This window comes from Macaca thibetana, chromosome 7 (assembly GCF_024542745.1).
Source record: "Macaca thibetana thibetana isolate TM-01 chromosome 7, ASM2454274v1, whole genome shotgun sequence".
Taxonomy (NCBI): Eukaryota; Metazoa; Chordata; class Mammalia; order Primates; family Cercopithecidae; genus Macaca; species Macaca thibetana.
The window spans coordinates 54,758,271-54,899,589 of record NC_065584.1 but is presented as its reverse complement, the minus strand read 5'-3'; the positions used below and the strand labels follow the sequence as shown (position 1 = coordinate 54,899,589).

Sequence of the window (141,319 nt, the reverse complement as noted above, 5' to 3'; positions counted from 1 at the left end):
GGTTATGAAATGATGATAGAATAGAATGGGCCTGTAAGTCTGGAAGGAGATATTTTCCTTGCTCCAATAATCGTTTTCCTTCTGTGGGAAGAGACTGATAGGTGGAAGTTTCAGTGGGAGAGTAGGTGGGAGTGACCGATGAGAAGGAGAAAAACTGGCCGTGAGGGACAGAAGTTGGAATGCTAGCTGCTGCTTTGGCTACTTTATCAGCATAAGCGTTGCCCTGAGCGATGGGATCTGATGCCTTTTGGTGGCCCTTGTAGTGTATGACTCCAGCTTCCTTTGGAAGTAAAGTGGCCTTGAGAAGAGTTTTTATTAAAGAGGCATTAATGATGGAGGACCCTTGCGTAGTGAGGAAACCTCTTTCAGCCCATATAACAGCATGGTGGTGCAGGATATGGAAGGCATATTTAGAGTCAGTGTAAATATTGATGCTTAATTTCTTCGCAAGAGTGAGGGCTCGAGTTAAGGCAATGAGTTCAGCTTGCTGAGAGGTAGTGGAGGGGAGCAGAGTGGTAGCCTCAATGATAGACATGGAAGATACTATAGCATAGCCTGCCTTTGCTGGTATGTGGCTATTAGACCTGGTGGAACTGCCATCAATAAACCAGGTGTAATCAGGGTGAGGAACAGGAAAGAAGGAAATATGGGGAAATGGAGTGAATGCCAGGTGTATCAGAGAGATACAGTCATGGGGGTCAGGTGTGGTATCAGGAATAATGTGGGAGGCTGGATTGAAGTCCGGGCCAGGAAAAATGGTAACTGTGGGAGACTCAATGAAGAGTGAGTACAGCTGAAGAAGCCAGGGAACAGAAAGTATATGTGTCAGGTGTGAGGAAGAAAATAGATTTTGGAAGTTATGAGAACTGTAGAGAGTGAGTTGAGCATAGTTTGCAATTTTGAGGGCCTCTAAAAGTATTAGGGTGGCGGTGGCTACTGCACAGAGACGTCATGGCCAGCCTAAAACAGTAAGGTCAAGTTGTTCGGACAAAAAGGCTACAGGGCGCAGTCCCAGTCCTTGTGTAAGAATTCCAACTGCACAGCCCTGCACTTTGGCTGTGTGTAATGAGAAGGGCTGGGATGAGTCAGGGAGAGCTAGCGTGGGCGCAGTCTCCAAAGCTGTCTTCAAGGAATGGAAAGAGGAGTGGGGAAAGGATTTAGGATCTATGGGGTCAGCTAGGTTTCCTTTTGTGAGTTTATATAATGGTTTTGTTAGGATGGCAAAACCAGGTATCCAAAGGCGAAAGTATCCAACCATGCCCAGGAAGGAAAGGAGTTGTTGTTTTGTAGAAGAGGCTGGGGTTTGAGAGATCAGTTGGACATGATTGGCAGGGAGATCACGTGTGTTTTTATGAAGAATTATGCCGAGGTAGGTAACAGATGGAGAAGAAATTTGAGCTTTGGAGGGGGATACCCAATATCCCTTGGAGAATAAACGAAGGAGCAGGAGGGTGTCTTGTTGAGAAGATTCAAAGGAGGGGCTACAAAGTAGAAGGTCATCAATATATTGAATAAGGCGAGAAGTGGAGCGGGGGAAGAAAGTAAATCATGAGAAAGAGCTTGGCTGAAGTAATGAGGGCTGACCTGAAGCCTTGTCGTAGTACAGCCCAGGTAAACTGCTGGGACTGATGGGTGTCAGGGTCAGTCCAGGTAAAAGCAAATAGAGGCTGGGACGAGGGGTGTAGGGGAATAGTGAAAAAAGCATCTTTAAGATCAAGAACGGAATAGTGAGTTGTGGAGGAAGGTATTGAGGACAAAAGAGTCTATGGGTTGGGCACCACAGGGTGGATAGGCAAAACAATTTGGTTGATAAGGTGCAGATCCTGAACTAACCTGTAATACTTGTCTGGTTTTTGGACAGGTAAAATGGGGGAATTGTAAGGAGAGTTTATAGGTTTTTAGAAACCCATGCTGTAGCAGGCGAGTGATAAAAGCCTGTTGTGGGATGGGATACTGGCGTTGAGTGGGGTAAGGGTGATTAGGTTTTAATGGGATAGTAATGGGCAGGTGATAGGTTGTCAAGGAGGGAGTGGAGGTGTCCCATACTTGTGGATTAAGGTAGGGGAATACGAGAGAAAGGTGCAAAGGAGGCTTTGGGTTGGGAAGAAGGGTGGCAATGAGATGTGGCTGTAGTCCAGGAATAATCAGGGAAGCAGATAATTTGGTTAACATATCTCGGCCTAATAAGGGAACTGGGCAGGTGAGGATAACTAAAAAAGGGTGCATAAAAGAATGTTGTCCAAGTTGGCACCAGAGTGGGCGAGTTTTAAGGGGTTTTGAAGCTTGGCCATCAATACCCACAACAGTTATGGGGCAGGGAAACAGGCCCTTGAAAAGAAGGTAATGTGGAGTGGGCAGCCCCCGTATTGATTAAACAGGAGACAGACTTACCCTTCACTGTAAGAGTTACCTGAAGCTCGGTGTCCGTGATGGTCCGGGGGCTTCCGAGGCGATTGGGCCGTGTCAGTCTTCAGCTGCTAAGCCGAGGAGATCTGGGAAGGAGTTGGCCAAGGAACGTTGGGTTTGGGCTCCAGGGGTTTTAGGAGCAGTGGCGATGTGAGTCAGACAGTCCGACCTCCAGTGGGGGCCTGCACAGACAGGGCATGGCTTAGGAGGAATCCCAGGCTGCAGGCATTCTGAGGTCCAGTGGCCAGGCTTTTGGCATTTGAAGCAAGGTCCATGAGGATGTTTTGAAGGAGCCCCTGGGAGCTGTGGCTTGGATGTTCTGAAGTTTTGTATGCTGGAGACGTGGTTGTGGGTTGTCTTACAGTGGAGGCAAGTAGCTGTAACTCAGAAATGTGTTGCTGTCTGGCTACCTCCTCTCTATTTTTGTACACCTTGAAGGCAAGGTTGATTAATTCCTGTTATGGGGTTTGAGGGCTGAATTCCAATTTTTGAAGCTTTTTTCTAATGTCAGGAGCTGACTGGGTGATAAAATGCATATTAAGAATAAGGCGGCCTTCTGGCCCCTCTGGGTCTAGGGCGGTAAAGCGTCTAAGGGTTGCTGCTACACAGGCCATGAACTGGGTTTTCATCTTTACCTTGGGTAGTTTCTTTAAGTTTGTCATAATTAACAGCTTTGTAAGCTGCCTTTTTAAACCCTTCAACCAGGCAGGAAACCATGTAATCTTGCCTAGCTATGACTGGGGAATCTGCCTGATGGTTCCATTGGGGATCTTCTCGGGGAACTGCTCTAATGCCTTCCTGGAGGTCTGCCTCACGAAGCCGGCGGTTATCAGTGTGAGATTGGGCTAGAGAAAAACTCCTTCCCGGTCATCTGGGGAGAGGGTAGAAGTTAGGATGACATTTAAGTCACTCCAGGTTAAACTGTAGGACAGAGTTAGATATCAGAATTCCTGTATATATTTAAGTGGGGTCTGATGAGAAAGAGCCTAAACATTGGCTGATTTGGGAAAGGTCTGAGAGAGAAAAAGGCACATGTACCCTGACTGTGCCTTCAGCTCCGGCCACCTCTCTAAGAGGAAATTATTGGGCAGGTAGGGGAAAGCTAGTTGCAGAATGAAACTGTAAAACAGACCGGGTGTAGGGAGGGGAGGTAATAGAAGGGTTATAGGGTGGGGGAGCAGAGGTTGAAGAAGAGTTGGAACCTTATTCAGCCTGGTGGGGAGTGACCTGAGGAGGAGCAGTCTGGGGAGGAGGTGAGAGGTCAGATGGGTTAGTAGACTCAAGCGAAGCTTGGGGTTGGGACTGAAGGGACAGGCAGGGGGGAAAGAAGGAGGATTTGGGACGAGTTGCACTGGGAACAGAGACTAGGGAGGGAACGAAGTGTGAAAAATGCCTGGACGTAAGGCACCTCAGACCATTTGCCCATTTTTCGACAAAAATTATCTAGGTCTCGTAGGATGGAGAAATCAAAAGTGTCGGTTTCTGGCCATTGAGAACCATTGTCAAGTTTGTACTGGGGCCAAGCAGTGTTGCTGAAGAAAATAAGACGCTTAGATTTTAGGTCAGGCGAGAGTTGAAGAGGTTTTAAGTTCTTGAGAACACAGGCTAAGGGAGAAGGAGGAATGAAGGGTGGAAGGTTGCCCGTAGTGAAGGAGGCAAGTTTAAAGAGAAGGGTAGAGACACAGAGAAGGGGGGTGGGGAGCAGCCCTGGGCTGCAATGTGGGTGAGCAGCCAAAGCAGACGTCCCCGCAACTGACTTGCCACCAAGGGAATGTGGGTGAATGACCAAGGCAGGCGTCCCTGCGGTGATCAGACACCAATAAATGGAATGTGGGTGAATAATCAGGCAGGTGTCCATGCAGTGATTAAACACCAGGTGAAGACTGTCTTCCTGAGTCCGTGACTGGTGCCAGAGTTTTGGGTCCACGGATAAAATGTGTCTCCTTTGTCTCTACTAGAGAGGAAAAAGAACTGGAATTGGAAGGACAGGGAGATTGAAGGGTAGCGAGAGAGGGAGATTGAAGGGTAGCGAGAGAGGCTGGAGAAGAGACTGAAAAGACTGCTTACCCGATTTAAAATTGGTGAGATGTTCCTTGGGCTGGTGGGTCTGAGGACCCGAGGGCTGGAGGATCTCTTCACGGAGTGAGGGTGAGGACAGGGGACTGGTTTCCTGAAGGAGTCCCTCTGACCCGGGTCTTTGGCCCCAAATGTCACTCGCGTCCATGTGAAGAGACTACCAAACAGCTTTGTGTGAGCAACAAGGCTGTTTATTTCACCTGGCAGGCGGGCTGAGTCCGAAAAGAGAGTCAGCAAAGAGTGGTGGGATTATCATTAGTTCTTACAGGTTTGGGGATAGATGGTGGAGTTAGGAGCAATGTTTTGCAGGCAGGGGGCGGATCTCTTAAGGTACATTCTCAAGGGTGGGGAGAATTACAAAGAACCTTCTTAAGGGTAGAGGAGATTACAAGTACATTGACCAGTTAGGGTGGGGCAGAAACAAATTACAATGGTGGAATGTCATCAGTTAAAGCTATTTTCACTTCTTTTGTGGATCTTCAGTTGCTTCAGGCCATCTGGGTGTATATGTGTAGGTCACAGGGAATATGATGGCTTAGCTTGGGCTCAGAGGCCTGACAACTATGACATTCATTCTAAAAGTTTTATCCGATGTGATAGACCTATTACAATTCTCATACATTTACCCAGGCACTTTCTGCAGGTATAAAATATATTGACTTAATATTGTGCTTTTAAGGCTAAAAAATCATTTTTTAATACACGAAAAATGCACAAAAGTATTCCTTTCCACCTCTAGATGGTGCTGTGTATTGTGTTTTGTAAGCACAAGTTGCCTAGTTTTTAAATTGGACGGACTCAAAGATTAACCATCTTATTTTACAGATAAACTAAGATTCATTGAAATTTTGTTTCAAGATAAAAATTCTGGTTTGAGGCAGAGCCAGGACTAAAGCCTGTTTTAGTTGAAGTGTTTAATGTACGAATCATTTTACAGAAAGTATTGTTATTCCAAAGTTATTGCAACAGTATTATACAATTGTGACAAGTTTAAATTTTTATTTTATTGATTTATGAAATTTTCTGCCAGGCGCGGTGGCTCACGCCTGTAATCCCAGCACTTTGGGAGGCCGAGGCAGGCAGATCACAAGGTCAGGAGATCGAGACCACGGTGAAACCCTGTCTTTACTAAAAATACAAAAAATTAGCCGGGCGTGGTGGCGGGTGCCTGTAGTCCCAGCTTCTAGGGAGGCTGAGGCAGGAGAATGGCGTGAATGCGGGAGGCGGAGCTTGCAGTGAGCCGAGATCACACCACTGCACTCCAGCCTGGGTGACAGAGCGAGACTCCACCTCAAAAAAAAAAAAAAATTTTTTTTTCTTATAAAGTTCTAAAAGAGGCCAGGCACGGTGGCTCACCCCTGTAATCCCAGCACTTTGGAAGGCTGAGGTGGGCGGATCAGGAGGTAAGGAGATCAAGACCATCCCGGCTAACACGGTGAAACCCCGTCTCTACTAAAAATACAAAAAAAATTAGCTGGGTGTGGGGTGGGCGCCTGTAGTCCCAGCTACTCGGGAGGCTGAGGCAGGAGAATGGCGTAAACACAGAAGGCGGAGCTTGCAGTCAGCCGAGATCGCGCCACTGCACTCCAGCCTGGGCAACAGAGCAAGACACTGTCTCAAAAAAAAAAAAAGAAAGTTCTAAAAGAAAATGATTCTCCAAATTAAGATGAAAATAGATAGTAATGACAGATAATAGACTATCATTATGTGTACATCTAAATTACTATATCAAAGAACTCCCAATGGTTAAAGAACACAGATAACTTGCTGAAAAGAAAATATAAATTGGTAATAATTACATGAAAATATATTTAAACTCACTAAGAATTAAAAACTAAAATAGCAACATGGTATCCCCTTGTCCCTTTCAGATGAGCAAAAAAGTCCATAAAGTGATCATATTTCAGAGACGCTGAGTGAGTGGTGAGACAGGCATGTCACCCTCAGGCAGTAGGAGCATAAATTAGTACAGTATTCTGAAAGTTAATCTGACAGATGTTATCAAGAACCTTAAATTGTTCAGACGCTGACCTAGTGGTCCAACTTCTAGTCTGCTTTCTGTAGGAAATAAACAGAAATATGGACAACTTATGTGCAAAGATATTGACTACATCATTACATATGGTACTTGTAAATAAGAAAATCATTACATAGGCCGGGCGCGGTGGCTCAAGCCTGTAATCCCAGCACTTTGGGAGGCCGAGATGGGCGGATCACGAGGTCAGGAGATTGAGACCATCCTGGCTAACACGGTGAAACCCCGTCTCTACTAAGAAATACAAAAAATAGCCGGGCGAGGTGGCAGCGCCTGTAGTCCCAGCTACTCGGGAGGCTGAGGCCGGAGAATGGCGTGAACCCGGGAGGCGGAGCTTGCAGTGAGCTGAGATCCGGCCACTGCACTCCAGCCTGGGCGACAGAGCGAGACTCCGTCTCAAAAAAAAAAAAAAAGAAAAAGAAAATCATTACATAAATTAGGATATGGTTATGCTATCTCACAGCCATTTACAAACTTTTTGCAAACAATTCTAAATGACATAAAGAAAATATTAATAATACTATCCTAAATTAGAGAGGAGACTAAAATCTATTAACATGGTATTAGCTTTATAAAAATATTATAGTATTTGGAGAAAAAGAATGAAAAACATTCAAATATTAACAAAGGTTATCTAAATATGAAGAGTATGAATTATTCTTTCAACTTTCCTCTATTTTTCAAGTTTTCTATGAAGTATAAATAGTACTTCTATAGACAGAAAAAATGTTATTTTCAAAATGAAATAAGTAGCCTTTGAAGTGATTTTGAAACCTGTCATTCTGAAACTTGACATTGATATCTGAGGCTGAGAGAGTTTCAGCTTTCCCATTCTCCTCCCTTAGACTGGCAGTGAGAATGAGGAGGATATGCTACATGTAGCTTCATTTCCTAGAGTCAGAATCATTGTGTCTCACTGGCTTTCCCTTTTCACTGTTTGATTATGATTGAGAAAACTTTGAAACTCTAAAATCTAAAGTTTATTTTAGACAGCAGTGAATAATCATGTCTAAACAAATCTCCCTGAACATATATATATATTATCCACTTTTCTTCTTCAGGGTTTTCCCTCTCCCTCATTCATTTTATTCTATGGATTTTTTTTTTTTTTTTTTTTTTTTTTTTTTTCTGAGACAGGGTCTTACTCTGTTGCCCAGGCTGGAGTGCAGTGGTGCGATCTCAGCTCACTGCAGCCTCAGTCTCCCCGGTTCAAGCGATCTTCTCACTTCAGCCTCCCCAGTAGCTGGGAATACAGGTGAGTGCTGCCGTGCCCAGCTAATTTTTGTAGAGACGGGGTTTTGCCATGTTGCCCATGCTGGTCTCAAACTCCTGGGCTCAAGCAACCCACCTGCCTTGGCCTCCCTAAGTGCATGAGTCACTGTGCCTGGCCTTGTTTTATGATTTTTTATTGACTCCATTATTACAACTTAATTGTATGCATTATAACTCATCAAGCGTTCTAATGTCAAGCTCACACATTCAGATGTCTTGTGAGCTTCTCCTTAGTTTATCCTAAAACCAGTGACTAAAAAGGCTCTCAACTTAAAATAGACTGTTGCTAGCTCTCAATACTGAAAACATTCATTCATTTTTGGAGGAGAAAATATTGGTTCATCTGAAACTTCCTTTTAAAATTCAGATTGTCTTCTTAATGATGAAAATCATAAAAGGCATATTCAGTGTAAGTAGTGAAAAAGTCTAGAATTACACAGCAAGAGACCTTCACATGTGTCCTGGAGATTGGTTAGAAGGACAGTTAGGAAGTAACAGTTTAGCATTTCCATCTGCCACTAACCACTTGTGTGATATTTGACCTTTTTTTTTTTTTAATTTTTGTTTTAATTTATTTTTCGTTCACCATCCGCATTTCCACAGTGGCAAATTATTTATGCTCAGTTTATTTGCCTATAAAATTAAGATGGGACTGGGCGCAGTGGCTCATGCCTATAATCTCAGCACTTTCGGAGGCTGAGGCGGATGGATCACTTGAGGTCAGAAGTTCAAGACCTGGCCAACATGGTGAAACCCTGTCTCCACTAAAAATACAAAAATTGGCCGGGCACAGTGGCTCACGTCTGTAATCCCAGCACTTTGGGAGGCCAAGGCAGGTGGATCATGAGGTCAGGAGTTCAAGACCAGCCTGGCCAAGGGAGTGAAACTCCATCTCTACTAAAAACAAAACAAAACAAAACAAAACCCAAAAAATTAGCCAGGTATGGTGACAGGCACCTGTAATCCCAGCTACTCGGGAGGCTGAGGCAGGAGAATTGCTTGAACCCGAGCGACAGAGGTGGCAGTGAGCTGAGATCACGCCACTGCACTCCAGCCTGGGTGACAGACGGAGACTCCGTCTCAAAAACAAACATACAAAGAAAAAACAAAAATTAGCTGGGCATGGTGGTGTACGCCTGTAGCCCCAGCTACTCGGGAGGCTGAGGCAGGAGAATCACTTGAACCTGGGAGGCAGAGGTTGCAGTGAGCTGAGATCGTGCCATTGCACTCTGCACTCTAGCCTGGGTGACAGAGTGAGACTCCATCTCAAAAAATAATAGGAAAATTAAATTAAGATGGTAGCCCAGGTGACCTGTGACTCATGGTCTGATGGAAGGGAGGAATATTTGGAATTGTGCTTGCAGTGGAAAATCTGGGTCACATGACTTCCATATGTTTAAGATCCCTTCTGGCCAGGCATGGTGGCTCACGCCTGTAATCCCAGCACTTTAGGAGGCCAAAGTGGAAGGATTGCTTAAGGCCAGGAGTTTGAAACCAACCTAGGCAACAGAGTGAAACCCCATCACTACAAAACATTTAAAAATTAGCCGGGTGTGGTAGCATTGCCTCCATAGCCACAGCTACTCAGGAGACTGAGGTGGGAGGATTGCTTGAGCCCTGGAGATTGAGGCTGCAGTGAGCCATCATCATGCCACTGCACTCTAGCCTGGGTGAGAGAGTGAGACCCGGTCAAAAAAAAAAAAAAAAAAAAAAAAAAAAAAAATCTCTTCCGATTCTGAAATGCTTTTCTGCTGTGTCCCTTCATGACGATGTCTACAACAGGAACCGCCTGGGCCCTTGTCTTACAAGCTTGCACCCAGATCCCATCAGTTTAGAAGCCACTGTTTGCTTCTGTTTTTTTAGTGATAGGATCTGAATGTTTGTGCCCCACCCCACCTATATTCACATGTTGAAAACTTAATCCCCAAGGTTTAGGAGGTGGGACATTTGGGAGGTGATTAGGTCATGAAAGTGCTGCCCTTTTAATGGGATTAGTGCCCTCATAAAAGAGACACAGAGAACTCATTTACTCCTTCCACCATGAGGCCACAACTAGAAAATGCCATCTATGAACCAGAAAGCAGGCCCTCAGCAGACACTGAATCTGCCAGCACCTTGATCTCAGACTTCCCAGCCTTCAGAACTGTGAGAAATCAATGCTTGTTGTTTATTAGCCACCCAGTTGATGGTGTTTTGTGTTAGCAGCCAAAGACTAACACAGTTACTCAGAGAAAACACTGCTTAAGTGTTAGATCTAGGGGCAGAGAAACTGCTGCTGAACCCCTAAAATAATGTCTTGTATCAGTCATAAACACCTCTGGATGGGTGCAGCAGTCATGTATAGGGAATTGTTAGTGAAACTCTAGTGTCTAAATTCCTGCATTGTCTCCCTATTCCTCCCTATCCGGGGCCTACCTTTTGAGATAGAGTACACAGATGGCTACCTACGTGATGTGATTTGAGGGGACACAAGACAGGGTTCTTCATCTAGATAGAAATACCTACCACATGGCCTGCTAGTCCAACATTACTATATTTAACTTTGGCTCTTGAAGGCTACTGCAGATTATAAAGACATTCTTCAAAAAGTGGAGAAAATCCAACCCAAGGAGAACAGGAATATTCATAGTGTAGAGAGGATGAAGTTCAAACAAAAACGCTGGTGAGGCTACCATGAGATTTTATAAAAACAGATTTAAGGCCAGGAGCGTTAGCTGACGCCTGTAATTCCAGCACTTTGGGAGGCTGAGGTGGGCAGATCACGAGGTCAGGGGATCGAGACCATCCTGGCTAACATGGTGAAACCTGTCTCTACTAAAAATACAAAGAATTAACCAGGTATGGTGGTGTGCGCCTGTAGTCCCAGCTACTCAGGAGGCTGAGGCAGGAGAATTGCTTGAACCCGGGAGGCAGAGGTTGCAGTGAGCCAAGATTGTGCCACTGCACTCCAGGCTGGGCGACAGAGCGAGACACTGTCTCAAAAACAAAAAACAAAACAAAAATCAGATTTAAGAAATAGTAGACTGTGACAGTGCCTCAGACAGCAGCCAAGGGCATTTACTTTTAACACCATGAGCATCTATCTTTACGTCTCTGTTCATTCCAGTATTATCAATATACCATGCTTTGATGGTAAATCACAAAGTCGTCATATAGTTTGCCTATTATGTTTGAGTAGCTGTTGAAGAATAGATTTCAAGTTAAGACTTCCTTCTTGGCTGTTTTTAAAATGATTTCTTTGGTCTGAGTTGTATTCCATTTTTGGCCATCAGTGTGTTTATAGGCAAACTTCTTATGTTTATCTCTGGGTGCTTTGTTTTGTAACTATATTTAAAGGCATTAATAGTGAATGCCTTTCACTATTCACCTTTAAACAAGATATTGTAAAAGTGTGTTAAATAAAGGGGAAATTTTCTATGCCTTAGCCTTGTAAATTGTAAACAATGAATAGGTTTTATTTTCTCTCAAAGTTCTTAGAGCTACTCACAGTTTATAAACATAGTGAAATGATAAACTTACCAGTTTATCATTTTAAATGTAGCTTAATTAGAGATGAAGACAAAAGCAGATTATGAGAAAACAGAATTCTGGGCACCTCAGGTAAATATAGTGTAACTTCTTTGGCCTAGGGAAATCTACAATTTACTTGACGTTTTGGTTGATTTTTCTGTGATTCCTCTTCTCCTATATTTTAAAAATATTCTTAGATGTTGTAGATATGTATCCATTTGTTCAACAGATTATCTGTTTGAACACAGACACCCACTGTGTTCTGAGAATTATGTTTGTGCTTGAAGCTACTAAGTGGAATAAGACAAAGTCCCTCTCAGTGTCAATAGGAGACAGAGATAACTACAGAGTCTTGTTACACACACAGAAATATGCTCGAGGTTCCAAGAGATCACCTGGGAAGGAGCCCCTGGTTCTGTCTGGAAATGCCAGGGGAGACCTGCCCAAGGAGGGAACACTTACGGGAGGGAGTGCCACCTGTCCTCGTGATCTAGATGGGGAGAAAAGCAGCTCTGTGACAAGTGCTTGGCTTGAGGGAGCCCTGGTGCTCTCCACAGCCTAAGAGGTTCTGGGGAGGAGCTTAGAGGTTCTGGGGAGGTGCTCAAAGAAGGACCACTAAGAGTTAGAGGAAAAATATCGAGTAAGAGGCATGCAGAGCCGAGGGCCAGGGCACAAACGTGTTCACATAGCTTACTCAGAGAAAGACAAGCAGTTCAGAAAGCCTGGGAGGCAGAATCTGTCAGGGGAGCTGATGCAGGAGGGTGTGGTGGGATATACATTTGAGATTTGAACTCAGGTATTCAAACTCCATAGTCTGTGCATCTAAATGCTATACTATCCTGCCTTGAAAAGGCCTCAGGGGCCTTCTCTGGAGAGCCAGTGCTTATGTCACATGGACACACTTACAACACACATTATCTTTTATGTATATACATATAAATACTTAATTTGCCAGTGATAGGGAACCACTGAAAGCAATTGAATTTTAGTATTATTATTATTTTTGAGACAAGGTCTCACTCTGTCACCCAGGCTGCAGTGCACTGGCACGATCATGGCTGACTGCAAGTGTTGACCTCCTGGGCTCAAGTGAGCCTTCTGCTTCAGGCTTCCAAGTAACTGAGACCACAGTTGGACACCACCATAACCTGCTAATTTTTTTTCTTTTTTTTGAGATGGAGTTTTGCTCTTATCTCCCAGGCTGGAGTGCAATGGCATGATCTCTACTCACTGCAACCTCTGCCTCCCGAGTTCAAGCTATTCTCTTGCCTCAGCCTCTGGAGTAGCTGGGATTACAGGCGCCTGTCACCACGCCCAGCTAATTTTTGAAATTAGACGGTGTTTCACCATGTTAGCCAGGCTGGTCTTGGACTCCTGACCTCAGGTGATCCGCTCACCTCAGCCTCCCAAAGTGCTAGGATTACAGGTGTGAGCCACCGTGCCCGGCCAATTATTATTATTATTTTTTTTTTAGTAGAGATGGGGTGTGGGGCTGGCAGGGGGAAGTTCTCAGTGTGTTGGCCAGGCTGGTCTCGAACTCCTGAGCTCAAGTGATGCTCCTGCCTTGGCTTCCCAAAGTGCTGAGATTACAGGCGTGAGTCATTGCGCCCCGCCCTAGAGTCCTGATTTTAAGGGGCTGTAACAGAAATGAGGAAGAACAGCGTCAGGTGATGAAAGTAATCCAGACAGGCATATAATAAATGATTGTTGAATGAGTAAATACTTAATATGGGCAAGACATGGGGTAGTGCAAGGTTTTCTCTATTTGTAGATGAAAAAGTAATTTAAGAAGATTTCTCAATACTCCCATTGACTTGTGTGAAGTTGCTCCAGATTTTAAAGGGTGTTTGTCTTCTGTAGAGGCACATATTTTTTTTAATTTTTCTTATGGAAGAACTATTGTTGATCAAAAAAAAGAAAAAGAAAAGAAAAGAAAAAAAGCAGTGAAAGGCCTAGGATTCCAAAATTTTCCTGATATTTTTAAACTGAATTGACAAATGCAATTGGAAAGTTAACACAGATTAAGTTGAGATTTTAAAGAGGGCTTCTGTAATGGCAGAAGCATCTTTCAACTCCAGCTGTTCTAACAGCAGCTTCCTGTCCATCTGTGAGTCATTATTTTAAAAAGTTGTATTTAAGTTAAATAATGTCACTACTTAGCATTTTTTGTAATTAGATATAGTGATTAGACTTTTAAAATTATGCTTGAGTTTTCAATTAAGAAAACCACGACAAAGTAATAAAATAACAAGTTTCAAAGATCTGAAAACGTCTATTGAGTAAAAAATACTGAATTAGAAAATTGAATTATATGGCATTCCTATTAAAGACAAACAAAAGGCTTCTAAAATTTTACATATTTAAGTAATTAAGACAATCGGAAAATTATGAATCAGGCTCTCAATTCTGTAGTCCCTTATAGTATGAAACTCCATGATAAATCTGCTGGATTTATGAACTGAGGATGCTGATTTAGGAGGGCGTAAAACCCTGTAACATAATGCTACTTACTGAGGGTTATGTTTCTTTGCTTGTTTAATTCTTTGAGAAAGTAAAAAGAATAGAGTAAGGGGTTGATTGAACTCATCTGGAAGAACCCATGGCCCCATGCCCAACACGAAGCCTTCTCTTAAATCTTGCCTACTCGTTTGTCTGTGAGCCCTCTCCCTTTCCCAACCCTTCTCACCTGTTGTGAATCCCTGTGCTCCGCACCTTGGCATTGAGGGTTTCGTTCTGTCATTTTAAATTGTCATAGTTGTTTCGTGTGTACATGGTAGAGGCTTGTCCCTAGAGTTTCCTTTTCTTGAAGGCAGGGAGCATGCTAGGTTTTATTGCCATTTTCCTACAAGGGCTTAACTCACTCTGATCTCTGAATACCCTGTTTCCAGTAGTCTGATCGTTAATTTTCTGTGTCAGCTTAGCTAAGTTATAGTGCCCAGTTGTTTGGTCAAACACCAGTCAAGATGTTGCTGTGAGGGTATGTTTTAGATTATTAACATTTAAATCAATAGGCAGGGCGTACAGCAGATGACCCTCTGCATTATGGGTGGGCCTCATTCAATTAGTTGAAAACCTTGAGAGCAAAGACTGAGGCTCCTTAAAGTATAAGGAATTCTCAAGACTGCCCCACAGAAACCCTGCCCAAGCTTCCAGCCTGCTGCCCTATGGAATTCAGCCTCTGGACTGCAACAGCCTCTCTTATCTGCATTTCTAGCCTGCTGGTCTGCTCTTCAGTTTTCAGACTTGCCAGCCCCCACAGTCACGTGAGTCAATTCCTTAAAGTCAATCTGTGTGTGTGTGTGTGTGTGTTTGTGTGTGTGTGTGTGTGTGTTTGTGTGTGTGTGTGTCTCCCCTATTGGTTCTGTTTCTCTACAGAACCCTGGCTAAGAAGTATGAGAAATCTACAATAGCAGGGCACGGTCGCTCACACCTGTAATCCCAGCACTTTGGGAGGCTGAGACAGGCTTATCATGAGATTAGGAGATCGAGACCATCCTGGCTAACACGGTGAAACCCCGTCTCTACTAAAAAATACAAAAAAATTAGCCAGGTATGGTGGTGGGTGCCTTGTAGTCCCAGCTACTCAGGGGGCTGAGGCAGGAGAATGGCATGAACCCAGGAGGCAGAGCTTGCAGTGAACTGAGATCACGCCACTGCACTTCAACCTGGGAAACAGAGCAAGACTCCGTCAAAAAAAAAAAAAAGAGAGAAATCTACAATAAAGGATAACAAGACTGTAAGACATTTCAATGAGCTATATCATTTTTATAGTAACCTCTGAGAAAACTACTATCTGGTTATCAATTTGAAAAAGTGACAGATCTTAAAGGAGAAATAACTTAGCCAGTCAACCACTGTACTTACCTCCTAATCAGACTATACTCAGCTGTCATTGATTTATTTTTTTACTTTTTATTGGGAAATACTTTTACATAAAAGTTGCAAGAATAATACAAAGAAAACCTGTATACTCTACCCAGCTTCACCTAGTTTACCCATTAACTTGATCATTGTGCACATACTCATGTATGCAACTTACAATATTTCTTTTTCTGAATTATTTGAAAGTCAGTTGCATATACTTCAACTCTTTTCCTCTAAATGCTTCAGTGTGTATTTCTTAAGACTAGGGATAGTCTCTTGCTAATCCAATACAGTTAACAACTAAAGTAATTTTAACATTGACATAATCTGTATTCCAATAGTATCTATTAGTCTAATATTACCCTTTAAAGCATTTTCCCCCCTTTATTTGGTATGAGATCAAGTTACCATGTCTTTCTAATCTGGAACATTTCTACATCCTTCCCTTGCCTTGTATAACATAGGTGTCATCAATTTTTTTTTCTTTCTTTTCTTTTTTTTTTTTTTTTTTTGAGATGGCGTTTTGCTCTTGTTGCCCAGGCTGAAGTGCAGTGGCACAATCTTGGCTCACCGCAACCTCCACCTCCTGGGTTCAAGTGATTCTCCTGCCTCAGCCTCCCGAGTAGCTGGAATTACAGGCATGCACCACCACGGCCGCTAATTTTTGTATTTTTAGTAGAGATGGGGTTTCTCCATGTTGGCCAGGTTGGTCTCGAACTCTTGGCCTCAGGTGATCCACCTGCCTCGGCCTCCCAAAGTGCTGGGATTACAAGTGTGACCCCCCCCAACCCCCCCAACCCCCACCCCTGCCACTCCCTCCCCTGCGCCTGGCTCCATGTGCCATCAATTTTGATGCAAAATTTCTAGGGAAATTGTTCAGTTAAAGGCAGTTTTCACAAAACTCAGAGTCAAGGATAAATCAATGTCAGATGTAATTTCCCCACTAGAACTTCATTAGGATTCCACAGAATCCTCGGTATGAAACATATACCCTACAGAGGCCTGACTAAATGAATCTCATGGCCCCATGGTTCTCTACTATGCTTTCCTCATCTAGGTTTTCCTCTTTGCCTTGGGCACAGTCAGTGGGTACGACAGACTTTCATCTGAAGTTTAGTGACTAAAGAGCTCATTCTGAATTAGAGCTGGACTTGGGAATTAGAACCAGATCTGTTCTTCAGCTCATTAGTTCATAACATAAGACAAAACTAAGGGCTTCAGTTTTTCAAAAATTAATGAGAAGACATTGAAGTCACTGGCAACAGGCTTTTCCAAAATATGTTCTCTTAAGCCTTATCTAATGTATTTTATAAACAACTAAATATAATTAAGCTACATTTAGCCCATAGCAAGCTCTGGCTTTTTTTTTTTTTTTTTTTTTTTTTAAACAGAGGGGAACATTTGATTAAATTACTATTCATCTGAAAACGTTTGATGGGGGAAAAAATCCATTAGATGCGTAAAGACAGATAACATTGAACAGTTAATTGGAAACAAAGAATCACATGATGTAATACAGATAACTAAGGAAAGGGGTTGCGCATCTGAAATACATTTTTATGTGCTGGTTGAAATATATTTTATAGTCCGGTTGAAATTGCTGTCATGGAACTCTTTGGTCCAAAACTGGAAGTCATCTAGTGTATCACATTACATCTTCATTTTGGCTGACTCATTGTGTTGGCATGTTTTTGCTACAGATGAATGTAGAGATGGTTCACATCATACTTTAGAAAATATGTCTTTGGATAACAGAACAGAACATGATTAAGGAGAATTCTGAATTATTAGGCATTCAAAAAAAACACAAAAAACTAAAGGCATTTTCTTTTGGCCTGTGAAAATAACTTAGTGTTGTTTTGTTTTGTTTTGTTTTTTTGAGACGGAGTCTCGCTCTGTCGCCCAGGCTGGAGTGCAGTGGCTGGATCTCCGCTCACTGCAAGCTCCGCCGCCTCCCGGGTTAACGCCATTCTCCTGCCTCAGCCTCCCTAGAAGCTGGGACTACAGGCGCCCGCCACCATGCCTGGCTAATTTTTTTGTATTTTCAGTAGAGACGGGGTTTCACCGTGTTTGCCAGGATGGTCTCGATCTCCTGACCTCATGATCTGCTGGCCTCGGCCTCCCAAAGTGCTGGGATTACAGGCGTGAGCCACGGCGCCCGGCCGTATTTTTTTTTTTTTAAAGAAAAAACAACAGGAAAAATATTAAAATTTGACGAGATGGGTACATATTTAGGTGATTACCAGTTAGCTAATTACCAGGCAGAAATCCCCAGGTAGCAGATGTTATTTTTGTGAAAAAGAAAGCTTTTTTGTGTTACTTAGAAAACTTAATGAATAAAACAATTGCCATTGAAAACCCTAAATATGATTCTCACTTAGAAACAAACTAATTGTGGGGCCTATAACCAGAGTCAGGAAGTTAGTAATAAAGTTAATGAAGACAAATGACCTAGTTACCTAATCCCATCAATGCCTCTTCCCTGGAAACCCAAATGGCCTGGGGCCAAAGAGAGGTCTGCTAATACTACATGCAAGAAGCATCTTTGATGAAATAGGGGTTTCCAAGCACTTTTCTAAAGTACTTTCCATTATTTACCATACGGGAGATTAGGTGTGATGTGAATGCGAAACAGTTGTTTTCATTAATGAGAGCCACCCATGAGTCCCTGGACACCTTGACAGAGGACAAAGGCATGCTTCTTTCTCATGGTTTGAAGGGAATAAATTGTTTCCATCTGAATGAATCTGTACTGGCCAAATGTAGAAAGCAGTTGCATGTCCAGGGATAAATTCTGGCCTTTGCCTTCCTACTTCAAGTGGTTTTCCACCCCTTAATTTACCTAAATGAAATTTAGAGAGGCTGCTCCACACTTCCTCCCGTGGAGACAGCTTCTCCAATGAGTCATGCAGACAGACACCCTCCAGCCACCGGGGTGTGTTCTCTTTTAAGCACAGACAGGGTGGCGTCCCAGCAATGGCCTCCCACGTCACCGACAGTGACGGCAGCCCCCTCCAATTTCTCGGAGTGGGTTGCAGACTCTGCCAGGTGCCACGGCCCTGAGAAACCAAGGAACATGTCTAAGGAGCCTACAGAGTGGGAAGGAAATGCGGGTCACTGAGGACTGTTGTGCGTCACCTAACAAGAGCAGCACGAGTGCCCGTATGTGGGGGCGAGGGCTGAAAGTGTGCTGGGTCAGGGGTGGGGTAGACAGGTGGTGACAGTAAATGGGTGTAGGGTTTAGACTGCCTGCAACAGGATTTCAAGCCTTAGGCATTGTTTTTTAAATCCCTGATTTAATTAATGTATGTATGTATTGAGACAGAATCTCTCTGTGTCGGCCAGACTGGAGTGCAATGGTGCAATTTCGGCTCACTGCAACCTCCACCTCTTGGGTTCAAGTGATTGTCTTGTCTCAGGCTCCCGAGTAGCTGGGATTACAGGCGCCTGCCACCACGCCCAGCTAATTTTTGTATTTTTAGCAGAGACAAGGTTGGCCATGTTGGCCAGGCTGGTCTCGAACTCCTGACCCCAGGTGATCCATCTTCCTCAGCCTCCAAAGTGCTGGGATTACAGGTGTGAGTCATTGTGCCCAGCCTGAATAATTTTTTTTCTATTCTCCCAAGAGGGCTTGGATATAACCACTAAATTTTCTAGCTTTTAGAAGGTCATGAACCTATGGGCTCATAGGACAAATACTGTTGGATTTTATTTACCAGAATGCAATTAGATGATCAGATAAATTATTGGTTACTTTGACAGTAACTATGATTCCCATGGGACTATTGCTTTTGAAATGCCAACACTTTTAAGCCTTCCAAGGTTCCTGCTATGTGTTAAAGAAAAAACTAATCTGATACACTTGTTAAAATAGTAAGGCGGACTCTGTTCAGGACAATTGCAGTAAGAGCTTTGAAACAGAGAGACTGAGCTCAACTCTGAATATAATCAAGACAGCTGAGGTTTGATGGCCAGCAAGCAGAGTGAGGGAGTCAGTGGATAGAAATTATGAGACATCAAGGATAGGGGGCTTCTTGCTAAACTGATAACACAGGATTCTTGCTGAAGACAGGTCAAGGACTTACATGTCAAAGGTCCCGGGGGATGAGGAACTTGATCAGATATTGAGGGGTGGGGATTCTCTCTGTATGGACTCGGCAGGATTCTTGCTAAAACTGGATTTATGGAGACCCAGCAAGGGCAGTGAGGCAGGAGAATAGGGTCTGGGGCAGGGAACCTAAGGATTTCCTAGAGCTAAATCCAACAGAAAAACCCCAGCTTTCTAAGACCAAGTAAATAACTTTGTAACTCTACTTCAGCTATGACAGGAAACATCCTCTTCATTTGTATAGGAGGTACACCAACTAAATAACTTTGTAACCTCACTTCACTTTCTTCATTTGCATAGGGGGTACAACAAGTAAATAACTTTGTAACTTCACTTCCGCCTCTTCAATTACATATGCATACACCGAGTAACCAGTGGGAAACCTCTAGGGGGTATTTAAACCCCACAGAATTCTGTAACCCCCCCCTTGAGCCCCTTGCTCAGGTAGCTCCCATCCTGTGGAGTGTGCTTTTGTTTCATTAAATCTGTGCTTTTGTGGCTTCATTCTTTCCTTGCTTTGTGCGTTTTGTCCAATTCTTTTTTCAAACCAGCAGGAGGCTAGACACCCTCAACTGCTAACAACAGGGGCCAAGGTCCAGGCCTGTTGAGAAGAGGGCTCAGAGGAGGCTGACCAAAGCTTGGCGAAGGAGAAGGCTGTTGTCATATATACTAAATATGATTGTCCACTGCAGAAGGGGGAGTGAAGGCCCTGGTGCAGTTCATCTGAGAGGCGGAAAAGCCTTTCTCAGACTTGCGCTTGGGAGGTAATAAACACAGGGCTTCTATGCGAGGGCCGTGATGTCTCTTCTGAAAGGTAGATACCAGTGCTGCTGGGGCCAGCAGGGTCAACCACTGGGCCAGTTATTCTCAGGTGTCAGCCAGAGCTTCCGGGCCTTCTACCAGCCCAGCCAAACAATTTGCTGTTAAACTGGATCCAGAGAGACTTGGAAGTCTTGATTTATATTCTAGGGTCAAAATGGACTAATCAAATCCCCCTTGTATTAGTTTTAGCTATTAAAAAGTTGAAAATGCATTTTAGATTATAAACCTGACCTTGTGGGGTGAGATAATTATCTTAAAAGCTCATGTAGGGTTTTGTGTGTGTGTTAAAATATACAAAACATAAAATTTACAATTTTCACCCTGAGTGTACAATTCAGTGCCATTAATTACAATCACATTTGCCACTATCTCCAGAACTTTCCCGTCACCCCAAACTGAAACTCTATACCCCTTAAATAGTTACCCCTCATTCTCTCCTCCCCAGTTCCTGGTATTCACCATTCTAGGTTCTGACTCTAAGAATTTGATTACTCTAGGCACCTCATATAAGTGGAATAATATAATTATTTGTCCTTTTGTGACTAGCTTATTTCTTTTAGCCTAATGTCTTCAAGATTCATCCACACTGTAGCATATGTTAGAATTTCCTTTATTTTATTTTACTTCATTTTTGAGATAGCGTCTCACTCTGTCACCCAGGCTGGAGTGTAGCAATGCAATCTTGGCTCACTGCAGTCTCCAACTCCTGGGCTCAAACAATCCTCCTACCTCAGCCTCCTGAGTAGCAGGGACTACAGGTGAGTGCCACCACACCTGGGCTAATTTTTGTATTTTTTATAGAGGCGGGGTTTCACCATATTGCCCAGGCTGGTCTCAAACTCCTGAGCTCAAGTGATCCCCCCATCTCAGCCTCCAAAGTGCTGCGATTACAGGTGTGAGCCACCATATCCAGCCTAGGGGTTCTTTATATATTCTGGATATTAATCCTTTATCACATATGATTTGCAAATATTTTCTTTTTTTACTTTTTTTTTTTTTTTCCCCATAGAGATGAGGTCTCACTATGTTACCCAGGATGGTCTCGAACTCCTGGTCTCACCGATCCTCCCACCTCAGCCTCCCAAACTGCTGGGATTACGGGTGTCAGCCACCATGCCCAGCCAATTTGTAAATATTCTCTTGCATTCTGTGGGTTGCCTTTTCACTCTGTTGATAGTTTCCTTTAGAAGGTTTAAATTTTGATGAAATTCAGTTTAGCTATTTTTCTCTTTTGTTGCCCATGCTATTGGTGCCATATCCAATAAATTTTTGCCAAATCCAATAGCATGAAGTTTTACTCCTATATTTTCTTTCTTTCTTTCTTTCTTTTTTTTTCCAGATAGGATCTTGCTCTATCACTCAGGCTGGGGGTAGTGGTGTGATCAGGGGTCATTGCAGCCTCAATCTCCCGGGCTCCAGCAATTCTCCCGCCTTAAATGGCCCCCTGAGAGAATCATACAATATTAGATGCCTGCTACTTAGGCACAAGACGGCTTTTGGGGATGCCGGACCCCCATTTACATGATCAACCAAATCATACGGTTACAAGCTATCTTAAAAACAATCACTAATAAAACCGGCAGAACCTTGACTATTCTGGCCCCGCAAGAAACTTAGATGAGAAATGCTATCTATCAGAATGGATTAGCTCTAGACTACTTGCTAGCAGCTGAAGGAGAGATCTGTAGGAAATTCAACCTTGCTAATTGCTGCCTACACATGGATGGTACTACAGGTGTGCACCACTGTGCCTGGCTAACTTTTTATCTTTTGTAGCGATGGTATCTTCCTAAGTTACCCAGACTGGTCTTGAATTCCTGGCCTCAAGAAATCCTCCTGCGTCAGCCTCTAAAAGTGCTGCGATTATAGGTGTGAGCCACTGTGCCCGGCCTATTCCTATGTTTTCTTCCAAGAGTTGTATAGTTTTCACTCTTACACTTGAGTCTTTGATCCATTTTGAGTTAATTTCCGTATGAGGTGTAAGATAACGCTCCAGTTGTATTCTTTTGCATGTGAATATCCAGTTTTCCCACCACCATTTGTTGGAAAAGATTGTCCTTTTCTCCGTTGAATGGTCTTGATATCCTTGTTAATCATTCTGTTTTATTTAATATCCTTGTTAATCGTTCTGTTTTATTTGACATTGAGAAAAGAAAACTGTTCGAATTAAATCTAACCTTTTAGATTTATATTTCACTTTTTAATACATTTTCAAAATCCATGCATTTGCCACAGTTTTTCACCAGCCCTTTGCCCAAGAGTCAATGTGGGTCATGAACTTGTCTGCAGTAGGGGTGAGGAGACCTGGTCTAGGGAATGACTCTATTGGCTCCATGGCCTTTGGATGGTTTGAGGAAACTCAGGCCTCCCCAGTTTTCCTTGCTGGGTATCCTACAGATTGAGTTTTCCTTCTAAAGGAAACATTCCTTTAACTTAACAAACTTTTTGTTTGTTTGTTTTTGAGACAGTCTTGCTCTGTTTCCAGGCTGGAATGCAGTGGCATGATCTCGCTCACTGCCACCTCTGCCTCCCAGGTTCAAGCAGTTCTCCTGTCTCAGCCTCCTGAGTAGCTGGGACTACAGGCGCCCACCACCACACCCAGCTAATTTTTGTATTTTTAGTAGAGATGGTGTTTCACCATGTTGGCCAGGATGGTCTCGATCTCTTGACCTCATGATCCACCTGCCTTGGCCCCCTAAAGTGCTGGGATTACAAGTGTGAGCCACCGTGCCTGGCCCTGTCTTAAGAAACTTTTAAAATGCCAGTACACATGGGAGGAATACAAAATATTAGTGACTCACATACTGGTGTGAATTCATTTACATTGCTTTCCTCCCAGGCAGTTAGCTGAGAGGAGGAGAATTTTAACTTTAACTTTAGTGGAGGGTTGGGGAGAAGGAGAGGGAGAGGAAGAAACTTTGCTTTGGGGACAAGGTCACCTTCCAAGGAGGAATGTGGGTGCCTGGGTGTGGTGCTACCCTGGACAGCACGAGGCATTGAGTAGCTCGGATGGAACCAGGAGAGAGGACCAAGACCCAGAAGGGGAAGTAGGAGAGTCTAAAGATACATTTTGCCCACTTCACAGCTGCGCCAGGGAGAGGCCCTGGGAGTGAGCATGAGTAATCCAGAGATGTGCATGCATGGGGCCCGGCCCTCTTTTGTTTATTCTAATGCTGTCCTGGCAGCAGCAGACACTTCCCCAGGCCTGGCAATGTTTCTTTCAGATATTGTCTGGCCAGTCCATCTTTGGAGGAAAAATGAAAAGATGGTAGTGCTGAAAAACCTCTAACTAGAGAATTTTCTTCCTGTGACCCTCACCTCCATCTCCAACACATTCACACACACAATTATCTCCTTGTGGGATTTGTCATGATTTTATAATGATTCTAATTTGAATTGCTTGCACTTGTTTAAATACCAGATATTTAAGATGTAGAGTGTGTTATTGATGCTGGGATACCTCTGGTGAGTACTGGATGGCTTGTGGTTTGTTTTGAGACAGGTCTCGCTCTGTCACCCAGAGTGCACTGGGTGACACTGGAGTGCAGTGGCAGTCACAGCTCGCTGCAGCCTTGACCTCCCAGGCTCAACAGATCCTCCTACCTCAGCCTTCCAAATAGCTGGAACCTCAGGCACATGCCACCATGCCCAGCTAATTTATTTTTATTGATTGATTGATTGAGACAGCCTCACTCTGTTGCCCAGACTAGAGTGCAGTGGTGTGATCTCGGCTCCCTGCAACCTCTGCCTCCTGAATTCCCAGCACTTTGGGAGGCTCAAGCGATTCTCCTCGCTCAGCCTCCAGGCACAAGCCACCACACCCAGCTAATTTTTGTATTTTTAGTAGAGACAGGGTTTCCCCATGTTGGCCAGGATGGTCTCAAACTCCTGACCTCAAGTGATCCACCTGCCTTGGCCTTTCAAACTTCTGGGATTGCAGGTGTAAGCCATAGCGCTTGGCCAATTTTTTATATTTTATATATTTTTAAATATTTTAATATTTTTATATTTTTTGTTGAGATGAGGTCTTGCCATGATGCCCAGGCTGGTCTGAAAGTCTGGACTCAAACCATTCTCCCTCTTCAGCCTCCCAGAGTGCTGGGATTACACGTGTGAGCCACCACACCTGGCTGGAGTACTGGATATGTTAATAGTTCCATTCATACATTTCAAGAATTCAGATGTTTTTTAAATTACTAAAGGCTGACTTTTTATCCTGTAAACTTCTAGCCCAAATCATCTCTACTACACAGTAGAGAAAAATAGTTTTAGAATTTGGTTTAGTTATCCCTAAAGCACCTTTTATTCACAAAGGGAAAGATGTATCTGGATCACATTCAAAATGTGTCTCATTAATGCCTCCTTAATCTAATTAATTTGGCCATGGGGAAGTTAACCATTGCTGAATGTTAATCTCATAAAAAGTACCAAAAGCACAGTCTTTTTGTTCTCTGATAAGGATTTTCCCTTTTCTATTTCAGAATGAATTCTCTCTCTCCTTAGTCTTTGTACAGTTGCAAGAATTGACGTGAAACTATACAAGATATCACAGGCTGGGCGAGGTGGCTCACACGTGTCATCCCAGCACTTTGGGAGGCCGAGGTGGGTGGATTGCCTGAGGTCAGGAGTTCAGGACCAACCTGGCCAACATGGTGAAACCCTATCTCTACTAAAAAATACAAAAATTAGCTGGGCATGGTGGTGGGCACCTGTAATCCCAGCTACTCGGGAGGCTGGTAGAGGAGAATTGCTTGAACCCGGGAGGCAGCGTCTGCTGTGAGCTGAAATCGTGCCATTGCACTCCAGCCTGGGTGATAGGGGAGACTGTCTCAAAAAAAAAAAAAAAAAATCACAAATCACTCTAGCCAATGATTTTCTCTATGACAAATCACACAACTCTCTTTAAGAAGTTAATGAGAGAGGCCGCCCTGTGTTATCACTAGGAAACTGGAGTTTCTACTTTCCATTATCTTTCATTCAGCATCTACTTTTTTTTTTTTTTGAGACAGAGCCTAACTCTGTTGCCCAGGCTGGAGTGCAGTGGCATGATCTCGGCTCACTGCAACCTCTGCCTCCTGGATTCAAATAATTCTCCTGCCTCAGCCTCCCAAGTAGCTGGAATTACAGACGTGTGCCACCATGCCCAGCTAATTTTTGTATTATTAGTAGAGACGGGGTTTTACCATGTTGGCCAGGCTGATCTCGAACTCCTGACCTCAAATGATCTGCCCGCCTTGGCCTCCCAAAGTACTGGGATTACAGGTGTGAGCCACCACACCTGGCCTAGGAATAAGATATTTCTAATAATAGTTTTTCTCTTAAAGATTCCAATAAATGGAAAGAAATACCATACCTGTGAATTGAAACACTCAATATTAAAATGTCAGTTCTCCCCAAAGTAAAATAGAGATTCAGTACAATCTCAAGCATAATCCCAGCAGTCTTTAATGTATTAATAGGAGCTGAAAAGATGATTTAAAAATCTATGCAGGCCATGCGTGGTTCATTATATACTGTATTTTCTTTGCATATATTTGAATGTTTTCATAATAAAAAGTTTTTAAAAGCATGAAATATAAAAACCAACTGATTGGATAGATCATAGTTGGCTGCCATCTCTATACTTTTCCTGGGCAATGTTCAATTATCCATATAAAGGGGACAGAACACATTGTACTATTACAAGCTTTGGAGCCATTTTGCAGCTATGTGGCTTTGAGAAAATTTCTTGACTTCTCCGTAGTCTGGTTCCCTCTTCAGGCTTGTAACATTCATGTGAGATCACATGCCTCTGGTGTAAAGTGCATTGCCAAGCCCCTGTGATGCACTACTTGTTCAATAAGTGTTCATTACCGCTCATGGAGGGAAAGTGGGGCAGAGATTACCTTTAGGAAAATGTATTCTTGGCCAGGTGCGGTGGCTCATGCTTGTAATCTCAGCACTTTGGAAGGGCGAGGCTGCCAGATCGCCTGAGGTCAGGAGTTCGAGACCAGCCTGGCCAACATGGTGAAACCCCGTCTCTACTAATAATACAAAAATTAGTCGGGCAGGGTGGCGGGCGCCTGTAATTCAAGGTACTCGGGAGACTGAGGCAGGCAAATCGCTTGAACCCAGGAGGCGAGGTTGCAGTGAGCTGAGATCGCACCACTGCACTCCAGCCTGGGTGACAGAGTAACACTCTGTCTCAAAAACAAAACAAAACAAAACAAAACAACAACAACAAAAAAACCCAAAACAAAAAACTATTCTTATTTGGTTTTGGAAAAATCCTTTTCTGTTTATTTTGAATGTGACTGACATTTGGGAACTGGCATGATAGGGACACACTGCAGGAGATTTGGGTAAGAATAAATGAGAGAGGACTCTGCCCTTGCAGTAGACTCTTCACCTTCACACTTAACTTGAGAATTAACTTCTGAACTTTGTCTCCACGACACTATCTCCACATTCCTGACAAATAGCACATAAAGGGATAATGCAGACGACCCTGACTTTTTTTTTTCTTGTTTGCCTTTTGAATTTGAGGGCACCTATCTCTAGATTGTTTTGATTGGGTCAATATTTAAATTGGCTCTATTTCCTGTCTTTACAACAGCTAGTAATAGAGAAGGCTAAGATTTTAGACCCAAAAATAGCAGAAAAAAGGAAAAAAAAATATCTCCAGCTAATCAGCTAAGCATATAATCATATCAACCCCGGGCCTGGAATACCGTTCTGAGTTTCTTTTATTAGCAACTTTCACTTCCGTGTTCTCACATTGTTATGGGCTAATCTTTTCCTTTGGCTGGAGTTCTTTTCTTCTTTCAGGCAAGGAATTCGTTTTAAGCACCTTCTCTATGCCAGGCCCTGTGAGGCACTGGGGATGTGCGGACGAGGGCAGCCTCCCAGTTCTCAGCCTAGGAGACAGACGCTGAGGACGTAGTAAGAACCTTGTGGGGACACTTTAGAGAGGGTTGTCAGGGAAGGTCCCCTCAAGATGTCTTGAGTGCAGAGCTGTGGGATGAGAAGGGCTCTGCTGGTCTCTCTTGCTTTGCATAGTATCGGTTACCGGTGTCATTTTTTTTCTCTAGAGGACCTAGATGGAATTTACCAGAAAGAGCTGTCTTTGACGATTTATTTAGGGTCACGGGCTTTCCAAATCCCTTCACAGAAGTTGCTCTGAGCACCACAACATGTTTTGTTTTAGAAAAGCAGATTTAAGCACATCTGCCCCGGGTCTAAGGTCTCCGTGCACTCCTAGCCGTGTCACAAAAAAGATTCCCACGCTTCAGCTCTCTTGCTGGTTATCTGTGATCTCGTTCCTTCCCTTTTGTCCTCCCCTGAGGATGTGCTCACGTGCTGCTGTCTGTTTCTGGCCCATCTCTCTCTCCTCATCCTAAATGTAAGGAGTGTCTTTAATGGACATTGGGCTTCCCACGGGTCTTCTCCATCACATCCTGTTTGGGAAGCTTCAGTGTGTTATACCCCTTTATCTTAGAGTTCTTTAAAACTTTTTTTGTTGCTTTCTCATTTTTGTTCCTCCAGTGCTTTTTAAAAAATACAAGCATTTAGCTGGACGCGGTGACTCATGCCTGTAATCCCAGCACTTTGGGAGGTGGAGGCGGGTGGATCACCCGAGGTCAGGAGTTTGAGACCAGCCTGACCAACATGGTGAAACCCCATCTCTACTAAAAATATGAAAATTAACTGGGCATGGTGGCGCATGCCTGTAATCCCAGCTACTCGGGAGACTGAGGCAGGAGAATCACTTGAACCCGGGAGGCAAAGGTGCGCTGAGATCATGCCATTGCACTCCAGCCTTGGCAACAGAGTGAGACTCCATCTCAAAACAAACAAACAATACAAGCATTTAAACTAATTTAGGTTACAACTGATGCTTCACATGCATGTATTTTTAAAAAGTTATTATTTATTTTAGAGATAGGGTCTCCCTCTGTCGCCCAGGCTGGAGTGCAGTGGTGCAATCATGGCTCACTGTGGCCTTGAGGTCCTGGACTCAAGTGATCCTCCTGCCTCTGCCTTCCAAGTAGCTGGGACTACAGGTGTGCACCACCATACCTGGCTAATTCTTTGCTTTTTTTTGTTTGTTTGTTTGTTTTTTGTTTTTTGTTTGAGACGGAGTCTCGCTCTGTCGCCCAGGCTGGAATGCAGTGGCACGATCTCTCAGCTCACTGCAACCTCTGCCTCCTGGGTTCAAGCTATTCTTCTGCCTCAGCCTCCCGAGTAACTGGGACTACAGGCAAGCACAACCATGCCTGGCTAATTTTTGTATTTTTAGTAGAGACAGGGTGACAGGGTTTCACCATATTGGCCAGGCTGGTCTTAAACTCGTGACCTCATGATCCGCCCGCCTTGGCCTCCCAAAGTGCTGGGATTACAGGTGTGAGCCACCACACCTGGCATACTCAGCTGATTCCTTCCTTCCTTCCTCCTTCCCTCCCTTCCTTCCTTCCCTCCCTCCCTCCCTCCCTCCCTCCCTCCTTCCTTCCTTCCTTCCTTCCTTCCCTCCTCTTTTCTTTCTTTTTTGTAGAGTTGGTCTAGAACTCCTGGGCTCGAGCAATCCTCTCACCTCAGCCTGCCAAAGTCCTGTGATTGCAGGTACAAGCCACCACACCTGGCCACAGGCACATTATTATTTTTCCTGTGTTTCTTCAGGATGATTTTAAATGATAGAGTCTCCCTCGTGTTCTGGTTTTCCCATCTGCACTTGGGAAATAGTTGGCCAAGTTTAGCTTCATTTGAATAACTCAAACATGTGCTACATTACTCCACATGACTTCTTCGTTTGTGGATTTGATCCAATTTCTTTTTTAAAAAAAATCCCTTTTGGAGGTTTTCACAAATATTTATTGAGCATCTACCATTTTTTCATGTCAGGGTGTGGAGCTCCTCACTGACCTGGAACCTTGCTTCCCCGCCTTGTGCCTGTGCCTTCCTGCCTTCTCCCCTGGGCCAGGTCGCTGTGGCCCACGGCCTCTCTTTGCCTGCTGAACACTTATCCCTGCCATCATGCACCCAGCAGCTTGTCATAATCAGCCGGCCGTGTGATATGTATCAAACTGCTTGTGTGCTGTCTTCCAAGAGTCTTTTCATCCCTGGGCCCTCCCTCACTGAATATAGTGTTCTCTTCCTTCTGGACACTAAAAGTACCCAATTTGTTAAAAGGATAATGGCCCTTTGCGCTCTACCTCTCCCTACTCAACTTAAGTAACCTGCTGTGGTCTTCAGCTCTCCAAGGGAAGTTTCTTCCCTTTCTCAAAAGAATATGTTGACCAAACAGCTTTACTTGCTTCCTTGGGGTCAGTGCAGGCTGAGGAACAGCTCTGAATTTGTAGATCTCTTGGAACAAAATGAACTCACTGGCCTCCGTGATTTGTGACCTCTTATATAGAGACATCACTCAATTATGTAATAAACATTTAGTTATTAAAACCCCCACCCCCTTTTTAAAGAATAGTTGCCTTAACAGATTGCAAAAGACTATGCCCCAGGCTTTTATGGAATACAGACAGCTTCTTAGCTTAATTTCTCAGGATATAAATTAAGAACAAGTTTTTTTTTTTTTTTTTTTCTTTTCTTTCTTTTTTTTTTTTTTTTTTTTTGAGATGGAGTCTTGCTCTGTTGCCCAGACTGGAGTGCAGTGGCATGACCTCTGCTCACTGCAACTTCTGCCTCCCTGGTTCAAGCGATTCTCTTGCCTCAGCCTCCTGAGTAGCTGGGATTATAGGCACACGCTACCACGCCTGGCTAATTTTTGTATTTTTAGAAGAGATGGGGTTTCACCATGTTGGTCAGGCTGGTCTCAACCTCCTGACCTAATGATCCACCCACCTCGGCCGCCCTAAGTGCTGGGATTACAGGCGTGAGCCACCACAACCAGCATTGTTTTTTTTTTTTTTTTTTTTTTTTTTCGAGATGAAGTTTTGCTCTTGTTGCCCAGGCTGGGGTGCAATGGCACAATCTCGGCTCACTGCAACTTCTGCCTCCCGGGTTCAGACGATTCTCCCGCCTCAGCCTCCCGAGTAGCTAGGATTACAGGCATGTACCACCATGCTTGGCTAATTTTGTATTTTTAGTAGAGATGGGGTTTCACCATGTTGGTCAGGCTGATCTTGAATTCCTGACCTCAGGTGACCCACCTTCCTTGTCCTCCCAAAGTGCTGGGATTACAGGCGTGAGCCACCATGCCCGGCCTTTTTTTTTGGACAGAGTTTTGCTCTTTCTCCCAGGCTGGAATGAAGTGGCGAGACCTTGGGTCACTGCAGCCTCTGCCTCCTGGGTTCAAGAGATCCTCCTGCATCAGCCTCCCAAGTAGCTGGGATTACAGGTGCCCACTACCATGCCTGGCTAACTTTTGTATTTTTAGTAGCGATGGGGTTTCACCATGTTGTCCAGGCTGGTCTTGAACTCCTGACCTCAAATGATCCACCCGCCTCGGCCTCCCAAAGTGCTGGGATTACAGGCGTGAGCCACCGCATCCGGCCTCAAGAGCAAGTTTTACAATCAAATCTTACAGGTTTAGAAATCGTTTTTAAGGATCAACATAATTTGCTCTCAAGCAGTTCTTGGAAGTAGAGGAGACATTTTTCATTCATGTTGTTTGCCTCAAGAACAAAAAACAAAAACCCTCTAGAAGTTCTACATTGCATGAATTTGTCTTAACCAGAGAAGATTAAAGAAAACATCTGTCCAGTTTCCTCTTTAAAGATCTTCATAGGAGGAATTCTGGGCATGTGAAAGAGGTCAAGGTCACAGTGTAGGCTCCATCTGTAGCACCGCAAGGTCTGGAATGGGGCCTTGCAAGGAACTTAGTTCCGGCTTCCTGCTAAGAATAAGCAGAAGACATTTACTTTTCATTATGTGGTTGCTTTCCGCAGAATCTATGAGAAAGTAGAAGGAAATGTCTAAAGTACTGCCAGATGGTGAGTACTTGGAGCCCAGAAGCTAGAGACTAAAGCCCAATCAGAAAGAAAAGTGACACATAGGACAAGACAGGCTCTTTTGAGAATACCTGAAACTAGAGTATGATAAACCTTCCATGAAGACATTTAGGCTGATCATACAAAGATATTCCTTGGGTATGAGGTTTAGAAACAAAAGTCATATCTAAGTGACAAAGAGAATCTCAACATTAGCCTCCTATTAGCTACTGATTTGTTCTTGGCAAGTAAGTTTCTTCCTTGTTGAGGCTGTGTTTGAAGAGTTAGGGCTCCCTTTCCCCATCTTTGGTACAGATCAATTAGTATTGCCACTGCTGGTAAAAATTATGGCTTTTCATTCAAAATAAACCCTTGTAGACAAAGCTCAGGTGTGTCTCCTTTAGTCTATGATACTCCTCTGCCTTTTCCATTTTCACTGAAGCTGCCCTGAGCTAGTTTTACCGAAAATATGTGTATATCTTTAAGTCTCCTAATGGTTTTACGTACCTGTAATTACTGCTTCTGCTGGTCCTCTCTATATGAACCACGACCTTTTTTTTTTTTTTTTTTTTTTTTTTTTTGAGGCGGAGTCTTTTTTTGAGACAGAGACTTGCCTTTTACTCTCTACAGCAGCTTCATAGTTCTCACAGTTCCACTGGTGTGCAGTGGCACAATCTTGGTTCACCGCAACCTCTGCCTCCCAGGTTCAAGCGATTCTCCTGCCTTAGCCTCCCAAATAGCTAGGATTACAGGCGCCTGCCACCACGCCCAGCTAATTTTTTTTTTCATTGTATTTTTAGTAGAGAAGAAGTTTCACTATGTTGGCCAGGCGGGTCTTGAATTCTTGACCTCATGATCCACCTGCCTCGCCCCCTCCAGCGTGCTGGGATTACAGGCATGAGCCACCGCACCTGGCCAAACCAGGGGCATTTGAAAAGCAAAACAAAATAGATTCTAGGTGTTTTCAAGATTCTTTGCTATACGGCAGCAGTCTTTAACTTTCCTATACTGTTGTCTTCATGTTTATACATCTATAAAGCACTTTCAAATAGTGAAAGTGTAGGATGATTTCTTGAGAATCAACATCATTTTTAGAATTCCTATTTGATAAAGTTAGCATTTATGGAAGGCCTGGGTCTAGAGTACAAGAATGCCTTTAATATCCAGGCTGCAAGAGAAGGTGTCTGGTAAGCTCCTTGACTCCTCAGCCATGACTTGGGTCATTTAGTAACATTCGTGTTGACCTTTCCTTTTCTTTTCTTTTTTTTTTTTTTTTTTTGAGACGGAGTCTCGCTCTGTCGCCCAGGCTGGAGTGCAGTGGCATGATCTCGACTCACTGCAAGCTCCGCCTCCCGGGTTCACGCCATTCTCCTGCCTCAGCCTCCTGTGTAGCTGGGACTACAGGCGCCCGCCACCATGCCCGGCTAATTTTTTTTTGTATTTTAGTGGAGATGGGGTTTCACCGTGTTAGTCAGGATGGTCTCGATCTCCTGACCTCATGATCCGCCCGTCTCGGCCTCCCAAAGTGCTGGGATTACGGGCGTGAGCCACCGCGCCCGGCCGACCTTTTCATACAATGCATGACAATGCTGTGATCTGTATACTGACCAGATCTTTGAGCTTTTTTTTTTTTTTTTTTTTTTTTTTTTTTTTTTGAGACGGAGTCTCGCTTTGTCACCCAGGCTGGAGTGCAGTGGCCGGATCTCAGCTCACTGCAAGCTCCGCCTCCCGGGTTTACGCCATTCTCCTGCCTCAGCCTCCCGAGTAGCTGGGACTACAGGCGCCCACCACCTCGCCCGGCTAGTTTTTTGTATTTTTTAGTAGAGACGGGGTTTCACCATATTAGCCAGGATGGTCTCGATCTCCTGACCTTGTGATCCGCCCGTCTCGGCCTCCCAAAGTGCTGGGATTACAGGCTTGAGCCACCGCGCCCGGCGATCTTTGAGCTTAGAGTTGATTTTCTAATAGAGCTGATAGGTCTGTTCTTGTCTATTGTCTCTTATGGGATTTACAGGATAGTGGTACAGCCTGTGAGTATGAAACAGAGAACAAAGCCAACTGGACCACAAGGGGACCGAACCCCTGACCCTGGGCTCATTACTCCATTCTTAAACCACGGCAGCTAAATAGTCAATTAGAGGTTCACTTGGCAGCAGAGGCCAGAGCCATGTGCTGATCTTATCCAGGCTCAGGAAAGCACATCAAAAGAGCAGAGTGGCAGCTGTCAAGAGCAAGACTCATGTCCATTAGGCTGCAGTGACTTTTAAAAGACACTAAGAGTCTTTTAAAATTACAGAACCACCAAGAGTCTTTTAAAAATACAGTAGTTTTCTACATAATAGAAAAAAATGTTTTTTTAAGAAAAAATTTAAAAATCTTGGACATTAAAATAGTTTAATCATATTATGTATCTTCTGCATCTAGATGTTTTCGTTCAGCATCAGATTGAGATTCATCCGTGTTGTTTTGTGCATTGGCATTTTATTCATTGCTGTTTTGATTCCATCTTAGGACTGGATTATAATTTAGTCTATTGTTGAGACATTTGATTGTTCCTAGTTTCTTCCTGTTATAAGTTGTGTGCTTTGCATATTCTTGTGCTTGTCTCCTGGTGTGTATGGGCAGGAGTTTCCCCAGGGTGTTTGTAAACCTTGCGGTGGAATTTCATGGGGGTAGGATAAATATAATTTTACCAGATGATGTCAAAGTGTTTCTGAAGTGCTCTGTTCCAATTTATACTCCCACCAACAATATGTATTCCAATGATCCCATACTTGATAGTCAGATTTAAAATATTTTACTAATATGGGTAGATCTGAAACTGTACTTTAATTGTACTTAAAATTTATTTCTCCCATATTTTCCAGAATACTAGTGAAGTTGAACAGGTTTTCATGTATTTATTGGCCATTTCAGGTTTCTTCTCTTGTGAAATAGCGAATGTTTTGTCCATTTCTCGTTTGATTGATCTGTGTGCGGGTTCATTTTCTGGATACCAATTCTTTGTCAATTATGTGTTGCAAATATCCTCTCAATTGGACTTGCCTTTTACTCTCTACAGCAGCTTCATAGTTCTCATTAATGTAATCAGTTTGTACTATTTGTGCCTCAACACAAAATATCTTTCCCCAATGTCATATAAATGATCTGTCATCTTTTAAAAGTTGTGTGGTTTTGCCGTTCACATCCAAGACTTTGACCCATTTGGAATCGATTTGGACTTCTACATACAGGTATGAGGTTGTAGTCCAAATTCTTGCTTTGTAAAGATAAGCACCAGCACCATTCACCCGGAAGCCCTTTTGTTTTGTCCCAATCTGCATGGCCAGCTCTGAGAAACCAAGTGTCTGTATGTGCGCAGATATATTCTGGAGTTTCTGTTTGAATTCTCTAGTTGTTTTATTGATCTCTGTGCCAACGCTACACTTTCAATATACTTTACACTACTTGTTATCTAGTAAGGCGAGTCCCCTCACCTATTGTTTAGGAATGTTTTGGCTATCCTGGCCCCTTGCTCTTCTGTTTTCCCAGTGTTCCTTCTAATTGGATTTATAATATGGCCAGCAAGACATAAACAAGGTTGTTTAAATACACCGACCCGTAAACCTGACAGTAAATGTGTTCACTTGAATCTCACTTGTCATAAAGGTCACAAAATTGAGATCTGAGATGAGAATTTTATGCTCAGACCTCCTCTTTATCATGCAGTATCTGCAAACCGTATTAATACAGATACGATTTTAAACTTGTTTGGTTGGCTGTGCCGTTTTTAATCACAAATTTAATTAACATTGAACTTGGACCACTTCCCTGAGCAGTAAGACAGATAATGCCTGGCCAGTGAAGCCACATGAGACTATAATTAGATTTCATGAAACAATGGTCTCAAATTATTTTAAGTGCTTGTAATTTTTAGTAATACGCAGGCCCATGAACAAACATCAAAAGGGAAACCCAATTGAGTGTGTGTGTGAGTGTATGTGTGTGTGTGTGTGTGTGTGTGTCTGCTGATAACTGTTTCTTTAGGGAATTTTAATGTACACATTCAGCCTGGGAAACTTTGTACTGTTTATTAAATAAAGCAGAGAAAACAAGAGAGGATCAACACAGCAGGAAATAAGGTCACCAGATAAGGCTTTTTGGCTACTGCTTCCTGTTCTGGGTAGCTCTGCAATTCACTCTGAGAATTTTACTCCCTTTACCCAGATTGCAAATTTCCCATTTCCTGTCACTTATCTCTGCCACCTCCCTCATTCTTGAGCTGCCAGACCAAAACAGTTCAAACAGATAAAGGCACAGTTAATTTGTTGAAGAGAACAGAGCTCTCCAGTAAACAACTTTTTCCTGGATCTTACTTTGTAGAGATGACTGGAAATATATCAGCAGAGTAAGAGTTGGATCAGCTTATTGTACTATGTTCATTAGGTCTACACCAATGTAGCAAGTCAACTCATCCTTGCCTTTCTTCCACCATTTATAGGACAAAAAGAGGTGACGATGCAATAGCTCCAAAAACATTTTGTGAGTGATGGATTTTTAACTCAGTGTATGTTTTTAGAATTAAGGAGAGATAAGATGGCAGCTATGCAGGGTTATCCATTCAGTATCAGTGATGTGGTATGTCACAAAGGGATGGATTTCAGAAAGCCCTATGCTCAGACTTTCTGAATTATTGAAGTGATGAGTGAAGACGTTAACATGTTTTAAGTGATGAGTGTAAAACAGCTGTATCATTTATCAAACTTAGTTATAAGGGTGGCTGTGCACAGTGGCTCATGCCTGTAATCCCAGTGCTTTGGGAGGCTGAAGAGGGAGGATCATCTGAGGTCAGGAGTTTGAGACCAGCCTGGCCAACAAGGCGAAACCCTGTCTCTACTAAAAATACAAAAATTAGTCAGGCGTGGTGGTGGGTGCCTGTAATCCCATGTACTCAGGAGGCTGAAGCAGGAGAACTGCTTGAACCCAGGAGGTGGAGGTTGCAGTGAGCTGAGATTGCACCACTGCACTCCACCCTGGGCGAGAGTGACACTGTTTCAAAAACAAGCCCAAAATGAAAAAACTTAGTTTTAAGGAATAGATATTATGATCTCACTGCATCACTAACTGATCATTAAAAGCATCTTAAATAAGATTCAACATTTTTTTAAAAAGTAGAAATACAGTATACAGAATAACAGTGTAGTCTGTGACATACTTGCTTTTTGTCCTCTGTAAGAGTAGAGGGTCAAGAATGGCAAGTGGCTTTTCCTTGATAAAGTTCGTGTCTCTAGCTCCTTGACTTTGAAAGTTCAAGGCATGTAAAATATAATTTGTACTGAGTTGAGATTACTGATTAACTACGTCACCATCAGGGGCTTCCAGCAGGTTTTTTTTTTTTTTTTTTTTTTTTTGAGATGGAGTCTCACTCTGTCGCCCAGGCTGGAGTGCACTGGCGCAATCTCAGTTCACTGCAACCTCCACCTCCTGGGTTCAAGCCATTCTCTTGCCTCAGCCTCCTGAGTAGTTGGGGCTAATTTTTGTATTTTTAGTAGAGACGGGGTTTCACCATGTTGGCCAGGATGGTCTCAATCTCTTGACCTCGGCCTCCCAAAGTGCTGGGATTACAGGCGTGAGCCACCGCGCCCGGCCAGGGGCTTCCAGCAGGTTTCTAACCTGCTGATTTAAGGTAAAAAGTTGGATGGGAGCTAGGTTGGGGTCCTGTCACCAGTGCTTTCATATCCACATGAGCTTGAGTCACATGGAGCAGAAAGCTGAACCTAGGTCTCTGAGTCCCAGCTGGTGTTCTCACAGACCTATGTTCTCTCTAGAGAGGTCACTACTAATGGTGTTCTCAGAATTCATGTAAGGTTTGTTTTTACTACTACTAGATAGGGAGATGATTGGCCTTGGCAGTAATCATAGATGTCTGACTTTAAACAGGTCAGTTGGCCTCCTCTAGCTTCATCTATAAAATGATGAGGCTGGACTGTATGCATCCTTGAGAGAATATGAGTACTTAGCATGCTTCCTATTGCATAGTTGGTGTCCAAAAAAAAAAGAGTTAGTTTGCTCTGTATTAAACTATACTGAGGCTACACAAACTCTTAGTTCTAATAATAATTCCTTTGGTTAGGTTAATAATTTTGTTATTTCCAAAATAACCATCATTATATTCAATAAACCCATGTGTAAGTGATCCTAAGTAGGAACCATAGCACTGAGATCCAGTCCTCAAGGATGTAATGATTTGGATACTCTAGTTCCACAGAAGGACCAAATTCAACCAAATCCTCAAACATGTAATAATTTGTTAGGGGCGACATGATATACTCAACCATAATAAGGATGATCACTCTTTAGTTCCGCAGAAGGACCAAATTCAATGGCAGTTCAGAAGAGGAAGAGTTTTTTGGCTGCAAGGAAACTTGAAAGTGTTTATAGAAGAAATAACACTTCAGTTTTTTTCTTTTTTTTTTTTTTGGGATGGAGTCTCACTTTGTCACCCAGGCTGGAGTGCAGTGGTGAAATCTTGGCTCACTGTAACCTCCACCTCCTGGGTTCAAGCGATACTCCTGCCTTAGCCTCCCAAGTAGCTGGGACTACAGGTGCGCACTACCATGCCCGACTAATTTTTCTATTTTTAGTAGAGACGGGGTTTCATCATGTTGGCCAGGATGGTCTCGATCTCTTGACCTCATGATCCTCCTACCTCAGCCCCCAAAGTGCTGGGATTACAGGCATAAGCCACTGTGCCTGGCTTTTTTTTTTTTTTTTTGAGATGGAGTGTTGCTCTGTTGCCCAGACTGGAGTGCAGTGGCACAATCTCAACTCGCTGCAACCTCCACCTCCCAGGTTCAAGCAATTCTCCTGCCTCAGACTCCCTAGTAGCTGGGATTACAAGTGTGTGCCACCATGCCCAGCTAATTTTTGTATTTCTAGTAGAGACGGGGTTTCACCATCTTGACCAGGATGGTCTTGAACTCCTGACCTCGTGACCTACCTACCTCAGGCTCCCAAAATGCTGGGATTACAGGTGTGACCCACTGCGCCAGGCCCACTTGACCTTTTTCTAAAATGCTAGACAGATGAGGTGTAGACAGGTACAAACTGGACGAAGGTCCAGGACTAGACATTCCAGACTTGGGGAATGATAAGGAGATGGGATGAGTGCAAAGTGGAGAATGTGAGCTGCCCAGCTGGACTGCAATGCAGATTGTTGGGAGATAAGGATGAAAATGTGGGCTGGGAAACCATACAAAACCTCTGAGCACTTTACTTTGGCTTTTATCCTGTAGGCAATAAGAAGTCATTAGAGCTGAAATGCAGTCAGTGCCATGTTGGGGCTGGATTAATCTCAAAATCACTGGGAGGGCAGCAGGGCAAACTAGAGGTGGGGCAATCAGCACAGAGGCTATTCTCACTTGCGTGGAGGCCATGGGACTAGAAAGCACTTGAATAGGTGTGGTTTCAATGAATGTTTTGGGGCTTTCGGTGACATGCAAGTTGCTGAATATTCAAGTTGGTGACTTGCACAGTCACTTACTAAAGATGAGGAAAGGGAGTATATTTTAAAACGTTTAGTGGAAAGGTGCTCTTAAATTTTGGAGCAAGGCCTGTTATGGCTTTAGAGTGCAAAGAAAAGTCATGGAGAATGTGATCTCAGCCTTGTCTTAAGATGGTGCCACACTACAGCAGGCACAGGACAAAGAACTGAATTTGGATGATGGTGGCAGCAATAACAAGAGAAAAGATGCAAGGCTGTGTGAGGGGAAAATCAGGAATTGGTCTACATGCAAAGGGTAAAGGACTAAAAAGTCTTGAGTCTTGAATGATGACAGCAGTAATGACTGGCAGTAAATTTGTAAACGTATTTTTTTTTTGTAAAACAAGAATAATTTTGTTATTTAAAACAAATTCTGCCACAGCCAACTTCTATTTATAAGTACATTTCTAACATTTAGGTATTACACATTCATTTTTAAGTGTTAAGAAAATGAGGGCTTTTCAATTGAGGCGAAAGACTATCTTTGAGATAAAGTGTGTCTATCTGGCGATGATGTGGAATACTAACCCGTTGTTCTCACAAAATAACAACATGTAGGCAAAGCATTTCCAAAAGGCAGAAGTTCATTTCTACTAAATTGATACTATGTAAACATTAAAAACAAGTACAAAAATAACTATTAAATAAAAGTTTTGCTTTTATTTAAAATAAAATGCATTTATACAGTCTTTGAACCATGGATTATTGAACAATACTGGTAATCCACCTCTCCCTCGCACCCTTTTGGGCTATGTGAGCTAGGAATTTTCTGACTAGCACCAATACAGATTGTAACAGCGCAACAGACTAGAACATGGCCAGTCCAGGCATTAGAGTTAAGGACATTGTGGCAAATCATCATAATGAAGTCATTCTTAATTTAGTAGATATTAAAACTGCACATTAATTATATCTCTTAAAGGCATTTAATTAATGCAGAGATGCTACATTTAAGCCATTTGCTAGTTGTGAGTAGTTTTTAAAAAACTGTACAATTTTATAAAATTTGTGTTTGTACATTAGTTACACAAAATGCATACTTCATAGAACTTTACTTCATATTGTAATGCAAAGAGTTGCATATTTTAGGCAGACAGTGATTATGCTGGTGAATACTAAAAGTGTAATACAATATGGTGTAAAAATAAAAACACAAGACAATATACATAACATGCTTATTCAAGGACAAAAACAAATCAAGCACGACAGACTAATAGCATTTTCCTTCAAGGTCAAACACAATGACATTATTAAACATCAGGCCTCCTGCAGGCCTGATTTATTTGGGGGTGGGGGGAAGGAATTAAATGGCTACCAGAAGTAGGATATTTTAAAACATGATATCAAATTAAACATACATTAAAACACATGCATTAGACATGATAAATAGAGTTCATATAGGTTAAGGCCTGGATAGCTTTAAAATAGATGGCTTGTTTCTTACAGTTTGGCTAGCTTAAATCAGTGATGGTCTGTTCCTGATTTGCCCACTATTTCAGTTTTAAATTCATGGCCCTAAGGAATGTGTGCCAAATTCAAGTTTATTATATCCTGATAGATTAATAGTCGTGCTTGTTTAGTGCACATATTAACTGGTCTGGTAAGGCAAAGAAGTTTTCATGATAAAATGATAAATTTCAAGCTTACTTTATTAAGCAGCATATAACAAACAGCTTTTAAAGTTAAATATTGTTATGGCCGTGGAGTTTCATTAAACAGTATTTCTATTCACACCCAACCACTGGTAAGTTTGTAGAACATCTCTTCATCTAAACTCTCATTTTGGTCTTTTGCACGTGTTGAGAGAAATATGTAGCCACCAATGAATTCATGAACCACTTTGCAATCTACTTCAGTACAAATGAAGGACAATCGTACTTCATCTGCAAACTCTACGGTGACCTGGAACAAAGACAAGAATCATCAGTGCTGTCCCGAATGCCAGGTGGCGGGGTCCACACAAAACGACTCACACAACTACTGTGCTACTTAAAGCCGGTCCCATCAGAAAACACTTGTTGATCCTCAAATAATTAGTCTGTTTAAAACCTAAACTAGTAATGCCTTTAAGTCCCAAAGAAGAAGTTAAGTTTATTGCCCTTCCCCTACCCTTTTTTAAGTTTTCATGTTCTGAAAAGGAAGACTAGGAATGCAAGGGTTTTAGGTCATTCAGTTCTCAAATGGTCTCTGACGATTCAATTAACGAGAATGCCTCTCTTCAAGTCCTGGAGGAAAGCCTCCTTCCTGTGTTTTAATATTTGCTTCAGCTATTTAAACTTTAGGTATCACGTTTGAGTATTTCAGAAATATAAGATTCTTTGAAGTAACATGAATTGATACAATAAATCCAATATGATCCTAAACCAAATGACTTATTAGTAAAAGATTGTTCAATTTAAATGATATTTGTGTACTCCAAGACCAGGGGCAACATGATGAACAGTGGTAAATGTGCCAGGTTTTTAAGCCTAAAGCATCTGAGTTTGAAATGACTCTGTAGTTACTTTGTGCGTGGTCATAGACAATGGTGGCCCTCAAGCCTCTATATTGCAGTGTCTTCATTTTTTTTTTTTTTTTTTTTTTTTTTTTTGAGACGGAGTCTTGCTCTGTCGCCCAAGCTGGAGTGCAGTGGCGCGATCCTGGCTCACTGCAAGCTCCGCCTCCTGGGTTCACGCCATTCTCCTGCCCCAGCCTCCCGAGTAGCTGGGACTACAGGCGCCCGCCACTGCGCCCGGCTCATTTTTTGTATTTTTAGTAGAGACGGGGTTTCACCGTGGTCTCGATCTCCTGACCTTGTGATCCGCCCGCCTCGGCCTCCCAAAGTGCTGGGATTACAGGCGTGAGCCACCGCGCCCGGCCAGTGTCTTCATTTGTAACGTACGGTAATCCAACTACCTTAAAAGGCTGTGATGAGGTTTTGAGATGGGGTACTAATGTAAGCCTCCAGTATCATGTCTGGCACAGGGTAGGCATTCAACAAATAGTAGTTGCTATTTCGGAGTAGAAGGGCTTTATCCATTACAGAAAGACAAAAAGGGCAACATTCTAAGCAAATTATATGCTTAGAATTTTAGTAACTGGGCTAATTATGAAATAGGCAAATTTAAGTGAGAAATGAATAGTCAACCATGGTCTGTCTGTACTTTAAGAGGTGGTGGTACAAACAATCATCAGAATTTATAGGCCTTTTTATTCCTAATATGCTAATTTGTATCAGAAGAACTATATTCAAGTAACATTGTGACGAGTTTACCATTTTGATTTCCCAGTTGACATTCCACTGTTTCATGTTGCTGAAACGCCATGTTTTAATTGCATCTCCGGTGCTGGCATCCATCCGAATCAGTCTGTTGTATGCAATTCCAATAAGTTCTTCTTTTTTGCCCCCTTGGAACCTATAATATTTAAGAAAAGAACAGTTACAACATGTCGTGGGGGAACATGTTGGACTGCTTTTCTTCAAGGTAAGTGTTCTCTAACCCTAAAAGAGTGCTATTCCCTTAGTAGTAAAACAAACACAATTATCTTGAATTTTTAATGTAGAAATTAAAAGCTTACAAAATACATTCTAACAGTCTTTGAATTCTACTGTAATATGAGTTAATGGGTCTACATAGGTATGCTTTAAATGTTTAATATCTAATTACATGACATAGATGAAGCAAAAATGCAGATTAAGGTTTACACATAGATGCTTAGAACCACTGACCTTGCAATGAAGTGTGTGATGCCAAATTCAGGTAATGACTGCCAAGCTTGAATAAATCTCATCTTGGCTTCAATTAGACTCATCTGAGCTACATTCTGATGGGCCTCCAAGATTCTCGCTGTTATCTAAACATGATTAAACATCACCTTTACCATTGAACATTATTCTCTCATGGGACAATCGAGACAAAAGATCAAAAGATTGAATTACGTACCCCGTACCCCAAAATCACATTGTAAGAGTTGAAATCAAAATATCTGAAGCTACATTTGGAAATTTTAATAATGTATTATATAATGATTTTTCAAAATAAGTCTTAATTTCAGTTTTCATATATCAACAAAAAGTACTATTAGGAGTACACAGTTGCCACACTTGAGACATATTTCAAATGCATACAGATAACGGTACTACTATTATAGAACAGCACATTCTAATCCACATATAGATGAGTTTTAATTAAATTTAGCACTATGTCTATAATCAGAATGAATACCTGGAATACAAGTTTCTAGCAGGATTATCTGTTAGCAGCTTTAAGGTACTTGAAATCACCGTAATCATTTTTATTTTAAATTTCACTACGGGAGTAAATTCCATGAGGGAAGGTTGTGGCTATGAATTTTTTTTTATTCTTCTTTTTCTTTTTTGGTAAATATGGAGAACTTACCAAATCTCTTACATAGCCTGGCTGTAGATGGCAATGCGAGGAAAGAAAAAGGAAGCAGAAAGAAAAAAAAAGGCAATCAGAAAAAATGGCAATGAAGCAAAGAAAAAGTTGCGGTCACCTGCAAATCAAAATTCCAGCCAAAAGTCATGCAAAAAACTACTTTAGGTAGAAACCAAGCAAAGTAAATGCAAGAATGAAAAATGAAAATGAGGAAGCAGCAATTACTTTCCATTTAGAACACTGAGAAACACTCCACATTATTTTAGAATGTTAAATGTTACTAAAGAACCTAAGGGTAGAAATTTGTAGGGAGAAAATAAAAAGAGCAAATATTTCTTTCCCCCTACATCATGTACCCAGTTCTCACTGGTTAGGATAAAGCCAATTATTTTAGTAGCAAAATAAAAGTATTCAAAAGCCTTTAAAGTTTTCTCAGATTTAGTCAGATAATATGATCCATGCACTGCTTTTCAGAAATAAGAATTTGAAGGCATAAAATAAGTGCAGTGCCCATCTGTTTCTTTTTTTACACAAGAAAAGCAAACCCCTCAGTTACCATGTGTTTTTTGCATCCTTTTTCCTGGAAGGGAAAATAAAGAGATGCCGTATACTACATGAGGAATTTCGGCTTTATGGCATTAGTCATTTCCATTTAGATTAACATAAATCAACATATAGAATAATTCTTCAAAATTTAAAAAGCCAGTTTGAGAGTCATATTTGTTTAAAAATACCCATAGAGTATTTAGTTAATATATGTATAATTGAAGGGAATTAAAGTAGGTTAAATACAACAGGTTATTTTGATAGACCCAAAAGAAAACTACCAGTCGATATGCCCTGGAAGGGAAGAATGTCCTTGTGGCCTGCACATCTTCCTACAGACTCCAGAATGCAACTGGATATAGCTTAATAATTACTGAGCACTACGTCCAGTGTGACTAGTGTGGTGTCTGACACACAGTAGCAACTAAGCTTCTGAGGATCACTACTTACTAGGCGCCAGGGCAGTAATATCTGGAAACAATTTTCTTTTTTTCCTGAGACAGAGTTTCACTCTTATTGCCCAGGCTGGAGTGTGATGGCTCACTGCAACCTCCGCCTCCCAGGTACAGGCGATTCTCCTGCCTCAGCCTCCCCAGTAGCTGGCATTATAGGCATGCACACCACCATGCCTGGCTAATTTTTGTATTTTTAGTAGAGATGGGGTTTCACCATGTTGGCCAGGCTGGTCTCAAACTCTTGACCTCAAGTGATCCGCCTGCCTCGGCCTCTCAAAGTGCTGGGATTACAGGCGTGAGCCACTGTGCCTGGCCAACAATTTGTAAGTCTATTCCAGCAAAGTGTGGTGGCTCACGCCTGTAATCCCAGTGCTTTGGGAGGCCAAGGCAGGCGGATCACTTGAGCTCAAGAGTTTGAGACCAGCCTAAGCAACATAGCGAGAGCTCGTCTCTACAAAAAATACAAAAATTAGCCTGGAGTGGCAGTGTGTGCCTGTGGTTCTAGTTACTAGGGAGGCTGAGGTAGGAGGATTGCTTAAGCCTGGGAGATGGAGGCTGCAGTGAGCTTGAGCTATGATGGTGCCACCGCACTCCAGCCTGGGAGACAGGGCAAGACTCTGCCTCAAAAATAACAAAATACACACCAAAAACCTAACCTATCACTCTGGTGAGAGAAAGTAGGGTTAAAAATGTGCATTTGATTAGATGGCAACATGAAAGGCAAGGCCAGAAGGATCTTTAACCATGGACCACACACAAACTGTCCTCCTGTCAGTTAAAGATGAATCCTCATCTTTGTTCTCAGGAGAATTTTCAGTTGATAGTTTCTAGTCAAGAACTATCATTTAAAAGGCTTCTGAGAAAACAAATAGTTGACAGTGAAAATAATGTGTGGCAGTTCTCGTTTAAGCTCGTCTATCTCCCTGATACCTTACTGTGAAATGATAAAACTGGTCAGGTTTGAAATTACTTATTGCCTTTGAAGGCAAATATATTCACTTTTAGAAACAAGATTCTGTATAATTTTAAAATGAAATAACTACGAATATGAAAAATGAAATTAGCACTTGCTTTACTTTCCCTTTTTAACTTACAATCTACATTCCACACAGTTCCCCAGGGCAGCATTTCCTCCATTCCTTACTACTCCCACATCATATGACCATGGGATAAACAATTTCTAGGCTTACACAACCTCTGAGACTTAAAGACAAATACTCTGTGATTAAAACCTCTGAACATTTAGGTAGAAATAATTTCAGACCCATATAATCAATATTATATTTAAAGTTAAGGAATTAATAAGTGTTCTGGGCATTTCATTGAGCCTTTTCAGTATGTTTTAAAATTACTCCTTAACAAAGATTAAAGCACAATTAGATAAAAACAAAATATTTATTTTAAAGGTCTTCATCCCCCCCACCCCCAAATTGAAGCCTTTTCCTTTTATGGCATGATGTTGGGTGCAGGGAATACCAGGGCCTATCCCAAGTGAAATTCCCCTGTAAAGGACTTTTATGTTGTACCAAAGAACCATTTTCCTAAGTAGCAACCCTTTTATGGTATTCATTTCCAAAGAAAAGCATTCTAAACAGAGTGGACAAAAGCAAATTTCAATGAAAATTTACCAAACTGTGTAACTATGTATAAAATTTTGGTTAGGTTCTGACTGATAATGTTAAGAAAAGACACAGCTAAAAATGTACTCTTGTAAAGTTTCATTCTAAAGTTGGAAAAGCCCGTTTCAACAATAGTTGGTATTATGAATTTTGTTGGGAAATGCTGGCTGCACTTTACGTCACATTTACTTAATTATATAAGGAATAAAATTAAATAAATTAAGGAACGCAAAGCATTGAGACCATATTCAATTCCCTAAAATGTCTGAAAGAACATCATCATGTTAACAGAATGATTTCTGCAAGTTGTTTAGAGTAAGTTCTCAACTATTCTGCCTCCTTATTAAAATGATAAAGATTTGTTTTAAATGACCAATTTAAACTTGACTAAAGGTTACTTTATTTCCTACAGGTTGAGTATCCATTATCCAAAATTCTTGGGACCAGAAGTGTTTTGGGTTTCAGATATTTTTGGATTTTGGAATATTTGTATTACACTTACCGGTTGAGGATCCCAAATCTGAAATCCAAAATGTGCCAATGAGCATTTGAGAGTCATGTTGGCACTCAAAAAGTTTCAGATTTTGTAGGATTTCAGAAGTTCCAATTAGGGATACTCTTATCTGTATTTTATATTCTAACCACCTGACATAATATTAAGACTAAAAAGTTTTGTTTAAGAGGGGAAAAACAAGGTTATGTATAAAATTATAAGAACAAACCAGCAGAAAACAGATGAAGTAAAATGAAGCAAGTACCTGCTTGTTCTTATACTTTTTTAGATAGCGGGGAGACACCAAACATTCAGGATTTATATCAGTCGTGATCTGCTCTGGTATTAACTGAGGATCTGGGTTTAAATGCTGCATCTTCAGAAAGGAAAGAATATTTTGAACTTCTAAGTTGTAAGAACTGTCCGCCATGGTCTTGCCTTTGGAGGCTAATCTGCAGGCTGCCATCCAATGTGCATACTGTTTTTCCTGGAGAAAAGAAATACTGATGTGTGCAGTGTATCACGAGACAGGTCTTTCAAGTATAAAATATAAGGATGACTGGTCAACTCATTTAGAAATCCAAGAAAATTGAAGTGTATTTTTAACTGAAAGACTTACATTGTCACAACGAAGCCAGATTTCATTCATGCCCTCTGCAACTGGAATCAGGAGTTTAATGTTAAATTTTTGGCCTGAAATGTTTACATCTGGGGTAACTTCACATCCTGTAACAAAAAATTTTTAATTATCAAAATGGCTAAATTTACTTTTAAGAAATCTCAAGTCAATATAAGCAGCTCTCATTTTGTGGCATCTTAACATGTTGGATTTTGCCATAGTATTTTATGAAGGCATCTGCTGCAGAAGGTAATATACACATTTGCTTGGGAAGCTGGAATGAAAATAAGCCGGGCATGGTGGCTCATGCCTGTAATCCCAGCCCTTTGGGAGGCCGAGGTGGGTGGATCACCTGAGGTCAGGAGTTTGAGACCAGCTGACCAAATGGTGAAACCATGTCTCCACTGAGTACAAAAAATGACTGAGGTCAGGAGATGGAGACCATCCTGGCTAACACACGATGAAACCCCATCTTTACTAAAACTACAAAAAACTTAGCGGGCACCTGTAGTCCCAGCTACTCGGGAGGCAGAGGCAGAATGGCGTGAACCTGGGAGGGGGAGCCTGCAGTGAGCGGAGATGCGCCACTGCACTCCAGCCTGGGCGACAGAGCGAGACTCCGTCTCAAACAAAACAAAAACAAACAAAAAATTAGCCAGGCATGACGGTGGACACCTGTAATCCCAGCTACTTGGGAGGCTGAAGCAGGAGAATCGCTTGAACCCGGCAGGTGGAGGTTGCAGTGAGCTGAGATCGTGCCGTTGCACTCCAGCCTGGGCAACAAAAGCAAAACTGTGTCTCTTAAACAAACAAACAAACAAAAAAACAAACAAAAACTCTATTCAGAATTTCACTTTGTAGGAGGCTTTACAGAAGGCAGTGCAGATTTACTGAACTAGGTGTTAGATGATGGCATAACAGCTGGCATAAACAAGTAGTAACAGTATAATAAATACAGCAACGTAGAGCTCTGCAGAGACATGGGTTCCAGACTTTTCTTTGTCACTTATTAATAATTATGGGCCATTTACCTTATCTAAGTCTACATTTCCTGACCTTGAACTCTACCTCACAGGGATGATTTAAGGATAAATAAGATAATACACATGTCGAAGCTTCCTAAAGCTTATTCCAATTGTCTGAGAATGACATGAACAAAGCACAGTGTCATACGATCATGCAATAGGCTCGATGAGGAAAATTTTAAACTGTTAGTAGGGCTTGCCTTTTCAATTCCTCTTGGCACAGAACATAAGAAGATCATACACACTCCATATCCAGAAGAACAAATGTTAAAATTGTCATTTTCCCCCTCTACATAAATATTTTAGTATTAAATAAAAACACTTTAAATAAAGGAGAGGCCCTCTTTATTCTCCTCCCTAGCAACTCGTACCATGAATTTGGTAGATTCCCCCTTGCCCTTTGTTTTCTTTTTAAAATATTTCTACACACAAATGTCTTCTTTTATATCTCCTTTTATACAGGCTTTAGAATGATGAGAACGTGTGTGACAAACTGTTAAACGTGCAAAGTTGAAACAGTTGTTTGAAAGTACACAATCTTTTGCACAAGTATCATTAATAATTCAAGAGGATTTACGTATACAATTCCATAATAATTAGGCCTCTTTTAAAAAAACAAGAAAACTAAACAGGGAAAGACAAAGTGGGTGGTAACTCAGGCACTAGTGTAGGCTCAGAGGCCTACACTGGGCCACATCTCAAACACCCATTCCATGCCACCTCAGCTACCTACTTCCACGGCAACCACTGGACTTCCTCAGTTACCCAATTAGTGTACTTCTGAAAGGTGAAATGCAAACAGCCGATTCTGATCACAATCTCTAATCCTAACTCTCATCAAACTCTTTCAGGAACCCTATCCTGAAACCCCTCCACTTTCTCCCCAACAGCAACAGAAGGAAGCAACAGCTCCCTCCTTCCCAATCCAGCCTGGACCACATTCACTGGACATCAACTCCAACGGCCGAGACTCACTGTCTTCACATTATACATTCTCCTAGTAAAATCTGCCCCCTAGGTAAATAAATCCCTCTATCTTTTCCTTGCCTATACTCAGGCTGCTTAGCACTGCAAGACGGGAAGGAGCAAGTAAAAAAGGTTTCACTAGAGATTCATAGATACCAACCTCAACTGGGCCCTTTATGCTTGCATCCTTCTGTGCTTATACAGACATTTTCAACAATGCCTACTTCAAATCTTCTCAGACATCCTACAATGTCACTTAGTCTCAAGGGACAACTCCACCTCTTATGTCTCCAAGAAAATGAAAGCCACCAGAAGTTAAGTCCATCCATTTCCTGCCACCCTAGAAGATAAACTGAGCTGTCCTTGCTTCCACACAGTGCGAGAGGCATCCCTCATCCTCCAGCTTTCCTATCCAAGTGGGCTGAGTTCATTACCATCCCAGGAACCCTGCTCCACCACCGAGATCCTCTCTCTCAGACACCAGATTTCCTTCTTCCTACTGCCACATTTCCATCAGCATTTAATTTCCTCGAATCTCTCCCATCTTATACCACAACATACCTCCCTTTTCTGTTACCTCTTTCCCCCTTCCTTGTCATAGATAAGGTTCATTAAAAAGCTTTGTCTCCTCTCTTTTTTTTTTAATAGAGACAGCGGTTTCACCATGTTGCCCAGGCTGTTCTCAAACTCCTGGTCTCAAGCAATCCACCACCGGCCTTGGCCTCCCAAAATGTTGAGATTACTAGCATGAGCCACCGTGCCCATCTCTTATCTACTTCTCAATGATTGTACTTTGGCTCTATACTCAATAAACCACTGAAGTCTACTCAGTTTGTTCTTGTCAAGGTCACGAACCACATGGCTAGATACTATGCTGGCCTAACTACCTTACTTTACTACAATATCGGACACTGTTAACTACTCTGTCCTTTTGAAATGACTTTTATGTTAGCTTTCATCATACCTCATTGCCACAGTCTTCCTATGCGTTTTTTTTTTTTGTTTCCTTTGCAAGGTCCCGTTCTTCTAACCTGCCCTGTCTCTTAAACATGGGTGATCTGCAGGGTTCTGTTCTTCATCTTGTCTTCTCACATTTACAGACCACCATTCCAGTGGCTGCACTTACCGTTACTGCTAACTGCTATCCTATCAGCATCTGGAGCATGTGTATCTTTCCCCAACCCAATGTCTACAGGCTAGCTCCAAACAGATATCCCATAGGCACCTCAAATTCAAAATATCCCCACATTAAACTCATGTTTTCCCCCAAACCCAGCTCGCTCCTCTACATTCTTATCTCAGTATCACACTATCCACTCAATGCACAAGTCAGAAAAATGACCCCACTTCGACCTCCTCCCAAATAAATCACCCAGACTATTGACCAAACTTCCTCAGTATCTATTCAGTCTGCCCCTTTTCTCATCTCATGTTGATTATCTTAATTTGGATTACTATCATCTCTCTAAAATGACTCCTCTGCACCGTAACTGGTATAAATATGGATCTTGTCATTTTTGTGTTAATATTTTCAGTGACATGTCACTGCTGCCAGTTCAAAAAACAATCTCCTTACCATTTTTATCATCTAATGTCTGCCAGTTTCTTCTGCGACTATCTCTCATGTTAGCAGGAATTACATTCAATAGCTATTAAGGAAGTATTCATCCTTTCCCTTAAATTCTATATTCCAGCAGCACAAAACTCTCTGCAGTTGCTGGTGCTTTTCTTTAGGCTTTTTTTTTTTTTTTTGAGATGGGGTCTGGCTATGTTGCCCAGGTTGGTCTTTAACTCTTGGGCTCCAGTGATGCTCCCACCTCAGCCTCCTGAGTAGCTGGAATTACAGGCATGTGCCACTGTGCCTGGCTCTCTATCCCCAATGAAGTCTCTCCATCCTCACTGAAGGTTAAGTTACAGAGCACCCTTACCCCTTGCTCCTTTCCTTACTTTCCAAAGTACTATTTATTACGCCAATTGCAATTTTATCTCCCCAACATGCTCTAAACCACCTTGAGGATTGGGACTGTAAGTGGGTCTCCCTTGTATCTCTAGTACCCAGTAGTTTGTGGCACAGAAGTTCACTTAGTATTAGCTGAAATGAATTTTTAGAACTTTGCATTTTAGATCTCTATGAAGCCTTGGCATCCAGTCTAACACTCTCATTTCTCAGAAGAAGATATTATAGGCCCAGATATGCTATCTTTCCAAAATCACAGATCTAAACCAGGTGTAGTGGTGGACACCTCCAGTGTCAGCTACTCGGGAGGCTGAGGTGGAAGGATCACTTGAGCCCAAGAGTTGGAGATAAGCATGTACAACACAGTTTCAAAAAATGAAACAACAAAAATCACAGGGCTTGTTTAGTGGAAGAGCAGCATCTAGGCCATTTGATTCTTGGTCAAGGTGTTATCAGTGTGGTGGTGCCCATGATGAGTGTGATGATCAGTGTGATGAGTCCTTTCAGAGGACTTGGGAACAGCGGGATGAAAACTGAGAACAACTTATACACTTATTATCTCCATGCCAGGACTTGACCTCTCAGTTATACAGAAAGAAGGTTAAGATGTAACAGGGACAGTGAGAACAGGGGCCAGAAGACAGATCTAGTCTCAAAGTCAACAGTGATCATTTATGCTGGTCCTGGGCCGCTGAAGAGGGAAGCAGGAGAAGGCTGCGGTGGATCCTGAGGGCAGCAAAGAATGACTGACACCCAAAAGTGAAATGCCCGTGACTGAGGGAGGAAGGCAGTGAGCCTAATTAAGAGTTTCAGGTAAATTACAGAATTCCAACATGTGGGAAGAGCAATTCTCTACCCAGGACTGAGTTTTTCTATTTTTTTTTTTTTTTAATTTGTGTAACTTTAAAAGCAACAGTTTAAGTGACTACTAGGCAGAGCTCACGTACTAGGGTACAGATTTCAACATTGTGTTGAAATACAGTAAATCTATCCTAATGTACGATATACAGTCATACACTGCATAAAAGCATTTCAGTAAACAACAAACTGCATATATGACAGTGACAGTGCCTTCATAAGGCTATAATGGAACTGAAAAATTCCTACTGCCTAGTGACACTGTAGCTGTCATAATATCATAGCTCACATCTGTGTAAAAACTATTCTGCTGCCAGTCACAGAAAAATGCAGCATGTACAATTACAAATAGTACATAATACCTGATAATGATAAATGACTGTGTTACTGGTTTATGTATTTACTATGCTATTCTTTTTATCATTATTTTACAATGTACTTCTACTTAAATAAAAAAGTTAACTGTAAAACAGCCTCGGACAGGTCTTCAGGGGGATTCCAGAAGAAGGCATTGTTACCAGAGGAAATGACAGCTCCATGCTTGTTACTCCCCCTGAAGACCTTCCAGTGAGACAGGATGCAGAGGTGAAAGACAGTGATAATGATGAACCGGATCTCGTGGAGGTCTAGGCTAATGTGTGTGCCTGTGATTTAAGCTAACAAAAGGTTAAAAAAAATTAAAAATCTAAATATAAAAAAAGCACATAGAATAAGAATATAAAGAAAATATTTTTGTGTAGCTGTACAATGTTTAAGCTAAGTGTCATGAGAAAAGGGTCACGATGTTAAAAGTTGTTTCTAAAGTTATAGTAAGCAAAGGTTTGAAGAAAGAAAATTACTGAAGTTTTAAAATAAATTTCATGCAGCCTAAGTATACAGTATTTATAAAGTCTACAGTAGTGTATAGTAATGTCCTAGGCCTTCACATTCACTCACCACCCACTCACACCCAGAGCAACTTCCAGTCCTCCATTCATGGAAACTGCTTTATACAAGTGTACCTTTTTTTTTTTTTTTTTTTGAGACAGAATTTCACTCTTGTTGCCTAGGCTGGAGTGCAATGGCGTGATCTCGGCTCACTGCAACCTCTGCCTCCCAGGTTCAAGCGATTCTCCTGCCTCAGCCTCCCAAGTAGCTGGGATTACTGGCATGTGCCACCATGCCCGGCTAATTCTGTAATTTTAGTAGAGACGGGTTGGTCAGGTTGGTCTCCAACTTCCGACCTCAGGTGATCGCCAGCCTCGGCCTCCCAAAGTGCTGGGATTACAGGCATGAGCCACCATGCTCATCCAAGTTGTACCTTTTCTAGATTTAAATATGTTTAGATAACAAATACTACTGTGTTACAGTTGTCTACAGTATTCAGTACAGTAAAATGCTATACAGGTTGTAGCCTAGGAGCAATCAGCTAAACCATACGCCTAGGGTGCAGTCGGCTATACCCTACAGCCTAGGTGTGCAGTCAGCCATACCATCTTGGTTTGTGTAAGTACACATACTCCATAATACTCACACAATGACAAGATTGCCTGGTGACACATTTCTCAGAATGTATCGCTACTGTTAAATGATACACGACGGTACCAAGTACAATTTAGAAATATGAATCAGGAAAAGCACCTTTGTGTTTTAAGTGTTAAATGAAATTGTTTTGGGAGTCATTTTTGTGAAATCAGTCTGAAGCCCTTTTCCTTGGTGCTGTTGTCCACATCTGAGTACTTCGAGTTAGGCATATACGGCCTTACCTACAAAAATAGGTGTATGTACAATGTACCCAAAGAAGAGATGGGCTGGGCCACTAGAAATAACTCTGAACTGGCTTGCCAAGGGTGGTGCAACCTTTGCTATTATCAAGCTGGTGAGAAACCAGGAGGCTATGGCTGCAGGTGTTAGCTCCAGCGCCTAGAAATACCTCCTTCCTTTCATTTTCTGTGTCTTAACTCTATTCCGAATTCAAGTCTCCCATGAATGCATCTGACTAGGATCTAAGTCTCACTGGAAATGAGTCTAGAAAGTGTATTTTAGTTTTTTAGTCTTTGCTCTAAGGGAAGATACAGTAAGAGGACTATGGAACAGACGGTGAGGAGCCAGCCGATTGACTGCATCATCCAAAAGGCATGCCAGGTGCCAAGGGTGTGTGCTCACGGGAGAGTGGTCCTCAGGGGATACAGCTTTCTGGAGGAAGTGGTATCTAAACTGAAAGCGAACCAGGTGATTTTATTGAAAAGTATTACCCCAAGTGAGAGGCTCATTAACGCTCTGCAAAGAAATCACAGCAGCAGAATGCCATCTATCTGCAGAAGAACCAGACTAATCTGGAGAGGAAATTCGCCTACCATCTGAGCCAGGCCATCATCAGATGAAAAAAGTGAAGGAGAAGTACAAAGAACCAACAGAAGAAATCAATGAAATAGGAAATTAAGCTGTAGCTCATAGACCTTACTGAAGAAAAGGAAAAACAAAATCCAAAACAAAGCCAATAGCTTAGCCTTCATCCAGGCTTAGCCCAGGCTGTAGGAAGCAGGCCTGCCACAAATGCCCTGAGGGAAAGGAAATGAGCAACCCAAATACCAGCCCCTAGTTCTGAGATAGCTTTGGATTTGAAAAGACAGGACAAGAGGAAACCAAGGAGACTCAAGGTGTCAGCTAGAAGCCTCCGAGGAATATCCTGGAGTGGCCTCAGAAGCCAGGCTGAGAGCAAAGAAAAAACTGTGTGAGGAAGAGGTGTTGGGGAAGGGGAAGAGGAAGGGAAGGACTTGCCCAAACCCTGAAAGTGTCAGCGACCCTACTGGCGAGCCAGGAAAATTCAGAGGCTGAGGACCCTGAGTGGGACCAGCCTGTCATCAGGGAGGGTGAGGAAGAGCAGGATGTTGAAGATGAAAGCCCAGGGATGACTACAACGTGGCTGAAAATAAGGCAGAATCCAAAACAGACAAGGAGGCAGTCCCTGCAGAATAAGGAAACTCTAAATGTCCTTAATGCTGAAGCTGGAAAGACAACATACGCTTACTTGACAAGCTAGAAATGCAGAATCAGCTGGGTGTGGTGGCTCACACATGTAATCGCAGCACTCTGGGAGGCTAAGGTGGGCAGATCAATTGAAGCCAGGTGTTCGAGACCAGTCTGGCCAACATGATGAAACCTTGTAGCTGGGTGTGGTGGTGTACACCTGTAATCCCAGCTACTGGGGAGGCTGAGGCACGAAAATCGCTTGAACCCAGGAGGCAGAAGTAACAGTGAGCCAAGATCATGCCACTGCACTCCAGCCTGGGCAACAGAGCAAGACTCCCTCTCAAAAAACAAAAAGAAAAGTTGAGTCATACATTTCAGGTCAGGTCTGCACAAACAGATTACAACGAAATATTTATTGGAATTGAATACTTCAAAACTGTGAAAAGTACTATGTAAAAAAGACATATCTAAACATTTTTAAAGTACCCAAAGGAGTAAAGAAATTGATTTTTAAAAAACCTGTTTATCCCAGCAAGTGGCTCATTGACTATTAGGCCAATGGGGATGCCACCATCAACAGCCGTGACAGGCTCTCCTTACCCCTGAGGTTCATCTGATGAGCTGGCGTGCCACTGGATTCTTCTTTGCTCTTATAACAAGAAATGGATGTGTCTTTGAAGGTGCACCAATATTGCTTGTAACCTTTCAAAGTCAGCTTTTTTGGCCTATGTATCAAACAGAATTAACAACAAAATCACTTTGAAGTAACTTTATTGACGCTATATTAGCAAAGTTTCACAATATTAAGTCTGGGGTCAAGTTTTACACGTGCTGACATCGATCCCCCTTCGTCAGTGTCTTAGAGTCAGTGCTGCTGTTACTGGATGTGAGCCTCCCTTCTCAATCTACTCTAGAAGATCACACAAACAGCGTGCCTGTGTTCCAGTATTCTGCAGCCGTAGTCATCACATCTATCACTGACCAGGAGGTCACATGGGAAGGGCAGGAAAAGAAAGGTGAAGTAAATGTCAGTAATTGGAAGATTCCTAAATCCTGTCATTACCTGCAGGTTTATGGGTGTCTGCAGAGTTGCCTTGGGGCCTCTATAAAGATGCAAGTTTACCTGGCAGGACTGAAAGTGGGGGAAGTGCTGCTTTCTCCAGGGTAAATTCCAATGGTGACATTAACTTGCCACTCCAATGTCAAACACAGAAGGAAGATGACAGAGCAGTCATGAGGGTGTGTAAGGACCTTAAGGTGCAGGTAGATGAGAAATGTGTCAAGGGGGAAGGAGAAAGGGTAGGGTAGTGGCATCTGAAATCATGCCCTTATCTCAGAAATGTTCCATATTTTGAACTGTTGTTATGTTCAGCTACGGTAAATGTTTTATTCTAGAGTAGTTTTATCTTATATAGTAGAAAACAGTATTTTCCACGTCATCTCCTTTCCTTTTTTTCCTCTCTGCCTTAATGCCGAGCTCTCTTGATTCTGGGCAATGCAGCTGGATAGAGTGTTTACAAATCTTGATCAGATATACTAGAACTTCATATACAATGTTCCATGAACAAATGAACAGAGTTCAATAGAATCTTGCGCTCTGAACGAGGAAATAATTGCTGGCAGTAACACAGTTCGTTATGTACTGCTTCCAACTGAGGCCCAGAGGGGCTGTGCCACTGTATTACTGTTTCAGCATCTGTATGATGCAATCTAGGTTTCACAATCTTTTTTTAAAAGAAAAATGTTTATCTGATAAAAGAATGAGCATTGTGATTTTAATTTCGTAAAAGTGGTTATTTTCTCTCATGGTAATTTGGTGTTCACCTAACTGGTAAATCCGTTTACAGTAGATGTGTTAGTCAAACTTACAGTTAGTTTCAATGTGACCATGACTATAAAACTGACAGTCATTAATATTTGGAATCCCTCCTCTTTTTGTACTTACTTGAAAACTTTAATATAGTCAGCAAGTTCAGGAATGGAAGTAATGTCACCCTAGGAGAGAGTTAAATCCTTTTTAATTTTTTTTAAATATTTCAAATTCTTTCTAACATTTGGTATCTGATATCAAGAACTAGCTTACTTAATAAACAGAACGACATAAAATACAGATGATAAAGATTTTAACACAATCACATTACATGGTCTTATGGACCATATTCTTGGTACAAAGGCATTTTCAAATAGCATAAAAGGTTAACAAAATTTTCATCAAAATGGCGATTGATACAACTCATAAGAATGTTATCTTTAATACCGCTGAAACTAGCTGCATCTAAATCTGCACACTGTAAAAGGCCCAAAGTGTTTCTTCAGCAGTAACTAATCCCTATACTTAAAAACCAAACCCAGCATTTCACAATTTTCCCGAGATCTATTTTTTTCTTTTTGTAATATTTCAAATGTGCACATCACTAAGTGGATTTTTACCATGACTTGAGATTATTTTCCTCTGCAGAAATGTCTTCTCACCACTTGTAGAAGAATTTGCAGAGTATTAGAGTATTAGATATATTCTAACTGTGTTGAATGCACTAGAGACGAATACATTATTACTTTAGAAACAAACAAACTTCCCAGCGGTGGCAGGAGCACTGCTTAAGGCCAGGACTTTGAGATCAGACTAGACAACACAGTCAGACCCCATCTCTAAAAAAATTAAAAATTTAGCCAGGTGTGGTGGTGCATGCTTGTAGTCTCAGCTACTCAGGAGGCTGAGGCAGGAAATGGCTTGAGCCCTGGAGTTTGAGGATGCAGTGACCACTGCACTCCAGCCTGAGCAACAGAGCAAGACCCTGTCTCAAAACAAAACCACCACTTTCCTCAAAGTTCCTGAAAAATTAACATCTGATTTCTCTCTCTAAAGCATTAAATATTTCTCTCCACCACCCCCCAAATACTTTGAACCTAAATCCACAAAATGGAATGCATCAATTCAAGCTAAATTAATAGGTAAAAAAAAGATTCATCCTACCAAAATTGTTGACGTTTTACCCCCTTCCAAAGTAATCTCCAGGTCTGAAAGGGCAGCATCAACTTCATCAACTTCTTTGTCACTGTTGTTCAAATGATTCTCTGACGTCATGATTGACAGCTTATTGATATGATACTGAAACCAGAATTATTTTATTAAAATAATTGCTATAACTGTAAAACTCTAAGATGAAATTACTATCTGAATCTATATTTAATGTTTTTCAGTACCTAACTGGAAAAGACAGAAGCGTCTGGGAATAGAATGAAAGGAAATAAAGGGCATGGCACCTGAAATCAATATCCTAAACCTTCTAATAAATATTTATCCAAAAGACGTAGGGTCTTTGGACACATACCAATGAATTCATCGTTTGGGGGCCCTTAGACTTAAGAGAGTTAACTGTCCTCAACTCTATTTCACATTAACAGAGATTTGACTTTTTTTTTTTTTTCATTGTAATCTTCCCTGTGTCTATAACAGGGCCTGTTATCAAGAAATATTGAATAGACATATAGAATATGCATAAGGTCTTTTGTAGAAACGGATGAACACTGAATGCTGTACATTGCTCCTATTACCCAGGAGAAAGTCATCATTACTATGTCAAAAGCTAAAGCTCCACCTTTTCCCCATCCTCGATTCAATGCTCTGTATTCTCATATGTAAGAATGTTTGTACATGAGTATGCACATGGATACCCACATATACGTGGGTGGGGAGGGGTGAAGAGAGAGCAGTCAGTAGTGGTGACTACTCACATGTAGGCAGGAAAATTTTGGGATACAGAATAGTTATTGATTTTAAATATACTTCAGTAAGTGACTTAGAACCAATATTCATAATCTAATAGATTTTTATGTTAAACCTTAAGTCTTCTACAAAGGTCAGCAGAACCTTTAAATCTTAATCAGTTACCTTTCAAAGCAACAAATGGTGCTCCAAATGTCTGAAGTATTCATTTAATACATTCATTTCATGGGAGCATTTAGTGAACTAATCTGAGGCCACTTACCAATGTTCTTCTGTGTTTTAAGGTTTAGTGACTGGTAATGAATAGTCTCTGGCTACTTCAACTGTGCTGAAATGAGATCTTACAATGGTAGAAATGTCCATGTTCATAATTACGGAAAATGAGGTAGAGGTTGAGGTCCTCAGGTCCCAAATGTCAGAGTATATTAAGAACCAGGTGAAGAACTGGTCAAAAATACAGATCCTTAGGTTTACTCCAGAGATCCTGATTCAGGAAGTCTGGGGTCCAGCCTGGAATCTGCATTTTTACTCACTGCTCTGGGTAATTCTGATGCAAAATGTCCTTATGAGTCATACTGGAGAAATCCTGGCTGTGAATGGCACTTAAAAAATCCAGCTTTGCTTTCAAAAGTGCAAGGGATATCTTAAATTTCTTAATACATACTCTGACCTAAATGCTTTAAAAACAATGTGACTAATTCATCTACTTTACTTTTTATCCCCACCTTCTTGTTTTTATTATTTTGCTTCTTTTTACTATCGTAAATTTACTTTACACAATGATCCAAATGTCCCAAGGACAGCATACTTCAGAGTACAGGCTCTGTCTGAAAGAAAAAATACTACGCATCTCCTCCTCACCATACTTTCAGTTTCCTTATTCTGATACTAGATGGTTTCATACAACCTTAGGATCAGTCTCTGAGAAAGCCTCTAACAACTCAAGGTATCTGTATGCCAAAATACTCTCATTAAATCTAGATTCTAAAATGGTCTTGGAGGGCTATGGTTTTGAGCCCATTCCACTTCCATGAACTGAAACCTATGGTCTTCTCCTGAGGTGTTCTTTCTGTACTGATACAGAATGTCCATGATACATTTGGTGAGGTGGGCTGCAGAATCATGTCATTCTTGTGAGAACACCACTGTGTGTACTCTCATTTTACAAACACGTTTTGAGCACCGACTATGTGCCACGCATATAACAGGCATCTGTTGGTTTTAAAAACAACCATAAACATGACTATTTAATACAAAAATAAAGCAACAGTATAAAATCTGTGGTCTTTCACACATATTTTACAGGTATTATTATTCTATCATTGGCAAAACCTCCACTAGAAAATCATGAGCCTGTATCAAAGTGAGAAGGATGCAGGAAGAAAGCCATAACCAGGTAAGGGGACTCCCAACAAACTGCTCCAGAATTTAATTCAAGAAATTCGCCAGAGAGTCAGAATTATCTGGAAACACAATACAGGATCCTAATTGGCTCATTAAGCAAGTCCCTAGAAAATAACTGAAAATATCTGTCACCTGGGATTTTCCTTGTCTACGCTTCTTTGCCACTCTTTTCATTACGTAAACTAAGGTGAAAATTAGCTGTTCTTGCTTTATTTATTTATTTATTTTTGGCTAATCTCACTCCCCATTCTTGCTTTCTAATGGCAACTTTTTGAGTCACAACTGAAAACTTTTCTGGATGCATAAAAGAAGGCATCCAGAAGACTGAGAGCATTTTTGTGTTCTAAAGAAAAACAAAATCCTTTCTACAGTGAAAAGTTCTTCAGCTGAATGTCAACTCTGCTTCCTGTACTTCTGTTATTTATAGAACACCAACTTCATCAGGACTTTAGGCTGAACCTAGAATCCCGTCATAACCAGGAATACTTGCCAAAGCATTACTCGGGTATCTGAAATTTAAGAAAGATGAATTAATTTGGTCACCAGACCTCAGTATCTGTAAGAATGTGGACGTGTGGATGCCACCTTAAAGTTATTAATGAAGTGGATAATTTTTAAATAAGCTCCCCTATAATTCTGAAGGAGGTGGCATGTAAGAACCACATATGAAAAAACTGGTTTAATCTAAGGAGGCTTGTCAGTTATCTACTTAAGAATTATCACTGTAGAAAAAGGTTTGGTTCCACTAGTCTCTCTAAATCTTATCACCTAAAAGTATTGCTGTGCTACAGCCCATTTTATCATGTGTTGTATCATCCCCAGCTATTTATGAAATTATGTAGGTAAGCTTCAGATTAGATTTCAGAAATCTGATTTTTAATAAATATTTTCTTTCCAAGGAAAAACTGAGGAGCTTTGAGCAGATATATATTTGGGGGTGAGAGGATAATTTTTTTCCTACAAAATAGAGAAAAGTACTTAAGTATACCACTAAACTCTTGGAAAAGATAAAAAAATCAAACTAAAATGTATTTGTTTTGCTTTCCTAAGTGTCTGCTCACTTTCTTAATGGCAAAAATTCTGTCTTGTGAAATGTTACTGGAATTACTATTCCACTTTACTGTTTAAAAATACCTCCCTACCCTTTACCCGAATAGGTCCCATTTCCTAGACCTTTCAACTACCTGCAGGGCTGCAAACATCATCATTTCTTCTTCTGTGCATTCAATTTCTTCCAGGAGAATGGCCCATTTGGCCTGCTCGTAAAGCTGATTGATTCGGATTGCATCATACTGCAGCAAGAGAAACAGTTATTTTGTAATATATAACCTTTACCATGGAAAAATTTCAAACTCTGAATATTCAATTGATAAGAAAAATTTAATACTTTTTTTTTCCTGGGATTTTAATTTACAACCAAGAATTTTTATTTACAATCAAGTACTATTAGAAGGATACCTATAGGGTCAGTCATGCATATATATGCCCACATCTAATTTTCTGTTAAAAATGACATTAAAGGCCAGGCACAGTGGCTCACGCCTGTAATCCCAGCACTTTGGGAGGCCGAGGCAGGGGGATCACGAGATCAGGAGATCAAGACCATCCTGGCTAACACGGTGAAACCCTGTCTCTACTAAAACTACAAAAAAAAAATTAGCTGGGTGTGGTGGCGGGTGCCTATAGTCCCAGCTACTCGGGAGACTGAGGCAGGAGAATGGCGTGAACCTGGGAGGGGGAGGTGGCAGTGAGCCGAGATCGCACCACTGCACTCTAGCCTGGGTGACAGAGCAAGACTCTGTCTCACAAAAAAAAAAAAAAAAGACATTAAAATATGACAGAGAATAATTGATTTTCCTGTATTAAAAGTAGATCCTGTATGTTATTTTTCAGGGAAATAACCACTAGACATTATAGCCTTTAACATAAGAAATCTAATTTGATGACATTAAAGTAAGGCAGAACTACCAATTATTTTTCAGGGTCGTTACTGCAACTTGCCATACTAAAATGTAATCAGAAAGCAAATTATTTTGGGGAACATTTTGTTCACTGTGGAGAAGCATACCCAGATAAAGTGGCAAGTCCGTGGAAACAGCAGTTATTTTAAGTATGCAAAATACAGGGCAAATATACTTGTGGAAAACGTTTACTTATATGTTATTCAATTATCCATTTAATTATATAAATAAAAGTCAACAGTAATGCCTTAAGAATACTATAGATTTGAGTATTCCTTATCCAGAATGCTTGAGACCTTCTGTTTTGAATTTAGAATTTGTATAGATGTTGGAATATTCCATTATACCAGTTGAGTGTGCCTAACATAGAAATCCAAAATGAGCATATCCTTTCAGCATCATGTCAGCCCTCACAAGTTTTAGCTTGTGGAGCACTCTACATTTTCAAATTAGGAATGCTCAACATGTGTTTTAGAATGTTGACAAAATACATCTCCACTCCCCTCACAAATGTTAACTATTCCCAAAGTAGCTTTGGCTTTACTAAAAGTAGATAAGATGTGGCCTGAAAATGAATTAAAATTATTTTCTATAATTTTATTATAGAGATTTTACTGTTGTATAAAGAATTACTTAAGCATATAATAAAAGATGATAAACATAACATTAAAATCTAGACTACAGTCTAAACATGAAAAGGATGAGAGGGTAGCCAAGATAGGTTTTTCCCCCCAGGCTGAAAGAGAAGTAGAAGATTCAAACCTTTGTGCCAAGTGTTTTCCACGGGGGAAAAAAGCTCCAGATATTTATAGCAAAGTTAAATCTTACCAGAAAAGTGAAGTACTATGGTAGCAGAGATAATACCAATCATAGTAAAGACAAATAACAGTGTTTGCCTGTTACAGAGGAAAAATATGTAGACCTAAGAAAAATTTGGCTGGGCATGGTGGCTCAGGCCGGTAGTCCCAGCACTTTGGGAGGCTGAGGCAGGAGGATGACTTCAGCCCAGGAGTTTTGAGACCGGCTTGGATGAAAAAGTGAGACTCTGTCTCTACAGAAAATAAAGTTAGCCAGGTATGGCTGGGTGAGCCTGCAGTCCCAGCTACTTGGGAGGCTGACGTGGGAGAATGGCTTGAGTCCAGGACTTTGAGGTTGCAGTGAGCCATGATCATGCCACTGCATCCAGCCTGGGGGACAGAATGAGACCCTGTCTCAAGAAAAAACCTTTTTTTTGAAGCAACATCTTTTGGCACGTAATTAGTAATCTAAAAGTAATTGAAAAGGTAATCTTTCTGAAACTTTTCTTTTACTTAAATAGAGTTGAAGAGAGGTCTTAAATTTTAAAAATGAACTTTGCCAATTCTTTTTTTGTTTGTTTGTTTGAGATGGAGTCTTGCCCTGTTGCCTAGGTGGGAGTGCAGTGGCACAATCTCCGCTCACTGCAAGCTCCACCTTCCAGGTTCAAGCGATTCTCCTTCCTCAGCCTCCCGAGTAGCTGGCATTACCAGCGCGCGCCACCATGTCTGGCTAATTTTTGTATTTTTAGTAGAGACGGGTGGGCTCTCAAAGTGCTAAGATTACAGGCGTGAGCCACCGCATCTGGCCTAAACTTTGTCAATTCTATAGTACCAAACGAGTACCTTTAAAATACAAATCATGCCACACTAAGAGCTTAGAGATTAAAAAAAACAAAAACAAAAACAAAAAAAAACCAAAACCAAATCAACCAAAAGTTTCATTATCTTAATAAAAACAATAAAAAAGGTTTAGTTATGCTGCCAACCTACTAAAATAGACGTACTTAAAATACAAATACCTTTGCCTAAAGGTTTGGGTTTTTAATAATTATTCAAGATTTCCTATATACAAATAATTCCTTATCCCACCAACTTCCAAAAACAAACATCCATATGAACAAAACAAATAAATGGGGGAAAAAAGATCCCTTTAAACCCTCGGTACCTTTGGATTCAAATCAAAAAAGCTGTAATACTTGAATCGGAGCAGTAAGGCCTCATTTTCCTTCACATCTTGTTCCATGAGAGATCTTGAGGAATCAAGCCATCTGGACAAATTAAGAATAGTGGAAGAAAACAACATAGAATTAAGACAACATTTCTACCTCTAGTTGGATAAGAAATTCAATTTTATCTATATCTTAAAACTTACCCTTGGTTGATTTTTGCTTTATCAAGAAGAGCTTGAGGTTTGAACATTTTTGCCAAGATTTCTGGTGACGTGATTGGTTGACTGACAGCAAGTATACCAGGATTGCCTTCTGACAAAGCACTGTCACCAAACCAAGCAGAAGTTGGTGACAAAGGGCTTCCATCATGAGCATCGTAAGTGGGGGTCATTGTTTTACTATACAGTCCTGGGCTTGAATATATACTTCCTGAGAAGTAACATGAAAAACAGGTAGTAAGTATGCAGTACAGAATCTTAGTTTTCAATAATAACACATACTATGACAGAAAGCACATTGTGAAACAAAAGTTTTATTCTGAAAGGAAAGCTTAGTATATTATTTTACCTGTTATGAGAACATGTGTAATTAATTCTCCTTTTATAACATTAAAATACGTATTAACAAAGCCTTAAGAATATAATTAAGTTGGCAGAAATTTTGGGGGAAAAAATCAGTTCAAGAGAATTAGAAAATAAGGATATAGCTGAAGCAGACAGACCAACATTTTTTGTCTTTAAATTGTGGCAAGGCTCACCTTTCAGAGGGCCAATGTAAAGAACATCAGTGCCTACAGGAAAGGAAAGAAAGGAATTCAGAAGGTAAAGGAAAGGCAACAACAGAGGACAGAAACAAAAGAATGAAAAGAAAATGAGAAAAAGAAAAAACAGATTTTCCCTAATTGTGAATCATAAACTGAAATACACATTTCAAGTGGATTTCAGAGTACACATTTCAAGTGGATTTAAGAGAACCTTAGAAGCTACAACCTAAGTAAACCAGGTTTTTTTTGGTTCAACTTAAAAGAATGAAGTTGTGCTCTAGTCAAGCACATAGTGACAAACATGTCTACAACTTTTACCACCATTTGAAATCCATATAATTTTAAGGTAACACAATAGAACTGAATTCATTCATATAGATTAAAAATAATTTTATGGTAATGTCTTCTCAGTGAATAAACAGGTTTCAACAGATTTACGAATAAAGTATTTTTTTAAGTTCTAGGATACAACAAATAAAGTATTAATGCAAAAGAGTAGATAAAAGTTTGCCCTAGAAAGAGTCTAACAGAGATATATTTAATAGTCAAATCCCAAAAGGAAGGGATATTGCCTTATTTATCTTCTGATTTCTTAGTATTAGGGCTAGGTATATAGTAGAGGCTACATAAATAACTATTTGTTACATTAGTCAACTGATGGTATGTGCTTATTTAAACTACAAAAATTAAGGAGATGAATTTAAGGCATTTAAAAATGTTCAGAATGACATTAAGTACAAGCAGCTCCCCCAAGTCCTAGCTCTGTTAAATTATAATTTGTCCTGTAGTCATAATTTTTCAAAAGAAAATGTGTAATAGGTATAACACTGTTCAACAATGTACAGAAAATGGCTTTTCCATTCCCTAAATTTAGGGTTAAGCTTAGGAATCCATCTCCTTTACTACTATTTTTTTTTTTTTTTTTTTGAGACGGAGTCTCCCTCTGTTGCCCAGGCTGTAGTGCAGTGGCGCAATCTTGGCTCACTGCAAGCTCCGCCTCCCGGGTTCACACCATTCTCCTGCCTCAGCCTCCTGAGTAGCTGGGACTACAGGTGCCCGCCACCACGCCCAGCTACTTTTTTGTATTTTTAGTACAGATGGGGTTTCACTATGGTCTTGATCTCCTGATCTTGTGATCCGCCTGCCTCGGCTTCACAAAGTGCTGGGATTACAGGGGTAAGCCACCGCGCCTGACCCTTTCTTACTATTTTATAACTCTTCTCCCCATGCAATGATAGAAACACTACCTGTGAAAAAGTGGTGCTAATGCTAGAGATTTTTGTAGCTGTCATGACCTAGTCTAGGAAGCAAAGGCAAAGTTAAAAAAAAAAAAAGTGTTTACTGAAAATATGTAATCTCTTGCTAGACACAGGATATTTGATTTGATGTCCCTGACATGTGTTCTTCCAATGTTAGTACTAAAAACACTTGTAAAATCCAGGCCGGGTGTGGTGGCTCACGCCTGTAATCTCAGCACCTTGGGAGGCCGAGGCGGGTGAATCACTTGAGGTCAGGAGTTCGAGACCAGCCTGGCCAACATGGTGAAAATAGGAAAATTAGCCAGGAGTGGTGGTGCATGCTATTCGGGAGGCGAGGGCTGCAGTGAGCCAAGATTGAGCCAATGCATTCCAGCCTAGGCAACAAAGAAAGACTCTTATCTCAAAAAACAACAACAAAAAACCCTCTAAAATCCGAACACTGTTAATCCTAAAACACAAAGCAAAGCTGTGAATTCTTTATCAGCATTTGAAGAACACCGGGATCGTTAGTCCTGGGGCTTTAAAAGCTAGATTCTTAAACTAGACAGGTATTTTTCAAAATTAAAATTGTGTGACACCTTTTGAAAGGATTAATTGGGCACCCCACACTTATAAATGGGTTCAACACATTACTCCAACTCAGCTGGGCAAAGGGTATTTCTGCTACAGAGTGTGCGCATGTAGATAAAGTGTGAAAAAACATTAACTTCTAGGCAAAGTCTTGTTTATTTCAAAGATCTGTTAAATAAATCTGTTACAAAGAATGTCAGAATACTGAAAATGTGCACCTGGTGTGCTTATAATTCCTATCCAAAACTGAGTCAAGTTAGAATGGACAATTTGCTTTATAAAGTTTCTAATACAGAAAAGATACTCCCCCTAAATCACTGATAATGGTTTGGATCTGTTTCCCTGCCCAAATCGCATGTCTAATTGTAATCCCCAATGTTGGAGGAGAGGCCTGGTGGGAGGTGACTGGCTCACAGGGGTGGAGTTCTCATAATGGTTTTGCACCATCCCCCCTTGGTACTGTATAGTGAGTGACTTCTCATGAGATCTGGTTGTTTAAAAGTACGTGGCACCTCCCCCCTCCCACCCCTACCTCCTGCTCCAGCCACGTGAAGGGCTGGCTCTTCCTCTGCCTTCCACTGTAATTGTAAGTTTCCTGAGGCCTCCCCAGGAACTGATGCCACTATGCTTCCTGGACAGCCTGCAGAACTGTGAGCCAATTAAACCTCTTTTCTTCTAAGTTACCAAGTCTCAGGTATTTCCTTATAGCAATTCAAGAAGGAACAAATACAGTCACACATTTAATAGAATCAGCCACCCACCCAAATCTCCCTTTCAACTTCCTACAGTTTGTATCTTCTTCAATTCATACTTAATCACTTCATTGTTCTTATTTGTTCTGTAGGCACTATGTGATAATAACTCACTTAGTGTTCACAACAACTCTATTATTTTCACTTCAGAGGAGGAAACTGAGGCAAAGCACGGTTAAATAACTTGTTCAAGGTCAAGAGCAAGTAGGGTGCAGCCAAGCTATAAATCAGCCGGTCTGGGCAGGCGCGGTGGCTCAAGCCTGTAATCCCAGCACTTTGGGAGGCTGAGATGGGCGGATTGCCTGATGTCAGGAGTTTGAGACCAGCCTGGCCAACGTGGTGAAGCCCCGCCTCTACTAAAAAAAAAAAAAAAAAAATTAGCCAGGCGCGGTGGCGGCATGCCTGTAATACCAGCTACTTGGGAGGCTGAGGCAGGAGAATCGCTTGAACTCGGGAGGCAGAGGTTGCAATAAGAGATTGCACCATTGCACTCCAGCCTGGGTGACAAGAGTGAAACTCTGTCTCAAAACCAACCAACCAACCAACCAACCAACCAACCAACCCAGCCAGTCTGCCCGTAGGGCTACACACTGCCTCCATGTACTATAACGTATGTAAGCCATTCCCAATTCTGTTACTATTAAGGTGGCTCACGCCTGTAAATCCCAGCACTTTGGGAGGTTGAGGCGGGCGGATCACCTGAGGTCAGGAGTTCAAGACCAGCCTGGCCAACAAGGTGAAACTCTGTCTCTACTAAAAATATAAAAAATAAGCTGGGTGTGGTGGTGCATACCTATAGTCGCAGCTACTTGGGAGGCTGAGGCAGGAGAATCGCTTGAACCCAGGAGACGGAGGTTGCAGTGAGCTGAGATCACGCCACTGCACTCCAGCCTGGGTTACAGGGCGAGACTTTGTCTCAAAAAAAAAAAAAAAAAATTCTGTTACTAGTGTCATTATTGCAAACCAATGCTTCGATAAACATTTGTGTAGTTATTTCCCAATTCTAGCAGCACTGCTGGGTCAGAGGGTATGGGTATTTTAAATTCCTCAGTCGCGGTTCAGAGAGAATCCCAACTAAGTTGTTTTCCTGAATGCCTGGTTTAAAATACATCTGAGGCAGAAAACTAGTAAAGACTCAGATAAAGTAGCAGATTTAGCAACAAAATATGAGCTTACTAAACAACATGGAAAGAGAACTTAAAAACTATGAGGAGGAGAAATAAAGAGTTCAAAAAGCACTACAGTCTGAGTCCACCTACTGTACATATTTGAAACCCGATATAATCAAACTCCTAAATATTGCTATATTTTAACACAGTAAAATTTACCTGATTATAAATTACATATTTTTAAAAAGAGTACTAAAGCAATAAATTTTACAAAATTTTCACCAAAATACCTATCTTATACCATATTTTATTAAAAGGATTTTTATGGTATTATTTTTATATTTTGAGAAAATTTTCCCAAGCAAGAGTAAACCTAGAACTATAAAGTAAATGGCTAACAGATATAAGACCACATAAAAATGTAAAACAATATGGTTTTTTTTTTTTAAAAAAGGCCACAAACAAAATGCCAGTATATAAAGGGAAGTAACACATTAAAATTTTAATATCGGTAAAAACAAAAATATAAATTAAACAAAAAATCTATCATTTGAAAATAGAATAGAAATGGCTAATAAACATATAAATTACTAAACTATCCTAGTATTTATCAGGGAAATGCAAAATAACTGAGATACTACTTATTGTCAAACTGGCAAAATACAGATTTACAACATTTCAATATTGAGCAGAATGTAGGAAACGAGGCATTTTCATATACTGCTGATGGAAGTACAAACCACAGAAACTTTCTGGAGAGAGAGAGAGAGAATGTGTGTGATATAGTATATAGATATATATGTATCTACACATACAGGTATTTTTTTAGAGATAGGGTCTAGATACCACCTAGGTAGAAAAACAGATAAATACAGTTTTTACATAGGTAAAACTGAAGTCATTTATAAGAACTACGGAGACTTCTCTGCTTTGACACAAATCACCAAAACATTGAGCACCAAAAATCAAATTGCAGAGCATTAAATACATATTAGGATCTCATTTATGTTATTAAAATAAGACTAGATATGCAAATCTTACACCCGCATGTGTGTATAAACACACAGGGTATTGTTGAGCTGGACTCCAAACTTACAATCTCGTTATATGTAGTAATCAAGAAATGGCTCCCTCTTGAGAAGGAGTAGCCAGGGAATAAGTTTAAAAGGAACTCACCTTAAGTTTAATAAATTGTTTATATTACTTGAGTTTATGATAAAAGAGACTGTATTAATGTATAAATTTTGTAATTAAAAAATATGAGGTCCAGCCAGGTGTGGTAGCTCACGCCTGTAATCCCAGCACTTTGGGAGGCCGAGGCGGGCGGATCACGAGGTCAGGAGATCAAGACCATCTTGGCTAACAAGGTGAAACCCCATCTCTACTAAAATCACAAAAATTAGCAGGGTGTGGTAGTGGGCGCCTGTAGTCCCAGCCACTCGGGAGGCTGAGGCAGGAGAATGGCATGAACCCAGGAGGTGGAGCTTGCAGTGAGCCGAGATCGCACCACTGCACTCCAGCCTGGGCAACAGAGCAAGACTCCATCTCAAAAAAAAAAAAAAAAAAAAAAAAAAAGAGGTCCATCAGCATGTATCATTGAGTAAGAAAACACAATGTGTGTATAACACAGTCCCACTTTTGTTAGAAAAAAAATACATAATTATGTAATATTTGAATATTTACTATAACCATGTGATACTTTTGTACTTAAAAGAATAGTTTTTAAAAAAATGTTTTGAGGCTAGGTGCAGTGGTCACACCTGTAATCCCAGCATTTTTTTTTTTTTTTTTTGAGATGGAGTCTCGTTCTGTCGCCCAGGCTGGAGTGCAATGGTGCGATCTTGGCTCACTGCAAGCTCCGCCTCCCGGGTTCAACTGACTCTCCTGTCTCATCCTCCTGAATAGCTATCCCAGCACTTTTGAGAAACCAAGGCAGGAGGATTGCTTGAGACCAGCCTGGGAAACATGGCAAAACCCCATCTCTACAAAAAATACAAAAATTAGCTGGCCATGCTGGCATGCGCCTGTAGTCCCAGTTACTTGGGAGGCGGAGGGAGGAGGATCACTTGAGCCCAGAAGTCTGAGACCAGCCTGGGCAACATAGCAAGACCCTGTCCCTTAAAAAGAAAGAAAGAAAAAATTTAGCAAACATTCCTATTATAATTCATAAAATAAACATTATGGCCAGGTATAGTAGCTCACGCCCATAATCTAGCACTTTGGGAGGCTGAGGTGAAAGGATCACTCGAGGCCAGGAGTTGATGACCAGCCTGGGCAACACAGGGTCTCTTAAAAAAAAAAAATGAATTGGAGAGATGGTGTTACTTAATGGTTAGAGGCATGAGCACTGGAGCCTGGATGTGAATTCTAGCTCTATTCCTTATTAGCTTTGTGACCTTGGAAAATTACTTAACCCTTGTAGAATTATTTCCTCATAAGTAAAATGAAGACATCACCAAAACTGCTGGTATTTTGTTTTGTGGCGATCAAGTGAAAGATTATGTATTCAATAATACTTATAACTTATTTACTTTTTTTTTTTTTATTTTGAGATGGAGTTTTGCTCTTGCTGCCCAGACTGGAGTGACATGGCACGATCTTGGCTCACTGCAACCTCCACCTTCTGGGTTCAAGACAGCCTCCCGAGTAGCTGGGATTACAGGCATGCGCCACCACATCCGGCTAAGTTTTTGTGTTTTTAGTAGAGACGGGGTTTCTCCATGTTGGTCAGGCCCGTCTTGAACTAATGACCTCAGGTGATCTGCCCGCCTCGGCCTCCCAAAGTGCTGGGATTATAGGCATGGCTACCGCATCCAGCCCCTATAACTTATTTACTATTTTGAAATTGTTGACCATGGAGGAGGGAAAACCTGACATTATATATGTTTATTTCTATGTGGCTAAATTTTCTCCTAGAATATAAATTCATATATTTATTCTGTTTATATCAACAGTATACACTACTCTCCAACCATTAAAAATCAGAGACAGCCAAGAGGAAAAACAAATCATAAGGCTTATTTGTGATTTTGGTTTGCAACCCACTTTACTACCAAACAAAAGTATTTTTAAAATATGGATTAGTATTCATACTAGCTGTGACTTCTAAAAGAAAAAGTATTAGTGGGTTGTTCAATCTAAATTACTATGTCTTAATCAAGGCAGCCCAGCTTAAGAATTCATTGAAAATACTGATGCTAACTCAATCATGATTATTCATTAGCTTAAGTTATATACTAATCAGCTTTCCTACATTTTGTCATTATCACCAAGCTGAAGAGAACAGAAGCAAAAATGAGTAAGTTCTGGAACTATTACAAAATTATCCAGTGCTTCCAATTCTACCAGTAGCTTCTTGTCGTTTTGTTTTGTAAGATCTAAGCTGATAATTTTATTTTTCACAGTCACAGGGTTTGCTTCTAGCCATTTCTGTATGATGTAAAAATTTTAAGATTTCCTGCTTCCTGGACCAGCATACTCTCAAGAATTTCTATGCATACTGGTGTTCACCCATGGTTTCTGGGCAACAAAACCTCCTTAGCTTTCCAAATTCTAACTCTAAGACTTATAGAAACATTCAGCATTATCACTTCTATTGATATGGGATGATTCAGATTGCCACTACTCATGTAGAGTACAGTATTAAAGATTTGTTAGAGAATTTAAACTTTTTTTTTCTTTAAGGTAAACAAGGCTACAAAAATTAAATAAAAGCTAGATTGTGGCATCCGTGGCCACTGACATATTTGCTAAAATTATGGGTCTGTATGTACTCATGAGGGATAGAAGGGGGAAGGAGACGGGTGTGCAATGGTGTAAGCTCTAGCTTGGAAGCGGGATGAGCCTGGGCTTACAGCTCAGCTCTACCAGTTACCAGGGATCAGCTTCCAGACAAGTGATTTAGCCACTCTGGGTTTCTCTTCTCAGGCTACCGATTTTTCAGAATTACTCAATTAATATATTTAACTGTGTGGATTAAATATATTACATGTAGTGTTTTGGACAAGAAGTTGCTCAATAAATGTGGTTGTCAGTAATAGCAATGTTTTAATAAAAATATATTTTTTTTTTTCTGAAAAGGATCTCTTACAAATAAAGAGGCCACAAATGTCCCTTAGGACATTCAAAGCTGTCCAAAGGTCAAGCATCTGAAAGGAAAGAACTGAGGAATGGTACACAGAGCAGAAATAAAAGCAGCTGCAGTCTGGGTGAAAAGGGAACTGGGTGAAAAAGAACAAGGGAGCCTAAGATTGGGGAGGGTAAGAATTGGTAAGGATGCTCTTCTTGGGCACAAGCTAGCCAAAAATTGGGCAGCACAGGAACAGCCCAATGATGCAATGACAAAGGTTAGTACAGTCATGAGTCTACTAACAACAGGGATAAGTTCTGCGAAATGTGTCGTTAAGGGATTTCACTGTTGTATGAACATCATAGAGTGTACTCATACAGGCCCAGATGGTATAGCCTACTACACACCCAGGCTATATGGAAGGCACAGTCTATTGCTCACAGGCTACAAACCTGTACAGCATGTTACTGTACTGAATGCTGCAGGCAACTGTAACACAATGGTAAGTATCTGTATCTGTGTATCTACACATCTCTAAACATAGAAGAGGTAGAGTGAAAATACAGGGCCAGGTGCGGTGGCTCACGCCTGTAATCCCAACACTTTGGGAGGCCAAGGCGGGTAGATCACTTGAGGCCAGGAGTTCGAGACCAGTCTGGCCAACATGGTGAAACCCCTCTACTAAAAATACAAAAGTTAGCCGAGTGTGGTGGTGTGCACCTATAGTCTCAGCTACTTAGGAGGCAGAGGCAGGAGAATTGCCTGTATTTCAGCTGCAGAGAGCCAAGATAGTTCCACTGCACTCCAGCCTGGGTGACAGAGTAAGACTACGTCTCAAAAAACAAAACAAAACAAAACAAAACAAACACCGGGCGCAGTGGCTCACACCTGTAATCCCAGCACTTTGGGAGGCCGAGGTGGGTGGACTGATCACGAGGTCAGGAGTTCGAGACCATCCTGACCAACATGGTGAAACCTCATCTCTACTAAAAACACAAAAAATTAGCCAGGTGTGGTGGTGCACGCCTGTAATCCCAGCTACTCAGGAGGCTGAGGCAGGAGAATCGCTTGAACCCGGGAGGCGGAAGTTGCAGTGAGCCAAGGTCACCGCCACTGCACTCCGGCCTGGGCGACAGAGAGAGACTCCGTCTAAAAAAAAAAAAAAGACAGTATTATAATCTTATGGGACTACCGTCATACATGTGATCTGCTATTGACCAAAACATCACTATGTAGCACATGACTATATATATTTCTTACTATGTCACAATATCACATGGACATAATCTTTTATTCTCTTTTTTTTTTTTTTTTGAGACAGATTCTTGCTCTGTAGCCCAGGCTGGAGTGCAGTGGCGCAATCTCGGCTCACTGCAACCTCTGCCTCCCGGGTTCAAGCGATTCTCCTGCCTCAGCCTCCAGAGTAGCTGGGATTATAGGTACCCGCCACCATGCCTGGCTAATTTTGTATATTTAGTAGAGATGGGGTTTCACCATGTTGGCCAGGCTGGTCTTGAACTCCTGAACTCACGTGATCCACCCACCTCAGCCTTCCAAAAGTGCTGGGATTACAGGCGTAAGCCACTGCGACCGGCCCCTTTTATTCTCTTTTACCTCTTCCTCAACCCACAGGCTTCCACCAGTATCAGCAACCCTTCCCCACATTCCCTCCTGTACAAATTACTGACTGGAAGTAAATTTGATACTCTTTCTACAATTATGATTTGATAATTTTGTAAAACATTCAGAAACCAATGGTTCTACAATGCCCTAGCCTGAATTCCATCGTCTGCTGTTAAATATGTTCCAATGTTATCCTGAAGGAGCTGGGAGGTCTCTCCCCCATAAACTGGCTCAACTCATTTATTCACATCTTGCGTTTTTGCAAGGATGTTCTTTCTTAGGATCATTCTTTCTGCTTGGACTGCCTTTTCCCATCAAAAACCTGACCACTGGAACTTAAAAGCTGAATTCACAAACTTTGTTTGGAACTGTTTTCTGAATTTCGAAAACATTATCTTCTATAAAAGTCATTTAATATTTACATATTACCTCCTTAAGTATAGTAACCGTTTTTCCACTAACCTATAAACTACTTAAGAGTAAGGATTGTCTTATTTCTTTGTATCTTTCAAAATGCAATCAGTACATAAATACAGAAAAGTTACAAGATTTGTGACCTTAGAAGACTTTTTACTGTGCCATAATTTCTTATCCTTATCCTCAAAATGTGGGTATTAACAGAATCTACTGCAAAGAGCTGTAGTGAAAATTAGATGGGTTTCCATGGGTAAAGTGGGCACTGCACAGTAAGTGCTCTGTAAGTGTTGCTTTCATTACTAGTATCATCATCATCATCTCAGAATTTAAAAAACCAGAATGAACTAAATTAGTAAGATTAATTTAGATATTTGCTAAAGGGACCCATCCTAAGTAATGGATTTATAAATTGTGGCTGATGGAAACATGGGAAACTACAATGTTCAGTCCAGGTATATGCCCACAATTAAAGAACAATATAACCTAATTAATTAGCCACCTAGTTTCCCAACAGATATTACCAGCATGCCTGCTGAATGCCATATGCTGAGTTAGATTCTGGTGACAAAAAGGTGAGACAGCCCCTTCATGCAGTGAGCTCACATTAGCAGGGAAGAACACAGGATAACAATACCAAACCCAGAAAAGTCTGCTGACTTATGACAGAAGGATTCCTAATTCAGATTGGAAAAGTAATGAAAGGCAATCTAAGAAAGCTCCTCAAAGGAGCAAAACCTTTAAGGAAAAAAGGTAGGAAGGCCAGAAAACCAGAATATGCAAAGCAGAGAGAAGGCTGTTGTGTGTGTGTGTGTGTGTGTGTGTGTGTGTTTTTTTTTTTTTTTTGAGACGGAGTTGTCACCCAGGTTGGCTCACTTTAACTTCCGCCTCCTGGGTTCAAGCAATTCTCCTGCCTCAGCCTCCCAAGTAGCTGAGATTACAGGTGTCCACCATCACGCCTGGCTAATTTCTGTATTTTTACTCAAGATGGGGCTTCACCACATTGGCCAGGCTGGTCTCAAATACCTGACCTCAGGTGATCTGCCCGCCCTGGCCTCCCAAAGTGCTGGGATTACAGGTGTGAGCCACAGTGCCCGGCCTGCTTTTTTTTTTTTTTTTTTTGAGATGGAAGTTTTGCTCTTCCTGCTCAGGCTGGAGTGCGGTGGCATGATCTCAAGCTCACTGCAACCCCCACCTCTCAGGTTTAGGTGATTCTCCTGCATCACCCTCCCGAGTAGATGGGACTACAGGTGCGTGCTACCACATCCGGCTAATTTTTTTTGGTATTTTTAGCAGAGACAGGGTTTCACCGTGTTAGCCAGGATGGTCTCGCTCTCTGACCTCGTGCTCCGCCTGCCTCGGCTTCCCAAAGTGCTGGGATTACAGGCGTGAATCACCACGCCCGACCTTCAGTAAGGTTTTAAGGAATAATGCATTAATTAAATAGTGGTGGTTTTCATGATCTAAATACTAAAAAGTTTCCAATTTCTGCCTGAGTCCAATTCTGATACTATTCCTTTTTGACTCTCTGAACAAGAGAAGTGGGCTTGCTCTTTATTGATTCAACTATTAACACTGGACATGACGATTTGTACATGAGAGAAACCGACACTGGATAGCGATTTCAGGACAGAGAAAAATGCTGAAGGAGAGTTTTTGTTTTTTTTTTGAGATGGAGTCTCGCTCTGTCGCCCAGGCTGGAGTGCGGTGGCATGATCTTGGCTCACTGCAACTCTGACTCCCAGGTTCAAGCAATTCTTCTGCCTTAGCCTCCGAAGTAGCTGGGACTACAGGCACGCGCCACCATGCCTGGCTAATTGAAGTTTTTGTTTTTTTAATTTGACCACTCTTCCTGACCTACATGATCCATTTACCTACCACCAGAAAGACAAAGGTACACAGTCCACAGTTCTTACTTTGAGCCCATTGCTTGGTAAAAGTCTTACCTGATCCAGGAGTGATAAGAGGCCCCTCTAATTCAAGTGCCTCATCTTCAGACTGGTCATCTAGCTTCTTCTTTTTTTTCTTTGTTGGATCTCTGGGTTTCTTTAAGAGAGAAAGTTCTTCGGGGTGTCTGATATCTGTTAAAAAAATAGATTGTTTTACTAGAACAAAGGAAAATTTAAACACTTTACACTTAGCAAATCTACTGTTTCAAGATAAGAATTTGTAACTTCCTTCTGTATGTCTGAGTTGTGTCAGACATTGATGTCATGCAAAATACTGATTATGACACGTAAACTACCCAAAGCATTCTTAATTCCTAACTATATAATAAATGTAATGACCTCAAAGTGGAGATAACAATCTACTAGGGTATAGAAAGAAAATATTAGAAGTCCTTATTTATATACTCATTTTTTATCTAAAACTGGAAGAAAAATTGAGATTTATATGTCCTTCACTCATAACGTACACATGATAAATGAAGTAAATGCCATGATACTTTTAAATCATTACCAAACCCCAATATTTTTTTTTGAGATGAGTTTCACTCTCATTGCACAGGCTGGAGTGCAATGGAGTGATCTCGGCTCACGGCAACCTCTGCCTCCCAGGTTCAAGTGATTCTCCTGCCTCAGCCTCCCGAGTAGCTGGAATTACAGGCATGTGCCACCATGCCTGTCTAATTTTGTATTTTTAGTAGAGATGGGGATTCTCCGTGTTGATCAGGCTGGTCTCGAACTCCTGACCTCAGGTGATCCACCTGCCTCGGCCTCTCAAGTGCTGGGATTACAGGTATGAGCCAATGTGCCCGGCCCCAAATCCCAAATTTTAATTGATTCAAATATTCTGCCCTGTATGAAATGGCTGCAAGTTTCTGATCTATTTTCATTTGAGGAGTCTGATAACAAGCAAAATGGTTAAATGAAAATAACAAAAGAAATTTAAAATGACCCAAGTAAACACACACACACGCATATAATATTACATATTGCACACCATGTTCACAAATTGCAAGACTCAATTTTGTTAAGAAGTCAATTCTCCTCAAATTAAGCTAAAGATTTAATGAGATGCCAGTCAAAATTCCAATTTGCTTTTCTGTAGAAATTGACAGATTGTAAAATTTATATGAAAATGAGAACAATCCTAGAATAGTCAAAGACATTCTTAAAAAGAACAAAATTGGACGACTTGCACTAACTGATTTTAAGACATCATAAAGCTGTATCAATCAAGATACTGCACTTACTGGCTTTATGATAAGACGTACAGATGAATGAAACAGAAGTGGGCCCCCAAAACAGGCCTACATATGGGTGATCAGAATTTTTTGACAAAGATACCAAGGCAATTCAAGGCGAAGGAAAAACCTTTTCAACAAAGTGCTGAACAATGATTCATATGTATATTTTTAAAGACCATTAACCCTTATAACAATATGCGAAAATTAATTCTAAATGACCACTGATCTAAACACAACAGCCAAAATAATGAAACTAGAAGCATAAGACGACAAAGATTTCTTAGATAGGACACACACAAAAAAGGAACCACAAAAAAATTGCCCTTTATTTAAAAACCAAAAAAACCAACCTACCTACTCTTTAAAAGACACTGTTGAGAAAACAAAAAGACAAGCATATAATGGGACAACATATTTGCAGTGCATATATCTGACAAGAGACTTGTATTCTGAATATATAGAGAGCCCAAACAACTCAAGATGACAAATGAACTAAGGATCTGGACAATCACTTCATCAAAGAAATATGACCAAGCAGCACATGAAAAGATACTTGACATTATCAGCCATCAGGGAAATACAAATTAAAACCACAGTGAGATAGCGGTATCCACACATCAGAGAGGCCAGCATTAAAAAGACATACTACCCAGTGTCAGTGAGGATGTGAAGAGGAACTTGAACTCTCGTAAGCGGCTGGTGGGACTATTAAATGAGACAATTTTTTGAAAACAGCTCAGCAATTTTGTATAAACATACATGTACCACACGACTCGAGACATTCTACCCCTAATTATTTACCCAAGAAGATGAAAAGCACATTTGTAATAACTTGATTCATAAAAGCCAAAACTGAAAATAACCCAGATGGATAAACAAAAATGTGATATTTGCAAACCAATGGTATACTACTTAGACAATGGAACACAACTCATCAATCAGTAAAAAGAAACAAACTATTGACACATGCAATAAAATGAATGACTCTCAAATTTATTATATTAAGTGGAAGACAAATTAGAAAAGAGTATATGTGATTCCATTCATAAAATTCCAGAAAATGCCAACAAATCCGTAGTGACAGAGAGCAGATCAATTTGCTGGGAGCTGAAGTTTGACAGGTGACAGAAATATTCTGAATGTTGATTGTGGTGGTTTCAAAGGTATAAGTATCTGTCACAACTCAAATTTTACACTTTAAACAGATACAGTTTATTGTATCTATTATACCACAACAAAGTTAATTAAAAAACAGTGTGAAACGATGAAGAACCCAAAAATTAACAGTAAAAAAGAAAAGCCGCAGAAAGGAGAAGCAATAGGTCTACAGTCATGCATCACTTAAGGATGGGGATGTGTTCTGAGAAATGTGTCCTTAGGCAATTTCATTTTATTTTTTGTAGAGATGGGGTCTTGTCATGATGCCAAGGCTCCATGAGTTTGGTCTCCAAACTCCTTGGCCTCCCAAAGTAATGGGATCTATTATAGATGTGAGCCACTGCACCTTTTTTTTTTTTTTTTTTTTTTAAGATGGAGTCTTGCCCTGTGGCCCAGGCTGGAGTGCAGTGGTGCGATCTGGGCTCACTGCAAGTTCCGCCTCCTGGGTTCACACCATTCTCTGGCCTCAGCCTCCCCAGTAGCTGGGACTACAGGCACCCGCCACCACGCCCGGCTAATTTTTTGTATTTTTAGTAGAGGTGGGGTTTCACTGTTATTAGTCAGGATGGTCTCGATCTCCTGACCTCGTGATCCGCCCGCCTCGCCCTCCCAAAGTGCTGGAATTACAGGCATGAGGGACCGCGCCCGGTCGCTGCATTTATTTTTAAAATTTATTTTAAAAATAAAGTAATTGCACTACGATGTTACAAAAGCTACATCATCACAAGGAGACAGAAAATCTTCAACTCCATTATAATCTTAAGGAGCTATCATTGGATATGTGGTTCATCGTTGGCCAAAATGTTGCTATGCAGCCCATGACTGAGTATCACAATGTCTGCAGCACTACACTATATGCCAGAGTATGAAGAAAACAGACAACACAATTCATATCACTACAAAACTTGTAAAGCTGTAGACTGCTAATTACTGGATCAAAATTTTACATGTGGCAGTTTACAGCTTTAGGAGCCCATGACATCCACTAGATTCAACCCAGTATTATAAATTCAGAAAGCTTTTTGTTTGTAGGGGACCTGAAACTAGGATCCTACCATGCTGCCACAGAGTTGATGAGGCACAATTTAAGGTGGAAGCACACAGCCAAACTACCTAGATTCAAATCCTAGTTCCACTATTTATTAGCTGTGTGACTCTGGGCAAGCTACTCAGCCTGTCAGTGTCTGAGTTTCCTCATCTCAAATGAGAATAGTGCCTCAGGAGGTAGTTGTATAAATTAAATGATACATAACAAATGCTTTGTAAGTATTTGTGTCTTAATGTTTTTCCTCTAATTATAAAACGGCTAACAAGAGAGGCCGGGCAAGGTGTCTCACGCCTGTAATCCCAGCACTTTGGGAGGCCAAAGTGGGAGAACTGCTTGAGCTCAGGAGTTCAAGACCAGCCTGGGCAACATAGGAAGACCTTTTCTCTACAAAAAAAAAAAGGTTTTTTTTAAATTAACCAGGCATAGTGGTGCACACCTAGAGTCCCAGCTACTCGGGAGGCTGAGGTGGGAAGACTGCCTGAGCCTGGGTGTCCAGGCTGCAGTGAGCCGTGACTGGGCCACTGCTCTCCAGCCTGGATGACAGAGCAAGACCATCTCCAAAACAAATAACACACACACACACACACACACACCATGGTAGAAACTTGGAAGTTACCCCCCCCCGGCAAAAAAATATAAATAACTGAATCATTTAAAATGTGTTCTTTCAGTACCATAAGACAGGGCAAAAAAAAAATGTGCTTATAAAAGATGAAATATGACTAGTAAATGATCATTTTAACAACTGCGTAATATTCTATGTAAATAAATCATAATTTAATCATTCTTCTAATATTGAGCCCATTATAAATAATATTTAATAATTCTACAAACATCTATGTCCATCTTTGTCCATATTTTATTTCAGAATTCACTGGAGTAGAATTACTGGATTAAAGGTTATAATATAATTTTAAGGCAAAGATGGAAGATGGATATATGTTCTTGTTTTATGTATTTGATTAGTAGTAACGTACATCTTTTCATGTGTTTTTAATAATTTATATATATTTTCTTTTCTCATTTTTCTGTAAGATTTCTTCGAATCAAAGTTAATTTGCACGTAAAAAACTTTCTTCTTTTTTTTGTCCATGTTTAAATAACAAGCCCAAATAAATTATTTTAATAAGTATATGGGTTTTGGTCTGGTTTTCTGTTAGAAACACTCGGTCAGGCACGACAGCTCACGCCTGTAAACCCAGCACTTTGGGAGGCTGAGACGGGTAGAGCACCTAAGGTCAAGAATTTGAAACCAGCCTGGTCAACACAGTGAAACCTCGTATCTACTAAAAATACAAAATTAGCTGGGTATGGTAGCGCATGCCTGTAATCCCAGCTACTCGGGAGGCTGAGGCAGGGGAATCACTTGAACCCAAGAGGCGGAGGTTGCAGTGAGTTGAGATCATGCCATTGCACTCCAGCCTGGGCAACGAGAGTGAAACTCCATCTCAAAAAATAAGAAAGAAAGAAAGAAAGGAACACTCTGGGACATAAATAACTAGGTTTTCATTTTGTTCTGTATTTTACAGGCTATTTTCTGATGGGTTTTCTGAAACCTGAAAATGGAATTAACAGAAGAACTATCCTGAATGAATATGTGACCACAGAGTAGGTGACTATAACTGCTCTTCAATTATTAATAAATTTCGGGTAAGTATATATAGTAAAGAGCAGAAATCATGTTAACAAGTAAATACTTGCTCCTTAAATTCTGCCACTTTCTTGAAAGCATCTAGGCATATCTGATTTTTTTTTTTTTAAAAACATACTACAGCATTTTTCAGCTAAAGTTACACAATTAAAAATCAAATATTTTCTTCGTTCTTGTATATTTAGGTTATAAAGTTAACCCGCTTATCCTCAAATATAATTCTTGGGGTTTCATGGATTAGCAATGATTGCTATAATTAGGTAGGTTCAGAAACTCAGAAGTGATTTCAAGTGTATCTTTTGAACCTAAGATTTATCTAATACAGCTGCATCATGATTTCCTAGAGTTATTTTTAAAGGAATAAGATTTAACACATGAAGAGATCTAATGGTTTATGAATTCTACTTTTAATTCACAATGATTCCTCAGCTTTAAATGCCAATGGGGTCATATGGGGATAAAATAAAGGCATTAGAAAATTCCAAGCCTCTGAATAAGCAGTTGTCTATACTGCTTCAACATTAAGTGGAGGTAGGGTGGTGGTGGGGTAATCTATCTCTCCACCCATTCATTTCTCCAAAGTAAATGAAGTACTAGTATGTGATGAAATATCTAAAAAGTATTGAAGTATAAATAACAAATCCTTATATAACAAATCTCATGCCTTAGATATGATATGCTTCTATCAAAGTCACCACAGGCACTATTTAGTGGGAGACAGTAAAGCAAGCATTACATTTCGAAAAGTTCTCCCAAATGTTTCCGGCATATCCCCGAGGTTTGAGAGTCACCGTACTCCATGATTCAAATGTATTTTTGTTCCTAGGTCATTTTCTGTCTGGCTCACAAACCAGGTAGTATTAAATGTATAATAATATGCATATTTACATTAGTAAAAGATTATTAAGTAGCTTTTTCATCAGTCTTAAGTAGATAAAGCAGTTCTTAACTAGATGGGCCCATGAGAATTGCTTGTAAAATCAATAATAACAATATTAAAAATACATGCTGGGGCCATATCCCCAGATTTTTGCAGTAGCTCAGGGCTCCAGCAGCTTTTTTTATAGAAGTTCTGTAGGCAATTCTGATTCCAGCTCTTTTTCTTTTTTTTTTTTTTTGAGACGGAGTCTTGCTCTGTCGCCCAGGCTGGAGAGTGCAGTGGCGCGATCTCAGCTCACTGCAACCTCCGCCTCCCGGGTTCAAGCAATTCCCCTGCCTCAGCCTTCTGAGTAGCTGGGATTGCGGGTGCCTGCCACCACACCCAGCTAAGTTTTTGTATTTTTAGTAGAGATGGGGTTTCACAGTATTAGCCAGGATGGTCTCGATCTCCTGACCTAATGATCAGCCAGCCTCGGCCTCCCAAAGTGCTGGGATTACAGGTGTAAGCCACTGCACCCAGCCTCAAGCTTCTTGATAATCACTAGCTTAGGGAAGGGAGAGAATGAAAGGTAGGAAGAATGACTTCTTATTTTTCTAATGGTAGGTAGTTCCATATTGGAAGTGGGTAGCCATTGGCTGCATATGAAGTGTGAATAAGTGGTTTTCATTTCATTACAACAATAACGAAGTAAACCTAACTCTCCACATTAAGATACTGATTATTTCATTGACATGAGAATTTAGGACTTACTGATTTACTGTATGCCTTGTCTCAAGAAGTAATGAATAGATTTAGAAATCTGTATAAGATTTCTAGATGCGTAAGAGTGGGGCTGGAGAAGAGAATAAATAATTAAACAGAATTTATATCAAAATAAAACATACCCAGAGGACTGTGAGACATGAAAACTTTAAAATGGCCATACCAAAATACTATACTAATTTATGCTCAATTTTACATTTCAATAAGGATAAGCTAGCATTTATGAGGCACTACACAAAGCAGTGCTCTAGAACCTCTATAACAGAATATACAGAAATGAATTGACAGGGGCTCACTGTCATGCAGGCTGGAATGAAGTAGTGTTAGTGTGATCACAGCTCACTGCAGCCTCGACTTCCTGGGCTCAGGCAATCTTCTGGCCTCAGCCTCCCAAAATACTGGGAATGCAGGCCTGAGCCACTACACCCAGCCACAGCAATGAAATTTAATGTTTATTATAATTAGCATATTACCAAACAGAAGACAAATCTAGTCTAATCTATACAGGCTATATAAATACTATACATATAAAAAAGCATGAGGGTGAGGAATTGAGAAACTGAGATAAAGAAGGGTTCTCAGGGAAGATAAAGCTTTCTGGTTAAAAAAGCATATTGAATATGTGCATTTATTTTCACTCCTTTTTAAAAACACGTAAACAATAAAGAAAACATAAACCTATAAGGGCCCCCAAAATGGAAGAAAATATTGGATAATAAATCTCAGAAAAGTTTTGGGAGGCAGAAGTCAGATGGAAGAGTAACTTTGTAAACTGGATAAATATAAAACCAAGGTGTTTGTAGAAGGAGGTACCAATGGGAAACACCTTGATTCACTGTTCTAATCTTCAAACCGAGGCACAGAAAACAGACAGACTACCTGAAAAAATTTAGTCCGCCCCAACGTCCCTTTCCTGTTCCATTACTGAATTAAACTCAGGTAACCTACTCCACAGACACACACCCTTTAGGATCCTTTACAAGCAGAACCTGAACAGCCCTAGGGAAAAGATCTTTTAGATACTGATGTTTGAAAAAGCTTGCTCAATTTGTCTAAATACCTTACAGAGGGATGATGAGCTAAAATCCATACAATATAGAGCTTCCTATAAGGCAATGATAATGCCCCAGGTGGGCGTGGCTCCTGCCTGTAATCTCAGCACTTTGGGAGGCTGAGGTGGGCAGATCATGAGGTCAGGAGATGGAGACAATCCTGGCTAACATGGTGAAACCCCGTTTCTACTAAAGATACAAAAAAAAAAAAAAAAAAAAAAATTTAGCTGGGTGTGGTGCCAGGCGCCTGTAGTCCCAGCTACTCAGGAGGCTGAGGCAGGAGAACGGCATGAACCTGGGAGGCGGAGCTTGCAGTGAGCCGAGATTGCGCCACTGCACTCCAGCCTGGGCGACAGAGCGAGACTCCGTCTGGAAAAAAAAGTGCCCCAGCATTAAACATATGAACAGACAGCCAATGATTACTAGACACTTGAGAAAGGCTTCTGTGGTGGGCAGAATACTAAAGGTTTAAGATCCCTACCCATGGTTACACAAGCACCAATCTAGGTACTGCTGTGAGGAGTTTTTGCAAATGAATTAAGATTACTTATCAACTCATTTTAGGGAGATTATCCTGGGTTATCTGGGTGAACCCAATGTAATGACATGAGGCCTCAGGAACAGAAGAGGCAGGCAGAAGAGAGATGAGACAGGAGTGGTCAGATAAATTCCCAGAGAAGACCTTGACTTGCTGTTACTGGCTTTGAAGATAGAGGAAGGGGGCCACAAGCAATGTGGAGAGCCTTTAGGAGTTGAGAATGACCCCTGGCAGACAAGCCAGAGGGAACCTTAGTCTTACAATCACACAGAACCAAATTCTACCACGCAAAATTCATTATCAGAGCCTCCAGGAAGGAATGCAGCCTTGCTGACACCTTAACTTCAGCCACTCAAGAGTCTACAGAGGACATGAGTGAGCCACTGTGTATACATACACCTTTAACCTACAGCGACTGTGAGATAAATTCGTGCTGTTTCGGGCTGCTAAACTTATGGTAATTTGTTATGGCAGCAATGCAACACTAACAAACCTTCCAACAGGAAAGACAAGAGACCAAACAAAAAGAAAAATAACTTATGAGAAACAGACACGACGCAGACTACAGAGAACAAAACACAACATGCTTAATGAAGAGGCTGAGAAAAAGACAATGACATCTACAAGAGATAAACAGGATAATATAAAAAACAATGAGAGGTGGTGTTCACACCTGTAATCCCAGCACTTTGGGAGGCCGAGGTGGGTGGATCACCTGAGGTCAGGAGTTCAAGACCAGCCTGGCCAACCTGGTGAAACCCTGTCTCTACTAAAAATACAAAAAATTAGCTGAGCGTGGTGGAGTGCGCCTGTAGTCCCAGTTATTCGGGAGGCTGAGGCAGGAGAATTGCTTGAACCCAGGAGGCGGAGGTTGCAGTGAACCCAGATCGCACCACTGCACTCCAGCCTGGGCAACGACAGCAAAACTCTGTCTCAAAAAAAAAAAAGAGATTAAGAAAGAGACTTTAGATATTAACAATGGAGGGGGAAGGGTCCTTTCCATTTATTTTCACTATTCTGTTGAAGTACAACTTATATAACGTCCACAAATCTTAAATATATTTAAGAATACCTGTGTAACAAACATCCAGATAGAAATACAAAACACTGAAAACTGGCCAGGCGCAGTGGCTCATGCTTGTAATCCCAGCACTTTAGGAGGCTGAGGCAGGTGGATTACCCAAAGTCAGGAGTTCAAGACCAGCCTAGGCAACATGGTGAAACCCTGTCTCTATTAAAAATACAAAAACTAGCCAGGCATGGTTGTAAGTGCCTGTAATCCCAGCTACTTGGCAGGCTGAGGCAGGAGAATCACTTGAACCTGGGAGATGGAGGTTGCAGTGAGCTGAGGTCACACCACTGTACTCTAGCCTGGGTGGCAGAGTAAGACTCTGTCTCAAACAACAACAACAACAACAACAACAACAACAACAACAACAAAAAAACAAAAAAAACAAAAACCCAAAACCCAAAACACTGAAAATTAAAATGTGATAATCACCAAAAAAAAAAAAAAAAGGTCAAGCAAGTGGATCCATCCAAGAACAATGTCTGACTAACAGTAACAGAGAGAACAGAGAAAACAAAGAGGAGGAAATTATCAAGGAAATAATATTATGAAACAACTCCCCATAAATACAAGCAATATCCCCTAGTCAGAAGTCTCCAGCACAATGAATAAAAATAAAACCCTAATCAGGCAGGGCACGTTGTTACAAAATTTCAAAATGGCAGGGGAAAGAACAGATCCCAAAAGTTTCCAGTGAGAAAAGGCAGTCTACAAAAAAGATTAAAAATAAAACTCAAGCTTTTTTTGCTGTGTCTACTGCAAGAATGAAGACCATTCTCAGCAATCAGACTGTCGACATTACAGAAAATGTTGACATTACTCTGAAGGGACGCACAGTTATCGTGAAGGGCCCCAGAGGAACCCTGGGGAGGGACTTCAATCACATCAATGTAGAACTCAAGTCTTCTTGGAAAGAAAAAAAAGAGGCTTCGGGTTGACAAATGGTGGGGTAACAGAAAGGAACTGGCTACCGTTCGGACTATTTGTAGTCATGTACAAAACATGATCAAGGGTGTTACACTGGGCTTCCGTTACAAGATGAGGTCTGTGTATGCTCACTTCCCCATCAACGTCGTTATCCAGGAGAATGGGTCTCTTGTTGAAATCCGAAATTTCTTGGGTGAAAAATACATCCGCAGGGTTTGGATGAGACCAGGTATTGCTTGTTCGGTATCTCAAGCCCAGAAAGATGAATTAATCTTTGAAGGAAATGACATTAAGCTTGTTTCAAATTCAGCGGCTTTGATTCAGCAAGTCACAACAGTTAAAAACAAGGATATCAGGAAATTTTTGGATGGTATCTATGTCTCTGAAAAAGGAACTGTTCAGTAGGCTGATGAATAAGATCTAAGAGTTATCCAGCTACAGAAAGAAGATATCAGATGACTTCCTAAGACCTACTTGTGATATTTAAATGATGCAATAAAAGACCTGTTGATTTGGAAAAAATAAAAAACAAAACAAACAAACAAACTCAAGAACATTATTAGGAGGCCAGCATGGTGGTCATGCCTGTAATCTCAGCACTTTGGGAGATGAAGGTGGGAGGGCTGCTTGAGGTCAGGAGCTCAAGACAAGTCTAGGCAACATAGTGATACCCCGTCTTTACAAAAAATTAAAAGATTAGGCAGGCATGGTGGTACACGCCTGTAGTCCCAGCTACTTGAGAAGCTGAAGCAGGAAGATTGCTTGAGCCCAGGAGTTAGAGATTAGAGTGAGCTGTGATTGTGCCACTGCAGTCCAGCCTGGGCAACAGAGCAAGACCCTGTCTCTTAAGGAAAAAAAAGAAAAAGAAAAAAAGAAAACTATCAGGACTATTAATAGCAACATTGGAAGCCAAAAGATAATTTAACAATGACTTCCAAATTCTGAGGGAAAAATAATTTTTGATCCAACAATTCTATTAAAGGGCAGAATAAAGACAAACACAGTATCTCAAAAATTTACATCCCATTCACCTTTTTCTTACTATCCTGATGGAGAATTCCACCAACATGAGAGAGCAAATTAACACTGAGGAAAACCCAAAAGATAAAATACAAGAGAGAAGAGAAGATAATGCTGAAGGTAAGTCCTAGGGCTGTGACTTTCCACCTTGGCCAAGAAAATATCCACCCCAGAGTGCAAGAGGATGTCTAGGAAGAAAAAAAGAAAAGTGGGGAGATTGACTATAATCTGAAAATGTATTTGATCATGTTGAAAATTAAGGAGAATAACAGAAAGTAAACAAATCAGCAACCGATACATGTTGCAAAAGCAGCAAATAGTAAAAAGACATAGGACACTTTGGGAAGCAAAGATGGGAAAACTGCTTGAGACCCCACGAGTTAGAAACCAGCCTGGCGCCTGAAATCCCAGCACTTTGGGAGGCCGAGGTGGGTGGATCACCTGCAGTCAGGAGTTTGAGACCAGCCTGGCCAACATAGTGAAACCCCATCTCTACTAAAAATACAAAAACTAAGCTGGGCACAGTGGCTCATGCCTGTAATCTCAGCACTTTGGGAGGCCAAGGTGGGCATATCACCTAAGGTCAGGAGTTCAAGACTAGCCTGGCCAACGTGGTGAAACCCCACATCCACTAAAAATAAAAACATTAGCTGGGCATGGTGGCACGCACCTATAATCCCAGCTACTAAAGAGGCTGAGACAGGAGAATTGCTTGAACCTGGGAGGTGGAGGTTGCAGTGAGCCAAGATCGCGCCATCACACTCCAGCCTGGGTGACAGATAAAGACTCTGTCTCAGAAAAAAAAAACACAAAAAAACAAAAATTAGCCAGGCGTGGTGGCATGTGCCTGTAATCCCAGCTACTCGGCAGGCTGAGGAATAAGAATCTCTTGAACCCAGGAGGTGGAGGTTGCAGTGAGCCGAGACTGCACCACTGCACTCTAGCCTAGGTGACAGAGCAGGACTCTTCCTAAAAAAAAAAAAAAAAAAAAAAAAAAAAAAAAGAAAAGAAAAGAAAAGAAACCAGCCTGGGAAATATGGTGAGACCCCATCTCTAAAAGGAGGGAAGAAAAAAAGGCATACGAGATAGGAAAGGTAAAAATACACATTTTGGCTCGGAAAGTAAAAATGTCTGCTTTGTTAATGTCAACAATGACAGTGATTCAGCCAAAAATTATAACAGTTATAATAAAGAAGAAAGGGTTGAAGCCAGGTGAGGTGGCTCATGCCTGCAATCCCCAGCACTTTGGGAGGCCAGGGCAGGTGGATCACTTGAGATCAGGTGTTCAAGACCAGCCTGACCAACATGGTGAAACCTCGCCTCTACTAAAAATACAAAATTAGCTGGGTGTAGTGGAGTGCGCTTGTAATCCCAGCTACTCAGGAGGTTGAGGCAGGAGAATCGCTTGAACCAGGAAGGTGGAAGTTTCAGTGAGCCAAGATTGCGCTACTGCACTCCAGCCTGGGGGACAGAGCGAGACTTAATCTCAAAAAAAAAAAAAAAAAGGGATTGAGTAGAAAAACATCAACAGACATCTAAAATTGATAAGAAGTAACAGTATAAGCACATATTTAGAATTATGAAAATAAAAGCCAGAAACAGTAAAATAGTAGAAAGTGGTAGGGAATGCAACCAGGCACTGGGGAGAAATCAGGCAGGAAAGTAGTTTCATGGTACAAGCCTTTTTTACTTTAATTCTGCATTTATTGCTTTGATTAAAAAATAATTTAAAAAAATCTTTCTGCTTACTGAATAAAGAATGCATTGGAAAGAACAAGAATGGATAAACGAGACTGCTTAGGAGGCTCCTGGAGCAGGAAGAGGTGGTGGCTGGAATACCAGAGGAGTGGAGGGTGGAGACGGAGAGAAGTGGAAAGACTGAAGACATAAGACATACCCTCGAGGCAAAACAAACATTTGGAGGTGATAATGAGATGTGTAGGTGAGGAAGAGGGCAATGCTAAGGATGACTCCCATGTGTCTGGTATGTGTACCTGGGATGGAGAAGCCTTTTACTACTATGGTGATTGCTTGGGGGAAGGCGGACAAGAGGGAGGAGGGAGCACAGAGATTTGGAAAGGAATACCATGAGTTCAGCCTTGAGTGTGTTTCAGTTTAAAATTTTGGTTAAAGAAATGGTTTTGTTATTATACGTAATGCTTCAATGAGCATATGATGGCTTTCTAAGAAAGATGCAAGGCTAGAAGAATATCTAGGAAGAATTAAGAATGGAGGATTTCAAGTAAGTTGGGGTAACAGGAACTTGATTTACTCTCCTGTTTTATTTAAACAATAAGAAATAAAGGAAAAGAAAAACACTTTCAGACATTAGGCAACAAGATATACAAAAGAAAGACTAAAAGGATGAACTGAGTGTACCAGCTTACTGCCTATGGGCAGGGGAGGGGCGCATGGGCCCTGGTCTTGCAGAGTTGAGAGATCTGGAATGGCATTCAGGTATGACAAGGTGGCTAGAACGTGTGGGGCAGGGGACAGGAGAGAAGGAGCTCCACGGAGAGTGCTCTGGAGGTCTGCAGAGGTGTTTCCTGGAGTCCAGCTGAATCCTATTTGTGCATTTGTTAAGAGGAAGCTACCAGAGACTGCAGAAAGAACCAACGCTAAAAGAGTTAATGTTCCCATCACGGAGAGCAGAAAGACCTCTACACAGAGTACTGAGAACCACCCTCAGAAGACTATGACCTCAGTAATGAGGCTAAATTAGTCCTAAGGCTAATGTTGCCTCTGGTCTACCCTAATAAAGCTTCAAAGCAAAAGAATCCAACTAATTCCAAGTAATTTGGTGACCAGAAAAAAAAGTCAAGACTACTCAATACAAAAAAATCCAGCCACTATGACGCATAATGACACACAGCCAGGAGTAAAGAGTGGGGGTGGGGAAGCACAAATAACTCAGATGATAGATAAAAAATACTGAAATAGCTATATAAAGATATTCCATGTTTAAGAAACTAGAAGAAAACAAACATAATAAAGAAAAAAATGAAAAATCTATATAAAAATGGAGCCAAAATCAAACTTCTAGTGATGAAAAATACATCTCAAATGAAAAAGGCACTGGATGGGATTAACAGCAGATTAGCAGCAGAAAGATCAATAGACTCGAAGATATGAATAAACCTTAAAAACATGATTTCAGGACACATCATAATCAAATTGCTGATAACCAGGGTAAAGATAAAATCTTCCAAGGCAGACACAAAACATAGAGGAACAATAATAGACTTCTCTGAAATTATGCAAACCAGAAGACAACTGAGGGACATCAATTACTGGGGGGTGAGGGGAAGTTTAGAATTCTTCTCCCAGCTGCAGTATCTTTCAAAAATGAAGGCAAAATAAAAACTTTTTTTTTTTTTTGGAGACAGGGTCTAACTCGGTTGCCCAATTTGGGGTGCAGTGACACAATCTCAACTCACTACAACATTTGCCTTCCAGGCTCAAGCGACCCTCCCTGCTTAACCTCCCGAGCAGCTGGAACTACAGGTGCATGCCACCATGCCCAGCTAATTTCTTGGTATTTTTTGGAGATGGGGTTTCGCCATGTTGCCCAGGCTGGTCTCGAACTCCTGGGCTCAAGTGATCTTTGGCCTCCCAAAGTGCTGGGACGACATGTAGGCATGAGCCACTGTGCCTGGACCAAATCAAAACTTCTATAAACAAAAGGTCAAAACTTCATCACCAGTAGACTTGCACTATAAAAAGAGAGGCGTATGAAGTTCTTAAGAAAAAGGAGACCACATGGAAAGGATACTTATAAAGAGCACTGAAAAACGGGAAATATGTGATATGAAAGACCATTTTGCTCATTTTTAAATACTTTACTGCTTTGAGGGAAAATAACATTGTAGGGTTTAGCATATATAGGAGTAAAATACATGACACAAAAAGGACACGAAGGAAGAAATGAAACTAAACTGCTGTAAGGTTATTATACTATGTGTGAAGTAGCGTATTATTTGAAGGTAGACTGTGAATAAGTTAAAGTCATATACTGTAAACCCTAGAGCAACCACTAAAATGGCAAAACGAAGGTCGTAATAGCTAGTAATTCACAAGTGGAGATCAATGTAATCAAAACACCTCCCCCCCAAAAAAAACCCCACCAAAAACCCCTTAATGTACCAGAAAGGAAGGAAACAGAAAAGAAATGGGACAACAGAGATCACAAATTGGTCTTCACCAAAATGAAAACTTTTGCTCTTAGAAAACACTGTTAATGAAATGGTAAGCCACAGATTGTGAGAAAATATTTGCAAAACATATCCAAAAAATTTCCATATCTGGGATATGCAAAGAATGCTTACAACACAATCAGATGGCAGCCTAATTTAAAAGACAGGCAGGCGAAGGATTCAGACACCTCACCATTATATGGGTGGCAACTAAGCACATGAATAGATGCTCAACAACATTAGTCACTAGGGTAATGTGAATTAAAGCCACAAGGAGATAGGCTCTGACACCTGCTAGAATACCCCAAACTGAAAAATGTTTCAAGGAACAGAGCAACTGAAACTCTCAAGTACTGCCAGGCAGAATGCAAAATAGCACAGTCACTTTGGAAAAGAATTTGGCTATTTATTACAAGGTGAAACATCCACTTATCATATGACCCAGAAACCTACTCATAGCTTTTACTGCTCTTGAGTAAATACCTATGTTCACAAAGACCTGTAAGTGAATGGTCACAGAAGCTTTTTAAAAAATTAAAAGCCCCAGCCCTTCCACTGGTGAATGGATAAACAAATTATGGTATATCCATACAACAAAGTACTATTCAGTAACAAAATGGCGTTGATAACACACAGTAATATGGATGAAGGTCAGAAGCATTATGCTAAATAGAAAAAGCCATACAGAAAAGACCAAATACTGTAGGATTCCATTTATATGACATTTTAGAAAAGGCAAGACTATAGTGGTAGAAGGCAGGTAAGTGGTTGGCAGAGGTCAGAAGGGTAAAGAGGACTGCCAGCAGAGGGGCATGAGGGGACTATCCTATATCTTGCTGGTGGTCCATTAGTCAAAATGCACTGAATTTTGCCATTACGATTATTTTACCTTAAATTATACCTTAACAAAACTGATCAAAAGGATAAATAAAATTAAAGGACACAGCTTATAAGATGTCCCTTGGGTCCTCTCCTTAATAAAAATTTCATTTTTTATTTCTTTAAACTCCTGGCTCTATTGCTCAGTTCGACTGACTAGATACTAAAAAGGGCATTTGGCAGGTCTGCTGATCGGCTAACTGACTTGCCATTTCTCAGCCCTCTTGCTTGCAGTTAGCATATGGAAACTGGAAAAGTTAAGTGATATTTATGTTTTCCCAGTCTCCCTTGCAGCTAAGGGCAGTCATATGACCTAAGGTGGGCCAGTAGCATGTGAGGGGGGCTTCCAGGATGTTTTGCTTTGCTGTTAGGACACAGGTGTGGAATGCAGCTATAGGTTGAGCACCCCTAACCTGACTAAAATGCTCCAATGAGCATTTCCGTTGAATGTCACACTGGCAGTCATAAAGTTTCGAATTTTGGAGCATTTCAAATTTCAGATGAGGGCTACTCAATCCACGTATGCCTGGAGCTCTAGGAAGCATCTTACAATCATGAGGCCAACCTGACATGCTGAGGGATGAGGAACTGAGGGATGGAAAGAGTTTGTCCTTGAAGACACAACTGAACAATGAATCCAGTTCCAGCAACCACTTCATTTTCTCAAGTAACTTCTTCTGTGAAAAAGAAGGCTCTTAATAGTTTAACGCACTGTTAAATCTAGATTTCTGGCCGGGCATGATGGCTAACGCCTGTAATCCCAGCACTTTGGGAGGCTGAGGCAGGTGGATCACTTGAGGTCAGGAGTCCAGGACCAGCCTGGCCAACATGGCGAAATTCCACCTCTGCTAAAAATACAAAAATTAGCCGGGTGTGGTGGTGGGCACCTGTAATCCCAGCTACTCAGGAGGCTGTGGCAGAATTGCTTGAACCTGGGAGGTGGAGGCTGCAGTACAAAAAAGCAGCTTAAGTAACTCGTTCCATCTTTATTTAAAAATCCCCTCATGCCTGTAATCCCAGCACTTTGGGAGGCCAAGGTGGGCAGATCGTGAGGTCAAGGGATTGAGACCATCCTGGCAAACACGGTGAAACCCTGTCTCTACTAAAAATACAAAAATTAGCTGGGTGTGGTGGTGCACGCCTGTCATCCTAGCTACCTGGGAGGCTGAGGCAGGAGAACCGCTTAAGCCCAGGAGGCAGTGATTGCAGTGAGCCGAGATTGCACCACTGTACTCCAGCCTGGCAACAGAGAAAGACTCCACCTCAAAAAAAAAAAAGGGGGGGGCCAGGTGCGGGGGCTCACGCCTGTTATCCCAACACTTTGCGAGGCTGAGGCGGGCGGATCACGAGGTCAGGAGATTGAGACCATTCTGGCTAACACAGTGAAACCCCGTCTCTATTAAAGATACAAAAAATTAACCGGGCATGGTGGTGGGCGTCTGCAGTCCCAGCTACTTGGGAGGCTGAGGCAGGAGAATGGTGTGAACTTGGGAGGCAGAGCTTGCAGTGAGCCGAGATTGCGCCACTGCACTCCAGCCTGGGTGACAGAGGAAGACTCTGTCTAAAAAACAACAACAACAAAAATCCAATCTTTATTGTTACCACTAAGACAAACCTTTTGTACAGAGTTCTTAGGTACAGCTTATTTACCTAAAACCACTTCAATAATCACAAAAAATTTTAAAGCCCATTTGAGCTTCAGTCAGTCTGAGTTCTATTCCACTAGCATTTTGTGCTTCTCTACCCCTATCAGATAGATTCTTCTTCACAAGGCTAGAACAGAAAGAGAGAAAATAGGAATGAATTAGCATGTATCTAATGCAGAAAGACCCAAATGCCATGTCCTATCGATAATATAGAATGGTCACAAGCTCTAAACACAAAATATGTTCTTTTATAGTAGTTCTCTGTCGATTGTCAGATTTTGGGAGAAAAAGTTTCATTTCCTCTCAATAAGGCTCTTCATTTGTGAAGCCTGCGTGCCAGAATACATGACATTAAAAAAAAGACTTTCTTCGCCAACAGTCTTTCTGTCCAAAAGAAAAGGAAAATGCAACAAAAACTTCATTATTACACAGAAGCACTGATCTGAAAGTACGTTTTTGGAAGAAAAAAATTATTATACAGAAGCATTTTCTCAAGAGTTAAATTATAAAAGATAATTTTTACCAAATTAAAAGCTTGGAAATGTCAGTGTTCAGCAAAAGTAGGTATTTCCCTTTAAATGGTGTTCTGTTGGTCTTGCATCACTGTCCTTTTTCAGTGGTTGGCACACCCTTCACATTTACTTGGTGATCTTAGGTAACAATGTATTTTGGTAGCAATGGAAATGTCCTCATCTTTCTTAGTTTTAATTCTACTGCTCATACAGTAAGTAAGCAAAAGCCACAAAAGTAGACACAAGAGAGTTAAATTAATTAAGTCACAATGACCTCTACTTAGTGACTTCATTTTAATTTGGGGGAAATATTTAATAACGGGTTGAAAATTAAGTAATCTAAAATAATTAATAGAAAGAAACCCTAATTATTCCTGGGAAGAGGTATACACTGTCACTTCAGTGTTTCAGTTTCAGTGGTGAAAAAAAAAATAAACCGCTAGACTAATGTTTTCCATAATGTAATTCGGGGGTTGGCAAACTTTTTCCATAAAGATAGTAAATATTTTAGGGTATGCAGCTCTACTCAACACTGCTGCTGTAACGCAAAAGCAACCACAGACAATACCTAAGCCAATGAATGTAGCTGTATTCCAACACAACTTTATTTATGAACATGGGAATTTGAATTTTTATAATTCTCACAGCATAAAAAATATTATTTTAATTTTTCTTAACCCTTAAAAAAATGTAAAAGCCTAATGATAATTAGTTCCTGAGCTACACAAAAGCAGGCTGCAGGCCGGAGTTTGCCAACACAATTTAATCACTTGGCAAATCAACTACCCTTCCCTCTTTCCTAACACACATATGAAAATTTTATAGACTTCCAAGGAATATTTTATAGCAATAACAGTGTTAAATTATGTATTAAATATGCATTTATTAAATATATATTACACTATTATCTAAGGCCAATTAGCTGTTTTCTTATTTATTTCTGTAGCCAAACCTCAACTGTATAACTATTTGACTGGATCTTTATGCCCTAGTTTTTCTCCCGGTTTCCTCCAAATGGGGACCCCATCTTAGGAACCCTGCTCTGTGATACTGACTCCAACTCTACCCCCAATTCTTCATGATGTTAAGCAGACTGCAGCATAGAGCCTGCTATCAGATAACCCTCTTCCCTGTCGTGCTGCCAGCATGTGAAGACATCTATATATTCACACATGTCAAGTACTTGGGCTCTCACCGAACACTGTGATCATCTAAATTTTATGTATCTCCTAGATTTCTGAAATCTGTGTCCTTGGTATCTGCTCTTTCATGTAAACATGACTAGTCTGTAAAGCACAATCCCTTTTGTTTCAGACAATTTCATAATCAAGTGCCTTAGTTCTTGGAGTATTCTCTAATATATCCACAAATAAAATTACCACTCATTAAGACCCTCTCTTTTCTGTAGAAAAGACTTTAGTCTTATAACTTATCAAAATCTTATGTAAATTTCTACCCATTAATACACAGTGCACAGACCCTTAACAGCTGTTAAGACTGTTTAGAGGAAATATAATGTAACTACCCAATGGAGCAGAAATTCCCTGAACATCCTGTAACAGATCACTACTTTTTTTTTGAGACAGAGTCTTACTTTGTTGCCCAGGCTGGAGAGCAGTGGCGTGATCTTGGCTCACTGCGACCTCCACCTCCCGGGTTCAAGTGATTCTCTTGCCTCGGCCTCTCAAGTAGCTGGGACCACACGTGCCACCACGCCCGGCTACTTTTTGTATTTTTAGTAGAGACGGGGTTTCACCATGTTGGCCAAGCTGGTCTTGAACTCCTGGCCTCAAGTGATCTGCTTGCCTCGGCCTCCCAAAGTGCTGGGATTATAGGTGTGAGCCACCATGCCAGGTCATAGATCCTTACTTTCCATTTGATCCCAGTGATAGGATTAACTGATCCTTATTTCTTTATTCCATCATTTTTTCCTCTTATTCATTCAATTAATGTTCTCTAAGGCCATGCCCTATGCTGAGAATACAAAGATGGAAAGGCATGTTTCTGACTTTAGAAGTTTACATTCTAGAGAAAAACAAAAACATAAAAAGCTAAAAGTGGTTTTGATCCTTGAATGAAAAATAGCTTTCTTGTTTATACAAATATTACATATTAAATTGTTAAAAACAGCAACAACAAGAAAACAATTGGGGATAAAAAGCACATACTTGATATATCACCCTGAGATAACCTCTGTCAACATTCTAGTGAAATACTTCCAAGTATATCTCTAGGTGAATATTTAAACATAAATGGGATAATGTAGATATGCTTACTATATAGTATCTTTTTGTAATCTAAATTTAAAACATTGCAAACGCAAAATTCTAACACTATGAGATCCCCCAGGAGTAAATGGGCCAATATACTCAATGCATGGATAAGTGCTCTCACTGGATATGGCTTTGTCCTTAGAAGCTGGATGTTGCGGCCATGTATGCCACTAGAATGAGGTATTTGCCATCCTGGCTTGAGTCACGAGTTCCTGACTCAAAGTTCTAGGAGACATTTCTGATGTGCATGTAACCTAGACCTGGCCAACTGCCTGCACTCTATCTATGAGGAGGGTTGGGAAACAACTATCTGGACTTTATGGTTTCTCTAAGGGGGAGGTGGGCTTTGTCTCACACAACTCATAAGGTATGACATTTCCAAAACACAGAGCCAGAGGTTCAGATGCCATGCAGCCAAAAACAGTAGTAGTAGTAGGAGGAGGAGGAGGAGTAATAATAATGGAAGACCAACTACCCACTACAGATATATTTAGGAAGGTGGAGCAGTATTAGTGTAACAACCTGAAAATCTTCTCAACATCTAACTTCATTCTACACAGCAGAGAGTAGAATGAAGAATGAACGCATAAAACATTTTATAGGAAAAAATCTATGAGATTTGATGACAGCATGAGGCCAGTGAAGATAGGCATAATGAAGTAAGGTATAAGGAGCTCTAGATTCTTGTCACAGAGAGTGACAAGAACCACTTAGGTGACAAGAACCACTTAGGTGGGTTCTTGTCACTCTCTGTGTGATCTTGGTCAAGTCACTCCCTAAGCTCCATTTGGTTACATGCATTCTTGAGTTAAAGGCACTAACAATTAAAACAAAAAACAGGCTAGGTGTGGTGGGGCTCCTGCCTGTAATCCTATCGCTTTGGGAGGCAGAGGCAGGTGGGCTGCTTGAGCACAGAAGTTAAAGACCAGCCTGGGTAACATAGCAAGACCCTGTCTCTACAAAAAAATACGAAAATTAGTCAGGCATGGTGGTGCATGCCTGTGGTCCCAGCAACTTGGGAGGCTGAGGCAGGAGGATTGCTTGAGCCCAGGAGGTCAAGGATGCAATGAGCTGTGTTCACACCACTGCACTCCAGCCTGGGTGACAGAGCAAGACACTATCTCAAAAAGCAAAAAACAAAACAAAACAAAACAGGAAAAGATCTCCCCCCAAACAACAACCAATATTAAACTCAATGTCAAATGTTAAAAGCATTTCCATTTAAGTCAGGAACAACACAACAATAGTCATCATTACTGCTATTATGCAATACTGTGCTAGAGGTTTAATCGAATACCATAAGATAAATAAGATGTATAAAAATGGGAAAGGAAGAGAGAAAAGTTATTATTTAGAAGAGATATGATTGTTTACATAGAAAATCCAAGAGAAGGCCAGGCGTGGTGGCTCATGCCTGCAACCCCAGCACTTTGGGAGGCCGAGGCAGGCGGATCCCCTGAGATCGAAAGTTCCAAACCAGCCTGGCCAACATGGTAAAACCCCGTCTCTACTAAAAATACAAAAATTAGCCTGGCTTGCTGGCAGACGCCTATAATCCCAGCTACTTGGGAGTCTGAGGCAGAAGAACTGCTTGAAGACGCGAGGCAGAGGTTGCAGTGAGCCAAGATCGTGCCACTGCATTCCAGCCTGGGCAACAGAGCGAGATTCTGTCTCAAAAAAAGAAAAAAAGAAGCAGCAGCAGCAGCAGAAAAAAAAAGAAATAAGCTATCGAGCCACAAAAAAACACGGAGGAAAGTTAAATGCCTATTATGAAGTGAAAGAAACCAATATGAAAAGGCTACATACTGTATGAGTCCAAGCACATGATATTCCGGAAAGGGCAAAATTAGGTAAAAGGATCAGTGGTGGCGATGAGGAGAGAGGGGTGAATAGGCAGAGCACGGGAAGATTTTTTGGACAGTCAAACTATCCTGTATAATACTACAATAGTAGATACATATGAGTACGTATTTTTCCAAGCCCAAAGCATGTACAACACCAGAAGCGAACCCTAACGTAAACTACTGTCACTGAGTGATAATGATACGTCAATGTAGGTGCACCAGTTATAATAAATGTACCACTCTGGTACAGATTTTGAGAGTGGGGAGGTTGTGCATGTGTGAGGATAGAGGGTATGTGGGAACTCTCTGTACTTTTGCTCAACTTCGCCGTGAACCTACAACTCTTGCAAAAACTAAAGTTTATTAATTTCTCAAAAATGGACAAATGACATAAACAATTAAAAAAAGGAACTTAGATGTCCAATAACGATTTAAAAACATACTTAGCTTTGTAAACTAAAACAAAATACTGTCTTTTTCTCTTGGAAACAAAAACAATAAAACAGACCATAATCAAGGGTTAGTGAGGATTTGAGGTAATGGGTTTTCATACATTGCTGGTTGTAATATAAACTGGTATAACCAACTGGAAGACAATTTGATAGTACTTTGAAATGAATTATGTATATATTTAAAACACAGCAATTTTACTTCTACTTCTAGGTGGATACTCAAGAGAAATTCTTGCACACACATACAAAACTGAGTAAGAAAATACCTACATGGTAATGGCAATAACACATACCATTTATGGCTATATACACACAGAGATACGTGTCTGTGTGTGTGCGTCTGTGTATTTTACTAGATACACATTGAACTTATGATAGTAGTTGCTTTGTAAAGGGAAGTTAGGAGAATGAGACTCAAGAATTTTACCAGTATTACTTTGACTTCAAGTCCTATTTGTCATTTGGCAAAATGACAAAATATCAATAATCATTAATTCTTGATAACGGGAATTTGGTATTCTTTGTACTTTTCTCTATTTTAATAATAATAATAATAAACCTGTTTCACATATAAAAAATTTCAAGGGCATTAGATCAAAAAGGCAATGTGAATCTACCTGTATCTCCCCTCCTATATCCCAAATCCCCTGAAATGACAGCAAAAGATCTTTAAAAATTGTAGGAGAGGGAAGATGAACATTTGTAACGTTGCTAGGAGACAGGAAACTACATAAAAGGGTAAAAAAATGAGTGATTCTTGAAAGACAGAAAAAAAGTTGGTATTAGTTTAAGGGAAGCCACAGCCCAAACTAACACAACAAATGGGTGAGGATTCAGACTCCTCCAAGCTCCAAGCCTACAGGCATAAGCAGCAGTCAGGGCTCTGGGTTAAGAGGCAGGCAGTCCTGGCACCTCCATATTGTCCCCAGGCCAGTGCTTGAGACATTGTACAGGAGCAGCATTTGCCCACAGGCTCTAGCAGTGGGTGTGGGTGCTGACACCAGCAAGGAAGACTGGGTACGCTGGCGCTAGCCCAACTAAAATATTTTCAAATGTTTTCGGCAACATTTAAAACATTTGAAAATGTTACAGCATTTGCCCTAAGAGTGAAGCAACCTAACTGATCATTAACAGGGAAATGTGGTTATAAATTATACTTGATCTTAGCCAAAAAGGCCAAGAGGTGATTGGATGTAAATTAATAGTACGTCTATACTCTGAATTACAGCTTAAAAGAATGTATAACACATAGAAAAATCTCTAAGACATTACTGAGTTTAAAAAATACACATAAAATGCTCCTATTAAAAAACAATCCGGTATGTATGGATAAATAAATGCATAGAAAATTACCAAACTGTCAAGAATGATTACTTAGGGGAAAGAGGAGCTTACTATGTATGTCTATATTCACTGATTCTTTTACAACAGAATATATTTATAAATTACTAGTATAATTTAAAAATTTAACATGAATAAAAAACTGTAGTTCTTTATTGGAATTAAAATACGAAGTCACTAAATGTATCTTTAACCAAGAACTTCTCAAATAGGAAAAAATACAATAGAGTTCTGCACTAGTGGTAGTGACAGCAGTTCACATTTTCTCAGATGGTTGAATACTTCCTGTCATATGACATAACTGGGTCAGCCAAAGTAACCCACATCTCATTTCAGAATGCATAAATAGAAATACTACAGGGATGTTCAAATTGTAGACTGGTGAAGGAAGACAACACTCATAGTCATTTCCTTAGGAGCTGTGTCAGGCCTTCAATGGAGGAAGTGACACAACCTGCCTGAATCACTAAAATCAAATAGTGACTTATGTGAAGGAAACATTGCAAAGTCATGTATGTTCCCCTGAAAACAGTGCCTGTTTCCTTACCCTCCCCACAAAAACAAAGTATTAAATAACAAATATCAGATATAATTCTAGTAAGGAAAGAATCTCTACTAGGTTCTTCCTGTTCCACCTTCACCCAGCATTTATCTTAATAGAAAAACTTGAATGAAGTAGAAATTTCACACACATACATGTATACATAGACAGTTCAGCCCTACACCCCATTCCTTGGGATAAGCTATGTCAGTCATTGGTCATATGTACGTCACATAATTCGTATTTTAAGAATTTATGTAATACTTACTAAAAGTCTTACAGATGTCAGAAACAGCTTTGAAGACTCTATCAGAGAAATTCACTTTCACCTTCACATACTTCATGTTGGGAAGCTGCAGGCGGAGCAGTTTGTGCTGAGGGGTGAACTGAAGCTTAGCATCTGCCTGAATACCATACTTATCTAAGGTCCAATGTGTCTTCAAAAGCCAAGTTCTCTTCTTTTCCCACCAGAGAGCATGGTCAGACCAATCTTTTTTTACATCTATAAAAAACAAACAATAAAGAAACAAATCACTTAAAAACCACCAAGGTTACTTTGAGAAATTAAAAGCAGAAAACTAGATAATTGGGTATTTAACAGAAATAATTAACTACTAAGTTACTGTTATGTGACAGGTACAAAAGAAACACTAACAGCTGAGAAAACATGCTCTGTCCTGAAAAGCCAGTACACAAGGTGGCTGAGGCAGAATATATAAGGGCATCTAAGAATGTTCGAGTCAAGTACAAAATGGGACACATGGATGACGGAGAAAGTACTCTCTTGATCTCAGAAAACAAACAGAACCCTGAGGGCTAGAATAGGAAGGATTAATAAAGACAAGGAGTTGGTGGGCTTGGAACTTGTCCTACAGGAATGGACAATACTATTCTAATGAGAAACTGAACAGACTGTGGTTTATGTAGTTGCAGAAGTATGTCAAGGTGAATAAGGGGTGGTGAAAAGATGGGGAACCAAAGTGAACAGAAACCAATATCCTAGGTGAAGAGCAGGAACAGGGAAAACACCCATGAGAAACACTGTAACTTAAGAGAAAGCTCCAAAAATAAAAAAACTACATTCTGGCCACATATACTCTCCCAAATAGATCCCCGAAAATGGATCTAAAGTCACACTGTCCAACATTTTTCTCTGAGCACGTTCTGGTACAAGTATAACAGGAAACATTAATATCTGTTCAACTATTTAACAGCCTTATGCAACTAAATGAAACCAAATAAAGAAAAGAATGTAATTTACACAAGATTTAGTTACCCCCAGATAAGGCAGGTCATAACAATAAGCTTGTAGCAGTAAAATCCAACTTCAGCTAGTTATTTATTTACTTATGACTAGGATAGGAAGTTGGTTTTTAAAGCCGCAATCAAAGTAAAGGCTTTTGGGATCAATTGTATGTTAAACTTACTAAGTGCCAACAAAAGGGAAAGTGATGTTTCAGAAAACAAAACAAAACACACACAAAAAGAACAGGCCCAGCATGGTGGCTCGTGCCTGTAATTCCAGAACTTTGGGAGGCTGAGGCTGGAGGATCGCTTGAGCCCATGAGTTCGAGACCAGTCAGGGCAACATGGTGAAGTCCCATCTCTACAAAAAAATTTTTTTAAAATTAGCCAGGTATAGTGGCATGTGCCTGCAGTCCCACCTACTTAGGATGCTGAGGTAGGAGGATCACTTGAGCCCAGAAGGTCAAGGTTGCAGTGAGTTGTGATGTGACACTACAATCCAGTCTGGGCAAGGGAGTGAGACTCTGTCTCAAGGAAAACAACAACTTCCAGGGGAAGGAAAAACATGTGAATGCTGGGCACAGTGGCTCACGCCTATAATCCCAGAACTTTGGGAGGCTGAGGTGGGCAGATTGCCTAAGCCCAGGAATTCAAGACCAGCCTGGACAACGTGGTGAAACCCCATCTCTAGAAAAAATTAGCTGGGCATGATGGCATGTGCCTGTAGTCCCAGCTACTCAGGTGGCTGAGGTGGGAAGATTGCCTGAACCTAGGAGGTAGATCGAGGCTGCAGTGAGCTGTGATTGCACCACTGTACTCCAGCCTGGGTGGCAGAGTGAGACCCTACCTCAAGAAAAACAAAAAAAGTAACTTTTTGCAAATAAAAATTAAAAACCATCATGCTTCTGAGATAAAGCTCATTTTAATAAAATCATACCTTTAAAAAGAGTTCATCAACTTAAAGACAATTAAAAGTATGTATTAATCTAGAACCTGAAACACACACACACATAACTAGTCTATCCCCAAATAAAAACCAAATTCCCACATTGATTATATGGCCGAAACACCTTCTACAATGGTGAAATTTACTTGATACAACTGAAGTTCTCATTGTGGAAGAAACATGCCACAGGTAGAAAAAGACTTTCAATTCTCCAGACATTAAAAACTTATTTTAATCAGTAAGTACTTTAATGGGAGAATTACGGCTATAGCTCCTTGTGATCGTATTACCATTTTGAAATTTTAACATCTGTGGTTTTCGCAAAGTCCTGCCAATCATGTTATTTGAAGTTTGGCAAAAGAAATGCATGTAACTGCTATTTTATGACCACTTGCTTAATTGTGATACTTAATTGTATGTAGTACCCTACACCCTACTTTCTAGCACAGAATCTGCCAACTAACTTTTGGAAACAGAAAATTCTGATCTACCTCATGGAAGACAACCAAGGTCACATATTACTTTTCTTTCCAGAAATAGAAAATTAAGGGCAGAAAAAGGTAAACTGCAAAGAACGCTGGTAACCCAGCAGAGTTACTGCTGAGCTGAACTGAATGATCGGCAGGTGGTATATACCGGTTGAGCCTTCCTAATCTGAAACTCTGAAATCCAAAATGCTCAGAAACTGGGGGGGGGAAAAAAAAGTTTTAGACTTTGGAACATTTCAGACTTCAGATTTTTGGATTAGGAATGCTCAACTGGTAAGTACAATACAAATATTTCAAACTTCAAGATCAGAAACACTCTGGTCTCAAGCTTTCAGATAAGGAATATTCAACCTGTAATACTTCCTTTCCCACATCTAGTGTCAACGTCAACCACTAAGGAAGCTACTTCATATACTCCCAGTGGGGAGGAAAGGAGAAAAAGAGCTGTAAGAGTAATAGGAGTCCACCAGCACATGTCATTTGGGTTCCTCCAGAAGGCATCCCTGATCTAAGAACTTGGGTGCAAGCAGCTTATTTGCGGGAAGGAAATCCCAGGAAGCACACTTGAGGGGATCAGTGAAAGTGAGACGGGGAGAAAAGCTGACTGGAGGTTCCTCACTGCTGTGAGCACCTGGAGTTCAGTCCCTCAGGGCATGCCTCAGAACTCTCCCACAGGAGAAAGACCAGGTATCTCTCCACTTCCTTGTTAAGGGTTACTCCTGGGGCCATGACATTAAAAACTCTTAACACTTCTTGGCTGCCAGCATGGAGCTGGCTGCCCCGCACTCAGGCAGAGCAAGCTCAATCCCTGCACCTAAGGAAAAGAGCTTGTCAGCATGTTGGGGATCTGGCCACCAGGAGTGCAGGTGAACTGCGTGAAAGAGGGGGGCCTCCATAGCACCTGTATACAGCCTGAAAGGAATGTTTATTAAATTTAAAAAAAATAGCTGTTTTATTGTAGAAGCAGAGCAGAAGCAAAGCTGCAAAGACATAATAAAAGGCTCAAACATTGTGGCCCAGGAGTAGGTGCTAAAACATAGGAGGCAAAGACACCAACGTGATAAGGAGCTTTTGGGGACAAAATTTACAAATGGATACTAATAAAGAGGTCATGTGCCAACAACCACAAAATCTAAAGAGTTTTTATAACGTGAGGTATGAAAAGGACTACTGGTCAAGAACTCGACTTTCCAAGTCAAAACTACATAAATGTGAAGCTGGAGGTTAGCAAACTATGAATGGCCCAAGGACCAAATCCTGCCTTCTGCCTTTTTATGGCTCACCAGCTAAGAACAGCTTTTGTACAGTCATGAGTCACTTAACAAGGGGGATAAGATCTGAGAAATGTGATGTTAGGCAAGTTCACTGTTGTATGAACATCAAAGAGTGTATTGACAAACCTAGACAGTACAGCCTACTACACACCTAGGCTATATGGTATAGCCTCTTGATCCTAGGATACAAACCTGTACATTTGTTACTGTACTGAATGCTGTAGGCAACTGTAACACAGTGATAAATATTTGTGTAGCTAAGTATAGAAAAGGTATAGTAAAAATAAGGTATTATTAATCTTATGGTACCAGAGATGTATAAACAGTCTGCTGTAGTTGACTGAAATATTGTTACATGGCTCCTGACTATTTTTAACTGGTGGTGGTGGTGGTGGTGGTGGTGGTGGTGGTGGTGGTGGTGAGAGGGGAAATCCAAAGAACAGTATTTTACATAATTTTATATAAAGTTGAAATTTCAATGCCCATAAACAGTTTTATGAAACACAGCCACACTACTGTGTTCACACACTGTCTATGACTACTTCTGCACTACAACATTAGACTAGAGTTATTGGGACAAAGACTGCATAGCCCACAAAGACCAAAAGCCCAAAAGACCTACTATCTATATTTAAAAAAAGAAAACTTTGCAGGCCCCTGCTGTAAGCAGGGTTAACAGTGTAATAAAACGTCAATTTTCCATCAATTAGGCTTCCAACTGTGGCCTCAGAAACATGTATCTCCCCTGATACCCATTCTTCCCTTTAAAACCTGACCCTCCCCCATCAATTTCACCTTGGCTTCTCAAAGGAGCTACCCACCTGCACCTAGCAAGAGAAAGGGACAGGATCCAAAGATTACGTACTGGACATCCTATGAGTGGTCTGTTTACCCACAGAAAAAAATAAGCTCTCTTACTGACTGGCAATGCTGGTAAAACTAGTCTTTTTCACCCAGAGAAACTAGTGGATGAATAACAATATAGGGAAAAAAAATTAGACAAAATAAAAGCAGAAATAGGAGACCAGAAAAAAATCAGAAGTATCAATACCACTCATGGCAAGAGATAAAAACAGAAAAGTAGGTGTTCTGACAGCAAAGTAGAAGACAGTGTTAGAAGACAGATAAGCTGGACTGTGGGGGCTTGTGACTTATGTTCACATACCGGGCTTTCGGTAGCATTCCTAAAGACTCAACACACTACCAACCTAGACAGCATTACTTGCAGAGTAATCACTACTACAGAATAAGAACATCAAACAGTGTTATAAAAATATTTGTGGATTCAACAAATATCTGTTGAACATATACTGTGTGCAAGAAGGCACTACTTTAGTGCTAGAGATATAACGATGAACAAAACAAAGTTCCAGCATCACTGAGGGAGACCAAGGTGGCTAGAGGAGAGGAAACGGAGATCAGTAGGAGGTGGCATCAGAGAGACAGGCAGGAGCCTTGTAGGTCACACTACATGGTTTAGGTGTTATTATGTATGAGATAAGCCCCTAGAGCAGTAGTTTTCTGCCTGATTGGCATTAGAATCATCTGAGCAGCTTTTTAAAAATACTGATGCCTGGCCCCACCCTAAACTAGGGCTATTTTGGTTTGTGAACAGCTGTCTGTTATTTTTTTATGGGCAGATGAAGGCTGGTACTTCCTATTCCACCATCTTGGTGACATCTCTCAAACCAAATATATCAGAATCTCTGTGGGTCTAGGAAATGGTTTTAAGTAGGAGTCATCTGTTTCAAAATCATTACTGATAATTTTGAAGAAGTGTGGTGATGGGGGTATGCAAGACTTCACTCTTGCAAGAGTGTGTGCAAGAAGTTAATGTGAGAGTGGAAATGACAACCATTTCAGTTATAATGGATGGGAGGTGAGGAAGCACAAATAAGAAATACAGGCAACTTTTTCTGGATATTTTACTGTAGCAAGGAGAATAATAGCAATAGAATAATAGCTGGTAGAATCACAGAATAATAGCTAGTAGATAGATAAAAAGGAAATGGCAGACCCAAGGAGCATTTTTAGCTTCGTTTTTAAAAAGGGAAAGCTATTACAGCATTATTTTAAAAGCAGCTGAAATGACTTCATATTTCAGATCATTTATAATTCTAATTATCATTCATTAATTTGCCCTTCAGCAGAATATCACTTCAAAACTCTCTAAAGACCTGACTGAGCCCTCTCGAACAGGCAAAGCAATATTTTCCCAACTTCCAGAAAATCAGCTCTTTCTTTGGTGCTGGCTTTATATTACACTACCTATCTTATTTTGAAAATAACAGTATCTCCACATCAAGTCACACAATTGGCTCTACTCAGAATATCACAAGAACATACCTATTCTATTCATCAGTAGCAAAAACAAATTTTATACACTGATGAAAATCCTGAGAAAAATGATGGTACACCAACTGAGAAGCATTTGCCCAGGCAAGCATAAAAGCTAACTGCACATCAAAAAGTACTTAAAGGCCGGGAGCGGTGGCTCACTCCTGTAATCCCAGTATGTTGGGAGGCCAAGATGGGAAAATTACTTGAGGTCAGAAGTTGGAGTTTGAGACCAGCCTGGCCAATATGGTGAAACCCCATCTGTACTAAAAATACAAAAATTAGCTGGGCCTGTTGGTGCACACCTGCAATTCCAGCTACTTGGGAAGGCTGAGGCAGGAGAATGGCTCACACTCGGGAGGCAGAGGTTGCAGTGATCCAAGGTTGTGCCATTGCACTCCAGCCTGGGCAACAAAGCAAGACTCTTTCTCCAAAAAAAAAAAAAAAAAAAAAAAAAAAAGCACTTAATGGCACAAATTGTGTGCACAGGTGTGTGTGTGTGTGTGTGTGTGTGTGTGTGTGTGTGTGAAGTAGTATATCTCGATGCAGTAACTCTTCTTTCGTTTGAGATGGAGTTTTGCTCTGTTGCCCAGGCTGGAGAGCAGTGGTGTGATCTCAGCTCACTGCAACCTCCACTTCCCGGGTTCAAGTGATTCTCCTGCCTCAGCCTCTGGAGTAGCTGGGACTACAGAGAGGTACCACCATACCCAGTCTAGCAAATTTTTGTATTTTTAGTAGAGGTGGGGTTTCACTATGTTGGCCAGGCTGGTCTTGAATTCCTGACCTCAAGTGATCCAACCGCCTTGGCCTCCCAAAGTGCTGTACAGGCACGAGCCACCGCACCCGGCACGGATGCAGTAACTCTTGAAAGCACTTAGTTATCAAGTGTATTACAGCACAGCTTATCTCTAAAGTAGCCAGTTAAATCATAACAGACTATGCAACTCTAACTTGAAAAACCCACTGTGTGCAGAACAGATTTCAGACATCAACACACATTTAAGTTTTCCTCTAGCTGAAGACTGAATAGAAGCATGAACACATTATGATGACTTTAAAAGGAAAATGGTTATCAACAAATACTTATAAATAACAGCAAGCAAATGAACATACTACTGGATCACTAAAGTAGCGGTTTAGTGTCCTGTGTGACATCAAAATCCATAAGGAAATAACGTTGAAATTCCCTGAATTTGCATAAACTAAAGCTTTGGGAAACTTTCCATACATGAACTCCCTTACACGTTCTAAACTAGACTCTGGACTATGTTCTAAATAAACATTTCTGCTGTCCAGAATGGCAGGCTTGGTATTTCAAACATTAGATGACTGAATGCATGTGCACACGCGCGCGCGCGCACACACACACACACACACACTATCAGCCTGGCACTTGGCCAGAAGTTAGCAAACATCATCCGAGTAGATTCATTCATCTGCATTATAAAACCATTCAAGGCGTAGACCACGCTCAAAAACTTGCTCTGACAGTCCATTTCCCCAAGGTCATGATTTTCAGTTATCCTCCAGGTATAGGTCAACTTTTATTCGGTAAATCTTATATTTCAAATTTCGATTCTAAACTTTCAGAAGTAACCCATCACAAATACAAGCTTTCACAGAAAGGCTCGGGGGTGGGGAGTTGGGTAAAAAGTTATACTATTATGAAGCCATCACTTGTTTTCCTTCTCTGGGAAAGAAAAGGGATTTTATGATTTACTCATAAATTTGGCTTGTTTAGTAATTCTTTTAAGTCAAGCACTACTTATAGTTTACTATACCTAGCAAAATTCTTACTTCTATAACAAATTTTAGTAAAATACGTTAATTCTTCAAAACACTTCGCCAGCATTCTGGAAAGAGTTATTTCTGTGTCCCTCCCTTATTTAACAGATCCCATCACCACCGTATCACCTGCGCATAACAGTATCTGACAGACACTCAAACTCCTATCATTAACACTGCAAACTGCTACAACATTGACTGAATCAACAAAAATATCCTCCCTCAACTGTAACAGAATGCTCCTCAAATTCAGGAAGTGGTCATACACTTGCTTTACAAATATAACATCTGTGTATTCTAAGGAACAGAAGGCTTGGGTTTCTCATCATTAGAGGCTGAGAAATATTGCTTAGTCTACCAAACAGCTTTTGGTATCACAGTGCTCTCCCACTCCATGAGTCACCAAAAAAAAAAAAAAAAAAAAAAAAAAGGAAGGAAGAAAGAAAAAAAATACATATTTCTTTTTTTTTTGGAGACGGAGTCTCACTCTGTCGCCCAGGCTGGAGTGCAGTGGCCGGATCTCAGCTCACTGCAAGCTCCGCCTCCCGGGTTTACGCCATTCTCCTGCCTCAGCCTCCCGAGTAGCTGGGACTACAGGCGCCAGCCACTGCGCCCGGCTAGTTTTTTTGTATTTTTTAGTAGAGACGGGGTTTCACCGGGTTAGCCAGGATAGTCTCGATCTCCTGACCTCGTGATCCGCTCGTCTCAGCCTCCCAAAGTGCTGGGATTACAGGCTTGAGCCACCCCGCCCGGCCAAAAAATACATATTTCAAAGCTTTTTGCTAGAGAATATTATGCCCCACTTTATGCAATTCCAGCTCGCTTACACTCTAGAAAATATGAGCTCAGAGAAGGGAGACATTATTGAAAACATCCTATTTAATGTTTTCCTAATAAGATTACGAATTCCTACTTGACTGTTTTGATACAGGCTACTAAGATGCAATTATTGGCCAGGCTCACGCCTGTAATCCCAACACTTTGGGAGGCTGAGGTGGGTCAGTGGCTTGAGCCCAAGCATTCAAGGCCAGCCTGGGCAACATAGCAAAACCTCATCTCTACCAAAAAAAAAAAAAAAAAAAATCCGGGCATGGTGGCCTGTGCCTGGGGTCCTAGCTACCTGGAGGCTGAGGTGGGATGATCCCTTGACGCTGGGTGGTCAAGGATGCACAGAAAGTTGATCAAATCTCACTCTTGTTGTTTCTGCACGAGAGTTGGAACCTATGCCTTACCACACATCCATGCACATGCCCAGGATTTGACTTGGGCTTTCAAACTTTGCACAGTAGCTGTTACTAACTTTTTGAGATAATATTCACATTCCTGGAGACTCAGTTCTGCCTCATCTAAATTACCAGAGACCAAACAAGGACCAGCCCAATACCTCCTGGACTTTATTTAATGCCATAATGTTGTCAGACTAAAGAGAAAAATGAAAGTTGATCAAATAACTTATTTTTTCTTACCTTAAGTAACCACATCTTAAAAGTAAGTAAGCAACTTAGAGTTTGGAATGAAGAGGAGGTTAAGATGTTACTTTTGGGGGGCGTAAATTTCTAGTTGCATATTTTTAAAGTATTAGTTCAGGAAAGAAATGCAAAATTTGTTTAATATTCTCATATGTCCATAAACTAGAAGCAAAGCTTACGTTAGATATTCTTTGCTAAGGCAACATGTCATTGTGACTTATAAGTACAGATAACGTTTTTGGGCACGTGACTTGTTTCTGATAAATATATATTTTTGTATTCTGCTAATACTGTAATACTCTGTGCTGTTTCCTTTTGTTTTAGGACCCTCTTGAGAGTCAAATGAGATACAACTATTACCATAATAAAGAGCTGACTGGAGGTAAAGAACACTACAATCCCAGTGTGCTAGTGACAAAGCCACTAAACAAGCTGGTCCTGACCTACTGTAAGCAAGCCATGCAGACTAAGCAGACCAGAAAGCGTCCTTCTCCTGCTTTTCAGGTTACTTGCTCATACCATTTACCTACATCACTTAGTCGTTCATCTATTAAACTTACAAGACTTTTCCCTCTTTCATTTCACAGCCAGGCAGACTGAAACAATTACTGTACGTTTGCCCAAGACACCCTTGGAGAATCCTACTATGTTTTTTTCTGTCTACCACTGTATCTCAAACTTCTCACATTTCTGAGAATCCTTCTCCTTTGCAGTAGACAACCATGGATTCTACTGCAGAAAACTCAGAAGCCACAGATTCAAACTCTTTCACCTTCAAGTCAACCCAAGCCTTCTTACATTTGGACTCAGATGGGCCTCCTGTCTTTGTGTTAACATGAAAAGGTGCCTCTTCCTGTCTATCTAAAGCTAATCCCACCTCCTATGCTCCGCTGCCCTTCCTGTCTTCTAGGAACCATGTGCTTCTCTCCTTACATTGGTTCTCCAGGGGTCTCATCCATTCTCATGGCTTTAAAAGACATTTACTTTCATCATTGGTGTCAGCAGCCCAACCTTCTGCTCAGACCGCCAGCCTATACACCCTACTGCCTATCTCACATCTCTTCTTGATGTCCCTCAGATAACTCAATTTGTCTAAAATGTAACCCAATTTTTTCTTATCCCTACTGTTATTATACTAATTAGCACCAACTGTCAACCCAGTTGCTCAAGCTAGGAATCTGAAAGTCATTGATACTCTTTCCCTCTTTCCTTACATTTGACAGTAAACTGTCAGATCCACTTCCAAAAACGTCCACTCCAGTCTCGACTGGCACCACCCTACTTCAGGCTGCCATCATCTCTTGCACTGACTACTGCCACAGCCTCCTAACTGGTCTCCTGCATTCCACTCAGCACTTTCCACACAACAGCCAGAGTCATCTGTTCAGCACTTTCATGCCACTCCCCTGCTGAAAATCCTTTGCAACTGCTTCTAACTGCAATAAAATCCAAATGCCTTATCAGGTCTACAAAGCTCCACACAATACGGCCTATCTACTCCTCCAAATGTATCCTGTGCTACTCTTCCTTTGCTCCAGCCACACTGGCCTTTTTTAGTTCTAAGAATCATGTAACTAAGTTCTTTCCTGCCTCAGTGCCCTTGCACATGCTACTCCACTCCTGGAATGTCTAACTCTCTCTCATCTTCCAGATTTTAGCATTAATTCCAAATTCTCAGAGAAGCCTTTTTGAGCTACCCTAGCCCTCCAATGTTCTATGTCCCTCCATACTGTTCTATTTCTGTATCCTGTGATATCACTGATCAAAACTGATATTTATTTTGTTTGTTGTTGGACAGGTGGGGGAGGAGAGTGCCAGCTTTCTTTCCTAATAGATTATGAACTGTCTAAGAAGACAAAGGTAATGCCTATTTTGATCACCATTATATTTTCAGCACCTAGCACAGTGCTGGGCAGGCAAGAAATATTTGACAAATTGAATGAATCCTCATTTTGAAAATTTTAAAGATCTCTCATTACTCAAAACAAGTTCAACAAGAAGCTTATTTTTAAGCCATCAATAAAAGTAAATACAAGTTTTACTAATTTAGGTGTATGTCTGAAAAATCCGTTTTATCTTCAACTTCAGAAAACATACTTCAATCCTAACTAGAAGAGTGGCAGAGATTCCCCTAGAAAAAGGAAATAAAACTGAACAGACATTCTGTTCTCTCTCACCATCTTCTAAAAAGAATGAATTTCTTTGCTCAAGACAATCCCTATTGTGCAAAATGATTATATTCCAAAAGGCCACTCGTAAGTCTGAGAATTCAGATTCATCATAGAAAAACACTATAAATAGTTAGGTTCCAAATCATACGATAAGTTACCCAACCAAAAATAATGTGACCTATACGACTAGCAATACTCTACCACACCAATTGTATCATAAAGCCTTCTGCAGAATGTATGGTCAGTGTTTCAACTTGAGAAGTAAGAAAAACTGCAAGCAATGGCACCTGCAGAGTGTGTGTTGGATGGGGGAAGAAAGGAAATGCTGCTGCCCAACTGTGAGGGAGACAATGGCTTCCTGAGGAATATAAAATTGCAGGGTACCTGGCTACTCCCTAGTCATCTTTTCCAGAATGCCAAGAATTAACCTGTTTCCCAGATACAATTTGTTGTCTTAAGCCAGGGTTTCTTTTCTCTACTAAACGAATGACAATAAAGAGTTTTTAACTTGCTTTGCTTTCCAATGCCTCAAATAAATAGACAACTCCAACTCTTCTGATGTTTCTACTGAGATTATATTGCCAATAATGTGTAAAGACAGGGCCTACAAGTAAAATTAATGCTTAAGTTTGTAAAAACAATGTCTGTAATATTATCCCTAATATTGACTGAAATGTAAAAGACACTAGGCATTAATCTCAGTATTCAATCACACACTCTCCTTACTCTCGACCCTTTTAGGTCTTTCTCCTCCCAAATTTCTCTTTCAATTTTAGAGCTGAGGACAATGGGGCATCCTGCTTTAGGATGTGCCCTCCTGTTCTGATCTCTTTAGTCACTCAGACCTTCAAAAAAGGGAAAGATGAGGCAAATGGATGAAGAGTGTGGCTCTTCAGGTGTATAATCAATGCACTAATTAATAAATATTTTCCAAGTAACTATCATGACAGGCACTAAGTTGGGCAATGGGATATAAAAATTAGTAAGAATTACCATCCCAGTGGCACTTACACTCCAAGTGAGAGACACAGACAAATGAGCTAAAAAGATAAACAAAATGTCACAGAAGCAACCAATGTTACATGTGAAAGATTAATTAGCTTAGCCTGGCATTTTCACCTGGGTCTTAAAAGATGTGAGAGTTCAAACGTGCTGAGAGAAACCGTCCTGTAGGCAACGGAGGCTCTCAGATTGTTTCATTAACATGACTTTGATTTGATTATGAGGCACAAATTAAGAGTCTGGCAGCAAATTTACCGCAATATTCTATGGAGCAGTGCCTGACATACGGCAGACGGTGAAGAGGAGGCAAATGTGAGGGAGTTGTCTAAGCTAGAATCATGGGTCTCGAGGATACTGATCTCAGATGAGAGAGGACAGCTGGAAGGTGAAGAGGGGAAGCCAGAAAGCTCCTAACTTGATAATTAAATAGATGATGATAATAGCAGTAAGATTTGTTAAAAGGGATGGGCACGGTGGCTCACGCCTGTAATCCCAGCACTTTGGGAGGCCAAAGCTGGCGGATCACGAGGTCAGGAGATAGAGACCATCCTGGCTAACATGGCGAAACCCTGTCTCTACTAAAAATACAAAAAATTTGCTGGGTGTAGTGGCGGGCGCCTGTAGTCTCAGCTACTTGGGAGGCTGAGGCAGGAGAATCGCTTCAACCTGGGAGGCAGAGGTTGCAGTGAGCCCAGATTGCACCAGTCCAGCCTAGGCGACAGAGCAAGACTCGGTCTCAAAAAAAAAAAAAAAAAAAAAAAAAAAAAAAAACAGAAAAAGAAAAAAATAAATGTTAAAAGATAAATACCATTATAATCTCTTTGTTTTATAGATGAGAAAATGAAAGGAGAGAGAAGTTCCATAACTTGGCCAAAGTTCATAAAGTTAGCATATGTAGGAATTAGGATTTGACTCCAGATCAGTGTGATTTCAGAGGTGGCACTCTTAAATAACACTCCATTAGCCAAGATAAAGTTACGCAGAAGAGAAGCAAGTCTGGGTATGTTGCATATGAGGACAAAAGACTAATGTCAGGACTCATTTACATTTCACAGTAAAATCCTGATGATTATCCTGCTCGTCTCTTATAGGAAATAGGTATTTAGGAGAAAGAAGATAGAACATCCACAAGGAGGCAAAGAGATTATTAAATAAAGGAATATTTTTATTACGCATGTCTTTCACTGATTTAATAATGGCAACCACAGACAATAAAACTCAAAAAGGTTATGGTTAGTAGCCATATAACTACTTGAAGAATGCATATACTAATATGCAAAATTAAACTGATTTTGAAACAACCAAAGAACACAGATGGCTATGAATGCAAAGAAGCAATTAAGAATAATAATAATAATGATGTACTCACTTTTGGTTTTATACTGGAAATTAAGACTTCTACTGTCCAAAAATAATTGGAATAACTTCTGAGTCATTCCTCTCTTCCTTAAGACTGTTCATTGGTAATTAGATTATTCTAGAAAGACCAGAAGCGAATTCCTAAATTACTCTTTAATCTACTTCTAGAGGGACAATCCTCCCTTCCGGAACTACTCTGTATTCTAGAGGAACAGAATTCTCAACAGTGCAATCTACAACACTATCATCCAGGACCTAACTTAAGTTTTTATAATGAGTTTCCACAACCATGAAAAACAGGAAAAGAAAGCTTTAAAAAAAGCCCCAACTCTAACTTACCCAACATATACTTTTGAACTCTGCTGAATCTTATTCTCTCGTATGGAGTTATTAATCAACAAAATGTAAAACAACAAACAAAAAACACTGGCAATGAAGCATGTAAATATTTCCTCCCTACATTTCTGCCCTATCCCATCTAGCAAAGTAAGGAAAGACCTACACCAAGATCACACAACAGTCATTATAGTAATCTAATCTTTATATCTTTGAAATTAGATACTATTTATCTCTACAAGTTGTATTTTACTTTTTCCTCTCCCTCAGCTTTTCTTTCCATCCAAGTAATATGGAGTCTATCCCTTAAGTAGCTGCTAATGTGTCCCTTCCTTTCCTTCTACATCGCCTTAGTTCAGGTCCCCAACATCTCTACCCTGAACTACTATAACCCCATTTTCTACAACACTATCCAGAGTTATCTCTTAAAATGCAAACTTGATCAGTTTATTTGTCCACTTAAAAATTTTCCAAGTCTGAGCCAGGTGTGGTAGCACCTGCCTATAATCCCCAGCACTTAGGGAGGCCAAGGTGGGCGGATCACCTGAGGTCGGGAGTTCGAGACTACCCTGACCAACATGGAGAAACCCCGTCTCTACTAAAAATACAAAATTAGCCGAGCGTGGTGGTGCATGCCTGTAATCCCAGCTACTTGGGAGGCTGAGGCAGGAGAATCGCTTGAACCCAGGAGGCGGAGGTTGCGGTGAGCCAAGATCGTGCCACTGCACTCCAGCCCGGGCAACAAGAGTGAAACTCCATCTCAGAAAAAAAAAACAAAAAAACAAAAACCTTTCCAAGTCTGTTTACTGAATGAAGTATCTTATAATCCGTTAACAGGTTCCACAAATCTGTGCCCCACATTGCCTTTTTCTAGGGCTCTTACCACACCCAGATGCAGCTTTTGTTCTGGCCTGGTTTGTGGAACAAGCTGGTGTTTCAGATCTCCTTGATTGGCACCTTTTCCTTTCCCCCTTTATCAAACTGGCAAAATCAGACACCAGTACCAGCTCAAATATTACCACCTCTGAATCTTCAATGACCCACCTGTCAAAGCAGCAAAGTATACCTTAGCACTTTGAATGATATAATTCATTGTAATTTATTTTATGTAACTAATTTCCCCACTAGATTAAGAGTCTTTGATTTTATCTTGTGTCTCAAAAGCAGAGACCAGAGCCAATAAACATTTATAAACTACTTGTAATATACAAATATTTGTAATATACAGGCAGCATGTAAAGCATTCTTAATAATCTACTGAAAAACTGTAATTGTTCCAAGACAAAAGTTCATGTCAAACATTAAAAACTCTGTTGATTATAAATGTACATATGGAAATGGAAAAAATAGCAAAACTAATGTTTATTTAGTGTACTGTAATTAAAACATTAAAAACATTGAGAAGTGTTACATTTCTTTGTGAAAACTTAAGAATAGCTTAAATAGTGCTTGTCTTCTCCTCATAGAACTTATGAAGTGGAGCAAGTATCTCTTATGCCTTTGCAAGCTATCACACTCCTTTCTGAGTCTGGATCAACTTATAACATTTTATCCTTTGCTCTTTCAGTATCATGAAGTATCTCTGACAGCTCCTTCAGTATGCAAAGTTTTTGCTAGTGTCACTACCTCTGGGACATCTTCATCCTTTTTATCATACCACTTGTATCATGTATGTAAGTTTACCTTCACCAAATTCCTTTGGCTGTATATCTATAGTCTTTCAACTTGTGAAAGCATCCACATTTCCAGGGTGAGCTATTTCTTCTTTAACTCCATTTATATTTGATTCAACTATCACTTCTAGCATTTCATGATCACTTTTGTTAATTCACTGCAGTTTTATCTTTGTTGGTCAACTCTTTCAATTACCCATTTTTGTAAAACATCATGAGTTTCTCATGGGGGACAAAGAGGCAACACTACACACTACTGTTCTGTGTGTGAACCGTATGCACAGTGGCCAATGACAGATAGACTTTGAAATAAGTGACATGACTTGTCACTGATCATGATGGGCTTCTGTCATTTACATAGTGTTTGTGGACTGAAAAGATAGCCAGCAAAAGTTTTGTACTTTATGCAGTTACATTTTAGTTAATATATAAAACTAAAAGATAAAGTATGGTAGCAACTGAAATGTGAGCCATGTTGTCAGACAACTAGTGTTATTTAAAAATTGCAACTGTCCAAAGTGCAACTGTCCGGTATGTCATATTTCAAAAAGAAAGTTTTTAATCTGCTACCAGAAGCTGTAAACTGCTTCAAAGTTTACATATCATCTAAACTGCAAACACATTTCAATTGAAGTACCCCATTCCATTTTAGATTAAGAAAATTATTTTACATTAAGGCTCCAATGGCTAACTGAGGCAGTGTCCAATTACAGGAAACATTTAGAAACTGCTATGGACTAAATGTTTGTGTCCCCCCAAATTCATATGTTGAAACCCTAATCCCCAATATGATGGTATCTGAAGATGGGGCCTTGAGGAGGTAAATCAAGCCATGGAGGTGGAGTGCTTCTGGTGGAACTGGTATCCTTAGAAGAGGAGACAGGAGACAGCTGGTTTCCCATCTCTCTTCCTTTCCCTCCCCCATGTGAGGAAACCAGGAATAGAGTCCTCACCAGAAACCAATCATGCTGACACTCTGATCTTAGATTTGGCAACCTCCAGAATTGTGAGAAATAAGTGCTTATTGTTTAGGCCACCCAGAATATGATATTTGTTATGGCAGCTCAAGCAGACTAAGAAACTAAACCTCTAATGAAAAATGACAAATTGCAATTCTTCTACATAGCTAGTTGAAAACTGGGGAATTTATTCTTCAAAATAAAGAGATCAACTAAGTTTACAGATAGCCTTTTGAAATTACAAATCCGAAATAATGTCTATCAATTTCAATTTATTATCTGATACTACAAGACATACTAACTCAAAGCAGTTAAGAAGCTTTTTCAGATCACATAAGCCATGCAAGCAGTTACAGAGTGCACAAACAGAAAGCATGCCAATTATTCATTTCCAGAGGGTGGGTAACTTTCTATCCAATCCTGAAGGCTGGCTTATTGCTAATTTGGTTCAACCTGGCTTCATTTCTAGAAGACAGGACTCGGAGTCCATGCAATGAAAATGTCTGACAAATTCTAAGAGTAACATCAGGGCAAAACTCACCAGTGAGTATTGGACTTATGGAAGTATTAGTTGCGTTTGTCTCTTAAATGTGATCAATGACACTAGCTATCCTAAAGTTCAAAAGAAAAGCAATTTAGTAAGAATATTTAATTGGCTTTTACACTGTAAGTTTATCTCAGAAAATACTAACAAATTCTAATACAAAACTTCAGTGTATACTGGAAAAATTATTTCTTGAAATCCAAGAGGATTATCATTGCTTATACCTTACATGCAAGTTATTTTATATGAAACTGATGAATTTCCAATTCGTAAAAATCTGATGTCTCCCCCTATTTAAAGTCTCTTACGGGCATCTCACAGCTCTGGGGATAATGCTAAATCTTTTAAACCTGGTTCAGAAAGCACTTTAGCATTATTTATTCTTTTTTTTTTTTTTTTTGAGACGGAGTCTGGCTCTGTCACCCAGGCTGGAGTGCAGTGGCGCGATCTCGGCTCACTGCAAGCTCCGCCTCCCAGGTTCACGCCATTCTCCTGCCTCAGCCTCCCGAGTAGCTGGGACTACAGGCGCCCGCCACCTCGCCCGGCTAGTTTTTTGTATTTTTTAGTAGAGACGGGGTTTCACCGTGTTAGCCAGGATGGTCTCGATCTCCTGACCTCGTGATCCGCCCGTCTCGGCCTCCCAAAGTGCTGGGATTACAGGTTTGAGCCACGGCGCCCGGCCGATTATTTCTTCTTAAGCCTCATGTCAAGCCACTGGTTCCCTAGGATTGCTCCCCCATCATCACTAGACTTCTTTCAGTTCAACTGGCCAACCTCCCTTCCCCAACTTCCCATGCTGGGAATTCTCATCCTCTCCCCAGCCTGTTGTTCTGTCATCCTATCCCTTAACCACATTTCCCCATTTTTCACCTAGGTAATTCCTACTCTCAGGTCTCAGCTTAAAAGTCATTTCCCTCCACAAATACTATCCTATATGCTTGGTGCCGGTTCTCCAGTACAGAATCCTGTAAGTATTTCAATCACCATACTACTCACTACATTATAGTAATTACTATTTAAGGATTGTCTTTAGGTCAAGAGCGGTGGCTCATGCCTGTAATCCAACACTTTATGAGGCTGAGGTGGGCGGATCACCTGAGGTCAGGAGTTGGAGACCAGCCTGGTCAACATGGTGAAACCCCGACTCTACTAAAAAAAGAAATACAAAAAAATTAGCCAGGCATGGTGGTACACGCCTGTAATCCCAGCTACTCGGGAGGCTGAGGCACGAGAATTGCTTGAACCCTGGAGGTGGAGGGTGCAGTGAGCTTAGATCGTGCCGCTGCACTCTAACCTGGGCAACAAAGCAAGACTCTGTTTAAAAAAAAAAAAAAAAAAAAAAAAAAAAAAAACCAATAATAATAAAAATAAAGACTGTCTTTACCTTAAGACTGCAAGTAGAATGAGGGTAAGGAATGAGTTAATTTTGTTCATACTAGTTTGTAGTAGAGTCTCTGGCATTCAGTAGGCTCTCATTTAAAAATATTAACTGGGTAAGTTAAGGAATAATAGAGTATCATTTCACAGTTAACTATGTCTTTCTTCTCTATAAGCTTTTCTTCTATTTCTCTAAGCTAGTCTAAAATACACCATGAACACTGCAATCCCCAACCTGGAATGCCTTTCTTCCTAACTATCCACTCTATCTCCCCTTAAATAAGGCCGGTTATTACTCATGACTCTAAATCTCTGTCTTCCTGTATTCAAGGGCTACTTATTTGGCACTTCTCAATCAGATCATCGACTTAAAGTAATTTTCTTTTTTTACTTTGTTACTAGCAAGCTGCTCATATTGAGAGCCAGGACTATGCCTCGCTATATAATAGTTGGCTATCCATAAGTGTTTGCTGCTGCTACTACAGTCCAGTTTATGTTTCTCACATTCCTACACACGTCTCATGCTATATACCTCTATAACCTACCAAAAACAGAGCATGAGTATATAGATTTATCTCTATGCAGGAATGTTTACATATCAATGTCCTCTCTCACCTAAGGCCCTTCTTTGCTATTTTAAGTTCTTTAAGGAATTTACTGCCTAAACTCATTGAGGATCCTCAACAAATTTACTGGTCAAACTCCAAAAGGATCCTCAATAAAACAATTATTAGTCTAACTACTACTTACTATGTGCTGAGAACTGCTCTAAGTGCTTTACACATGTATATGCATTTAATCCTTACAACAACCCTAAGTGGTAAGATTACAACCCCATTTTGCTTATAAGGAAACTAAGTCACAAAGATGTTAAATAACTTGGCACAGTGTCACAAAGCTTGTAAGTAGTGAAGCTAGTATTTAAACCCAGACAGTCGGACTTCAAGGAACGTATTCAGACACTTCACAACCATTAAACAGAATTTACAAAGGCAAGAAAAACTGTTAAAATGGTTTCAACAAGAGATTAAATAAGAAGGGGTTTATGGTTAACTACTACATAAATAAAATGAAAACAAGTAGAATACTGAAAACCACAGTTGAAATTTATATTTTAAGTTTACATAGTATTTGAAGGATAACTGGAGATTACATTTTATTGAGCTCTTAGTACAGTCATTCTACTAATTATCAGGAATTGTTAATCCTTTAAATACCATATTTAGTCAATACATTAGCCCCCCCCAAACAAATAAACTACAGCTAAGTGAGATTAAATAATCAGAAGTTAAAATAACTTGCCCAAGGTCATATGTAACTAATAAGTTGGCCACATCTTACAGTAAGTTCTTAGCCACTAACAAAGTTCACTTATTTATTTATTTATTTTTGAGCCAGAGTCTCACTCTGTCGCCCAGGCTGGAGTGCAGTGGTGCGATCTCCGCTCACTGCAACCTCTACCTCCCAGGTTCAAGCGATTCTCTTGCCTCAGCCTCCCGAGTAGCTGAGACTATAGGCATGAACCACCACGCCCGGCTAATTTTTGTATTTTTAGTAGAGACAGGGTTTTGCCATGTTGGTTGGGCTGGTCTTAAACTCTGGCCTCAAGTGATCTACCCACTTCAGCCTCCCTAAGTGCTATAAAATTCACCTTTTAAAGAAGGTATTTGTCTAACCAGAATATTGAATTTATGGAAACACTCCCTATCTTAGCATAGTGAGTCTGTAATTTCGTGTATGTGGAAGAATAACATCTGCTTCTAGATGATCTTCATACTTAATTCTTTATAGTATTACTAATAATGACGCAAAGTAGCACAATAAACTTAAAATCAATTTCTAACATGGTAGAGAATAAGTCAGAACTATTTGGCTTCCGGCTGGGCATGGTGGCTCACGCCTGTAGTCCCAGCATTTAGGGAGGCAGAGGTGGGTGGATCACTTGAGGTGAGGAGTTCAAGATCAGCCTGGCCAACACGGTGAAACCCCATCTCCACTAAAAAAAAAAAAATAATACAACAATTAGCAGGGTGTGGTGGTGTGTGCCTGTAATCCCAGCTACTCGGGAGGCTGAGGCACTAGAATCGCTTGAACCTGGGAAGTGAAGGTTGCAGTGAGCTGAGATTGCACCACCGCACTCCAGCCTGGATGACAGAGTGAGACTCTGGTCTCAAAAAAAAAAAAAAAAAAAAAAAGAGCTATATGGCTTCCTTTTAAAAGACACATTCTCAATCTTTTATAAAATGCTGTTATTTATCTGGCTCAGTATAAGGAGAAAATCTACAAACAGTAAAAGAGCTGGGACTGTAATCATCATCATAGCTACATTTATAAAAGCTAAACACTTCAAGTGTATTAACATAATCCTTACAATAATCCAAATATACTGTTATTATCCCCATTTTCCAGATGAGGAACCAGAGACACAGACAGGTCACACAGCCCAAGGTCACACAGCTAGTATATGGTCAAGTCAGGATTCTGACAGGGAGGGCTGCCTCTCAGTCTATGCTCTGCTTAACAAGGGCATTCCATCTTGGCAACAGAAGTCACTGCCACCTTGCATAAGACTTTTAAAATTATACAGGAATCACTTGCTTTTTTCAAGTTATTTTTAATTTCAAAGGTTATAAAATTCTTAGATCTGAACCCAGGAACTACATTAAGGAACACTAAGCTGGGAAGCACTTACCCAGTAGACAACTTCATCTACAATCAATAATGCTAGCACTTTACTGGTGTTTTATTCATAACCCTGAGTGTTCCATTAAGAAAAAGATATCAAAAACATCATTACACTGATGCTTTGAAATTACAATTGATTTTTAAAATACCTAATGTATTTTTTAGTTACAACATGATGTAAAAAATAAGACAGTTAAATATCTGAGAAAAGACTCCCTTCCGATTCTAAAGTAGATGTCACCTTCTCTGGGCTGGAGGTTATCAGTCCAAAAACCTTGATATGTGTAGAAAGGTCACCCCAAGGACCTTTCTGACTGCACTGACACTGGCTGGTCCTTATGTATCTAAATGACAGATAACTGAGTCTGAAACCTGAATCATGGAAGGAAATCAAAACGTAAACTTCAAATTGTAATCATTGACTGCTTATCTCTTTTTCTCAAACACACGAATTCACTTCCAAGCAGAATTAATGAAGTTGAGAGAAAATACCATAAGACATCACTTTCAATTAACGTTCAAAACGTTTTACTGTGTAACCCTAGGTGAGTTACTATGAACAATTATTTGTAATATTCTCAAAGGGAAATAGACCAGGATTTGTATACTGACCCTTTAATCCACAAGAGTATGGCTGTAGATATCTTATATTTAAAGACATTTAGATATCTTTAGATACTGTTTATGTATCTTTTAGTTTAGAGTTATCACATTTGAAGAACCATTTTCAAAGAATCCTAACACATTACACATTCCAAAGACACGGGAACAAACTTAAAGGATAGTTTACTCTGTGTTATCTATACTGGGATTCTAGAAATTGAAAAACCGACTTAGCCAGTAGGTTAGTCATTAGGGAAATGCAAATTAAAATCACAATGAGATAGCACTACTTACTTATTAGAATGGCTAAAATTAAAACAAACGACACTAAATTCTGACAGTAACAGGGGCAGGGGAGACCTGAGAGCAACTGGAACTCTCATACAATACTGACAGGAAGGTAAAGTGAAGGTATTTGTCTAACCAGAATATTAAATTTATGGAATATTAAATTTAAAGGTAAAGTGACATGGCCACTATGGAAAAGTGTGGCAGTTTCTTCTAACATTAAGCATATCCTTACTATACTACCCAGCAATCCCACGCCTAGGTAGTTACCCCAGAAAAATGAAAATATGCATTCAAACAGATGTTTATAGCAGCCTTATTCATAATCTCCCCAAACTGGAAGTAACTCAAATGCCCTTTAATTGCTAAATGGATAAAATGTGAAATACATCCATTCAATGGACTGCTACTCAGCAATAAAAAACTATTGATACAAACACATGAACGAAGCTAACATGTATTATGCTAAGTGAAAGAAAACAGATTCAAAGAGCTAGACAGATACTGAATGGTTCCATTTACAGGCCATTCTAGAAAAGGCAAATTATCAGTGGTTTTTAGGATCTGGGTTTGAGGAGATGAGATGATTACAAAGAACACAAGGGAACTTTTGGGAGTACTGTAAAAGTTTTCTATCTTGACTGTGGTACTTTTACATGTCAAAACTCAGAATATTATACTAAGAAGGATAAATTTTACTATATGTCAATCAGACCTCAAAAAGCCTGACATTAAGAAAAAAAAATTAACAGGAAAAACAAGTATATAATAATTATGCAAGTAATCTGTTAAAGAATGAATTATAACGAATTATATTTGTAACAAATATTTGTAACAAATATAATTACATTTTGTAACGTCATATTCATATACATATACATATTTGTAACGTCATATTCATAACGAATATGAATTTGTAACCACAAATCCAAGTGCAGAAGTCACACTTCTTAATTACGAAATAAAAGAATTATTTAAAAATATAGTTTCAGGGCCGGGCGCGGTGGCTCAAGCCTGTAATCCCAGCACTTTGGGAGGCCGAGATGGGCGGATCACGAGGTCAGGAGATCGAGACCATCCTGGCTAACACGGTGAAACCCCGTCTCTACTAAGAGATACAAAAAATAGCCGGGCGAGGTTGCAGTGCCTGTAGTCCCAGCTACTCGGGAGGCTGAGGCCGGAGAATGGCGTGAACCCGGGAGGCGGAGCTTGCAGTGAGCTGAGATCCGGCCACTGCACTCCAGCCTGGGCTACAGAGCGAGACTCCGTCTCAAAAAAAAAAAAAAAAAAAAAAAAAATATATATATATATATATATAGTTTCAGATGTATCTGTTTACCTCTCACTGGGCATATATCCCATTTTTAAATGTTCCATGGCATAAGCATTAATTTTTCAGTAAAATAATTATTTAAATAGAAATACTGCATACATCAGCTTTTTTCTGAAACTACTTTCATTAGTTTCTAAACAGGCCCAATGTTTTCATGTGCCTTTGCTATAAATGAACTAAAAACACTGCTCTTATAGAATATATGAAATAGAGAATTAATATACTACTGATGCTTTCGTGGTTTTAAATTTTTCAAATCCCTGGAATACCATCATCCACTTATGGGTCCACTGCATTTCACAAATCTTACAAAAATGGTACTTAAACAGTTCTCTGTTACACTGCAGAGGCAGGTGTGTGTTTGGAAGTTGGCGGGAAAGCAAAACGATAGCTGTTTTTTCTTGTTGTTTAGAGGGTAGGAACAGAAAGCAATCGCGAACTAAGCTTTTTTTGAGGAGTGCAATTCCCCACTAGCAAAGCTGGAACTTACTAAATATACTAGATTATATTTTAACCTACTTTTCCTTTTTTTCTTTCCTACTTCATATACTCAAGAGACTCAATGCCACAGAGAAAGTGGCCACTCTCATTTGTATAACACAAATAGTTTATATAAAGTATATATATGTAGTATCTATATATATATATTATCTCACGTAATTCTCACCAAAACCTATGAGAAAACTTTTTTCAATTTGTATTTTATAGAAGTCAAAACCCACTCAGGTTGGATTCATTGTCCAAGGGTCATACAAACAGTAAAGTAGCAGACAGAGCCAGAAGTTAAATCCAGATCTTCCAACACACTAGGCAACCTGTTATTTTTTAATAATCTGTGCCTCCATTAGCAACTACTACAGTCTGAGAACAGCTGACATTATGGGAAATCTACATCCAATGATGTCTAAAACTATTATTAACAGTTTATTTAATAGTAAGCTAAGAAGTAAACTAAATTTTAAAAATAAACTATGTGAAAAAGAAATTATAAAAATATCACTCTTGGCCAGGCGTGGTGGCTGATGCCTGTAATTCCAGCACTTTGGGAGGCCGAGGTGGGCAGATCATCTGAGGTCAGGAGTTCAAGACCAGCCTTGTCAACACAGTGAAATCCCATCTCTACTAAAAATACAAAAATTAGCGTGGTGGCAGATGTCTGTAATCCCAGCTACTTGGAAAGCTGAGGCAGGAGAATCACTTGAACTTGGGAGGCGGAGGTTGCAGTGGGCTGAAATCGTGCCACTGCACTCCAGCCTGGGTGACAGAGCAAAACTCTTATCTCAAAAGAAAAAAAAAATCACTCTGAAGTGAAATTTGCACTGATACTAAGAACCTTATTTTAAAAAGGTTAAACAATGTCTTTAAAGACCAAGGCTGAGGAACTGTTCTACAGGGTGGCCATAAAGTTTACAAACAGACACTATCATTTTACGTCTATCTTAATGTAATATCAATAAAGCATTTATTATATACTCCCCTGTAGTTCCACACTTGGTGGCTGTTCTGTATATCAAAGGAGATTAAGAAGCCCTTTCAACTAAATGTGAAATGAGATTCTAGATGGAAAAAAACAAAGGCCATTATTGGGACAACTGGCAAAATTTGAAAATGGATGCATATCAGATGACAGTATTGAATCAATGTTAAATTTCCTGAATGTGATCACTATACTGTAATTATGCAAGAGAAGTGCCTTGTTCTTAGGTGATACATATTTAAGTAATTAGGAATCAAAGGTTATAACTCTGAAACTTCATTCAGCTGCTCCCCAACATGTATATGTCTGTATAAAGAATTCAAATGGCAAAATACTAACTGGTGTCTAGATGAAGATTACAGTGTTCACTGAATTACTCTTGAACTTAGATGTTTGAAATTTTTAAAAATTAAGAGCCAAAGATAACAGGTAGAATTTTAAATATTTTCTTTCCATTCTCTTCAATAGCAATTAGACATTTCCAACAAGGCCTTTTATAAGTAATCGAATAAACATATTTTTAGCATCTCTATAAATAAGTTAACTCTAGTTGGAAACAAACAGTACTTTTTTTTACTTTAAAAAACTGGGTATAAAACATAGCAGCAAAACAAAAACAAAAGGCAGCAAATAGCACATACTCTAAGGAATAGCTCATACTTTATTAGCTGCCACAGGATTATAGTAAAACTTGAGTACTATCCTCCACTTTTAAAGAGCTTAAAATTTGCTAAGAAACAGATACAATTTAATTCACTTCCTATGGATCATGAACAGTGTTTTAAACACTGAGTAAACTTACTATCAGATTTAACTAAAACTTAATTCACTTGTAAGATTTTAACATTGTTTCCTCCGCCCCAAAGATTTAAAAAATTATCTTATAATCTTTTTTTTTTTTTGAGACGGAGTCTCGCTCTGTCGCCCAGGCTGGAGTGCAGTGGCCTGATCTCAGCTCACTGCAAGCTCCGCCTCCCGGGTTCACGCCATTCTCCTGCCTCAGCCTCCCGAGTAGCTGGGACCACAGGCGCCCGCCAGCTCGCCCGGCTAGTTTTTTGTATTTTTTAGTAGAGACGGGGTTTCACTGTGTTAGCCAGGATGGTCTCGATCTCCTGACCTTGTGATCCACCCGTCTCGGCCTCCCAAAGTGCTGGGATTACAGGCTTGAGCCACCGCGCCCGGCCCCTTATAATCTTAATATATTTCACTATGAATGCAATGAGGTTGCATCATGTAGGCATTAATTTCCATGAATTCAATTGTGAGCCCTCAAGGGGAAACACTGAGGATTTCAACTGCATAGGCACCATTCCACCAAATAAGCACACACCTTCCCCAGGGAGCATTAAACCAGGATATAAGGGAGCCGTCTAGTTACATATACCTCTTTCCCAGTGTGCATCTTGCCAAGCTCTAATCCTAGTGTTTAAAGTATTTTTTTTGTGTAATGAAGCCCGTAATGTAAGCCAGCTTCTTCATCTGGTGCTCAACTAATGAAACTCATTTTTGGAGTTCCTAGAGGAAAAACTAGCTATTTTCCACTTCTGTGAGATGCAACGATCACTTTAAGGGAGTTTTAGTGGTAACTTTATTAAAATATATTTCTTTTTTTGGTCACATGTGCTAACTTCACAATCTAACTTGATCCTAACATGCAACTCCAACATAAATGAACTTTCTTCATTATTATATAGCAAGAACATGACACACTTTTAAAGCAAGGACTTCTTTCTAAAGGCCACATTCAGAAACATAATCCTCAAATTTTCTTTTTCTTTTTTTTTGGAGACAGAGTCTTGCTCTGTTGCCCAGGCATGGAGTACAGGGGTGCAATCATGGCTCACTGCAGCCACAAACTCCCAGGCTCAGGCAATCCTCTTGGCTCAGCCTCCACAGTAGCTGGGACTACAGGTGCACACCATCATGCCTGGCTAATTTTTGTATTTTCTGTTTTTCTGTAGAGATGGGATTTCACCATGTTGCCTGGCTGGTCTCAAACTCCTAGCTTAAGCAAACTCCTGGGCCTCGGCCTCCCAAAGTGCTAGGATTACAGGCGTAAGTTATTGTGCCCAGCCAATCCTCAATTTTTCTTTTTCTTTTTTTTGGCAGGTTGGGGGCGGGTGGGACAGAGTCTCACTCTTGTAGCCCAGGCTGGAGTGCAGTGGCATGATCTCAGCTCATTGCAACCTCTGCCACCCGGGTTCAAGTGATTCTCCTGGCTCAGCCTGAGTAGCTGGGATTACAGGCACCTGCTACCACGCCTGGCTAATTTTTTGTAATTTTAGTAGAGACGGGGTTTCACCATATTGGCCAGGCTGGTCTCGAACTTTGACCTCAGGTGATCCATCCACCTCAGCCTCCCAAAGTGCTAGTATTTCAGGCGTGAGCCACCACTCCAGGCCTAATCCTCAATTTTTCTAAAGCAACTTCATATGTTTCTTTTTAGTTGCTCCTGAGTCCTCCAATTTGCATTTTTCCCCCTGTAGATTATGTGACTTGATCTAACCCAACTGCTACATTCTCCCTACTCATAGAATCAGAGCTAGAGGAAACTTAGAGATCACCTATTTTTTCCTCTCTGCTCACAGAGCTGGTGGCTGGAGATTTCCATTCAGTGAACTCCAAATTATAATAAATTCCTTATTCTCCATTTAAAATGAATTTTTACAGAAAGGTGGAAATTGTACATGTAAGTTTTAAAAAGACATTTTAAAAAGTGATACTAAAACTCAGTGAACAGATCTACTTGCTATTTCCAGTCCGCCAGGCTGGAGTGCAGTGGTGTTAGCTCAGCTCATTACAACCTCCGCCTCCTGGGTTCAAACGATTCTCCTGTCTCAGCCTCCTGAGTAGCTGGGACTACAGGTGCCCATCACCACGCCTGGCTAATTTTTGTATTTTTAGTAGAGACAGAGTTTCACCATATTGGCCAAGTTGGTCTCGAGTTCCTAACCTTCTGATCCGCCCGCCTCGGCCTCCCTAAGTGCTGGGATTACAGGCGTGAGCCACCACACCCGGCCTAAACTGGATTTTAAAAAAATAAAAGGGTGTTTTTCACTTTCTGGATGAAGTATAAAAACTGAGGGGATCAATTATGAAGTATCAGCCTAGACTAAGTCGCAAATGCAAAAACTTTGTCACATTAGGATATAATTCCCTAAAGCCCACTTCATGGCATATGCTTTTGCTTTCTTTTAAAAGAATAGCGAATGACAAATGTGTTTTATATTAAGATTTAAAAGAGACCAAGGCCGGGCATGGTGGCTCACGTCTGTAATCCCAATACTTTGGGAGGCCAAGGCAGGCGGATCATGAGGTCAGGAGATCAAGACCATCCTGGTTAACACGGTGAAACTCCGTCTCTACTAAAAATACAAAAAATTAGCCGGGCATGGTGGCGGGCGCCTGTAATACCAGTTACTCAGGAGGCTGAGGCAGGAGAATGGCATGAACCCGGAAGGCGGAGCTTGCAGTGAGCCAGGATCGTGAGGCTGCAATCCAGTCTGGGAGACAGAGTGAGACTCCCGTCTCAAAAGGTTAAAAAATAAAAAATAAATAAAAAATGAGATCTTTCAGATATTTGAATTAAAGTCAAAATTCTAAAAATTGTGTTTTAATGGCCTTAAGTGTCCACGTTATTTATAATAAAAGTCTAAATACAAACATATTGCTGACATATACTAAGGAAGCATTATTTACATTTATGTCTTGCTTAATTAAAATGCCTCACTCTGGGATGAACACTAGCTTCAAGATGAACCTGACATGCAAGGGCCAAACCATAAAATTGTATCATGACTTTTTTTTGTTACAGGCCTCTTTGAGAAATTAAAGTGAAGAAGCCTCGTCCTAGAAACTTCCACATGTGCACACACACAATTTTAATACAATGTTGAGGGAATAGGTCATCCTGAGATCTATCGACTTCAGGGAAATAATTGCCACTACTGAAAGTTATCTGGGAAAATCACCTTAATATAATGCTTTTAGTATTCATATACCCTCCAAGAGATTAAAAAGGATATCGGAGAGTCTGGAGTTTGAAAATATAAGTGAATGCTCTGGTGCCTTCTGTTCATAACTGCTTCAAGGCCACAGTAGCCTGAGTCTGCTAATTGTCCATCATTGCTCTGCAAACCTGAGATAACAGACTCTGTACCATCTCATCCCTACCACCATCTCCACCTTTTATCTAGACTCTGCAAGCTGCTTTGATCCTCTCTAGCCACTGTTGGCAAGTCAGTCATCCAGTCTGCCCTTTAATACCTTCAGTGACCTAAGTCAGGGCTTCAGAAGGCAGGTCATTCCAGTTTTAGGCAACTCTGAAAAATTACAAAGTTCTTTCCTAATTTGACTAGACTGATTTCTGGATGTTTTAAATGTTGCCCTAACGAATCTCTCCTCTATTTACTTGCTGACAGGCAACAAAATAGCTTACCATTCAAAGTATCTAATCCTAAAAACCAGGGGCATCACTTAGCTCTACATTTACCAAACAGGAAAGTCAGAGGCACTTTCTATTTGGAATTCAAAATACAAGAGGAATCAGTATTAGTTCAGTTCAAAAAAGATGTAAGGTTTCCATATGCACAGCATTTCCTATCTTGTTAGGCTTCTTTTCTCTGCATAAAAAATTAAAAATGCATCAGCATTAAAAGATTAAGATTATAGTCACAACATCATTTCTGTCTGCATATTCTCTGTATTTCTATTTATTACTGTAATTCTATAATAAACAGTCCTAAGCAATGCAAAATAAATATAGAAACCATTATTTATTCATTAGCTACAGCCTGGCTTTCGAGAACTACAAGTTGTCTCAGTCACCTTCAACAGCTCCTTTTCTTGCAATATAAAAAAATCTCCTATTGAAACCAATGTATTAATAAGATCCATTTACCATAAATTAGAAAAGCTATAATACAAATGCTTGTTTTCTTTGAAAACAAAATATAATATCCAAATATTTGCTATTTTCATTCTTAAATAATCTCATACCAGTGCTGGACAAAAAAGGTTCATAAATATTTTGCAAACAGTGACTGATGTATTCAAATCAGATAAAAATACTGTTAACTGCCAGTTAAATGGTTAATCAATACAGCAAAATCTAATTTTCACTGGGCTACCTACCTGGGAGGATTTTCTTTCCTGAGCTGTATCTCAGGGAGACAAACAATACACAGTCTTAAGGAAGAGACTACCTTGTAAGGAGCTTCTCTTTGGTTCTTCAATAATAAAACTTCCTGAAGGGGTACAAAGCAGGTCCACCCAAATGAATTCTGCCTTATTTTGCAAACTGCATCAGAGTGCTATTTCAGTATCTTTACATACAATAATCCTTAGATTTCCTGACAAATAAGCACTTCTCTACTTTCCCAGTGTAGCTTGAAAATGAATGCTGTATCAAAAAAAAAAAAAAAAGACGAAAAAAACCCCCAGAAAGTCCCCAACCCCCCTTCATTAAAACAAAAAATTCTAGACTGAAAAGACAATGCCACACATATATCACCTTATCACAACTGCATTATGTACAAAAGGCACTTTAAAGTTCAGGAAGATAGTTTTCCGAGCATTTCTCTTATGATCAAATCATCTATTTAGCTGATTCTTCCAAATGAAAATGCTTTAATTCATCACAAACCAAATGTGTACTGCACACTCTTCATACTGTAAGATACCTTATTATTTCAAATCGGGTATCAGTCCAGTATATATTTGTACTCAAGCAAATACTGTCAACCTCAAATTAGCTTAACAAAGTCTGCTTTTTAACACAAAGTTCTTTCATTGGCTTGTTATTAATATAAAACCCAACGCTCGAAATGGCTTACATCGAGCATGGACTACGGATACCAAGTTTGTCAAGTACTGCCCCACCCCTTGTAAGAGTGGATGACTGGAACATTTTAATGCACTCCACCACGTAGAACAGCCACAGAAACTTCACACTGGCGCCAGTAGTTGCACATTTTCCAGCACAAATTTTTCTTAAATTGATTTTGCATCATTCTCTACACCAAACGTCACTAACATTCAGGTATGCTGAAGAAATAACCACTGACACTAATATCACCCTCCCCAACACACTTTTCTCATTCTTCTATCGTTCTGTCACTAAATGTTAAGAATTAACGAGTTCCCTGGCACACATCCCCCGTCCCCCGTAACTACGCAATTAAGGTTATAATTGGGAGGTTCGAATCACTACATATGAAAATTCAGAGTCACAAAACAAAGTAAGACACAAAGGGGAACAAGTCTATCTGCTTAAATACTGAAAGATTTTACATTTCTAAAAAGCATTTGCGAGATGCCAAGATTTCTCAAATGGGCCCCTCCCCCGCCGTGAGCCTCTTTCCTCCCCCCACCAATTCTGGGAAATCGTTAGTTGGACGCGGCTGGGATGCTACTCACCGAGTTTCTCTACCAGCTTAAGCATCACCCCTCCAATGTGCACCTCGCCAGTCACTCTCAGGGTGACATCGCGGTTCAGGTCCGTCACATGGACACTCAGTTCCCACGTCCCGTCCGCGTAGCAGCCATCTGGCATCCTTATCCCGTCCAGAGCCATGGCTCCTTCCTGCGAGCGTGGAGGAAATGGCTCTCGTAAGCGTCACTCCCCCAAAGGAAGGCGAATCCCACCGAATTCGCAGCGCCGGCCACGGGCTGGGTGGTGGTGGAGGACCCGAGGCTTTCCGCGCGAACTCGGGAGGGCGGTGACGGCGGCCGGGGCTGCGGGAGGACCCTGCGCCCCGCTCGCCCAGCAGCGCTCCTCGGCCCCGGCGCCGCCCGCCCCACACCGTCCTCGCCTAGCGGACCGCGGCGGGCTTCACCTGCCGGCCGGCCCCCAGACACGGCGCGGGCTAACTCCCTGTTCCCCTCCCCGCCGCGCCCCCTCGGGTCCCGGCGGGGTCCCGCTCCCTCACCGCGCGCTCCTCGCGCTCCGGGCCCGGGGCTCGCGCGGCAACAGGCGAGGGGCTGGAGGCTCGCGGGGCGGCGTTGTCCGCGTCCTGCTCCTCGAAGGGCGAAGCGCTGCCTGCGGCCGGAGCGGCTAATGGAGTCCCGTCGTCGCGGCCCCTCGCCTGGCTCCCCGCGCTCCACCCTCTCCCCGCCCCCTCTGTCCGAGCCCGGCTGGGCTGGGCGCGCTGGCTCCCTCCTTCGCCGCCCGCAGAGCCGCCCCGAGCGGGTCCGGCCGGCCTCGCCCCTGCCCCCGCCCTCCCGGCGCCGCGCTCGGGGGAGGGGGCTGCGGGTCCGCGGCGGGGCGGGGCGGGGCGGCGCGGGGGTGGCTGGGGGCGCGGCGGGGCGGCAATCTCGGCCCCGCGGAGCGCTGCCCTTTTATGGAAATGAAGGACCCGGCTCAGGGATTGAATCCAACATCCGGGCTTTAGGCGGCGGGCCCTGAGGAGGGGGAGCGGGGGAGCGAGGGCTGCCTTTCCCGGGGCGCTGGTGGCCGGCAGGGCGTCCAGAGCTCAGGCTGGACTGAGGCCCCCGCGGCTTGTGTCCGCGCTGGCAGCCGTGGGAGGGGGCTTCTCTGTGAGTAACGGCCCCAGGAAATTCCCAGGGCAAGATCGTTTTCGGAGAACAAAGTCCTCCCGCCCCCTCTCCACGCCTGGAGCGAGACAAAAAGCCTCAGGGCGGTGAGAGGTGCCGCACCCCGGGAGCTGGAGAGAGGAGTCCGGGATGGAGAAACTTTAAAAAGTAAATGCCCAAACCAGCTCCTTGAATGTCCAACAAAAGAATGAGAAAACCCAGAGGGAGGTGAACCACAAAAATTGCTTTGCAAGCAATGTCCGGCACCATCAGCAACTCCTACTGGACTCCCAGGAGTTTGCAAGCGTTCTTAACCCCTTCGGACGCTCCAGCCAGATGCCAGTCAAACAGATGATGCTCTTGCTTGAGGGGGAAAGACACAACTTAGTGCCACCAGTTTTACTCGGAAACCGTTTCCCCAGCTTCTCCAGCTCTTTGTACTTATTTGCGTGTTTTTACACGCAATTTAGAACTAACAAGTCTATTAAAGCTGTTAGATGGAGATACATGCTCCACCCCACCCTCAGCCGCACCTTGGATTTTAATACTTCTGGAACGGTGCCTACAGGTACCAGGAAGAGCCAAACAACTTCACCTGTTGAAGACTGACTAGTGATGGGGAACGGTCCTCCTGCTTCTCGCGTTTGTTTCCACTTCCCCCATTAACTGTTGTACTCTGGAGGGGACTCCTTTCGGAAACAGCAAACCAGGGGAAAACTGCCTTGCTAGCAAATTCACGGACTCAAAAAATAAATGTCAAGAAGGCTCAGATTAAAATACCTTTTAATGATAAAAGACTCCAGTTCGCAGTCTCATCGTCTTGTCGAACGCTTGGAAAAGGAACTCACTAGGCAGATAACCTTTTGTTCGTTAACATTACGGGGAAACAAGATGAGAGGCCTCAAGAAAGGGGTGGAACTGAGAAAGGAGTGAAAGCAGCAAAATCTAGTCAGATGCCAAAGGCTTGGCAGAAAAAAAAAACCCAGGGAAAACCACTGCAGTGTTTTTAGCTAGTTATCGTGGAGAAATTGATGCCTTGAGTCTCTTATCTGTCTACTCTCCAATATTTCTACTCATGGACATTCCAAATAGTTCACTTGGAAGCAATATGAATGTCCGGAGATGAGGGAGTTTATGTAAATTATGGTGTTGAAAATATACAGTAAAATGTTTTTAATAAAATAAGCAATTGCTTGTTAGGGCACAAAACTGGAGAACTGGATATGCAGCTATAAAATTACGAGCTTAATTATGTTAAATGTTCAGAGACAAAGACTGTAAGGAAATACAACAAAATGTTAAGAAGTTCTCTGAGTCTTGAGATCATGGGAGTTTTTTCTTTCTTCTATTCTTTATTTTCTACAAACTCGAAAACTTTACACCACTATCTAGAATTGCATCCAGCATTTCAGTTTCTCTTTACATGCCATTGCATTCATGATGATAGACACTGGATAGAGCAGCTACTGACTGAACTATGGGCAGGATTTTTCAGAGGTTTCCTTTGGTGTTTTTAAAAATATTTCCAGATAAAACTTGAGTTCTTTAAGAGCAGAGACTTCAAATTATTTTCATTGTCCACAAATTCACAATAGCTTGGCACAGAGAAAATGGAAAACATGCTGGTGTCAAACCAACACAAATGTCAAAGAAACAGTGGGTCTGTTCCGTGGAGAAATCTCAGGGGCCAGGTACAGTGGCTCATGCCTATAATCCCAGCACTTTGGGAGGCTGAGGCAGGAGGATTGCTTGAGCCCAGGAGGTGGAGGCTGCAGTGAGCTGTGTTCACACCACTGACCTCCAGCCTGGATGACAGAGTGAAACTGTTTCACTGTATCTCAGAAAAACAAAAAACAAATCTCAATGGGAAAATCTCCACTTTAAAAATGTACTTATTTATTTCCCCCACCTTATCCCCCAAAAGATTTATGGCAATGTATAAGGATGCATAAACTGTGAGATAGGATACGTTATAAGTGGCACAAAACAAGAAAAAAAAGGTGGGTGGGGGTTGGGAGACTTAGAGGGGTGGAGTAGAGATTTATTTATTTATTTTAGAGTAGAGGTTTAAAATGGAGCTGGGAATGAAGCTAAGAATTGTATCTTATGACCTTTGCACATGCTCCAGTAAGCTACAAAAAAATTATGGCTTCCTAAACATGCCATTCTAGAACCTAAAATATCTATGCCCTTTCTGAATATTCCCTTTCCTTCAGACAAAATTGTTGAAGCCGACTGTCATGGTTTAGAAACTCTTTTAATACAGATGGTCCCTGACTTATGATCTTTTGAGTTTATGATGGTGTGAAAGTGATATGCATTCAGTAGAAACCATACTTTGAATACCCCAGGACCATTCTGTTTTTCACATTCAGTACAGTATTCAATAAATTACATGCGATAGTGAACACTTTACTATAACATGGACTTCATGTTGGATCATTTTGCCCAACTGGAAGCTAACATAAATGTTCTGGGTACATTTAAGATAGGCTAAGTTAAGCTGTGATGTTCGGTAGGTTAGGTATATGAAATGCGTTTTTGACTTACGATATTTTCAATTTACAGAATGTAACCTCATCATAAGTTGCAGAGTGTCTGTACTCGGTTTCCACATTCTAGTTATTTTCCCGCTTTCCAGTAAGAGTTACTTTCTGAACAACCCCCAGCACAGCACCGACTGCTCTAACTACCATGCTTTCCTGAATCCACTTCTACACATGTTCTCTACATTTAGTGACAGAGAGTGGAGCGGGGAATTTTAATATTGTGAATAACTGCCCTGTTTCTTAACATTTGAAATTGCTTAAGTATAGCTTCATAAGACACTTTACTAGCTTTAGAAAGTCAGCCGTATTTGTTTGAGCAATTAATGCACAGGAAGGCAAGGACCTTCGGTTAAGTACCAGTGGAAGAATAATTAGATTAGGATGGGTGCAGCTGGTCCCTTCAGGCCTTCTTTTTGACTATTTCAAGCTGTCGTTTGCTTTGAAGATTAAAGAGGAGTCAGCCTCACCTCTCTGAAACTGGGATTTTTTTTTTCCAGTTTATCAAGTGAGGCTTTCAAGTGCATTTCTTAAATATTTACTTCTACCTAAGATTTAGAATGTATTCAAATATAGAATCTTATCTGAAATCCCCTGCTAGAATCACTAGGACAATGCAATGCTTGTGGTACTTACATCATACTGAAAAGTAGCTGAGTACGCCAGTGTTTGGAAGAACAGCTCAAGCATTGAAAGCAGCAATATCCAAATAAGGTACCAAGCACTGGACTTAGATTTAGACCAAGCGATGCCTCACAGATCTGCCGTCAAATGCAGCCCTCGGGCTTGGTAATGCTCAGGTTGACTTTAGCTTTTTCTTTGTGCCTACTTAACACTGTGCTTTATATTTCTCAAAGGTCAATTCAAAATATAACCACTGGGTTTAAAAGAAGGAGAGAGGATGGGGGTAGGAGAAAATAAGAGAGGGTTTATATGAGTGTGAATGTGTAAGGGGGGACTTGAAAATGTGACATGAGGCCAGCAAGATGAAATGTAATGAATTATTCTTGTCAAATACCAGGTGGGTAGAATTCTTTCTTTGTCTTGGGGATTGCCAAAAATGGCACACACCAATAACGTTACTAAAGAGATAGAAATTCAGGGGTATGGAGTGTGATCTAAATGGGAAGGGAGGTTGCAAAAGCCACGTTTTTTATAGAAATGGGCAGTCACTGTAATTAGCAAGAAAAGGACTGGCAAACTGAGAAACAAGGAAGATTTGCCAGGAATATGGCTGTTTTCACAGACCAAAGAAGGGCTCTGAAATAACAGTGAAATCTTTAAGGGGAAAGAAATGTACTACTTACATTTATTGCTCTAGTTACAGAAAGTTTTATGTAGAAAACCATGCTCAGGGATACCTTCCCCCCTCCGACTTAAGTTTGAACACCAGGACACCTTGTCAAATATTCCTCACCTCAACAAAAATATCAAATGTTCACACATCCAAACACAGTAACTGTGTGTCTAGCACAGTGTAGGACACTGAGACAGTCATGTAAATGTATAACACATGTCACACATTCTTAGGGAACATCTATCTAATCCAGGAGGCTTATATTTAACACATCAGAAAGGACACTCACACACAATATATACCAAAATTAACTAAAAATAGAGCATAGGCTTAAATGTAAGGTCTAAAACTATAAAATTCCTAGAAGAAAACATAGGACTAAACCTTTATGACCTTGGATTAAGCAATGGCTTCCTAGATGAGACATCAAGGCATAAGCACCAAAGGAAAATATAGTTAAATTGGATTTTATCAAAGTTTAAAATAGTTATGTTTTAAAGGACAGCAACCAAAATGTGAAAAAGCAACTTATAGAATGGGAAGAATATTTGCAAATCATATATATTTTCAGTGACTTGTATAAAAAGTAAATAAAGAGCTATTACAATTCAATAATAACCCTAGACAAATAACCTAACTAAAAATGGGCAAAGAATATGAATAGACAGTTGTCCAAAGAAGACACACAAATGGCCACACAGAATATTCTCAACATCATTTATCAGCAGGGAAATACAAATTAAGGTACAATGAGATAACACTTCACATCCTACTAGAAGGACTATAATAAAAAGATGATAACAACAAGTGTTGGTTAGGATGTGGAAAAATTGCAACCTTTATAGGTTGCTGATGGAAAAGCAAATGGTAAGTTGCTTTGAAAAACAGTTCAGCAGTTCCTCAAAAAGTCAAACATAGAGTTACCATGTATATGGTTACCACATATATATAGTTATAGTATATATAGTTAGCATATACATAGTTACCATGGTCTGAATGTTTGTGTCCTCCTGAAATTCATATGTTGAAATCTAAACCCCCAATGTGATGATATTAAGAGATGGGGAAGGCCTGGCACGATGGCTCATGCCTATAACCTCAGCACTTTGGGAGGCCTAGGTGGGAGGATCACTTGAGCCCAGGCATTTGAGACCAGCCTGGGCAACATGGTGAGATCATGTCTTTGCAAAAATAAAAGTAAAAAAAATTATCTGGGCATCGAGGTGGACACCTGTAATCCCAGCTACTCAGGAGGCTGAGGTGGGAGGATTGCTGGAGCCCAGGATTTTTTTTTTCTTTTTTTTTCTTTTTAAGACAAGGTCTCACTCTGTCACCTGGACTGGAGTGCAGTGGCATGATCTTGGCTCACTGCAGCCTCCACCTCCTGGGCTCAAGTGATTCTCCCACCTTAGCCTCCCAAGTAGCTGAGACTACAGGCACATGCCACCATGTCTGGATAATGTTTGTATTTTTAGTAAAGAAGGGGCTTCACCATGTTGCCCGGCTGGTCTTGAACTCCTGACCTCAAGTGATCTGCCTTCCTCAGCCTCTCAGAGTGCTGGGATTGCAGGCATGAGCTATTGCGCCTAGCCAAGCCCAGGAGTTTGAGGCTGCATTGAGCAGTGATCATGCCACTGCACTCCAGCCTAAGTGACAGAGTGAGGCCCTAAAAACGAATTAAAAAATTTTTTTTTTGTTCTTTTTATTTGTCTCTAAAAATAAACTTAAAAAATTTTTTAATTAAAAATAAAGAGGTGGAGACTTGATTAGATCATTAATCCCCTTAATAAGGGAGTAGCACACTTACAAAAGAGGCCTAAAGGAGCTTGTTCACCCCTTCCACCATGTGAGGACACAGCGAGAAGGTGCCAACTATGAACTAGAAAGCAGCCCTCACCAGACACAAATCTGCTGGCTTCTTGATCTTGGACTTTCCAGCCTCTAGAAGTGTGGGAAGCAGATTTCTATTGTTTATAAGCTACCCAGTTTGTGGTACTTTGTTGTAGCAGCACAAATAAATTAAGACATCACATAACCCACCAGTTCTACTGTTAGGTATATACCCAAGAGAAGTGAAAACATATGACCACATAAAAACTTGAACATACATGAATATTCATAATGTCTAAAGGATGAAAACAGCCCATACGTCTTTCAAGTAATGAATGGATATACAAAATGTGGTATATTTATACAATGAAATATACATTGTCTGGCCGGGCATGGTGGCTCACACTTGTAATCCTAGCACTTTGGGAGGCCCAGGTGGGCAGATCACCTGAGGTCAGGAGTTGGAGACCAGCCTGACCAACATGGTGAAACCCCGTCTCTACTAAAAATACAAAAATTAGATGGGCGTGGCAGCACATATCTGTAATCCCAGCTACTCGGGAGGCTGAGACAGGAGAATCCTTTGAACCCAGGAGGTGGAGGTTGCAGTGAGCTGAGATCGCGCCACTGCACTCCAGCCTGGGCAACAAGAGTTAAACTTTGTCTGGAAAAGAAAAAAAGAAAATAAAAGAAAGAAAGAAAGAAAGATTGTTCAGCCTAAGAACAATCAGTACCAATACATGCCACAAAATGGATAAACTTGAAATCATGCCAAGTGAATGATACCAGACACAAAGTTAGGTATTGTATGATTCCACTTATGTGAAATATCCAGAATAGGCAAAACAATAGAGATAGAAAGTAGATTAGTGTTCTTGGGAACTGGGGGCAGTGGGGAGGGTGGTGAGGAAAGAATGGGAAGTACTACTAATAGGTGCAATGTTTATTTTGAGGGTGATAAAAATGATCTGAAATTAGATAGTGGTGATGTTTGCACAACTCTATGAATATACTATAAACCAGGGGTCCCCAACTCCTGGGCCACAGACCGGTAGCAGTATGTGGCCTGTTAGGAACTGGGCCGCATAGCAGGAGGGGAGTGGCGGGTGAATGAACATTACTGCCTGAGCTCCACCTCCTGTCAGATCAGCAGCAGCATTAGATTCTTATAGGTGCGCACACCCTATTGTGAACAGCACATGCAAGGGATCTAGATTGCACGCTTGTTATGAGAATCTAATGCCTGATGATCTGAGATGGAACAGTTTCATCCCTTAATCATCTCCCCACCCCACCCTGCTGCACCTCAGTCTGTGGAAAAATTGTCATCATCTATGAAACGGTCCCTGGTGCCAAAATGGTTGGGGACTGCTGCTATAAACTACTGACATATATCCTTGAAAATGTTGAATTTTATGGTATGTGAATTATATAATAATAAAGTAATAAAGAAATCAGAAGGGAGAAAAGGGAGCAAAAATAAAAGGCTACATTGTGAAGTACAGATCCATTTTGAGGACTGTGATAGTCTAGACTCTGTAAGAAGCTGATTAACGAAGTCATGATACGTTTTCTGGAGACGATAAAGCTAAGCGAAGGAGTAGATGGAGTAGGCCTATCAGAAGTGAGTATGGAATGCTCACCAGCCAGGAGAAGAAAGGAATAAATGCCAAGGAGATGCTCGGGATTGGTGAGCACAGAGTGAAACCAGACCAGGAAGGACAGAAGTTTAGACTCTGAAGTTTAAAAAAAAAAAAAAAGAGGAG

General features: G+C 40.8%; 1 protein-coding gene and 1 pseudogene across 7 annotated transcripts; one reads left to right on the top strand and one right to left on the bottom strand.

The window, feature by feature from the left end:
* Window positions 1–39,174: 39,174 nt before the first annotated feature.
* FERMT2 (FERM domain containing kindlin 2) lies at window positions 39,175–133,499 on the bottom strand. 6 transcript variants are annotated; one of them, XM_050796889.1, is made up of 18 exons: window positions 133,277–133,499; window positions 132,765–132,930; window positions 101,265–101,498; window positions 75,967–76,101; window positions 64,219–64,251; window positions 63,665–63,890; window positions 63,458–63,560; window positions 60,719–60,826; window positions 57,378–57,512; window positions 56,349–56,398; window positions 55,004–55,128; window positions 46,646–46,752; window positions 46,292–46,513; window positions 43,470–43,493; window positions 42,914–42,934; window positions 42,244–42,368; window positions 41,788–41,929; window positions 39,175–40,436 (listed from the first exon to the last, which is right to left on the bottom strand). In XM_050796889.1, exons 2-18 carry the CDS (start codon window positions 132,919–132,921, stop codon window positions 40,263–40,265), a joined length of 2,121 nt encoding a protein of 706 aa, XP_050652846.1. In that variant the 5' UTR covers window positions 132,922–132,930; window positions 133,277–133,499; the 3' UTR covers window positions 39,175–40,262. The 6 variants fall into 6 exon arrangements, with proteins under 6 accessions (XP_050652846.1, XP_050652847.1, XP_050652848.1 ...); XM_050796890.1 differs by lacking the exon at window positions 43,470–43,493; XM_050796891.1 differs by lacking the exon at window positions 64,219–64,251.
* LOC126958538 (60S ribosomal protein L9-like) lies at window positions 86,112–86,712 on the top strand (annotated as a pseudogene). Its single transcript, XR_007727214.1, has one exon. The product of XR_007727214.1 is annotated as a 60S ribosomal protein L9-like (transcript).
* Window positions 133,500–141,319: the final 7,820 nt, after the last annotated feature.

What these genes read in the sequence shown, in the direction of transcription:
- FERMT2 (XM_050796889.1), bottom strand. Translation starts at nt 132,921, where the DNA reads ATGGCTCTGGACGGGATAAGGATGCCAGATGGCTGCTACGCGGACGGG. An exon ending in AAAAGTATAAGAACAAGCAG is followed by an intron (nt 43,494 to 46,291) that starts GTACTTGCTTCA and finishes TTTCCCTTCCAG; the next exon opens with GAAAAAGGATGCAAAAAACA. An exon ending in CAGGCTATGTAAGAGATTTG is followed by an intron (nt 42,369 to 42,913) that starts GTAAGTTCTCCA and finishes AATCATGTTTAG; the next exon opens with ATAACAGCGAGAATCTTGGA.